The 133,296-nt window shown below is 37.3% G+C and overlaps 15 protein-coding genes and 2 long non-coding RNA genes across 32 annotated transcripts; 8 read left to right on the top strand and 9 right to left on the bottom strand.

Moving 5' to 3' along the window:
- Nucleotides 1-11,838: 11,838 nt before the first annotated feature.
- LOC140004039 (probable galacturonosyltransferase 3) lies at nucleotides 11,839-17,359 on the top strand. Of its 5 annotated transcripts, none has more exons than XM_072065854.1 (9): nucleotides 11,839-12,185; nucleotides 12,740-12,792; nucleotides 12,939-12,999; nucleotides 14,745-14,786; nucleotides 14,863-14,997; nucleotides 15,107-15,241; nucleotides 15,320-15,654; nucleotides 15,741-16,686; nucleotides 16,892-17,359. In XM_072065854.1, the coding sequence occupies exons 1-9, from the start codon at nucleotides 12,144-12,146 to the stop codon at nucleotides 17,168-17,170; spliced, it is 2,028 nt and encodes a 675-aa protein (XP_071921955.1). In that variant the 5' UTR covers nucleotides 11,839-12,143; the 3' UTR covers nucleotides 17,171-17,359. The 5 variants fall into 5 exon arrangements, with proteins under 5 accessions (XP_071921955.1, XP_071921958.1, XP_071921956.1 ...); XM_072065857.1 differs by having other exon boundaries at nucleotides 12,162-12,185; nucleotides 14,737-14,786; XM_072065858.1 differs by lacking the exon at nucleotides 11,839-12,185 and adding an exon at nucleotides 13,326-13,406 and having other exon boundaries at nucleotides 12,734-12,792.
- Nucleotides 17,360-22,603: 5,244 nt separating this feature from the next.
- Nucleotides 22,604-25,035, top strand: LOC113709536 (thioredoxin-like 1-1, chloroplastic). The gene is made up of 4 exons (XM_027232323.2): nucleotides 22,604-23,275; nucleotides 23,705-23,893; nucleotides 24,099-24,263; nucleotides 24,359-25,035. Exons 1-4 carry the CDS (start codon nucleotides 22,991-22,993, stop codon nucleotides 24,683-24,685), a joined length of 966 nt encoding a protein of 321 aa, XP_027088124.1. The 5' UTR covers nucleotides 22,604-22,990; the 3' UTR covers nucleotides 24,686-25,035.
- Nucleotides 25,036-25,142: 107 nt separating this feature from the next.
- On the bottom strand, nucleotides 25,143-31,085 carry LOC113709534 (protein NLP2-like). 4 transcript variants are annotated; one of them, XM_027232321.2, is made up of 6 exons: nucleotides 30,675-31,085; nucleotides 29,478-29,844; nucleotides 28,702-29,390; nucleotides 28,198-28,245; nucleotides 27,095-28,112; nucleotides 25,143-26,307 (listed from the first exon to the last, which is right to left on the bottom strand). In XM_027232321.2, exons 2-6 carry the CDS (start codon nucleotides 29,611-29,613, stop codon nucleotides 25,421-25,423), a joined length of 2,778 nt encoding a protein of 925 aa, XP_027088122.2. In that variant the 5' UTR covers nucleotides 29,614-29,844; nucleotides 30,675-31,085; the 3' UTR covers nucleotides 25,143-25,420. The 4 variants fall into 4 exon arrangements, with proteins under 4 accessions (XP_027088122.2, XP_071922434.1, XP_071922435.1 ...); XM_072066333.1 differs by having other exon boundaries at nucleotides 28,702-29,844; XM_072066334.1 differs by lacking the exon at nucleotides 30,675-31,085 and adding an exon at nucleotides 30,442-30,594 and having other exon boundaries at nucleotides 28,702-29,844.
- Nucleotides 31,086-33,681: 2,596 nt separating this feature from the next.
- On the bottom strand, nucleotides 33,682-38,090 carry LOC113710565 (uncharacterized). 3 transcript variants are annotated; one of them, XM_027233647.2, is made up of 4 exons: nucleotides 36,643-38,090; nucleotides 36,466-36,549; nucleotides 35,102-35,221; nucleotides 33,682-34,681 (listed from the first exon to the last, which is right to left on the bottom strand). In XM_027233647.2, the coding sequence occupies exons 1-3, from the start codon at nucleotides 36,992-36,994 to the stop codon at nucleotides 35,133-35,135; spliced, it is 525 nt and encodes a 174-aa protein (XP_027089448.1). In that variant the 5' UTR covers nucleotides 36,995-38,090; the 3' UTR covers nucleotides 33,682-34,681; nucleotides 35,102-35,132. The 3 variants fall into 3 exon arrangements, with proteins under 3 accessions (XP_027089448.1, XP_071921988.1, XP_027089447.1); XM_072065887.1 differs by lacking the exon at nucleotides 33,682-34,681 and adding an exon at nucleotides 35,339-35,394 and having other exon boundaries at nucleotides 34,921-35,221; XM_027233646.2 differs by lacking the exon at nucleotides 33,682-34,681 and having other exon boundaries at nucleotides 34,921-35,221.
- Nucleotides 35,743-36,355, top strand: LOC140014735 (uncharacterized). The gene is made up of 2 exons (XR_011821369.1): nucleotides 35,743-36,036; nucleotides 36,130-36,355. It is a non-coding gene; the product is annotated as an uncharacterized lncRNA (long non-coding RNA).
- A 146-nt stretch (nucleotides 38,091-38,236) lies between the features above and the next one.
- On the bottom strand, nucleotides 38,237-42,698 carry LOC113710563 (uncharacterized). Of its 2 annotated transcripts, none has more exons than XM_027233641.2 (4): nucleotides 41,657-42,698; nucleotides 40,925-41,062; nucleotides 39,871-40,119; nucleotides 38,237-38,688 (listed from the first exon to the last, which is right to left on the bottom strand). In XM_027233641.2, exons 1-4 carry the CDS (start codon nucleotides 42,542-42,544, stop codon nucleotides 38,575-38,577), a joined length of 1,389 nt encoding a protein of 462 aa, XP_027089442.1. In that variant the 5' UTR covers nucleotides 42,545-42,698; the 3' UTR covers nucleotides 38,237-38,574. The 2 variants fall into 2 exon arrangements, with proteins under 2 accessions (XP_027089442.1, XP_027089443.1); XM_027233642.2 differs by having other exon boundaries at nucleotides 39,871-40,110.
- Nucleotides 42,699-42,873: 175 nt separating this feature from the next.
- On the top strand, nucleotides 42,874-45,999 carry LOC113710562 (pentatricopeptide repeat-containing protein At2g03880, mitochondrial). Its single transcript, XM_027233640.2, has 2 exons — nucleotides 42,874-45,524; nucleotides 45,614-45,999. The coding sequence occupies exon 1, from the start codon at nucleotides 43,110-43,112 to the stop codon at nucleotides 45,117-45,119; it is 2,010 nt and encodes a 669-aa protein (XP_027089441.1). The 5' UTR covers nucleotides 42,874-43,109; the 3' UTR covers nucleotides 45,120-45,524; nucleotides 45,614-45,999.
- A 114-nt stretch (nucleotides 46,000-46,113) lies between these two features.
- On the bottom strand, nucleotides 46,114-50,539 carry LOC113710564 (uncharacterized). 2 transcript variants are annotated; one of them, XM_027233644.2, is made up of 10 exons: nucleotides 50,327-50,539; nucleotides 50,083-50,141; nucleotides 49,872-49,912; nucleotides 49,409-49,440; nucleotides 49,161-49,189; nucleotides 48,418-48,454; nucleotides 48,215-48,271; nucleotides 47,489-47,565; nucleotides 46,789-46,862; nucleotides 46,114-46,486 (listed from the first exon to the last, which is right to left on the bottom strand). In XM_027233644.2, exons 1-10 carry the CDS (start codon nucleotides 50,501-50,503, stop codon nucleotides 46,467-46,469), a joined length of 603 nt encoding a protein of 200 aa, XP_027089445.1. In that variant the 5' UTR covers nucleotides 50,504-50,539; the 3' UTR covers nucleotides 46,114-46,466. The 2 variants fall into 2 exon arrangements, with proteins under 2 accessions (XP_027089445.1, XP_027089446.1); XM_027233645.2 differs by lacking the exon at nucleotides 48,215-48,271.
- Nucleotides 50,540-52,382: 1,843 nt separating this feature from the next.
- On the bottom strand, nucleotides 52,383-55,559 carry LOC113710211 (uncharacterized). Its single transcript, XM_027233089.2, has 6 exons — nucleotides 55,316-55,559; nucleotides 55,100-55,180; nucleotides 54,330-54,458; nucleotides 53,551-53,613; nucleotides 53,279-53,403; nucleotides 52,383-52,673 (listed from the first exon to the last, which is right to left on the bottom strand). Exons 1-6 carry the CDS (start codon nucleotides 55,469-55,471, stop codon nucleotides 52,478-52,480), a joined length of 750 nt encoding a protein of 249 aa, XP_027088890.2. The 5' UTR covers nucleotides 55,472-55,559; the 3' UTR covers nucleotides 52,383-52,477.
- A 132-nt stretch (nucleotides 55,560-55,691) lies between these two features.
- On the top strand, nucleotides 55,692-59,380 carry LOC113710210 (SEC1 family transport protein SLY1). 2 transcript variants are annotated; one of them, XR_003452814.2, is made up of 3 exons: nucleotides 55,732-55,899; nucleotides 56,016-58,030; nucleotides 59,082-59,380. XR_003452814.2 is itself a non-coding variant. In XM_027233088.2 (2 exons), the coding sequence occupies exons 1-2, from the start codon at nucleotides 55,869-55,871 to the stop codon at nucleotides 57,845-57,847; spliced, it is 1,863 nt and encodes a 620-aa protein (XP_027088889.2). In that variant the 5' UTR covers nucleotides 55,692-55,868; the 3' UTR covers nucleotides 57,848-58,247. The 2 variants fall into 2 exon arrangements, 1 of the variants encoding a protein (XP_027088889.2); XM_027233088.2 differs by lacking the exon at nucleotides 59,082-59,380 and having other exon boundaries at nucleotides 55,692-55,899; nucleotides 56,016-58,247.
- A 1,016-nt stretch (nucleotides 59,381-60,396) lies between these two features.
- On the top strand, nucleotides 60,397-63,644 carry LOC113709775 (isocitrate dehydrogenase [NAD] regulatory subunit 1, mitochondrial-like). The gene is made up of 4 exons (XM_027232633.2): nucleotides 60,397-61,288; nucleotides 61,456-61,695; nucleotides 62,909-62,987; nucleotides 63,158-63,644. Exons 1-4 carry the CDS (start codon nucleotides 60,782-60,784, stop codon nucleotides 63,430-63,432), a joined length of 1,101 nt encoding a protein of 366 aa, XP_027088434.1. The 5' UTR covers nucleotides 60,397-60,781; the 3' UTR covers nucleotides 63,433-63,644.
- Nucleotides 63,645-63,985: 341 nt separating this feature from the next.
- Nucleotides 63,986-72,207, bottom strand: LOC113709774 (protein DETOXIFICATION 45, chloroplastic). Its single transcript, XM_027232632.2, has 15 exons — nucleotides 71,890-72,207; nucleotides 71,160-71,572; nucleotides 70,497-70,657; nucleotides 69,747-69,890; nucleotides 69,477-69,643; nucleotides 68,626-68,761; nucleotides 67,199-67,295; nucleotides 66,992-67,092; nucleotides 65,872-66,035; nucleotides 65,366-65,437; nucleotides 65,095-65,211; nucleotides 64,886-64,981; nucleotides 64,679-64,800; nucleotides 64,521-64,578; nucleotides 63,986-64,329 (listed from the first exon to the last, which is right to left on the bottom strand). Exons 2-15 carry the CDS (start codon nucleotides 71,513-71,515, stop codon nucleotides 64,318-64,320), a joined length of 1,803 nt encoding a protein of 600 aa, XP_027088433.1. The 5' UTR covers nucleotides 71,516-71,572; nucleotides 71,890-72,207; the 3' UTR covers nucleotides 63,986-64,317.
- Nucleotides 72,208-75,796: 3,589 nt separating this feature from the next.
- On the bottom strand, nucleotides 75,797-80,032 carry LOC113710474 (lysM domain-containing GPI-anchored protein 2-like). 2 transcript variants are annotated; one of them, XM_027233506.2, is made up of 5 exons: nucleotides 79,786-80,032; nucleotides 78,979-79,688; nucleotides 77,172-77,292; nucleotides 76,862-77,055; nucleotides 75,797-76,160 (listed from the first exon to the last, which is right to left on the bottom strand). In XM_027233506.2, exons 2-5 carry the CDS (start codon nucleotides 79,655-79,657, stop codon nucleotides 76,057-76,059), a joined length of 1,098 nt encoding a protein of 365 aa, XP_027089307.1. In that variant the 5' UTR covers nucleotides 79,658-79,688; nucleotides 79,786-80,032; the 3' UTR covers nucleotides 75,797-76,056. The 2 variants fall into 2 exon arrangements, with proteins under 2 accessions (XP_027089307.1, XP_027089306.1); XM_027233505.2 differs by having other exon boundaries at nucleotides 78,979-79,683.
- A 3,757-nt stretch (nucleotides 80,033-83,789) lies between these two features.
- Nucleotides 83,790-88,444, bottom strand: LOC113709343 (uncharacterized). Its single transcript, XR_011821339.1, has 3 exons — nucleotides 86,993-88,444; nucleotides 86,670-86,731; nucleotides 83,790-84,229 (listed from the first exon to the last, which is right to left on the bottom strand). It is a non-coding gene; the product is annotated as an uncharacterized lncRNA (long non-coding RNA).
- Nucleotides 88,445-91,095: 2,651 nt separating this feature from the next.
- Nucleotides 91,096-96,943, bottom strand: LOC113710751 (glycerol-3-phosphate acyltransferase 9). 3 transcript variants are annotated; one of them, XM_027233874.2, is made up of 13 exons: nucleotides 96,801-96,943; nucleotides 96,557-96,723; nucleotides 96,359-96,416; nucleotides 96,158-96,276; nucleotides 94,431-94,530; nucleotides 93,992-94,087; nucleotides 93,785-93,881; nucleotides 92,812-92,899; nucleotides 92,637-92,733; nucleotides 92,137-92,222; nucleotides 91,812-91,931; nucleotides 91,579-91,677; nucleotides 91,096-91,410 (listed from the first exon to the last, which is right to left on the bottom strand). In XM_027233874.2, exons 2-13 carry the CDS (start codon nucleotides 96,661-96,663, stop codon nucleotides 91,362-91,364), a joined length of 1,116 nt encoding a protein of 371 aa, XP_027089675.1. In that variant the 5' UTR covers nucleotides 96,664-96,723; nucleotides 96,801-96,943; the 3' UTR covers nucleotides 91,096-91,361. The 3 variants fall into 3 exon arrangements, with proteins under 3 accessions (XP_027089675.1, XP_071921666.1, XP_027089676.1); XM_072065565.1 differs by having other exon boundaries at nucleotides 96,203-96,276; XM_027233875.2 differs by having other exon boundaries at nucleotides 96,557-96,720; nucleotides 96,801-96,941.
- A 9,592-nt stretch (nucleotides 96,944-106,535) lies between these two features.
- LOC113709298 (protein HIGH CHLOROPHYLL FLUORESCENCE PHENOTYPE 244, chloroplastic-like) lies at nucleotides 106,536-110,142 on the top strand. Its single transcript, XM_027232028.2, has 7 exons — nucleotides 106,536-107,109; nucleotides 107,209-107,307; nucleotides 107,514-107,708; nucleotides 108,349-108,441; nucleotides 108,525-108,620; nucleotides 109,044-109,184; nucleotides 109,624-110,142. Exons 1-7 carry the CDS (start codon nucleotides 106,672-106,674, stop codon nucleotides 109,798-109,800), a joined length of 1,239 nt encoding a protein of 412 aa, XP_027087829.1. The 5' UTR covers nucleotides 106,536-106,671; the 3' UTR covers nucleotides 109,801-110,142.
- Nucleotides 110,143-122,391: 12,249 nt separating this feature from the next.
- LOC113709765 (uncharacterized) lies at nucleotides 122,392-127,930 on the top strand. The gene is made up of 4 exons (XM_027232617.2): nucleotides 122,392-124,457; nucleotides 124,692-124,894; nucleotides 125,546-125,769; nucleotides 126,413-127,930. The coding sequence occupies exons 1-4, from the start codon at nucleotides 122,987-122,989 to the stop codon at nucleotides 127,140-127,142; spliced, it is 2,628 nt and encodes an 875-aa protein (XP_027088418.1). The 5' UTR covers nucleotides 122,392-122,986; the 3' UTR covers nucleotides 127,143-127,930.
- The last annotated feature ends 5,366 nt before the right edge of the window (nucleotides 127,931-133,296 follow it).

Genomic DNA, 133,296 nt, shown 5'->3' with positions numbered 1-133,296 from the left:
ATTATCTATAAATTAATCTGATAATTTAATGACATCATCTTCCAGGCATTGCAGCTCACATTGTTTCTTTGATTCATGAAAGAGAAAGAATCAAGAGCATGAATGAAAAATGTTGGGGATGGAGGATATAAAGAGTTGTGGATAGCAATGAATGAAAAATGTGTATGCATATGTTAGCCTCCTTGAAACAGAGCTAATTCGATCGTTTGCAGAGTCCGTAACTCGAGCATGAAATATGAGATGTAACATAACAAAAACAGTGATGAGTAGTGCGTAGTGGATGTAGTAGGTAGATATGTAGAATGGTAACTAGTTGAGTGTGGACACCTCAGCCAGCCCAAGTTTGGTCAAGAGTCGCTTTCTACAAGAGACATCTCGTCTCGGGCATCCCTCGACGAGGTGATTAGCGAAATCACCTTGAAGAGAAGTTTCATCTCATCTACTCCTCTGCCCAAGATAACCGACATCTCAATTGTTTGGGTGACTTGTGATTGATGGAGTGATGTGACCGCTAGCCACTATACTGTTCAAATCTACACCTGATACTGCTACCCTAGGCCGCCTCATGATGGTTGATAATGGGTAGATCTCATTATTTCATCCATAGACTCATCTACTATAAATACCTATCTACCACTACCAAATAAGGTACGCAATCTAACATGTACATTCAACTTTCAAACTATCTTTGACTTCAATAGGGGTAGCAGTGGGGCGAGGTTGGGGCGGGAGATCCTTTGCCCACCCCCGCCCCGTTGTCAAATAACTCCCCCCGTCCCTTCCTCCTTGTCCCCCACCCCCGAGAAATCAACTTATCATAAATGTTTATTTACAATAATACAATTGTAAACAATGTTAAATAAGATTAAAAAACTGTCAAGTTGTAAATAAAGTATAACAAGTCAAGTTACATTCAGTGTGGAGGAAGGGAACCGATCGAAATAAAAAAGGGTTAGGAGCAAAACATGTTGGAATTGGATAGCTTAGCATTTGGGGTGGGGCATTAGAAACAAATCAACAATAGTCTAAGAAATTTCTTCAGTTGTTGCGGCGGTCGTTGACACTGACTAGCGTTGTATTTGTAAGTAAGGGTGCAACTTTAGAAAATTTAGAATTATATTATATATAATTTTTTTTTTATTGTATGTGAGGGACGGGGCGGGGATGGGGCGGGTGTATGATTCCCCACTCCCTGCCCCGTTTTAAGGCGGGGGGAAATATTTTGCCCCCACCCCCGCCCCATCCCCCGTCCCATTTCTATCCCCTTGGGCACCTGCCCCCATTGCCATCCTTAGACTTCAACATCGCAGTAAGATCGGGGGACAAAATTTCGACCACTTGAAATTTTGCAGGCGAGCTCATCTTTTGGTGACCTCGACTCATTCACCAAGAATTCACCTCTTTAATTGGCGTTGTCTGTAGGAATGACAGTTCCTTTACCATGATACATACATGATCAAGAAGTCGGAGAGCTCATCGCGTTGAACTTGAGGTTGACATTGGTAACCAACACAAGGCCAGTTAGGATATAGAGGAACCTAAACAAGGTCCTCGGCCCACGAACGAAGAGGCCCTCACTAAAATGGCCAAATTTGTGGCTGAAAATCTTGACTTGAAGAGTTAGAGAGATTCTTCAAGAGGAAGGGGAAGGAGAAAATCGAGTCATTGAAGCAACAGCCCGTCATTTCTCCTGAGATCCTCTCTGAGGAGGAATTGGATGATTGTTATCTGAGATGAAGCTATTCCAGGCGGACCCCCTCTAAGTCTATTTCTAAGCAAGCCTCCATCTCCAAAGCCCTTTCTCAAGGTCTGGTTTGTTGCAGACTACATGAAAGCCCCCCTTTCACTGATGAAATAAATGACGATTTGGTTCCTTCAAACTTCTAGTCTTACAATCTTATGATAGACGAGGTGACCCTAAGGATTATATTCAGGCTTTCATCTCGCCCTTCCGTTTATACTGCGTACCTAATTCGATTATATGCCGAATTTTTTCAATCTTTCTTTAGGGAACTGTTCGAAAATGGTTTTGAAATTTGGAACCTATGAGTATATCCTCTTTGAAAGAGTGATGGATAAATTTGTGCATAGGTTCATCTCATCTTATTCAATAATAAAGATGTCAGCGTACTTGATGAATATACACCAGACACCTGATGAATCTGTGCGCTCATATCTCCAAAGATTCAATGAGAAAAGTGTGCAAATTGTAGACCCAAATTGTAGACCCATTGCAATTTTCACTAATGGGTTGAAGATTGGTACTTTTAACACCGAGGTGCACCAAGACTACCCTAGAACATTGAATGAACTCTGGTAAAAGGTTGACAGATGCATATAAGGAGAAGATGTCAATCATATGAAGGGGGAATTTCAAGCATCTCAGACAGCCCCTGACCGAAGAAGAAAAAATCAGAGAAGAGCCAAACTTAGTACAATCGGGGTTTCCGTGCAAGGCTCTACCTGAGATCGATAAAATATGTTCGATAGAATAGCTAAGAATAAGTCCTTGATTGCTGACACTTTTCATTACAACTCAGTCATATATATTCGCTATCATAGTGCAGTATAGTTTATGTAAGACCCTGCCTAAGATGATTGAAAAAAGAGAAAAGAAGAACACAAATCTCTTTTGTGCCTATCACAGAGACATTGGGTATGAAATCAAGAATTGCAATGACTTGAAAAGAAAAATTGAGAACCTCTTGAAACAAAACTATTTCAAGCAATTCATCAGAAATGACCAAGGAGGAAAACGTTGAGAAGATCGCCGTGACAATAGGCAAGATGATCAACGCAACTTAAGTGGACATGACAAACCCCCGAGAGATTCTAGAGAGTCGGACCAACCTCTTCGAAACAGATCTCCTGATAATAGGCATAATATAGTTTGGGTGATCAACACCAATTTCAATGAATCTACTGGCGGGGATAGCCAGAATTTTAGGAAGAAGACATATCAGTGACTGACTCGGATACCATGGAGCCGAGTTCTTGTTTAACCCAAGTGATTGCTTATGACCCACATGATCCGATATCAACAACATCAAGTAATCATGGAGCACTTGCCATTGATGTGCGCATTAATAATTTTCTCATTAAGAAGGCATATGTTAATTCCGGAAGCTTGGTAGATGTTTTATACTATCAAACTTTCGAAAGATTGGATTTGAAATACGACCAGTTAGCCCCAGTTCGAACCCCTTTAGTTGGATTTGGGGGACATGTCGTCTACTTTGAAAGTATGATCATCTTGACAATGACTATGGGGATGTACCTCCTATGTCGAATTATTCCTGTAAACTTTGCCATACTAAATGTGGACACCTCTTACAACATGCACCTTGATCGACCTACAGTAAATGTCATACATGTAATTTTTTACGTATCATTTAAATTTCAAGTTTTTTACCCTTATTGGAGTAACCAAGGTGACTAGTGACGTCCCAGCGATTCATGAATGTTACCTCATTACCTTGCAGGCAGCCACTTTGGCCCATCTTACGTTGAGGACGAAAAGTGATGGAATAGATGTGTTGTCTATTGACGCGATTGAATCTCAAGAGACCGCGAAACCCAAGAGGCTAGAGATCGAGGATCAAATAGAAGAAATCGCATTAAATTCTAAATTACTCAAGTGAACTGTTCGGATCAGAGTAAATCTTTCTTTTTTCATTCGAGGAGCACTGGTAGATTTTCTCAAGGAGTTCAAGGACGTTTTCATTTAGATGGTTGAGGAGGTCATTGGCATCCCACATAATTTGATGATACACAAGTTTAACATTGATCATCGAGTACGTTCTGTGAAATAGAAGATGGGACATTTCGATTCAGAATGAAGCCAAACTATACTAGGAGATGTGGGCAAACTCCTTACAGTCCGGATGATAAAAGAGGTTCAATATTCGATATGACTGTCCAATCCTGTGATGATAAAAAAAATGCGATAGGTGGTGCATGTGTGTAGATTTTACTGATCTCAACAAAACCTACCAAAGGATTGCTACTCACTATCGAGAATAGACATTCTGATCGATTCAACTATGGGACGTGAAATTCTTTGTTACGCTTTCAAAGGTTATCATTAGATAGGAATGAGTGAGAAAAAATCAAGAAAAAATGATTTTCATTACTAATCGGGGTATTTACCATCGGATAGGACTACAATGCTCTTCGGATTGAAGAACGCCGAAGCTATTTATCAACGTTTTGTTAATCAGATCTTTCAAAGATAGATCGGATGTAACATGGAAGTCTACATGGATGATATCCTAATTAAGAGTAAAACTTCCGATGTCTTTCTCTTAGACATACAAAAAAATTTTGGACAATTGTGAAAAATTCGGATGATGCTCAGTTCCAAAAAGTGTGTATTTAGAGTCATCTCAGAAAAGTTCTTGGGATATTTAATATTTCGATGAGATATCGAACCTAAACCTCAATAAGGTCAAGACGATTCAAGAAATGGTTACCCCAAATAATATATTCGAGAAGTGCAGAAGCTGATAGGACAGTTAGTTGCACTAAATCGATTTCTTTTTCGATCTACCCAAAGAGAACTACCCTTCTTCAAAGTGTTAAGAAAAGTTGACAAGTTCACTTGAGATGAGTAATGCCAGCTAACTTTTGAACAAACGAAGGAATACCTTCACCATCTGTTAACAGTCATTTCTTTGAAATTCGGAGAAATCATCTATTTATATCTTGCCTCGACTGATAAAGCCGTCAATGCGGCGTTAGTACAAGAAGACTCAGGCGTATAACGATCTGTGTATTATGTTAGCAAAGCTTTACATGACCATGAGAGCTGATACCTGTCTCTTGAAAAATTGGTATTATGTTTGGTTCACATGATCCAACGGTTGAAACCATACTTTTTAACTCATCCAGTGACAATTAGGACCGACCAATCAATTCGACAAATTTGGGGAATATGACATCTTCTACGAATCTTTCTATGTCTGTGGTTCATCCTGCCACGAGGGCTGTGGAATTGGTTTGCATCTTGTAAAATTAGACGGATGCGAGTGTTCTTACATATTTCGTTTTGGCTTCCCTGTTTTTAATAATGAGACTGAATACAAGGTGTTGATTGCCAATCTTTGGTTGGCTCGGGAGTTAGGTGCTCATCGAATTCTGGTCTATAGTGATTCTCAACTGGTGATCCAACAAGTTGCGGGTCAATATGAGGGTAAAGACGAAAGCATGAAAAAATATCTATCCAGGGTACAACAACTAGTCAGACATTTTGAGTCGTTTCAGATTTAGCGGATACCCTACTTCTAAAACAAATGAGTTGACACCTTCTCTCGGCTAACATCTGTTTCATTCTCTTAACTAAATCAAAAGGTCTTGGTGAATATCCTTGTTGAGTCCAATCACAAATGGGAAGAAGTCTATCCAGTCCATTAAGGAGAAATATGAATGGAACCAAAGTTACATCTCTTAGTTGAGAAGTACTCCCTGAGAATCGAGTCGAAATCGAAACGATATAGCGCAGATCAGCTTGATGCATCATACACAATGGGTTACTATACAAGATATCATATTTTGGACCATGGCTGAGATGTATCACTCTCGAGAAAGGAGAACAAGTGCTCAAAGACATCCACGAAGAACTATACAGAGCCCATGTAAAGGCTCAAATGTTAGTCAAAAAAGTTTTCATCCTCAGATACTTTTGGCCAACTCTTTAATGAAATTCTCAACTCCTCGTGCTAAGTTGTTCTTCGTGCCAATTTCATTCTTCCGAACATCACCAACTAACCAATCAAATGGTACCTTTTACATCTCCTTAGCCGCTCGAGTAATGGAGGACAAATATAGTCAGACCTTTTCCTTCGACACCCGAAAACTACTCTTATTTGGTGGCTGCCATTGATTACTTCACCAAATGGATAGAAGTTGAGCCATTAACAAGTATAACCGGTCGAACCATTCAGAAATTCTTTTGAAAAAACATTGGAGCGCCAAGAGTTGTCATCTCGGACAATGAAAAATAATTCACTGATAATCCTTTCAAAAAATGGTATAAGAATCTTAGAATTAAATAGCACTTCACCTCTGTAGACCATTAATAGGCCAATAAGCAAGTTAAGAATTTTAATCGCACATTTTTACACGGGCTCAAGACACGACTCCACCAAGTTGTCACGACTTGGGTAGATGAACTTTCAAGTGTACTTTGGGCTTACCATACCACGCTGAGATCTGCAACTCAAGAAATGTCATTCTCTTTGATTTATGGATCTGAAACTGTTATCCCTGCTGAGTTCATCACTCCAAATCTTAGGATGGCATCTTATGTGATCGAGACAAACAGTGAGAAGTGCCAAGCAGACTTGGACTTATTGATAGAATAGCGGGAAGCAGCGGCAATAAGAACTACCTTATACAAGAATATCCTGCCCCATTATTACAATACCCGGGTTAAAAATCTTCACTTTAAACTAGGTGATCTCATTCTAAAAAAAATTTGATTAGTCAATCTGAGCTCCAGGGAATGTTAACTCCTTGATAGGAAGGACATTATCGTATTGTTAAAGCTAATCTTGATGACTATTGTAAATTAACTTACCAAAATGGTACCCTTGTACCTCGGACGTGGCATGCGAAGAATTTTAAGTTGTAGCATCCTTAGTAATTGGATGTCAATGTTAATTTATTTTCAACAAACTAGTTTGTTCAAAATAAGGGGGACATGGGAGGCTAAGTATAGAATAAATAGATGAGACAAAAAAAAATAGAAGAGTCAAGTTGATATGAAGAAAAAAGTTGATATTATAAATGAAGGTACAGAAGTTCAATAGTACAACAGATTCTTTTAAGTACAAAAAACTGAGTTCATGAACACTTCTAAATGCCTCCTACCTCGGTTGCATCACTACTCCTCGCCACCTCGGCATCTCCTATGGCCTTAGTGTCTCCCTGCCTTTCTCGTTCCGTCCATCTTCAGGCTATTCTTGTAACTCAAGGCGAGCCACTGCTTGAACTCCTATTTCAACTCGGCTAGGTTCTTTTCGTCCTGGATGCCTACTGCCATGCGATCACATAGTTTCTTGGCATCTTCATTGTAGTTATCACTAATCTTGAGTTTTTCAACTTTTTTTTTCTAACAGGAGAGGTTCAACTTGATTGACAGTCGTGGTGAAACCGAATATGAAAGTCGGTATCGTAAACTCACCTATGTATTTGTTGAAGCTTTCGAATTTTAGAAATGTCTCCATAGTCAAGATCCGCGTCTTCTCAAGGACCACCTTATCTCTCTTGATGAATCCTCTCTGCTCTTTTTCAAAGGCCATATTATAAGAGTTGGCCTCGACAATGGCGTGAATCCTCTCATTTTTTGTTACAGTCAATTCCTTCTTTAAAGATGCCATCCTCTTTTTAGAAATGTCTCCATAGTCAAGATCCGCGTCTTCTCAAGGACCACCTTATCTCTCTTGATGAATCCTCTCTGCTCTTTTTCAAAGGCCATATTATAAGAGTTGGCCTCGACAATGGCGTGAATCCTCTCATTTTTTGTTACAGTCAATTCCTTCTTTAAAGATGCCATCCTCTTTTTAAAGTTCAACCGTAGATTGATGGGTTTCGAGAGCAGAATACCATAGCACCTGATTATCTTAGCGGTAAAAGCTAATGAAAATACTCAAACAATAGCAAGGTGATCCACCTATTCTAAAGGAATCAGCTATCTCGCGTAGTCAATATTTCGGGGCAAAGTTGAGTGTACCAATAGCTCCCGAGATGGGCATGGGTCTTGATACCAGTTATTGATGTTAATATCCCATCTAGATAATAGTGCTCGTTGGGATGTCTCATCTCGAAACCGGCAAGACATGGAGGTACAGGGTACCTACTCCAGAGGACATCCCTATAATCACAGGAGAATGAGGAGGTAATATCTTTCCTATCCTATAATCGGTCGAGATCACGGTTACATTTCGGATAGCCATCCCTTAAGAAATTATAGGAGTGGTCGAGGTCCCCTCTTCAACTATTATCATGGAAAGTTGATGGGAAGTCAAGCTGCTTTTCTTCTTCTTCCCTGCTCCTATGGCCTCGGCTGTAGCCTTGCATTTTTTCCTCTTGGTAGCGTTTCTAGTCCCCGAGATAATTAAATCGAATATCTTCACCACTGTAAGAAAGAGGCAAATTACTATTTAGTAAAAGAGAGAAATACAAAGCAATGAAATGAAAATTATAAATTTTCTTGAACCTAGAAGAGAAGTAAGGAGGTTTGCTGGAGTTGAGGAGAGGTCGGCTAATGTCCTCGTCAACCAAAATCGCCTTGGGATAGAATCAGCTATTTATCTTGAGGTCTGAACCCTTTATTTTGAGAAAATTTAGCTCTTTTATGAGCCCAGAAGAAAGGTCGACAGCAGCATTATAGGGTCTCCACCAAAACCCTTACGGGAAGTCCTCGGCTGACACGAAGATAAAATTGTTCCTCCGCCTCTTCATAGAAGTGAGAGCGTCCACCACTAGCTTCTCAATATGCCGGGGACGAGTCCCAAAATAGAACCATCTTTTCTCATTTTCACTGCTCTTAATCGTATAGAACTTGCGAAAGAAGTTCACAGTGGGAACTCCTCTTGTTCCCGACACAATATCTCAAATCCTACGAGAGTTCAGATGGTATTCCTCAGTATTGAAGGTTATCTCGAAGAAACCTTGTAGTCGGCATCCTTAAGCTAGCTTCCAATTGATTAGCATAGACCACCACTTGACCTCCGAGAGGAAGTGCTGCTGACTGATCCGCCCTGGCGCAGTAGTAGTTGTGTCATCGACGAAAAGGATAGGCTCTCAGTAGCTCTCTTACCTTCTCCTCTCCTATAGTGCTCCTAAACAAGTGGAGCTCGCCGAAGTTAATAGCAGACAGATTTGGTGCAGTTAGGGAAACAACTCCACCCTCATTCCATGGCATCTTATCTCCAAACTCATCATTGTATAAGATCTCAGATTCCTCCGAGGACTCGAAAAACACTATTTCCTTAGATTCTCCCAAGTTGCTCTCTGTCGAGTTGGTCGTTTTCTCCGAACTGGTAGTCTTTTCTTCGAAAGGGTCGGACCTCTTTGCTTCCTCGAAATTCAATCTTACAATTCCCTTATGAGTTCGGACTACCCTAACTATAATTTAAAATTAAGAAGAAAGGAACTTACTATTTCTTCAAGAAAGAAAGCTCGGCGGATATTTGCTCAGCACAGACACGTTAGATTATCATCTCGAATGGGCTAATAGTTTTTAACTTATGGTGAAAATGAACTGTAAATCCTCCTCTATTTATAGAGGGGGAGAATGGTAAAAAGGCAGACTTTTCAAATTTCAAAACGTTCGCCTCTTTCTCTCTTTTTCTCTCTGCTTAAATGTCTGACGGATTAACTGACACCCGCTCAGCAGGACACATCAATCATCTTTGAGCGACGTTTCGTCTACTCATCACACATGTTTCAACAGGTGTCTTTTCAAAATATCAGGCTATAGCCTCGGATAGAGTGTCGGCTAGGTTCGCTTCACCCAAGGTTGGGAGGCTTATGTGGACACCTCGACTTGCCATGGTTTAGTCAACCCCGTCCATACCCTTGACGAGATGATTAGTGAAATCACCATGAAGAGAAGTTCCACCTCATATACTCCTCTGTAGAAGACAACTGACATCTCGGCTGTTTGGGTGACTTGTGATTGATGGAGTGATGTGACCGCCAGCCATCCTACTGCTCAAACCTACATTTGACACCATCACCTTAGGCTGTTTCATGATGGCTGATAGTAAGTCGACTTCATCATTTCATCAATAGACTCATCTACTATAAATACCCATCTACCACTCCCAAATGAGGTACACAATCTAACATGTACATTCAACTCCCAAACTATCTCTAACTACAGCAATGGAGTGAGACTAGAGGACAAAGCCTCTGCCACTTGAAATTTTACAGGTGAGATTGTCTTTTGGTGACCTCAGCTCATTCACCAAGAATTGAGCTCTTCATTGAGCTAGTAGGTTTATTTGATACTATAAATTCTGTAGGAATTAAACTATCCGTGTACCCTAATCGCTCCACACTTTCAACCTCTCATGTATGTCTAACATGTGATCGAGCTATATCCTTCTGCCTTTGCAAACTAATATGTGCCCTCCACCTCTTGCAGTTGAAAATTCCAACTCCACCGGCTGCCCTATCACCACTACCACTCATGCTTACCTCCGAGCTTTTACTGAAGAGAAGAAATTGCTGCTACTCCCTCTAGTTCTTCTTTATTGCCTTTTGGGGTGCTAAAGGTATGAGAAACATGAGTTGCAAGTTGCAAGAAATGCTTTGTTAGCTACTTAGCTTTGTCCCACGACTTTTTTTACGGTGCTGGACATCAACATTGTGGTCCAAAACTGCCTAATGGGTAACCGGATGTTAAAATTAGTTCTTTATTTTTTAAAAAACAAAAATAAATCCCTTCGAGTTAGTGTGAAATGTTAAATTTTTTTGTTATAGTTAACCGACATTAAACCCAAATTTATTTTGCAGAAAGTGGTGGAAATGATTGGTAGCGAGACAAAGAAACGCGATCTAATTGGTAAGACGTTTTATCTATAATAGAGAAGTCACAGTTTCATGTTATCAAAAAATACAAGTGATGGAAAAGAAAAATGGTTTGTGAATGGTTTGGATAATTGATGCTAAATGGGTATGCCTTAAGTACAAAAGTGCAATACTTGTTATTATTTGCATTCATATAATAAGTTCAATATATAAATTAATCACGTTAACGAGTCCTTTGTTAGAAAAATCTTACAAATTTTATCAAAATATTGGTGAAATAATGTAGTAGTACCTTTTTCATATGGAAAAATCATTCAAAATATGCTTCATATTTCATCAAATGAAAATTTTTTGTTGTTCATTTCAAAATATTAACTTTGCGTTCTTTACAAATTCAAATTAGCAAAATTTGGCCCCAACCTAAGATTTTGACTACTTTTCAACCTAAAAGTATCAAGTGAGCCACATGTAGTCATTATATATGCTAATCGTTAGCTCTTGTATTACTCTTGCTCCTATTATAATTTATTTGGGGAGGGTCCAACTGGATTAAGAAGATTGGAGGGTGTGGTCCCATCTCTAAATCAAAGAGTGCATTACTACACATCCTTTAGATTATGCTACAAATATAGAGATTTGAACCCCTAACCTGCACTCAAGCTCGCATGCAATCATTTTTTATATACAAAAATAAAATAAAGTCTCACTTTTTTAGTGACAAAAATGAATATGGGTTAAGTGAGATCTCACCGTTTTAGTGTGGGTAAAAAAAAAAAAGCACATGGTTCAGGTAAGATCCTATTTGTAGGAGTAAAAATGAATTTGAATCGAGTCATTTATTTAACTATAAATGAGATATAACATTTTTGCTCTGAAAAAAAATGACTATGTATGGGTAATGTGATAAATTTAGGAAAAGAAAATGGTAAAAAATCTAGATTGAGAGCAAATGTTACCGACTTGATTTTTTAAGGGACGTAAAATTACTATTTTAAAAATGAAGGATGAAAAAATTCATGTTGTAAAATGTGAGAGACATTTTTTTCTTCTTTAATCTTTATGTCTTTAGTTCTCAGTTAATTTAGATTTTGCAAAAGACACACTACTGTTTAACCAGATTCGACAAAAATACATTTTGGATTTTAACTTTCTCCATCTTGCAGTAGTAAATAAATAATTTAAGATCTAGAAATGAACAGCAAATGAACAATGTATGATTTGTGAGAGCAACGAGTACGGTGCTGCGGTGCACGGTGTACTAATTCATTTTGTAATTTAAAAAAAAAAAAAAAAACTACCACACTCTGTCGAAGCACAACAGCAGTCGGAGGTTCGAATCCCGCTAGAAGAAGTAGAGTGTGTGTCACAATCACAAATAGTACAATCCTCGTCCTGGGTTCGGGTGTGTGCTGGATCTTCTTCTTCTGTCACCGTCAGGGAGAGATACATACATAGAGATCAGATTAGATTAGTACCATCACTTCCATTTGTTCTGCAATTTTGGTGGCATGTCTTGACGATCTGAGAGGGGGATTGGTAGTTTTGGTTTTTCCCTGCCTCTGCACCTGCTGCTTGTGGTCTCAGTATAACAAGATTGATTATCCATGTCTGCATCTCTGCTTTCCATCATCCTATTCTACTTCCCGGTAATCTCACCACTATTCTTTCCCATTCTCTCGCTTCTTCTGCAGTTTTGTTCTGTCTAAACTTCATCATCCTCCACCTTGAATTCTTCTTTTCTTGTTTTTCTCTTAAAAATTACTTCTTGTTACATACATAACAGCAATTATTTAAGCAATTTGGGGTTTCTCTCTGGTATTCCAACTTTAATTTTGACACCAATTCTTCTATCCATCTGTTTATTTATTTAATTTATTTATTTTTTTTGCTTTTTCTTATCAAGAAAATATTCTAGGTCTAGGTAGATTCCGTATTCCCTTATCTTTTCAAAGGTTTCTTTATCCTTTCCCAGCTGCAAAAGTATTTGCAACTCCTAAAATACCGGTTGGCTTGTATGACAGATGTCTTCACCTGGTGATAGTGCTTTCCATTTTTTCTTATCTGTTGAAGAAATTTTAATCCCTTCTTTTTGGATCTTGTTTTCTTATGGGTTCTCTTCTTTGGCTACTTTCCACTAACACATGTTCCTGTTACGTTTACCCCTTGGTTGCTGATATTTTTGGACCGAACTCTAATGCAGGTCATCGTACATGCTCTCCTAGTTAAAGCACAAGCTTCAAACTTGTTCACATTGTAAGATTTCCACACGTAGTTATTTATTTCTATCTTTTTGTGCTGGCTTTCGCTCAGTTCCAAGTTGTAAAGGGTCATAAAAGTTTGCAAGTGCTGCTGTTTGGGTTTGGATTATTCCTTTTCATTCTTTCTCTCCTCCTCTGCAGTGATAGAGAGAGCAGACATTTTTCCCAGCTTAATGATTGCCCGCAGTGTGTTGACACGGGGGTAAGTTTCATTCCCGTTCAATATATATATCTCGCTGCTTCTATCCCATCAAATATAGCCATTACTTACTTATGCTTTTTGTCTAAAATGCAAGACCACCTAGTTATCATTATTGTTGGTATCATGTCTAGTGTTGTAGGCTAGATTATCTGCCAAGAACAAGTGATTTCTATTTTCCTCCTTTCTCGTTGTACTTGGACTCCTCTATATTCTCTGCAATCTCCATTAAAATGATCCCCCATTGCTTGTATGACTATTGCTGCAATTAATTAGCTTTCACTGATTTAACTAGTCAATTGCTGGGTTGATATTTTTGGCCATTGTAGCTGCCAAGCATACCTAGCTGTCAGGGTTGGTAAAATAATCTAAGAGGTGGTGATCTGGAAGGAAACTAGCCTTGATTTCAGGTTATTTCTGGTAGATATCTCATGCCATATTTTAGTTTAGGACTTGAGAAGCAAATCATCTTTTCTTTCTTTTATATTTCCTTCTTCTTTTTGATCGTATATTTTGGTGGTTAATATTGTTGTTTCTCTTTTCTCTTTTCTTTTTTTCTTTTTTTTTAGTTCAGGCTATCTAACTGTGAGAACTTTTTACTATTTGCTTCCTGAGAAGTGGTTATGTTTATTCCTGTTTGCTATTGAATTTTATTTTAAGGAAAAGGTTGTCATGTACCTAGTCTGTGATTCTTGTCTCTGCTATCTAGCTATGAGAACCTTTTACTGGATGTGCTTGGAAAGGCTTCTTAGTCTTGTTTTCACAACCACCAGTAGACTTTGACGAGAACTTTGTTCATTATTTGGGTAGTGTTGTTGTTGGTTGTATTTTACTGACTTGGATTGTCATTATTTGGGAAATTGCATTGAAAAGCTTAATGGCAGCAGTCAAAAGGATGTTTCGTGTGCCTGTGGACTTAGACTAGCTTTGGATGTAGGGCTTTGTGTTGTCAGATAGTTTTGTCTTTGAGCCAGTTATATAGATTAGCTGAAGTTGGTTGTGGTAATTTTTTCCTGGACAATTCTTTTATTGTCTAAAAGGGTTGAATTAATACATTCAGTCCTGCAGATACAAAACTTAGGCAACTTATATTGATGACAAACTGGCTGCAGATCTCATTGTCTATTTTTCACAGAGATCTCATGCACTATAAAGGCATCTCTTTCCATCAATAATCTGCAAATTTTAAATTTGAAGATAAATTGCCTAACTGAAACTCGGTCAGTAACATTCCAGCATCCAGAGGAAAAATGAGCAAACAGATTACAACCAGAAAAATACAATCTCATTCTAAGTTATTGTATTGACTCCTTTTTGTCCAGTTTTAAGAATGAATGCCAATTTATTAGAAGTTGGTTTATTTCCAACTTATAAAGTTTGCATTTTATTGCATCATTTCTTACTGAAGGTAGTGAAGCTTTCATGTTTTAACCTTAAATTGCTCAGGGATTTAGTTATTGAAGGTGTGGGAGAACTGACATGCTAGTGCCATCGTGGGAGAGGGAAAACAGCATGCTAGAACTAAATAACTGTTATAGGTACATGAGTTTAGGATATTAACGGCAGTAGGATACAAATCCTATCTTTACTTTTATGAAGTTGTCAACACCTCAAAACTATAAATTTTTTCATTTGCATTATGTTTATAATTACCTTACCCATCCACTGTGCGACATAATGTCTAAGAGAACCTATATCGAAGCATGTGTTACGTATTCATTAACATGGAATAAATGGTAGGATTGCAGGAACAAGGGCGAATAGAATCTGCTAGTCAACAGGAGGAAAAGGTGATCAACTTTTTGCTTTTTCGTTGGCAATGAGATTGAGATTGAGATTATGGAGCTGTTTAGTATTGTTGTGCAGGATATTGACATAATAGTGACATGTAATGACCTTTCTGGTTCTATGAAAATGTGGAGTGTGAAATCTAGAGACCTGTCTGCTTCCTGGGTATGGAAAGACCCTGGTGGTGTAAATGGTCATACTTTAAGTTCAAAGGTATGTAGCGAAGGACATGTTAATTCTTCCCAATTAGTCCTTCAACTGGTTGGCATGTAACTTTCAGTGAGTTTTGGGACCCCAAGCATTGATTTAGCATTGCATTCAGGTGTTAGGTGATCCTCTCAAACTTGAACTTTTGTTAAACGAAAGTGATCAACATTCTGGTGAAAGACGTTACCATGGAAGTGAAATACAGCATCAGTTAGTATCTCCACTGCATCCTATGAAGCTCAAGCGGCGGGTGATGTTTCAAGTCTTCTTTTGTTGCTTTTGGGTGGTTTAGCCCATCTAATTTGATGACAAACTTCTTGTGCTTTAGATGTTACGTCAAGAAAGGAGAGAACGACGGACTGCAGAACTGATCCAACAAAATAAAGAGACTGATGATAAAATGCAAGAAGCTGCCATTGAACGAGCAAGAGAATTTGACGACACTGTCAAAGGTAAATACAGTATATGGAGGAAGGAGTATGAAAATCCTAACTCTGACTCTACACTGAAACTAATGCGCGATCAGATCATAATGGCAAGAGCTTATGCAACCATAGCAAAGGCTAAGAATGAGATGGTTTTATATGATTCTCTCATCAAGCATTCTAGAGAAAGTCAATTTGCAATTGGAGAGGCAACATCTGATGTTGAACTTCAGCCAAGGTAGGCCATCTAACATTATAAGCTTTTCTAATGTTGAAATGAAGGCCTTTGGTGTTGATATGGTGTTCAATTCTTTTCTTTCATAGTGCTTTTGATAGAGCAAAAGAGATGGGTCATATATTGTCTACAGCAAAGGACCAGCTATATGATTGTATAACAATAGCAAGGAAGTTGAGGGCCATGCTCCAGTCAGCTGAAGGGAGTCTAAACGGAAAGAAGAAAAAAAGTGCATTTCTTATACAGTTAGCTGCAAAAACAGTCACCAGACCTATGCATTGCATTCCGTTGCTTCTGACAACAGACTACTACTTGCATGGTTATCAGGATAAGGACTTCCCTGACAAAGAAAAGCTTGAAGATCCTTCTTTATACCATTATGCTATCTTTTCTGATAATGTGCTTGCGACATCTGTGGTCGTAAACTCAACGGTGCTGCATGCAAAGGAGCCTGAAAAGCATGTTTTCCATATAGTAACTGATAAATTAAACTTTGCGGCAATGAAAATGTGGTTTCTAGTCAATCCTCCTGCTGGCGCAGTGATCCAAGTTGAGAATGTAGATGAATTTACGTGGCTCAACTCGTCTTATTGCCCTGTTTTACGTCAGCTTGAATCAGCTAAAATGAAAGATTATTACTTCAAGGCACATCAAGCCTCTTCTATCACATCTGGTGCAGATCAACTCAAGTACAGAAATCCAAAATACTTGTCCATGTTAAATCACCTTCGATTTTACCTTCCCGAGGTTTACCCGAAGCTGGATAAGATATTGTTTCTGGATGATGATATTGTGGTTCAGAAGGATCTAACACCACTTTGGTCTGTTGATCTGCAAGGGAGGGTAAATGGCGCTGTGGAGACTTGCAAGGAGAGCTTTCACAGATTCGACAAATACCTGAACTTCTCTAATCCAAAGATATCTGAGAATTTCGATCCAAACGCTTGTGGTTGGGCTTTTGGTATGAATGTTTTCGATTTGAAGGATTGGAGGAAGCGCAACATTACGGGAATATATCATCACTGGCAGGAAATGGTAAGTCTCCACCGTACGATGATGTTTAAGGCTTCTAGTTCTAATTAATATGACATTAAGGAAGTTGTTTCTATGTCTGGTGGCAAAATGTGTACGGATATGCTGCTTTAAATTGTACGTACATTGTACGTGTGGTGGTATAATGTCGTAAAAAAAAAATAATAATTTATTGTTGTATTTTGAAAATCCCTTTGGTCATTTGCAGAATGAGGAGAGAACTCTTTGGAAACTTGGAACGCTGCCGCCGGGGCTGATCACCTTTTATAACTTAACCTATCCCCTTGAGAGGAGCTGGCATGTGTTGGGGCTGGGGTATGATCCTGCCCTCAACCAAACGGCAATCGAGAATGCCGCCGTGGTGCATTACAACGGAAACTACAAGCCATGGTTGGATCTTGCCATTGCCAAGTACAAGTCTTACTGGTCTGCATATGTAATGTTTGATAATCCTTATCTTCGCCTTTGCAATGTAGACGAGCGGTGAAGAATATTCGCGTCTCTGCGTCATTAATTCTGGAAATTTTCCGTAGTTTTCTGATTGTTTCCGGTGGATTAGCACAGGTTGAGTGTAACAGGGAAAGAGAGTTTTCAAGGTTGTACTGGCAACTCCCCTCCCCCATCAACCCCCGGGGGGTTCGCAGATTCTATTGATACTAGAGGTAGTTTAGTTGAATACATAGCAACAAATTTTTTGGGTACATAATGAATAGAAATATAGGATAAAAATTGACTATCAAAACAATTAAAAGTTGCTGTGAAAAGAAATTTCGTCTATGAATGATTTTTTTTTTTTAACCAATATTATGCATAAGTATTGTTACCAAAAAAAAAAAAGAAGAAGAAAGAAAACAAATCTATTATGAGTGCATTGTTGATTTAATAGCAGCATGGTTTTAGTTGTAACTAAACAAAAAACAATCATAAATTTTCTAGCACTTTAATAATTAGAAAAAGTTTAGAAAGCCATCAAGACCCATCACAATCTTTAACATCAATAAAAAGCATACAAACTTGAAAGAAAAAGCAAGTTAATCAATTTATTTAAATCTTGCCTAATAGCATTACAAATAGGTGAGCATTACAAATAGGTGAGAACGCCATTTCACCAAACAGCTCTAAAATACAAATAGCAATTTTAGATAAAAAATATGAACTGCCATGTTTTCAAATCTACATGTACAAATTTGAAACCAACAATTTATTTGATTGCAAAAATGTCTTCTTAATCAAAATTAAATTTTCTAATAATATTTTGTTGAGTAACACTCTAGGTTGAAAGCTTCAATGCTGACTTCTACCACCAACTGCAATCATTTCAACTAGTTAAGTTGACAAAATATTACCAACCACCTTAGTCAAATAGTAATAATATGTCCAGTTCCACGTCTAGGAATCACCTCAAACTCTAATTATATTATCTATCATTAGGGACAATAAAATAGGGTATGAGTACAAAGTAATACGGAACCAGTTTAAGCAAAATGTTCTGAAATCTAATTTTATAAGCTATCATTTGCTAAAATTAAAAACCATGAAAATAAACTACCTATCATGAACACCGACTAGTAATTCAAAATGAAGAGATACGGAAAATTTTCTGCACATCCTGAATTGCTGGCTCCAACAATTATTTTACACATCATCCACGTTAGCTAGTAAATAAGCACTTTTCACTACTAAGAAACCTTATATAAATCAACATATCAAAATATAATTATCTGTCCATAAATTAAGAAACTTTGATTAATTTTTAATTCAACAGGCCTCACCATTTCCTTCTTGATCATCGTTTATCTTGGACCTTCACTTGTCAAATTCTTTCTCTTCCATGCTAGCATTATCACCGTATTATCAAATAACAATTTTAATAAATAAAAAATTAAAATTGGAATGAATATGTACAATGACATTTATTATTTTATGGGGGAAAAAGTGGTTAGAATTCTTTCATTGTCAGTCTAAAGATTCTTCAGGTAATCACCACTCATCCTCTAGTCAGCCTTAGAGAATTTTTTTTTCAAAAATAAAAGGCCAAAAAGTAATTTCAGAATAAATAAAATTTTTGAAAACTAAAAAAAAATGTTTCTTTAGATTTAGGGGGAAAAAGTATTCACAACATCACATACAAGTTCTAACTTGCCTCTTTTAGGGGGAAAAAGAAATCCAGATGAAGGAGAAAGCGGTGAAAAAAAGAATAAAATTTTACAAAAAATAAATATAAATAATACATACTAGAGAGAAACAGTAAAAGTAGGAGATTATGAATCATGATTATTAGGAAATATCAAACCCATCCTTGATCTCTTGCAACAAAACCATTCATTTGGTTAAGTATGGATACAATTGAAAGAAAATGCATCAACTAATTCAATAGAGAAAAAAAAGCAAAATAAACAATAAAATGAAAGAAAAAAAAGAAAAAAGCTGCACTATAGGTGAGGTCTTGTTTAGTTGTCTTTAGCCAAAAAGAAGAAAGGAAATAAGGTGAATAAAAAAAAGAAAAATGAAAAAATGAAAATAGTTTTCTCAAAAAAGGAATGTGTTACGTGTCAAAATAAGAGTGAACTTCTTAGCTATCGTTGGAATTCCTACGTGACTCCACTTTCTTCTTATATAATAGGTACCAGAGATAGGTACTTGTGAGAGTCAATAAAAGCAGAAAATCATTAATGATGATTTTTGGACTAAGTAAGAAAAGAAATATCAAACATCATTGATCTCTTACAATGAATGATTCATTTAGTTTTTTCTTTTTTGTCAATTGTCACCTGTCTACTCTACACCTACTCCTACTCTTACTCTAACTTATTTTAAGGGAGTGTTCAACTGGATCTATTGAGGAATCAACGGGGAATAAACTACTATCGGATTAGATGGGTGCACTATGCATCCGTATGAATTTAAGCCTTTTAAAGTGACAAGTGGTGGAAGACAAGATTTGAACCCTTGTCCCACCAAATTTTAAAACTATAGTGGTGGCCAAGTTAATTATGGATAAAATTGAAACAAAATACATCAATTAATGCAATAGAGAAAAAAGCAGAGTAAATGGTTAGGATGAAGTAAAAAAAAAAAAAGGAAGTACTAGTGCACATAGGGCGTTTGTTTAATTGTCTTTAGTCAAAATGGAGAAAGAAAATAAGATTAAAAAAAAAAGAAAGCAAACAAAAAAAGAAAAAAAAAAAAAGAAGATAAATTTTTTCAAAAGAGAAATATGCTGGAAACGAAGGGAGCCACTTGATAATCATTAAAATTGTTACGTAGCTCCACTTTCTTCTTGTATGATAGTTAAAGCTGTGAGAGAACGTAACGTTGAGGTGGCGAGACAACTCAGAAAATATCCATTCTTCTTTGGACACTTCCAACTCACTAGGAAACATTCGTGTCAGCGTACGTTCACCCCATTATTTCATTGTCTGTCCACACCATGTACCAGTAGAATCTGCAAAGGCAGACAGTTAGAAGAGTGTCGACTGTCGAGAGGTGGTTAGTGGCACTTGGCAGCACCTGGGATGGGATGGGGGAATTTATCCAATCGAATCTAATCCACTTGTTTAGTTCGATGTACGTCTGGTAAAGCCATCGGGGATTCCACAGATGTTGTACCAAGTATTAGTACTCTTGTCCATCCATAATTTTCGGATTTGGGGCAGGGACGGTCATCAGTATGACCGTCCCTGCACGGTTAAAAATTTGTGCGGCTGAAAATTGGCCCTCAAAATTTTGTGCGGCTGAAATAACACCATGTAACTCGAAATCCGCGTCAAGTGTGGGGTCCACCACTATCTGTTGTGAAAATACATCCTGTGAAAAAAAAGTTACGCGCAGTTGAACCAATGTTACGCGCAGTTGAAATGAGCTAAAATTGACAGGGACGGTTGCACCTGCAACCGTCCCTGCCCCGAGTCCATAATTTTCTCCCCCTGCTCACCTTCTGACACGCTAATTTCTTTTTCATTTTCATTTTTTCTTTTTCTTCTCCCCAGAAAAAGAAAAAAAAAAAGAGAGTAAAAAAGGAAAGGAAAAACCTTTCAACATATACAGAAACAAAACTAGGGACTACTACTTCTTTTTCGTCATGAGAGAGTAATCAAGGAATGATTTACACACTTTATAATTTGTTATTATTAGGTGAGAAAGATTAAAAGCCCCTTTATTTATTTTTTGTTTGGACTCGGTTATTATAAAAATGGAAACTTGGTGTGTTTGAATTTAGTAAAGTATTCTATTCTATTCACATGATAAAAAAAATGGGATTAAAGCCTTCTAAATACTGCTTTCTTTTTACTAGCAATTTACTCTCCGAAATCAATAAATAGACTCTTTAGTTCCCCTACTTAATGCTTTAGGACGAAAGTGTCGCTTACATATTAATCATTTTTCTCCCGTGATCAACTACTTTCTTCTCTTTTTCCATTATTATTTACATATTATTTTTATTTTTCTTTCTCAAACTTATTCTTTATTTATTTGTACCTTTTTTTTTGAATTATTTTTCATTATTAGAAGTAAAAGTAGTGATTATAATGTCAACGTCGTAACAAAATTCACGTTAGATGTGCATATATAGTGTTTAAATTAATACATTCAAAGTTTAGAATTAATTATTTTTAATAACAGCCTAACAAATAAGTAGATTATTTAGAGTATTTAATGTTTAGTTGATTATACATAATAAAATAAATAAAAATACTAGAAACTTTTTTCATTTGTTTGATAATATAAATAAATTAAGGCTTGATTTTAGGAATTTGCAAGTTTGTATGTATCAGCGCTGAAATATCTCTTGATTTTTATTTTTAACTTTTTTTTTTGCCGATGAACTCATTTTGCCGATGAACTCAAAAAATGACACGTAGTAGTAATAAAAACAGAGAAATATCAGCGACTGGGAGCCACATATATGATGCATATCCATCACATTAGCGTATGTGCATCTCCCTTCTCCAACAGAGACCGGCAAAAGAGAGGAGGAGCCACTCAGCAGTCAGCAGCACTCTTGCAGTTTGGATTTTTCCGATTATTGTCGTTGACCCATTTCCCCACTCCCGTTTCAGTTACGTGTCCCATTTCTTGAAACTCTTAACTGCCACCACTTTCCTCAACCTTACAAATTATTGTTTGGATAAGCTCTCTTTTTTTTTTTTTTTTGGAAAAAGATTAGTGTTTGATTTCATTATTATAAACTCATCAGTTTTCTATCAATTTTTTAAAAATATTTTTCTTAATTAATTATTTATTTCATTTATATCATAGAAGTGTTTTTGTTTTTCAAATAATTCTCTATCCATAGTGCGAGAACCACTTTAGTCCTCCATCTTGATAATTCATCTACCTACTCTAGCAAGGGTTTTTTTTTTTTAATAAAAGGGGCAGAATTGAATAAGAAAGTTGTGTGAATGCAATAGCTTGTAGTATGAGTATACACTAGTATAGTGTTAAATAAGGATAATTTTTTTGTCCACTGTCATCGTATACATTTTTTTTGCGCTAGTAGATTTAGATTATATCATACAGCACGAACTACACTGCTATACTGTCAGTGTATAAAAAGTTAATCCGTTAAATAATGATGAATTAGATATGATATATAAATTGAGATGATGATAGTTTGATTTGTAAAAACATTTATTGCTGATCATAATGAAAATTTTCTAACACAAAAAAAAAAGAAGAAATAATAAAGCCTTGTTTGGATTGCTTGTTTTCGTCAGAAAATATTGTCGTTTTCTGTGATTATATTTCTCTATCACCTTTTTCCCTCACATATATCAAATCGCTACAATAATTTTTTCATGAAAAATGACGGGAAATGCAATCCAAACACAACCAGCAGTGGCATCGCATCATCCTCCAGTGAGATACGGGAGCGGATATGAAGAGACCTCAGGGACAGGACACGACAGGGCCACCGCGTCTTTCGTTGCGTGCCTTTTCTTTCACTTTGATCCTACCACCACAAAGTCAAGACCAGAATCGCTTTATTATCCAAACCCCCCAAAAAGAAAGAAAAAAAAAGCGGAAAAAAAGGCCGAAACGCCAACTGCAGCATCCATTTGTAAAGAAAAGAAAAGAAAAGAAAAGCTACTTCTGGTTTGGACCTCTTCTTCTTCCTCTTCCTCTTCCATAGATACAGGTGAGATGAGATGAGATGATAGATTCAGCTCCTTTCATTTCTTCCAATCTAGTCTAGTGAGAGGTACCGTTGTGCTCTGTAATTGTGATAGACTCCCACTCCTCAGTCCTCACCCATCGATCGAAAAAAAAAAGAAAAAAGAAAAATTTATACTACAGGAACAAACAAATGATGGCTGAAGCAGCCGGTTGCTTTTCTCCAATACGACGTTTGAGTAGTTTTCCCTCTGCTACTGCTGGAAATGATGATACTAAATCATCATCGTCTGCTGCTCTTGCTTTTTCATCTTCCATGGCTTTCCCCCGGTCCTTGAAGCTCCGATCTAGGCCTCTCACCGCCACCACCACCAACAACAGCTCCTCCTCCCGCTGCACTTCTGCTTCTGGCGGGGAACTACTACCGTCTACTCAACCCAAAAGCCACGTCCCCTCTCATACCTCTGCTCCTCCTCGGGTCAGATACCTCCCGTACTACTTTCCTCTTCAATTCAATTCCCGCTCCACATTCTTCCTGCCTTACCTCCTCCGGCTCCTATCCCACTATTATCTTTATAATTATCAAATAAAAGTAGTAGTATTAGTATTTTATAGCTGAGGATTTAGGATTTCGTTTTTCTTCACTAGTACTGTTACCACTGGTTTTTCATTTTACCATCGTAGTTCGTATTAAGATGTTGTTATACTACATATAGTTAGTTAGTGGAGTAATTTTTTCTTGTAATGTTCGAGTAAAGCAGTAAGTGGTAGTATATCATCACATCAATATCCTCAATTAAACTACTTGTACTAATAATGCTAGGCCTCTCATTGTGAAATGGAGCATATTTTTATTTGGGTTTCTGATTGCAACAATTTTACCTAGTATTTACTATACCTTCCTCAGATCATGACGAGGTCCAGCGGAATTATTGGGAAAGCTCAGAAATGGTGGGAGAAAGGCCTCCAACCTAACATGAGAGAGGTCATGGGTGCCCAACACCTTGTGGATTCTCTCTTAAGCTCTGGGGACAAGCTAGTGGTTGTTGATTTCTTTTCCCCTGGTTGCGGTGGTTGCAAAGCCCTTCATCCCAAGGTTGATATTTCACACTTTCACACTTTTACTACTCCTCTTATCTGTCTTTCTGGAAGCGGCCTGAATCTATTGTAATCAGAAGACTCTGGCTTATTTATGGCATTACAAAGAAAGGGACTTCTTTTCTCGTTTCTTTTTATTTTTTGGGTCTTTGGGAAAAGTAGTAATATCTTCCTTTCTGTTGTGCTTGGGGGGTATATTGCAGATATGCCAATTGGCAGAGATGAATCCGGATGTGCTGTTCCTTCAGGTGAATTATGAGGAGCACAAGTCTATGTGCTACGCTCTTAACGTCCACGTCCTGCCCTTCTTTCGTTTCTACAGGGGTGCTCATGGACGTCTCTGCAGCTTCAGTTGTACCAATGCCACGGTTAGTTAGTTTCTCAGTAGTCATGGAACCAATATTTTTTTCTTAGAGATAAACATGTAGTATCTGGCTAATTTACTACATTCATAACATAACAGATCAAAAAATTCAAAGACGCGTTGGCCAAGTATGGCGCAGATTTTTGCAGCCTGGAGCCAACAAAGGGCCTGGAGGAGAAGGAGCTCCTCGCACTCGCGGCTAACAAAGATCTCTCCTTTAACTACGCACCTAAGCCACAGCCATCTGTAGTTGCTTCTGAACAAGAGAAGATCATTACAGAAAAAGCAGTGGCCACACCTGGTGCAGACTCTGAACGTCCTCTCCCTCTTCCGCTTCCTCTGCCGCTTCCATTCGCCGCACAACAAAAGATGGAACGAGACCCTGAGAAGAGGACTTTAATCTCCAAAGGAAGATCAACCGGTTGACGTCTATAGTAGTCCCCGATTACCATATCGATTCTTGTACAGTTTTCCCTGTAAGTTGGCAAGGTTGACAAGATAGTTGCATATACGAATGATAGTTGTATTGTGTATATATTCCCCGGAGAGTTGTAAGCTTTGCTGCTCGAGTGTTTTGGATCCAAGCTGGCAAGGCGATAGGGACTGCGCGAGGACTCGGGATCGTTTGGACTTCCGCTTTTTTGGCCCGAGGGAAGTCCATGTGTTGTTGTGTGCATCAGAAAGAGAATTCTATTTGGAACCATACCATGTACTCGTGTTGAATATAAGAAGATAAGCAGGGTTAAAAATATTGTAAATATCCCTTTTGTGTTTCATCGGTTCTCCAAGGATATCTGATTTCGCAAGCACAATACTATTTGCACCCAAAAAAAAAAAAAAAATGCGCATTGAGATTGCTAGTGGAGCTGCAGTAACAAGGGGATGGGACAAGGGTAGCAGCATCTCATATCAGTTGAATGCCAAGGATTAACGACACAAATATGCTGATCTCACATTGGCAAAGCGTTAAAATTGGTCGCTTTGAGATTTCAGCAAGAATATCTTTTCAATGAAACGCATTTCAACCTCTCATGTATCCTTCATCAAGAGTTCAGTCTGCAACCACAGGTCGCAACTTCACTGTTCTGCTATCAGCAAACACCAGCGGTGTGGTGTTCAACCTGTGTCAAGCAATTGAACTCTGGACTGCTTCCATTTTTATCATGAGCCATGGCTACCAGATGTGCTTCCAACATTAAAATGACGGCCCTGGTGGATGGACAGTCTGATCACGGTGCTTTTAGAGGATTTGTGTATGTCTATACATTCTTCAAGATCAGCATCACATGTCAAAAGCACCCATTCATTGTCATCATCCAAATATTTAAGATCAATCTCAATGAGATCGTCTATGCTAAAGCGCCTCCGTACTTCTTTCAATAAATCTGCAAAACCCCAACGAGGCTGTAGACTAAACCGAACCTTTTCTTCCCCGAAATTTACTTTTACCCTAAACAAGCTTCCACTCTGTAATATCTGGCTGCTAGTCTGTGGCAAGGAAGGCAGAGTATCAGGAGAAGCATCATCAATGAAAATCTTTTGGCTTTGAGATCTCCCTAGAAGCTTGGTTTCTTCTCTTTTAACCAAATCATGCAACTCTGCATCACTGCATGTTTTCTTCAGTGCTGCTCTGCACTCTTCTGCAGATGAAGCATCTTGAGCACTGGGCACGTGGACAGGAAGAGACTGCATTGGCCCAGTGGAATAACAAAAACTTGAACTGGAGCTATGACTACCAGAAGAAGAAGGTGATTTTGAAGCAGTAGTTTCAGGGCTTAAGATGCAACCCTCAGGTTGAGTGGTCAGTTCCTGCAAATGATCGCTCCCTTGTGGCATGGACAAGTTACTTGGAGTTGGTAAATTTGCAGAATTCAGTTCAGGGAAGTTGGTATAGAAAGAACTCAGTCGAATAGCGCCATCGGCACACTGGACTGAATCGATCACAAGTTGGAGCTTTCTTAACGAGTGGCCAACCTTCTTTATCTTTCGAGAAGGCCACCTAGTGATTCCGTGTTGCCTGCATATTCTTTTTAATGTTGTGGGACATACTGCAAGATCGACAAATTGAATTTCTTTTTCAGCAAGCTATACCATCTGGTATTGCAGGAAATTAATGGCATAGATTAAGCTAGAGAGTTCTGCTTTCGTGATCAGGGAAGTGGTCAAAATTATGAACGTGAAACTGCATAGCAATGTCAAAATCATGATGAAACAAAGAATCTCTTCGAATTGGATTGACGACAATTTTAGCCTATCAGCAGAAGTCAAGTGCCATCCCCAAATTTCCAGAGCAGACCCTTAGAACCAGATTTAAAGTGGAATAGTTTATGTACGTAAACCTACAAGTCATAACCCACCAATCAAAACTGCACAGGCTTTTCAACTCTATACCAGATAAAGCCAAATAACTATACGTCTACCAAGTTTTCTGACTATGTTATTACTATTCAACCTCTTCAAGAAAGAAAATTTGACTATATTATTATGCATTCACTCGTATTGTAGTGAAGTGAACAAAATTAGCACTCCAGTTCGGTACCTTGAGGCCCTCTCACGCTTGGGTTTTTGTTATCTTCAGATTTGAAAGAATTATACTTGCTGTCGGGCATTTTATAAATACATCACTCCTATGTTAAGTTTTAGACTCCAGTTATTAAATGTCAACTTATGCTTAGCAGATAATAATCAACTATACATCAAAGGAAATCCATACCAAGAAATTCTGGATTTTTGAAAGCTGAAACTTGCATATAAACCTCTCAAGGTATGGAAAGTCTTGTATAAATTGGATCTGGTGATGTATATATATTTTTTCCAAGTGAAAGTGTTTCGTACCTCCAATACTCTTCGCAGCATCTTTCAGGCTACCAGAAAAGTACTGTCTTAGATCTTGCAAGCTGATACTCTTCTCAGTCTTCGTCCTTCTTCTTTGACCTGTGCTTCTGTCACCCATTGAGTTATGAACCCCAACTGCAGAAACATCTTCACTACCCACAACATTTCCTTTCGATCCAGAACGTTGCTGAATTTGGATGAGCTTGGGGGATGTAGGCGTATGATGTAGCTCCGCCTTATTGTTGTCCCACTGGGTTGTCAACTTGCACTCTTCTTCTGGATCCTCCTGGTGATTATCCAGAGAGAAAGCTACATCTTTGGCCGTCCCTGAGTTGTCTAGTGCGGGTGCAACCCAGGAGGAAGTGCTTAGAGATAATTCCTTAGCGGGTGATACAAAACCTAAAGTCTTCTCTTTTACTGATTTACTGACAGAAGAGCTTGGCTTTTCATCATCAGGAATGGTTGTTTCTTCTCTTACCTTTTGGTCTGCGATGACATGCAAACAGTGGCAAATCTGTTGTAATGCAGAAAATATTGAGTTCAACATCTGCTTCTGGTCCTCAGCATCTGTGCAATCAAGCGGTAGAAAGAACTCCAAAACAAAGTCAGCAGATTTAGTGTAAATACTCTGAACGCGTATCGCTACAGCAGCACGCATTCCAAATATTTTGGCATGGTGAGAAAGAGGGTAATCTGTCTTGCTGAAGGCTGTGATATCAGTAGCAAAACATGGTTGATCTGTCATGAATGCTCCCCCTGGCAAACCTTCGGCTTTAAGCAAGTGGTGCTCGGAGCAAGCCGCATGGAAGTCCATAACTTGTGGATCACGCACATAGCAAGCAGAGTCAACGGTAGAAACACAACGCACATAGTTCTCTTCGGAGTGCCTGCACCCGCCTTTGCCTTGCCAGCTACAAGAGGCCCAAGTCTGAGCCAGCGGCAATTTATTCATGTCACAGACATATTTCAACACAGATCGGATATCTACTAAAGCTAGTTGGTAGGACTCGTCACAATCCTGACAAAAGCATACATGTGATATCAGGAATGAACTTCCAATTGCAAATTTCATTTTTTAGGTACTACAACATTCTCGTGCGTACCTTCATGTTGGGAGAAGTTGAGATAATTGAGCTGCTTAAATCGACAGCCTGAAAGAATGAATTATTGCTCAGAAACCAAAGAAAGGACAAAAAAAAAAATGATGCATTTGGGAGAAATGAAGTTGAGTTAACACTACAACTGCATAGACTAGGATTTAAAATGTTAGTCCAAAATCTGAGGGGGCAGTTGATGTTTCATGATATATGTCAAACTAAACAAACATCTAAAAGCTGATAACATACAATGTATAGGCTACAATAAGTGCAATTAGATACAGGGCTGTGACCAACAGGTCGAGCAAAATGCCGCACCTTGAAAACTTATCATATCATGCCACTGAAGATGGACCAAGATCCTAAAGTCAGCATTTCATCTTAAATCCAATGACACTTGAACAAATTAAGTCTCTGTTTTTAACTCGCAACAGTCTGTGGGAGAAAGTAACTGCTTTTTTTTTTTTCATAATCATAGAACAATTAAAATGAATCAGGACATGAATGAACCTCAAGAGCTTTGCAAACGTTTTCAAGTTCAGGGCGATAATTAACTTTCTGAGCTGTTGAGACAATTTCAACAACACCTAAGCAAGTTCCACTTCCTCTTTGAAAAACAGGAAGAGCAAGACACCCTCTAACATTGTACTGCTGGGCATGATTAACACGTGGATACTCTTCTCCCATGAAAAAACGAACATCAGGAGTCCACTCGGGCAACTTCTTCAAGAAGACACGGCCAGGCAATCCAACAAGCTCCTTGGAGTCCTCCTCAGCGGCAAATTGATAGTTTCTGGAGATGTGTCTGTATTCTGCAAGACTTCTGCAATTTGGATCGAGGGAGAATGGTTGATTTTTAGTTGAAAGAACACGTCCGCCTCCTCTTTTTACAGGCACCCAAAGTTGAATCAGAGCATCCTTATCAGAAGTGGATTTCCTCAGGTATTCAATAGCCTGCACTAGTCTCTTTCTCACCGAGGTATTTGGAGTTGGATCTCCAGTTGGTCCAACCCATAATCTTCTGTTCATGTCGCTCCCTTCTACCAAAAAGCCTTCAGGTTGTCCTGAAGATGCAGAATGAAGAGCAGCGTCAAGGTTCTCCCGGTGTCTTGTCCCAAATTCATCCATTTGGGTACGATCGAGAGCCTTATGGTCAACAAAATCAGTCGTTTTTGCTTCTTCTGAAATGCTTGCCTGATCTAGGTTCGAATTAAAATGGGCTATGTTAATCTCTGGAGTAAGGGAATAGTATAGAGGGGAATCTAAAGCACCGGTAGTAGACGGACCAGGCTCCCAAAAGTTGGACTCCCGTGTAGATTCTAACCAGAAACCATCAAACAAGAGTTCATCCATGAGATCGAAGTCCAGGACATTGTCAGAAAGTGTTCCCGAGTCATTAGCTGTGAAGGCCCCATCTCCCATAATGGCCTGGAATGTTCTCTTAGACCTCCATTTTCACACACACAAGTCCTAATGAATCATAAAAAATGCAAACAGATCAAGGACCAAAGTAGACGAGTAGCAGCGTGAATATGGGAAAAACAAGAAGAGGGACTCCCAGGATGGATTGGTTTCGACAGTCTTCCAAAACTCAATCAGCCAGAGTGGCCCCAACCAACGTCGTCAATATATTTTGTAGGTATCACTGATCAACTGCAATTACAAATGCATTTCAGAGAACAACAGAAACAGCAGCAGCAAACAGAATTTCACCAAAGAGTGATCATACTCCCCGAAATATCAAAACAGTAAAGCTCTAAATTACATACTACAGAGTGACTGCCTACTCAAAGACGTCAAGAAACACCAACTCCGCTATTCGACAATCGCAGAAACAACCCAAAGGGAAAAGTTCTAAAAGAAAAAGAGGGATCTTTCACACTTTACTGGAACAGAGAATTGTGGTGACGCCTAAGACTAGGATACTGAAAGAGGACTGACTCCAACCTTGAGTTGAGGAAGCTATATATCTCTGTATCCACCTAGATTGTCGTCAGGAAAGTCAAACACACTCTTTTTTTTATTAACTTTATTTTTATTTTTTGCTGTACAAAGGCCAACTGTAATAACCACTAACTACTACTGTACTACGGGAAAGGGGGGAAGCCCAACCGGCCGTGTAGGAAGGACAGAACCAACCAGACTAGATGGATGCACCACTACACACTCCGTGTCCCGACCTAGTGCGCATGGGGCATACAAAACAAAATACGTTCACTTTCGATTGTGAAAACTGAAAAGCAACACGACCTAAATTCAAGCTACAGTCAGAAGTTCCGGAATGATGTCAGAAACGACGGCTCCATGACTCTGAAGATTATAAGAATGATACCATCCACAAGAAAAAGTAAAGTACAAAAAGTCCCATCTGTTAAAATAGGGAAAAAAAAATTCACGCCGTCTTGATTTCATATAATCAGAATAAGGAGCAATCACTCCAACAGAAGAAAAAAAACTAAAGGAAGAAGAAACAAGTGACTCACAGACAGACAGGAGAAGATTCGTTGGTACTGTGTTGAGCAGCTGCAGAAGGCATGTTCTGCTGTACTGTACTGTACTGTGATTCTTTAGCAACTAGAAAAAGTTTGGTAAAGTGGGTTTACGTTATCAAAAAAAAATAGAACGAAAAAAAAAACCATATATGTAGAGAGACATGCAAAGGAAGAAGGAAGGGTGGTACGTGGGACTTGCTAGCTTAGGTTTGTTGGATGTAAGGGGGAGGATATGAATACAGTACACAATCCTTTTGGGGTCGTGAAATAAGGTAGAGAGGATGTCTTGGTTTATGAGACTACATGCAGCCGTCATCAGCCCAACAGCCTTCTGGGGGAGGGAGCAGCTACAACCAACAAGAGTGGGTGGGGGCCTGGGTTCTCTGGGGGGGAATTAGCTTTATTCTTGCTGTGATGGGAACACCACCCCGCACCCCTCCCTTCCACCCACCTTTAAAAAAAAAAAACCCTCAAAAGTGTCATCAATTTTTAATGTGCCTCTCTCTGTGTTATCATTATGGGTCCTCCTCACCTTTGCTATCTCGTAGATTCCTCTCATGAATCTTATCAATTTGAGGCACGTTACGAGATAATTATATTGTTAGTGCTTCAAGTTTTGGACTAGTCTGATTTAACACTTTTCTACTTATTACAACATGACAAGTAAAAAAAAAAAAATGTGACATGTATATATAAAATAATCGAATAACATATACACTAATCGTGATAGTCGGTGTAGAAATGATTAATTACAAAACTATTAGTTAGTTAATAACTAGATCTTATATTTTCTTTAGGATAAAATTTCTTGTTTCTTTCCGAGACTTAATTATCAAATATTAAAAAAAAAGTGATTCTATATCTCCTTCAATATCTCTCGAGTATCAAGTAACTAGTTTGGATTGGGGAAGTAGAGATTGTACGGTTTAAACAAACACACGCATATGAATGAACTGGCAAGCGCAACTAGCATAATACACTAATATTATTGTAGTCTAGTACTCCATCGTATGAGTTAGTGAAGGGTGTACGAGCGAGAGTCAATGTTTTTAAACTCGGATCAGGAAGTGAACCGGAAAATTTTTCGGTTCACGGTTCAATCCCGATTCAAAGGTTTAATAATTTTTTTATTCATTTTAGTATTAAAAATTTTGAATAAAACTAAAATATTTATTTTAGAAAATAAATATTTAATAAAAATCGATTGAACCTCTCGATTTTTACCGGTTCAATTAATTCTTTGGCTTTTTTGATTGAACCGGACCGGAGGCACGACCGGTCGAACCGGCCTGTCCGATCCGATTTTCAAAACATTGGTGAGAATGAATGTGGTTAAATCATCATCCAAGAAAGAAAAGAAAGAGGTGAGGTGGGCATATCACATATGGGGTGGGGGTTTGAAGATTGAAGTTTGAGGTGGATAGGAAAGAAGAAGGAAGGAGCGAACAGGTGCTAACAATAGTGAGATCATGACTGACGTGTAAATGGCGATATATAGTATATCATAATATGATAAGACATGCTTCAAGTGGGACGCGGGGGATGGGGGAGACTGACTGGCTGTTCAATGCCCTGCTGGGCTGAGGCAATGAGTCGCCGCATCCCATCTTATAGCGCTACTGATCCGACGTCCTTAGAGCATGCTTGCTTGCTAGCTTTGCTTCATTTGTTTGGTTGGTCGACTGCAAACGTTAGCGACTCACGAGAGATCCAAGAATCAGTAATAATACTACATTATGCAACTCTTAACAGTTGATGTCAACGATTTGTTCCCATAATTGTGATGTGAGCTTTGAGCGACGTAGAAAGTTTAAAAAAAAAAAAAAATTACAGATATTGCAATTATTTTGTCAACGAAAACCTTATACTACTACTGCTACCATCCTACTGAGTAGTGATATCTGCTCAGCAGCCAAGGTGATCAGAGCAGAGGACATACAACGTTGAGTTGATAGAGACAAAAAGGCATTTCTTTGTCTGCGTCGCTGGGACATTGCTATTAGATTAGACTTCTTCCATTGTTGGTTCTTCTTCCATGGTTGGGTCAGGACTTAATCATCACAACTTTGAGCACGCACACCACACTTTCTCCGATAAAATACTAAAGCAACTTCCTTTAGTGGAGTTGGCCACCACATTAATTGTGGGGTGGGAGGTCAAGGGTTCAAACCTTGCCTCCCATCAATGTCCCTCAATATGAGGTTTGTTCTAAATCCATACGGGTGTGTGGTGCACCCGTCTGGTCTGATGGTGGTTCAGTCCCCATTAGGTTCCCCCCGGCTCAGTTGGGCCACCCCATAGAGTAGGTTTCCCCTCCCCTTAGGAGTAGGAGTAGGCTAGGCTAGGTTAGATGTGCCGTTAAGCTAAAAAAAAAAAAAAAAAAAATACTAAAGCAAAAGTCAGCCGAACTCTTTGGCTTCTTATCTTTACTCGTTATTAGTAGTAGTAGTAGTAGTTGCAGTAGTCGCTTTGCCAGGGAATCCGGTGATCAGATTCCCACCTTCTCTTCCTCAAGGGACAGGGGGATCCAACTCAGACAAGGAACGGTCAATCGAAGTATATCCACAGATACGCCAAGACTTTGGTATATTCGATACGTCAGCGAGATGGGAACGAACTATTTTATAGAAAACTACTACTTGCGACAATTCCTCCTATAATATAATACTTATGTGACAATAATGATACTTGCTTACGTTTTGGCACTGATCATACCCTTGTACTTTCCTAATGATATTTATATATATAGAGTTTTAATTGTTGCCAACTTAGCACCAAGAGCTACGATTTTCAACAAGGAAAAGCGTGGTTAGTGTCCAAGGGAGTTATAATACCATAGTTATTAAAACCAATCCGGCCTTCAACCCAGTAACAGAATCGGGTTGGCTGTTGGCGGGTTACTGGTTGAACCGTCGGATTACACTATATAATAAAAAATATATATAATATAATCAGATAAACATATAAATTATAATATAAGTATAGAAATTCTTAAATGTTAACAAGTAATAATCTATTCATATTTCATAATTCATACACACACGTTATATCTATACGTGTTCCTTAGTTCATGAATTCATATTGATATTATACACAAACATAAATGAATTCAAAGAAAGAAAGAAACCCTAATTCCCAAAGCCTTTTCAATTTTTCTTATCTAATTGTCAAAAGGACGACAATGCCCATACTCGTGTGATTGGTCAAATTAAAAAATTGGGTAAAAAGATAATTTCAGAAAAATTTTCAAAACCCACCGAGTTCATAAAAAACCACTAGTTTAGTGAGGTACCGATTCGACCGTCCGGATCAAATGGTTCAAAGCGAATTGTCTGCAACTCCGATCCAATTGCTACTAAATCAGCCCGATTTCATGGCCGGTCCACCAATTTGATCGATTCAACCGTCGAGCCGAATCGAATTGAATAACTATGCATAATACTATCCTATTTACATAGCCAGTTGTATGGAAGGAGAACGGGATAGGTACGATTAGCAATAGGTACGGTTGATGTGGTTGTTTTACTTTCTTTTTTTTTTTTAATGATTTGACGTTTTCCCATATAACATTTGATATATTTCATGATTTCGTGTACACTCATATAACTTTTTGTTGTACATTATAAAATATATCAAAATCATGAGAATGTACACCAAATCATTAAAAAATTAAAACAATTTCACCTATTACTAACCGTACCTGTCCCAAAGTTGTGTGGACTCTCCCATGCCATGCCTACCGTATGTATCATCAAAAACCACAACGCGTAGGGCCATCCATGGATGCTCGACTCTGTGCTACCGGATAGATCAAGGAAAGTTACCTCCATCAAACGAGAAAAAAGATGCATGATACACAAATTCCTCCATCACATACTCTTTGCACTTCTAATTTTGCAATTCTTGTCAAGTATGTCCTTGGATTTCTACAGTTCTTCTGAAACATTTGCATATGGACGGCATGTCTGGGATGCTGCTGCGTCCTTTCACTTGATCATCTGTTGAAGGCAATGTAGCAGATCTTTGGTTGAATTTAAGGTTTATATAGGTACATTAACACAATCTATAATGGCACCCAATCATTTGATGATATAGAATTTACAAACTATATCGATAACAGACTTCAGAAACCATGACGCCAGTTCCCCATCTTTTGCAGTTGCTCAAAGCAAGAAAGAGCTAAATTTGCCTTGCAATTTCTTTTCTTTGAGGTATAAATTTGCTTAACATTTAAGAGTGACAAAACAACAAATGAGAATATTACACTTTGTAAAATTATGTTGCGGTTAAATACACTTAGGAATATCTACATGTCAATGGACGGAGCCAATGGACGTCTAAATGTTTACAGAAACAGTAATTACAACATAACAGGGTATGCTGAGCTTAAAAGTACAGTAACAAGGTCTACAACTGACCAGTGGTCGTGCCCCTTGACCTAAATTGTCTTTACATGTTTTGTTGGTTCGAGGGCACTCTCGAGTGCTTCGAGTATCTCTCCAAGACATCAAGGGCTTGAACTCGTTGAAGCTCTTTTGCTGAACCAGACAGGAAACAATTAGGACAAGAAATGATATTAGTTCCTTACAATTTCTGTGTAACGTGTTGTGACCATATGCTCAAACCAAAATAGAGCAAAAGCAAAGTAGTAGTACATGTAGTGAAGACAGAAATTGCAAGCAAATTTAGAAGATTCTAGGCTCGTCTTTGCCTAACAAAATGGGCCAGGAAAATGAGTTATTTGACAAGGCAGAAGCCAAAAAATTGGAGAAAATCTCAGAGCAACAAGAATTGGCAATCAATATAGTAACATAATACAAAAGACGGTCATGGCTGGAGCAGTAAGTCAACCAAATTGCTCATCTTTGGCACTGATGCTTCAGAATGGGTGAAGCGGCAGCTGCAGGAAAGCAAAGCCAGCTAACTATATTTCCCTAAGACACATAAGCCTGCACTCACGAGGAAGGATAGACAAATGATGTTCCTGTAGCCCTATATTGGACTTTTGAATTGAATTTGCATTGTCATTGTATTCTTTATTGGCTGATCAGATCTTAAGAAAGTGCTAAGAAACTAAGAGATTGACAGCTGAAGGTTGTATTGCTTTTTCATCTGACTGTAAATTGGCAAGCCCAAGAGACTAAGAGGTCTACACTTGGGAGGTTCAGCTTTTGAGGTGATTGCCTCCTTCCGACTCATCCAGCTGACAGAAATGGGAAGGGAAAGACAGGGCAACTGGAAAGAGGTAGCATGAATTGTTCAAAGGTATCCAAAAGGAAGCCCGACATCGATCACATTCAACTTGCAACGAGGGCAGATATGACCAAAGCTCAGCCTAATGAATGTGAACGAGGTGAGTTTATTTATTTATTTCTTTTGCAGTTAATAGCTCAATAGATCTTGCAAAACTTCGAAACATCAGAACCCTGGATATTTTCCTTGGCAGACAGAAAATTCAAGCGGGCAGTCCTGGTGGCATGAATCTTCACATAGAGAAGATTAAAATGCTTCTGTCGTACCACAGTGAGGAAAGAAAATCATCATGAGCATGGAATCATTGTGGTTTGGAGGAAGAACTGAGTGAATATTACGAGAAAATGATCAGTATGATGGAACTCTAGCAGAAGGGAAAAAAAATGCCGCATGAGGCATTGAATCCCAGACAATAAAGAGCGATGCAATACGAATATGGATGTTGTCAATTTCTGGTCTGTGCGCCACATTTTCACCTAAAAACAATAAAGAGTGAAGCAAGAGAAAAGCAATTAACAGCATATACAACCTTCTTCCAGGGAAAGCTGAATTGACCTCTTCTCCAGTTCAACAGCATGCTTACTAAGTTCCACAGAGGAAAGAGATCGAAGCACTGCAAAACAAGGAGGGGCGGCGAGAATTGAGTAACAAATTAATAGCATGATTTAGAAGAAGACGGAGAATGAGGTAAGTAAAAAAGACGTACTCTCAATATAATCCTTTTGATCTGAGCGGTCCAACTTGTGCAGGGAGTTGTTTAGTTTGCAAGACGGATCATTTTCCCAATGCGTAATTGGAGTAGCGGCAGGAATAGCAGTCAATTTGGTGGGAGCAGGAGGAGTGCGCATGGAAGATGAAATCCCAGGAGAGACTTGATTAGGGCCAGAAATATTTTCAGAAGAAGACTGGTATTGATGATGAACGGATTTCCCAGGTGGCGATTCAGAATCGAGAGCGGGTATGGGTGGTTGGTGCGGGTCAGAAGAGGCAGGTGGTAGATGTGGTGGGTCGGGCTTTCTACGGACGTACACGAGATGGGCAGCCCCATCATTAGTCATTGGACATTTGGTGTTTGGCGGTGGGTTGTAAAGGTAAAGGTGGAGCAAGGGTAGTTATGGATGAGTTGGCGGCGGGAGAAATTTCATCACCAGGAGGAGGCGGAGGAGGAGGAGGTCGTCCTCTTGGATCCTGCAACTGCGGGAGAGGGATGATCTGGGGCTCCGACACCCAAACACCATTCTGATTCTGGGGAGGATCTACTCTACCCCCCAAGTCTCGGACACAGCATTATTACTTAGTAGTGGTTAATTAGCACTAAGGAGTAAGCAGCAGTATTTCATAACCTACTGCTATGACTTCGATCGTGGATCCTGCTTCTTCTGCTTCATTTCACCCCTCTCATCCCATCCGCGGTGGAGGAAGAGGAGCATTTTATTTTACTTTATTTTATAGATTAATTTTCGAACAACAACGATGATGATAGTGTATACATTGTCGTCACGATTGAATTAACATCGCAGCATATAAGAGTTAGGAATTCTACATCCTGCTGCTGCTGCTGATGTGCAATTTTGTTGATCAAATGCATATGAGGGTTCCCAATTGTATTAATTAATCTTCATACATATTTTTTTGATTTTGACATGTAAAGAATTTCATTAATCATTTGGAGAAGCCGACAGTGATTATCACTTTTGTATTGATTCTTTTATTAGTGTATATTTTTGTAAACCCTTTTACAATTGGTAGTATATAATTGTTTACTCTATTAACAAGTGGCCATGATTAGGTATTCTGTAACTATCCATTGTGCAACAGTCCAAATGGCACACAAATTACTTGTTTCAATTGCTTAATAAACTTATGAAAAGATAACTACAACAACGATAACACAGTTCTATGTAACTTTAAATGAATCAATGAAGTGCGTCACTAACCAAATCGGAATAACTCAGAGGATTTTCTGGACAAACCTGAGAGCTTTCACCGCGCAGCTTTAAGTAGCTGAGCATTTCTCTGGGCAAAACCTAAAAGCTTTAGCTTGCACTGCCCATTGAACGGTGTTCGCTTACTATTCTCTCTCTAAGAGCGGATTCAATAGACTAAGAGCTGCATGGGGTTCTCTCTCTCTCTCTCCCCCCAGTCTGCTATAAGATGGAGAAAATATTCTGAGATATGTACGAGATGCTATAGAGGAACCTGGGAGAGGGGAAGAGGGAGAGAGAGAAACAATAACCAAGGGGAGGGGGAGGGGGAGGGGGATGGGCAGCAGGGTTACAACAAGGATTGAAAGGGCGTCGTCAAGTCAACCAAGCCATTATATTCATCTGTTCCAGTAAACTAATCATCCTCACTCCTCCTTTATACATGGACTTATTCATGTAGCCGCAGACAGCAAAAGTTTAAATCAATCTAAACAAAGAAGAGTGAAAAAGCGGCAGAGTCGTACGTTGGTGGGACTGAGGAAAAATATCAGCAATTCTACATGACATGTCAACCTCTCTCGGACAATAAATGCCCAGCTCACTAATGCTGCTTCTGACTTAAAAAGTACGTAATACCAATGGAATACCACACATTCAGATACGCTGTTACCGTTGATGCAGAAATTGCCACCCACATCCCGACAGCCATCTCCTTACAGTTCTGCTTTGGATTCGTCATCACTTGTTCGCTCGTCAAATGATGCAAAGGCTTTTATTATTGACTCGTATGCATCAATCCCTTTCAAATATTCGTCCTTGTTCAAGAACTGCAGAAATGAACGGAATTTATTGCACTTATAATGCCCTGCTTCAGCTTGCTGTTAAAGATACAGAGAAACGAAACCTAAATCTAAAACATATTCAACGTTACAGTATTCACAACACATGCTTTCCACAAACAATTGGCAAAGTTTCCTGCAAGTGTTGATTACTGATGGCACTATGACCACCATGATGACATTTCCTGAGTACTTGCATCCTCTGGACACAAGTTTGAGTTATAACTTCATGTAACAATTAACACACTCAGAAGACATTCAACACAAGTACAAGAATGTGAGAAAACATCAGGAGAAGAATATCGGGAAAACCTTTCTGTTTCTCTGTCAACTAAGTTCCTACTGCATGTCGCTTCCTATGCTCCAACCTTTCCCAGGTTGTTGTTCAAATGTCTCTCGTACCCAAGACTAAACTCCTTTTTACCAGCCATACAAAAGGACATATCTAAACAAAAGCCTCTATATTAATACATTACTTTTATACCATGTCTTTAGTGGTCCAAGTCCTAGATTATAGATTATTGCACATTACTAACTACGCATTCTCATGTATCTCTGTGTCTCAAATCAGCTTTTTCATGCTTCTTAGACTAATGTCAATACAACAAGCAGAAAACAAAATCCATGCGGCCTCTATATTTAGGAAAAAGCAATCACCATGGAACAAAAAGAATTGTGACAGGTAGAATAAATTCCAGGCTGATATTTCATATTTCTTCCACAATTTTCCCTCACAAAATTTGACATTTTCATATTTAATCTCCGACTTACAAATCATGCCTTACTGTTGTTGTTGTTGGTGGTGGTGGTGTTTTGTTGTTCTTGTGTTTGTGTCTCTGAGGCCAGGGAGAATAGGTTCAAGAGAAGTCATTGCTAGTGATTACTGGGTAAAGGAAAGAGAAGATTCCTAGCTGATCTTACAACTAGGGGTGAACCCATCAAGTCTGCGCCTTGTTCCAACAAAGAGGTAAATAGTCACTTGTGCAACAGTAAAACTTCAGATACAGACAGCACACTTCTCTTCCTTTCCAGACAGAGATATCTAAAATAAATTTGGTCATGCAAACACAGAATAACAGTGTGTTTTCAGAAAAGATAAACCAGCAAACATGCATGGGGATACATGTACAGTTTAAAGATACCAGCCAGAGTATAAGAGCCAATGTTCACCTCATTGTGGTCATGGAGAAGAATGGGAGTATTTGCCATGGGAGAAAAGCCAATTGCTGGCAAGCCCTGCTCCCGGAAATAGCGAGCATCCGTTGAAGCAGGAAATATTTCTGGCTTTCCAACTTTTCCATTAGCATTTTTTATAGCTTCTTCTAACAGTCCCCACCAAGGATTGGAACCATCATGAGCCGTCAACATCGGCTTCCCAAATTTGTCATACACAGATGCCTTTTGTTTGAACTGTCCAAGCTACGAGAATAGTTAGAACACTCCAATTTTCTAAAACAAGGGGCTTTTTATATGCAATTGTACGTCTCGCCAATTGTTGCCCATGACAGCAGTCAAATGCTATGTTTAACAAATAAGAGTTGGAATCTTATCATCCAAAAATATTTTGCCACTGGAACCCACATCCAATTTCCATCTCTTTTCAAAATCAGTCAAATGCTATGTTTAACAAATAAGAGTTGGAATCTTATCTTCCAAAAATATTTTGCCACTGGAACCCACATCCAATTTCCATCTCTTTTCAAAATCATTCAGGCAATCCACCATTACTGGTCATCCAGCTGAAACATTAATTAATGCTATAACCACACTAGTATTTCAAATCATTCCCTCTTCAGGAAAACGAAACATTTCACATGCTATCGGAAATCTGATGTACTCTGCATAATATTTTGGCATTTCCATCAAATGCGCATTTAATGGGTAGGAGTGATCAATCTTGCAATATAAGGCCTTCAAACTTAATCAAGACTACATCTAAATGATGCACAATTTGACACAGTCGATCTAATATAGCATAAGCTCAAAAGGAACAGGTTTCCCAAGTAGGTAAAAGCCACGCAAATCGTGCGCTTTATTAGTCAAACAGCTATTCAGGTTGAACAGTTTCCAACATCAGCAGATGTAAAATACATTCAATCGATTTACAAACATTAAAAGCTATGTGAAAAGCAAAGAAAGAATGTAAAACTTGTTGGGTCAATTAGTTTCGTTACAGTTCATAAGAAACACACATGAAAGAAACATAGCAAAACGTTCACATTACCTCAAAGGTCATATTACGTGAACTAGGAGCCCATTCCTCAGCAATACGTATCTCCAAGGACAAGTGATCTGCCGCTGGAGGGACTCGGATATCAAAACCTGCCTGTGCTTCGGATGGCTGTAGATTCATGACAAACCCCTGTCAAAACAAAACAGGTGGGAAAAGTTGGTCATTCCAATAGGGATGGCTACATTTGGCATCTATATCCAACAAAAAGTGTACTTTTGCCTTTTGTTGAAAGATTCTGCAAAGAAGTAAGGAGTAAAGGGCCCCTTTTAAAACCAAAAACCAAATTCCCAAAATTGATACACCAAATTATATGTCATGAAATCAAAGACGCAAAATATCGCATCAGATTATTTTGTTTATATTAACTACCGATGCTAATGCGTGTAAAAGAAAAAAGAAATGCTGCCAGGTTATATAATGCTCCTTTTTTCTTTCAAACCACAGTAACCAAGAGATTATAATTATGATGTGATAATAAAAATACCAAAGAAGGCACGCTAATTTCCCAGAGGATCTACATACGGTGTCCACTCTGTGTGTGTGTGTTTTTTTTTTGGGTATATGTTCAGCCTGAAAGATCCAGTCAAACATGGAAAAAAGAAAGTTCATATTATTCCTAATAAATTGAGGCATGAAAATTCTCTCTGAAGATGCCAGAGCAGAAGTTGAATACAGTCTACTTGGTTGTGTGTCCAGTCCATATTCTACACTGCACTGACTTACAGTGGGGGAAGGAGTGCCAGCTTTGAGAAAGGCCATATTAACAGAGATAACTTCCCCCTCGGCTCTAGAGCCTGACTTGACGAGATCAAATTGAGCAGCTCTAAACCTGCGGATGCTCTCAATGCTCTTCAGCAGGTTCTCCATGGCACTGTTGTCGTAGAGCTTGGCCCCGTGTCCGGGAGGGCCAGTGGCCTTGATGACCAGCCACATGGGTGACCTTTCAGCATAGAAAACCCTGTAAAAATCATCAGGGGAGGCCAGACCCTCGTCGAGCACCACCCCGACGTTCATCTTCTGGAAAACTTCGGAATGGGCGAACATCTCGGCGCCGGGGTGGCCGCCAATCTCCTCGTCGGGGACGAAGGAGAGGTAGACGGTCCGAAGAGGCTGGCGGAAGGAAGGAGAAGCCTTAAGCTTCCGGATGGCCTCCAGGTATTGCATCCCCACGCACTTCATGTCCTGGGAGCCGCGGGCGTAGATGTTGCCGGTGGCGGAGTCGAGGTGGGCGTCAAAGGGAGGGTGGGCCCACTTGTGGTGCTCGGAGGGAACGACGTCGGTGTGGGAGTTGAGGAGGATGGAGGGAAGGGCGGGTTTCTTGCCGGGCCACTTGAGAAGGACCAGTGGTTTGCCCTGAACGAATTCAAGGACTTGGGATTCGAGGGAGAGGGAGTTGGCCTGGGAGATTAAGAAATCGGCGGCTTCATGATAGTTGGGTTTGGGTTGGGCGGTGTTTATCTGGAGGTATTGCCGGAACCTCGATATAATCGATGAAGCCGATGAAGAATCTTCATCCTGGGATACTGCTGAAGCGGCTTTGCTAGCTGAAGAAGAAAGGAAGAGTACCAGGAAGAGGAGTAGGAGGAGGAGAAGGCGAGCAAGAGTAATCATATCGTACCAAGTTCCTCGCCCACCGCCCCACGCCGCCGCGAAGACTCTGAAGACTCTGAAGGGGAACGTATTGTACTATCTACCAGCCCTCAGCTGCTAACGCAACACTTTGGTCGGACAATAATATTCTAGTTGTTGTCACGCCACACTTTATATATATATCACCATATTCTTCTAGTCACTAGAATTTTTCTCATGGGATGCTTGAGCACTAAAGAGAGAGACTAGTGTGTGTTAGAATTTGACTGACTTTACCACTATCAATCAATCAAAATTGTTTCTTTCTTTCAGCCCCCAATCCCATAGCCATTTACGCACAGCCTCCATAAACTACACCATAAATAAAGATGGCCGTTTTCTTTTGCGTGCTTTTGCTCTACAATTGTTGGGATTAAGAGGGGATCATAGATGTGATGGGCTTTTCTTTTTCCGGTGATTTGATCTTAAAAATTGCAAAGATTGAGAAGTGATGACAGTTTGGGTAGATTAGATTAGACTCGTAAGGAGAGTTTTTTTTTTTTTTCCTTTTGCATTAAGGTGGCTCGACCGGTTGTTGAGAGTAGTAATGATGAGGGGGAGGGGGAGGGTGGTGGAGGTGGTGGTCAGAGAGCGGCCATGTATTCCACTCCGCTTCTTCTCTTCCTTAGCGCTGCTAGCAGGGCCGTCGTTACCGTCGCGGCGCTCCTCAGGTGGCGGCTATTATGGTGCGCCTACCACCAACTGCAATGCATCCTCAGCAGCAGCTGAGAATGCTAAAGTGATCGATAACTTCATTGACCACTGCTACCGGGGGGACCTCCCCAGGGCTATGAAAGCATTGGACTCTATGCAACAGCGCAACATCTTTGCCCACTCCCTTGCTTACTCCCACCTCATCAATTGCTGCGCGGCTCGCCGTGCTATCGAACATGGGAGAAGCATCCACCGTCACGTCTTCTCCCCGGGATATCGCCCCAAAACGTTTCTTCTCAACCATCTCCTTAACATGTACGTCAAATTCAGGCTGCTTCCCGAAGCTCAAGCCCTGTTCGACCAAATGCCTCGCAGAAATGTCATCTCCTGGACAACCATGATTTCCGCTTATGCTGCTGCATCCTCCCCGCCCCTCCAACGCAGGGCCTTGGACCTCTTGATTCTGATGCTCAGAGATGGGGTCTGCCCCAACATGTTTACTTTCTCTTCGGTTTTGAGGGCCTGCCATGAATTACAGCTTCTTACTCAGATTCACTGTAGCATTATTAAGGTTGGTCTGGAATCTGATGTCTACGTAAGAAGCGCTCTGATTGATGTTTATTCCAGGTGGGGTGAAATGAGTTCTGCCCTTTGCGTTTTTGGCGAGATGGTAACCCGTGACCAGGTCATTTGGAATTCCATCATTGGGGGCTTCGCGCAGAATAGTGATGGTGATCCAGCACTACATCTTTATAAAAGAATGAAGAGAGCTGGCTTTCAGGCTGATCAGTCGACACTGACTAGTGTTCTGAGAGCTTGCACTAGCTTAGCTCTCCTGGAATTAGGGAGACAACTTCATGTTCACGTGCTCAAGTATGATCAGGACTTGATCCTGAACAATGCACTCCTCGACATGTATTGCAAGTGTGGCAGCTTCAAGGACTCGGATTCTATTTTCAGTCGGATGGCGGATAAGGACGTGATTTCATGGAGCACCATGATCATGGGCTTGGCGCAGAATGGTTTTAGCAGGAGAGCTCTGGAATTATTTAAGGCAATGACGGTCTCAAAGATCAAACCAAATCACATTACCATTTTGGGAGTTCTGTTTGCTTGTAGCCACGCCGGATTGGTAGATGATGGACGCTACTACTTCCGTTCCATGAAGAAGCTATATGGGATTGATCCAGGAAGAGAGCATTATGGTTGCATGGTTGATCTTCTTGGGAGAGCTGGGAGGCTTGACGAAGCCGTGGAACTGATTCACAAAATGGAATGTGAACCGGATGCTGTGACATGGAGAGCATTGCTCGGTGCTTGCAGAGTTCATCGTAACATGGACCTGGCTGCCTATGCTGCCAAACAAATAATTAAGCATGACCCAAATGATGCGGGAACTTATATATTGCTGTCTAATATTTATGCGAATTCTCAGAGATGGGATGAGATAACAGAAGTTAGGAATGCTATGAGGCATAAAGGAGTCAAGAAAGAACCAGGATGTAGCTGGATTGAAGTAAATAAATGTGTGCACGCTTTCATATTGGGAGACAATTCCCACCCACAGATTATCGCTATTAGGAGGGAGTTGAAACAGATAATCCACAGGTTAAAAGAGATGGGTTATGTTCCCGATGCAAATTTTGTCTTGCAAGATCTCGAGGGGGAGCAGATGGAAGACTCACTCCTCTACCACAGCGAAAAACTGGCTATGGTATTTGGAATTATGGCCTTGTCCAGTGGGAAGACCATTAGGATCAGGAAAAACCTGAGGATCTGCGGGGACTGCCATGATTTTGCAAAACTTTTGGCAAAAATGGAGAGTCGAAGCATCGTTATCAGAGATCCAATTCGCTACCATCATTTCGAGGATGGACATTGCTCTTGCGGGGATTATTGGTAGCTCAGTATGTGGAACGGCACTTTTGTATTTGCTGCTTGTATCTGGAATACAAAAATGTAAGAGGCGTGGCCGCATGTCGTGGATCGACCAAACGATTATGTTGAAGATCACAATGGCTTTCGGTTTTTGCCAATTGCCATGTTAAAGTCAGCAGAGCACATAGTTTTTCAGGAACTAGAAGGCAGCGAAGAGATTAGCATCACTGACCTAACGAGTGAAGATCTCTACATCTGCGCGGCTGCACTCTTGGAGCATGATATTAGCATTCCTGACCTAAAGGGTGCTCTCTAATTGACTGGCTTGTTGAAGTACGTAAACCTCCTTAATTCAGGATTGGTCCTTAAAAAGAGGGACAAACCTAAAACATGGGAAATGAACGCATGAGAAGAATCAGAGATGAATATGGTATTTTCGTGTCTGATTACTTTCAGCCTTTTCCTCAAAACTTTATTATAGCTTTGAGTTTCTTCACTTAAATTTCTCTGTTTGTACAGGAGAAACTCAACTCCAAGAGGACAAGCTACCCGCAATTACAACTGCTCGTGCTTTTACCTGAGGTAATTCGCCATATTGGTTTCCTAAAGTAATTAAACTGGGCAAATGTACATGTAGAAAACACATTGACTTGAGCTTCAGCAAGGCTGAAATCAGGAGTTCCACTTCGGCGATAGAAATGATTGAGAACAGGTCGTATAAAAAAATTGTTCCCTGCCCAGCTCCTCCCAGCCAAAAACATCAATAGGTCTTTTGTTGCCTGCTCGAATTTGTTCCCCAAGTCATTGTTTCTGCATGTAAATGTACTCAAAATGCAATCCACCCAAAACCCCCAACGCCACCAAAAAACAAAAAAGTCGATCAATCCTAAGCATTAATTTGCAGACCCCTAAGCTATTCTCAAGCTCGTGAAAAGCATCCTTATAATGTCCATTGATTTACAAACCCCTCCCCGGCTGGCATATCAAACATTAAGAGGTAAACTTTAAAAGCCAAAAAATGCGAAAAAAGATTGTTCACCATTTTTTCAGTACCAGAATGGTATTATTTCTTGAGCCTCGATGAAACGCTTGTTGCTCAATATTTTTTACTCAAACAACAAATATATATACATTCACTTGAAAGAGTGTAGGCACACGATAAGTACAGATCTTTACTTAGCGTACAATGTTTGATCTAATAAGACTCTCCAAAGATCAATGAATCAAAGACTCGCAATTATGGGAGAACGGAAGCTTTGAAAGAGAATAATACAAGAGCAAACAGGAATACCCTTGCACTGTTAAATCGAAATGCTTGCCTGCTTTTACCCTTTGCGACTAATGATCGCTCATACTTAAATATCGGCGCTTATCATATTCTGCAATTTGCAGCTACAAAACACGGAAAGAAAGAGAGCTAAGAACCCAAACAAAGATTACAGATGGAGCCAAAGCATTACAATGCAGTATGAACATAAATAGGCAAAAGTATGAAATCAGCAAGCTCTAATGTTAAAATATCATGGAGGAGTAAATGGAAATCCAGACCCCAAAAAAAAAAAAGAAATAACAAATAAAAAGAAGAAGAAGCAAAAGGTATTCAAGCAGGCTAGAGAATTATCTTTAAGAGTAAACTGTGATGCCTGAAGAAAAATCATCATTAAGTTAAAATGAAATAGAAGTTTTATACTCACTGCAGTAAATAAACTGATTTAAATCAAGAGTCACTCTTCCTTGATTACTTGTATCAAATGAACTAAACAGGTTCCTGCAAAAATAAGACATTAACACAAGGTTCAATTTTGTCAAATACTCCTAATAAAGAGAGTTAGAAGCTGTATCTGCCAAAACTCTGGTCTTGCCAGCAAGCAACATTTGACCAAAAAAAAAATTTTTTTGCAGCCCCAACATGATTCAGTTGACATATTAGGACCATGAACTCTAAATATGCATGTCAGCTCATAAACACCACAGAACATATCAAAGAGAAAATAAAAGACATGTAGGTGTTGGGCCAGATGCCCAAAAATGCTGCCACTCGACATTTGACATAAAACTCGTCTACTACAAATTTTTTAGGTCCGATAATGAATGGATAGGTTTTGATGGTTTAGACAATCAAATAATCATAAATAAGAAAGAAAAACAGCCTAGATCCGTAGTCTAATGGTCTCTAAAGCAGTTCACAAACAGATACAAATTTCTGGATCCAGCCTTCACAGCTTAAAGCAAGCAAGGGATTTACAAGCAGCTGACTACATCAATGATAAATGATTTATGAGCACAACATTTTTTAATACCTTCAGCAAGGTACTTTTCTGACATTTTCATGAAGCTAATAACTCTAACTGGTCAATCAAAATACACTGTATAAGAAATTAAGATTCCACCTACCGCGCAGACTGTACAAATATACAGAGTGATATGAAGCCATCCAGTCTGAATCTTCCACTCCTCTTCTGATCAAAACTCTACAAATTACAATTGAAAAGGAAAAAATTAGTCAGAGCACATAAAGCACAAGTAAATTAGTCAGAGCACATCAAGTCCAAGTTGGCTCCAAGCCCTCAGATCATTAAAACACAAATCATGAAAAGTGTTCAGAAACTGGAGATTTAGATAACAGGTCAAATCAGTTGAGTGTCAAAGTGTGAGATCATTAAGACACAAATTGGTTGAGTGTCAAATCATTGAAACACAAACTGTTCAGATCATTAAAAAACACAAATCAGTTGAGCATCAGAGTACCTCAAAGATTTAGATAATAGGCATGCAATATGCATATAAATCCTCACCATTCTAAGAGAAACTGGAGATTGTATATTAAATAGAAGGTCACATACATGAAGTTTGGTCAATCTCCATCTTAATTAGACTTTTTTTTGGGGAGGGGAGGGTGCAGTTTTGATCACCTCATGAGTAAATAAAAGAATATCATCAGAACTCAGACATTTATCCAATTGTACTGTGAAACTTACACCTAACACAATCATAGTAAACAGCACTATAAATATCAATACCTTACCTATTGGTGAACCTGCCTCCAACTTCTTTAACATGTTCAAAATCCTAACTTTGGATAAAATCTAGGCACTTAACAAGATAACAATATTGTCATACCTCGCAGACAGTGTAGAATGCAGGAGAGTCAAGTGAGATTCCAATCTTCACCAACCCCTGAAAACATTGATCATGGATAGTGTACTCTTCAAATCGATGGCTGGGGTAAGAAAAGGAGTAGAAACACGTATTGACCAGTTGAAACTAAAAGCACTGCTTTCTCTAGAAGGGAACACAAGAAAAGGTCCTCCGCAAACTATTACCTTGTAGACATCGTCTGGAACAAGATATCCACGACCCCTGTAGGTAAACAGATAAAATATCATGATTAGCCCTTGGGTAAGAGCATTTAAGAGGAGGTACCTCAAACTGTGAAACTTAAACATTCATCTGACCCAGTAACTCAACCTGAATACGTGCTGTGCAAGATGTCAACATGACCTTATATCTTAGGCAGCAAAACAAATATGCTCCCATTGTTAGATGTTCTACAAAGAATAACACATGCAAGGATTTGACCTATCAGTACTGCATCAAATAAGGCTACTTTTGCCAATATCTAATGATCAGTCCTGATTGTGCATATTAAAACAACAACAACTTGCCGAAAGATCAGTTAGTTTCGAACTGACAAACTTTTTAGCTCTCATCAAGAAAATTTTTAGAAGAAAATGTTAAAAAGAGATTCATTTGACAGTTCTGGTCAACTCCCAGCAACAATATATTATTTAGCCAAGCAAACATTCCTCAAAAGAAAGCCTTTCAGAAGATAGCATACATGTTCAAATTTTACACCATCCAAAGTTCAAAGGTAGCACAGAAAAAAATTAATAAGCAGCATGCAAGGAAAGGAATAATAGCCAAGAATGAAGGAAAATAAATTACAGATCTTCAAGGAAGCCATTGGAAACCCAAAAAAAATCAAAAGAAAATTTCAGTTAACAGTTAGCAATAACAAAATAAAGCTGGAACTAGGAATAGACAATCTTTTCAAATGGAAAATCACCTCTCCAAGTCTGCAAAGGCTTGTTGAACCTACAATGTAAATCACAGAGTATAAATTTACAAGCTGAATTCTACTTTACACATTAACCCAACAAATTAACACTAGCAAAAATAAAAACTTCAATGGGAGAAATCAAGAGCCCTGTAAACATTTGAACTAGTACAGCTGCCCCACATCAACAAACTTAAACAAATTAATTTTGACAACTTCTTCACTTTGACAGGGCATAAGAAAGAGAAGAAACTAACCTTCAAAAGAAACTTGTTGAGTTCAACAAATTCTGAGGAATCAAAAAAGAAAGATAAAACAGATGAGAAATTGTTAGTCTGTGTTGCAGAGTGAAGCACTAGTACAAAAATCAAGTCTTGAGAGGAGAAATTCACTCAAATATGGCACAGGACCGAAAGGGGAAAAAAACATTCAGATTGTAAAAGGAAAAAAAAACAGAAAAAGAGAGAATCAAAACAAGAACAGGAAACAGATGCATAAGAAGCGAACAAAGGGGTGATTGCTTGCATAAGAAATAACGGATGAAAATATAGTGAAAGAAAAGCGAGAAGATATAAACAAGCTTTAGGTTTGTCCTAAGTAGTAGTTGAGATACAGCTTACAAGGGGGGTGAACTGCTTCCATTAATACAGTGACTACCTTTTTTGTTCTTTTTTTGGTCTTTGATCATCTAAACAAATCCAAAGAAAGACAGAATAGTACCTGGGAAACTCATAGTTCCATTTCTGTCAAAATCGTACATCCTGAAGTGAACCAAAAAAGTAAAGTTGAAAAGCAAATAAAGAATGACCATAATCCATTTGCAAATAAAGGAGCAAAAGTTATATAACAGGATACTAGTGTATTTACTTATCAAAGCAATATATGAGTGAAAGTAGTATCACAGGAGTAGTCAAGAGTCGAAAAGTCCAACCTGATCATCTGTTGGACAACGGAGAGAGGAAATTGTAGGTTACCAATACCAAATGCGGTCTGAAAAATCAATCGAAATATCCCCCAGACAAAAGTTAGCAAAAAACAATCTGAATCCCAAACTCACTGTTCAATTTACTTAATAAAATGTTAATTCAGCAGTTCAGATAAGCTAGGTATAAGTAGAATTCAAAGTTGAAACAAGGAAGCAGAAGGGGTTAGGAGTTAGAGGAGGATACAGGAACCTGGAGCTGTGTTGCAGTGATGCCGCCGGTTTTGTCGGAATCAACTCGGTCGTACCACTCTCTTAGCACCGCCGTGTTTTCCATCGGAAGCCACCGATGACTGATGAGTCCACTGACTCCTGCTACACCCCCAACCGCTGTTTCCGTTTTCCGGGTGACAAAAAAACAGACATTCATTCAGTAGTCTACTCAGTCATAATAATCACAAGAGGAGTACCTTGTTTGGAAAGTAATTTTTTTTTTAAAAAAAATGATTACGTTTTCGAAAAACATATTTTTTAATTATTTTTTAATACAAATTGCTACCGTATATATTTATACAAAAATTTTAAAAAATTGCAATCTAAACTATCCCATGGACCCCTAAATTATTCCCTTTTGGCCCCTCAACAACATATTATCACAAATAATCCTCTCGACAAAAAATGTATTACCTTTAAAAAGTTCCTTCAAATTTAGCACAAGATTAGGGTAAACGCACATAAAAAGCCCTTAAACTATTTCAATTATCAAATTTTGGCTCCTAATCTAAATTCTATCTATAGTGGTCCTGAACAATTAAATTGTATACTTTCAGCCATTTTAGTCATAAAGTACATTTGGAACCTAATCACTTAATATAACTATCGGAACCGGAACCAAAAAGGTTAAGACGAAAAATAGACTTCATTATTGAGCCTTGTAAAAAACTGAATCTAAGTATGGTAAAAGCTGAAATTTATTCTTCTCATTAATCCTTTTGATTATATTAAGCAGTTGGCCACAAATGTCCTTTAGTTTCGACTGCACTTATGACTAAAAAGGCTGGAAAGATTAAAAGTATAACTCTAAGACAATTTAAATTAAGGGCCAAAATTTGATAACAAGTGTAGTTTAAGCGCTCCTCAGATACTTCACTATTAAGAAATGCTTGTATTCGGTCAATTTGACTCCTCATTCCATCAGCATTAGTGGCCTAAATCTGATGAAAGTTCTTAAATATTGACACCTTTTTTTTTGAAGGGTTTATTTGTGATAACATATTATTGAGGGATCAAAAGGGTGTACTGAAAATGGTTTAGGAACCAGAGGGTTTCCTCTAATCACAAATCACGACTAACAAATCACAAAATTGGTAATTTGCTTTACTCCCCCCTTGTTTGTTTGAACTTTTACTATGTCTCTCCCTAGATAGTTTTTTTTTTTTTTTTTTTAAAGAAGTGTTCTTTTTCTTAGCTACTTTAACTTTTTTTTCCTTCTTGTATATTTGGTAGGACGAAAGTCTCAAAATTTCTTTTACACTTTTCTACATTTTTTTTGTGTTTTATAGAATTTATAGAATTTTAAAAACAAATGATTAGTTAGATAGGAAAATTTTATTAATTCCTACAAAATATCATTGACTTTCCATTTTCTTTCAAAATTTTTGTCTTGGTTACCAAATGTTTAACCGGAGGTATTATTAAAGAGTAAATCTTATATGAACTGTCAGTGTATACAAAATTTTGTCTTAAATTTGGATTTCAAATTCAAATTCAAATTAGTTGTCCTGCATCTAATACTAATAATATATACACTATCAGTGTATTTAAGATTAATTCGCTCTTAAAATGGCCACAATACAATTTTTTAAAATCTCCTGCTATACATTCTACTTTCTTTGTTTGGGGTTTTTTGGGGGATTAGAAGAGAGGAAGGGGATAGTGTAAATTTATTATGCAATGACTTGATAAAAAACGATTCTTGGATATTAGGCTACAAGCCATCAGATGCAGTAAACCACCCCCCGCGCGGGCCGAAAAGCCCTCCTTTCCTGGTTTTTCAAAGTCCTACACGGTGAACTTACTGCAACTTTCGTACAAGGATTCAACACTAGTCCTAAGTCCCAACTACCTGAACCTGCTACTGGTACATTGCACAGCAGCAGCCACTCGTACAAGGATTTAATGCTCCTGGAAACAAATAAAAAGGGAAAGACTTCTAATTTACATGCTGCAACCCTCAAGAATAATGTTATAAACATTGCAGTACCAACATCCAATTTAACTAGTAAAAGAGCAAAGAAAAAACTTCAGACTTGCCAATTTCACAAGTTTTATTAACTTCTTGCTGAACCAGGTTCCCCAGTCACAATACAATAGACTAAGATGAAAAAGCACACTACTAATTGTTTTATTCTGCTGAACGTAGTTCTCCTGTCAGCAGTGCAAATTTCCGATGTCTTGAAAGAACAGACTTGACCTTGATTGCCTGTATCCTTGATGCTAAGTCCTGCTCATCAGCTCCTGTCTTCACTTGCTTAGCTGCTTTGAGTATTGTCTGCAGAATCTGAAGAGGATCACCATGGCTGACAATCAACACCACGCACCTGCAGTCAGAGAAGAGTGGCATTTTGCATCAGTCTCCTGAAGCCTATTCCTTAAGGTGACGTTTACAAGGCTAAGCAGATTCAGGAACGAGTTATGTGTTAATTAGAAATAAGGAACTTCACATACAAGGTGATGGAATAAGAGGCTGTCGTTATTTCTATTAGATGATAGCACTTGGTATCTTTAATGATTGCAAAAATGTTGGCATAGAGCCTCAAAGGCACCGTAGCAATTAGGTGACATGCAGTTCAGCCCCGTAGCAGAACACCCTTTCTCCAGGCTATCATTTAAGTAAAAGTTCGGAATGCATAATTTATAAATCTACTTTATGCAGTACAGCATTATTAGCGTCCTATTTGCCCAAGGCATCAGGCACTTATAATAACAAAGCCATCTCTTCATTATTTTACTGCCCTATTCTGAACTTAGGGAGGCATGACAAGATTTGGCCACTCACAATGCTGTTAAGACTTTTTACCCTATTCATATATTTTAGTACTAGAATCAAGGAATAACAAAACACATTTAAATACATCAGTAGCAATATCTGCTGGAAACAGTATATGCTGCAATACCAATGGTAAAGTAAAGAGCAGTGTTTTACCCTTCAAAATCTGACTCCATGCTAACCAAAGCCTCTGTGAGTCTAGTAACAACATCTGCAACACTTTCTCCACCTTCAGGCGGCAGAAATGGATCTTTCTCATCCAGAGCCCATATCTCCGGGTACTGCCAGTAAAAGAAATGGAAAAAAATAAATTCAAGCATGAGCTCAGATTACTGTCCACACAACGAATGATTCATCAGTAGTTAGAGACTGAGAGGATGGAAATGATTCAGCATCCGCTGCTCCAACTTCTCAAACTTGTTGCTTACTTTATCATGTGATGCAAGTTCGTAAAAGGGTCCAAAGTAACGTTCACGAAGATCACCAATAACCTGTACAGTTAAAAAATATTTTCAAAACCAAAAGAACAAAACAAAAATGAAAAAGAAAAATTCAAGCACAGACTCACATGCACTTGAACGCTTTACTGGTCCAAAAAGGGATCATATAGGTATGTCTGGCTTGAGATTGGCATTGTTGAAGATATAGAGGATTCGTAATAGAATAAGATAAAGAAGTTGGAAAGGAGGTCTCAACCTCTGTACTAATGGCTTCTTTGTTTCCCGTCTTTCATTCTCTTAAACTCCGATGACTCCAGGTTTTGTTAAGTTGCAAATTACTTTAACATGCCCTTGTCATCTTTTTGCTCCTATTTGTGGTTTAGTTTAAGCTGAAGGAGTGCTGTTTCCTAATTAGCACCTTCGGAGATGCTTCTGTAGGAAAAGATACTCTTCAAGTAATCATGCAACTCTTTCAAGAATCACAATTTGCAAGCAGGTTCGAAGAGAATAAAAAATAAAAAATAAAGGAAGAAGAAGCTATCAGATGTTGGGAGTAGGCTCCAAGTGTGATCTAATGGCAACTAGTTTGTTGTTTCACTTTCCCCTTTTATTGTCTTCACCTTCTTGTCATGACCTGCGATCTTAGCATTTTAAGCTAGTATAGAACTACTTTTGTGGCTTGAGAATTGAGATCCATTTCCAAATTCAAGTTCGGTCATGTCGGAAGCTATTTCCAGTACAATCACCTCAAAGAATAGGATGATTACCTTACATTGTGGTCCAACAAATGGAAGATTCATAACAGATGCAACCACTTCTGCAGTGTGACTGGTTCTTGAGAATGGTGAGTAGCAGATTCGGACATTTTCAAGCGGTATGTTGTTCTCCAACAGCATCTGCATACCATATAACATATCAGTGCACAGACGTATCCAGATTCGACTTATTTATTTTGATTCTTTGTTAAACAAAAAAAAAAAAAAAAAAAATGGGAGCATATGCGCCATCCAAAAGCAAGTTTCAGCTTTAGCAATATACCAGAACTTAATCATCTTCTCTGCACAGAAGATTTTCAAGCATGTTTTTAAATAAAGGACTGGTGAAAATTCAGAGAGATAGAATGCGCTGGTGATAACAAGAGGTATGCAAACTTATTCTAGTTTCAAGGGTCCCATGACAATCCGGTCCTGAACAACTAATTAAGTCGGAAATAAACAACTGGAAACTTACTAACGATCACCATAATCTAGGGTTTCAAAACGTGATTCAGTAAAAGATTAAAGGAGAAGTAGGAACAGAGTCCAAGAAGTGAAAGGCCAGGAAACCAATATTTCATCCCGTCTTACTCTTTCAACACCACAAGATAAACCCAGACTGCTTTGCAGCCTAGAAATGCTGCCAGAGAAGCATGCATGGCAATGAATGATTACTAGTGAACTTTGAAATATTAAGGCAATTCGGAAAACTTATAAAAATCCGGAGGCAAACTGAGAAATTTGTGTAGAATAAAACAGAGTATATAGGGACAAAGAAATGCCTTTTGGAAGGACTGGCCCGCGAGTCTAGCTTGATCAACTCCTTCAGGAGCTAATCTGTATTCTTCAAGAATCCCATTTTCCTGTCAAGATACGTACATGCTTGATAAATGTACTAAAAGAAAGAAAGAAAAAAAAACAAGAAATGTTGAAAGAAATCATCAAATCCAGGAGGAAGAGGAGTGGGAAGCGAGAATTAAATAAGAAACAGAAATTACCGGAGAAGAAACGATAAGACCCTTGGCATTAGGGATGCTTTTGCCGTGTCTCAGCACCCAATATCTGTTCCTCAGCGCCAACGACGAGGTTGTTGCTCCACCTTCACCTTCACCTTCACATTCACCACCACCACCACTGCCACTGCTCCTCCCCATTTCCCCCGCCCCAAAGTACTACTAATTTTGTTTGGTGTAGTTTAGTTTTATACAGAGAGATAGATGGGCCCAACTTGGCCTGGAGTGGAATCTACCCGACCCTCATTTGTGCCCACAAAAGGAACCGTTTACATATCAGGGCAACCACGTCGCGGGTGCGGGTGGGTCATGGGTGACCCGTCTCCTTACATCTCCTTCCTCTAACCCCAAATCAGAAAGAGCCCCAGTTTCTGGCTGGGTTTTTCTCTCTCAACACTCTACAAAACTTCTCTCTCCCTCTCTCTCTCTTTCTCAGATTAAGTCCTCGTAGTATCTAATTACCTCCAACAGGAAAAAGGAGAAAAAAAGAAAAGAAAATCCTCGTGGGTCTTTGATCGTCACTTTGATTAGAGAAGACATGGCTCTGAATCTCCGGCAAAAGCAAACTGGTTACTCTCTTCAATCTTTGTTGCAATTTCTTTTTGTTTGTTCTGAGCTTCCAGAAATTAAAAAATATATATACTGATTGAATACTAACTAGTGGAGTACATTAAAATCCTTCCAGACTGCATTCTCCGCATGCTGAATCTGAACCAACCGCTGAATCCCGGAGCCGGCGCCGGCAACGACGAGGAGGTCTACAAGATCCTGATCTACGATCGCTTCTGCCAAGACATCCTTTCTCCCCTCATCCACGTCAAGGACCTCCGCAAGCACGGCGTTACCCTTTACTTCCTCATCGACAAGGACCGCAAGCCCGTCCTCGACGTCCCTGCCCTCTACTTCGTCCAGCCCACTCCCCACAACATCCGCCGCATCGTCCTCGACGCCTCCAATTCCCTCTACGATTCCTTCCATCTCAACTTCTCCTCCTCCATTCCCAGGCCCTTGCTCGAAGATCTAGCCTCCGGTACCCTCAACTCCGACTCCATCCACCGCATCTCCAAAGTCCACGATCAGTACTTGGAGTTTGTCACCTTGGAAGATAACTTGTTTTCCCTCGCCCACAAGACTTGCTACCTTCAGCTCAATGATCCCTCAGCCGGGGACAAGGACATTGAGGACATCGTTGACAGAATCGTCGCCGGCCTCTTCTCCGTCCTGGCTACTCTTTCCGTTGTTCCCGTGATTAGGTGCCCCCGCGGCGGCCCTGCCGAGATGGTGGCCTCCCGCCTGGATCAGCGTTTGCAGGACCATCTCTTGGCCAAGAACAATCTCTTTACCGAGGGCGGAAACTTCGCCAGCTCCTTCCAGAGGCCCGTCTTGTGCATTTTCGATCGGAATTTTGAGCTGTCGGTGGCCATTCAGCACGACTTTAGGTATAGGCCGTTGGTCCACGATGTGCTCGGATTGAGACTGAATAAGCTGAATGTGCAGGGCGAGAAGGGCGGGATGAAATCCTACGAGCTGGATGGGTCTGATCCCTTCTGGGTTGCAAACGGAGCGTTGGAGTTCCCGGATGTGGCTGTTGAGATTGAGACTCAGTTGAACAAGTACAAGAAGGATGTGGAGGAAGTCAACAGGAAGACTGGTGGAGGCGGTGATGTGGACTTCGATGGTAACACTAAGCATCTGATGAATGCGGTCAATTCTCTTCCGGAGCTGACTGAACGGAAGAACGTGATTGACAAGCACACTAATATTGCTACTGCGCTGTTGGGTGAGATCAAGGAGAGGTCTCTTGATTCCTATGCCAAGAAAGAGAGTGACATGATGGTGAGGGGTGGAATTGATCGAAATGAGCTCGTAGGAGTGCTCAAGGGAAAGGGGTCCAAGTCGGATAAGCTGCGCTTTGCTATCATGTGTCTTATTTCTACTGAAAACATCCCGCAGTCAGAGATTGAAATGGTCGAATCGGCATTGAGGGAGTCTGAGGTGGATACTAGCGCATTCCAGTATGTCAAGAGGATAAAGTCGTTAAATGTTTCGTTGTCATCAGCAAGTGCCGCTAGCAGGAGCAACATTGTTGATTGGGCTGAGAGACTCTACGGGCAGTCAATTAGCGCTGTCACTGCTGGTGTGAAGAATCTGTTGTCTAGTGATCATCAGTTAGCCTTGACAAGAACGGTGGAAGCGCTAATGGAGGGAAAACCAAATCCTGAAGTTGAATCCTATCTTGCTTTTGATCCCCGTGCTCCAAAATCGAGCTCTGGAGCGAGCAGCAGTCACCTGAAAGGACCATTTAAAGAAGCTATTGTGTTTATGATTGGTGGTGGAAACTATGTGGAGTACGGAAGTCTGCTGGAGCTGGCTCACCGGCAGCAGCCTGTAAGACATGTTATCTACGGCACAACAGAGATTCTCACTGGTGGAGAGTTTGTGGAGCAGCTAGCGTCGCTGGGACATAAGATGGGATTAGGAAGTAGTGCTGCTGCTGCTGCTCCCCCAGCCCATTGAGAGTTGATTATGGATGCTGCAAGGAACATATGATATTTGTACATTTGGGACTGCTGTTGGGAGCGGCACTGATTGGAGAGGAGTTCAACGTCATTACTTGCACTTTTCTTGAATAGGAAGACGATGACTACATATTTGTGGGACATAAGAGGGGACCGGTTGGATGCTTGATGAAGTAGGCAGGTTTTATACTACCTTCTCCTTCCAGTTTTTCTGTCGTCATGTACTTTATATTGTCAACATTGATATATAGCTAGAAACATTTTTGTAGGCTGATGTTACTTCTATTGTTCTTTTATGGTCAGCTGTAGATTGTCTGATTATGCTCCTATGTTCTTGTCATTCTTCATCGATGATGCTCGAGGTATTTGTAAGTTTGACAGAGAATTTTGTTTGGTTATTTGCATCGCAATTTAGAGGATAGAAAAATGCAGTTTAGACATGAAACGGAGGAGGACGGGATTGGTGTCTTTTTATGTGTACAAGTTTGACATCAGTGATGGCTAAATTTGAGATGTATGCATTCCTATTATCAAAAAAAAAAAAAAAAAAATTAGGAATGCATTCCTATACGTAAGGTGCTGGAGATAATCAGTAGTGTATGTGTTTCTTGTTTATATGGATTTTGTTTCTGCAGAGTATTGAAGTAGTAGTATTAAACATACTCTTGTTTATGACGTGCTATTTCGAGCGAAAGAAAGGATAGTTGTTTCTCATCATGCACACTCGTTAAGAAGAAAAAAAAAAAACATACCGTAGCGATTTGTTATATATATATATATATATATATATATATATATATGAGATAAAAATGTGATTGGAAGATGTGATCACGAAAAACGTTATCAATTTTTTTTTGGAAAATTGCTGTCCAAACAAGGCTACAGTATTTCTCAAAAATGTTTCACATCTTGCTATTTCATCATGATATATATATATATATATATATATATATATATTTTTTTTTTTTTTTTTTTTTTTTGAGAAATACAGAAAACATTTAATCGTGATGAAATAGCAAGATGTGAAACATTTTTGAGAAATATTGTAGCCTTGTTTGGACAGCAATTTTCCAAAAAAAAATTGATAACGTTTTTCGTGATTATATTTTCCAATCACCTTTTTATCTCATATATATGAGATACAATAAAAATTGGCTACAGTATTTCTCAAAAATGTTTCACATCTTGCTATTTTATCACGATTAAATGTTTTCTGTATTTCTCAAAAACAGAGCCGAAAGTACATGCGTGGGATGACAGATGGTCAATGACTGCTGCTACCATTTCTCGTTCACGGATAAATTAGGCGGAGAGCAAAAGGCCTTCTTTTTTTTTCCTTTTACTATCTACTTGTGGACAACAACGGTGCAAGCTCGTTGTAATGTTACTACTCTATCCAATATCATCATTAATAGTATATAAGTTCCAGTTTTGTGTTCCAATAAACAAAAAAGGAGAGAAAAAAAAACCTTTTGAGGCCACCACACACGCCAGGTAAACTTTTCATTGGCAGGTAGGTGGATTTTTCCAATTTTTTTCAGCAATAAATGTCTCTGTGGTTTGAGTTGCAGCCCCATAATCAAAAGGCCAAGAGACCACGTCACGCTTCTGACTTCTTCTTCTTATTATTTTCTTCGTTCCACTTTAATAGTCTTGTTTTCTTTTTTCGTCCGTCTCAAACTGTAATTCACTTTTCAATCGAATAATATAATTATCTTTTAATTTTTTTAAAATACATTTATTCAATGTAAATTGTTATTACTATAAACTACCTTATTTAATATAGATTGTTAGTATTGAGTATAACCTATCCTATTTAATGCATTTAGATTTTTGAAAATATACTGATATATGAAAAGCCAATTTTATTTAATGTAAGAGTATTTTAAAAAAATAACAATTTAAATTTATTTTTTTAATAAAATTAACTACTTTTTCTTAAACTGTGGCTCTGTTTGGATTCAAGAGTTTTTAAAAATTAGTTTTTCAAATACTATTAATTTTTAAAAGGTATTCTAAAAAGTTGTCGAAATTTTTTCTAATATTTAAAAAATATTTCAAAATATATTTTAAAAACTCTTCTACTCTTAAATATTTTAAAATATACTATAAAAATTCTGCTACAGTAAAATATCTCATCTTACGCCATTGTGCCGAATTTCTCGAGTTCAATTGTTGTAATGATGTACTCTTGTTATTATTATTATTTTTTTTTTTAAATGAGGATCAAAATGTCACTCTAATTAGGGTATAACATAATATGTTTTGTCGGATATTGATAAATTGGTTTTTTTTTTAAAAACTCTTCTCATCTTACCACCCAACTTAATCCTCTCCTTAATGTGTTAACAATTCTTTTATCATATAAATCATTATAGATTAAAAAAAAATTTCAAAATATTAAGCATACATTTTTTTAAAATTTTTAATCTATATATATTTATTATTCTGAACCACAATATATAAAATATATATAATATTATTTTGATTTGAAATATAACCCGTGCATAGCACGGTTCAAAATACTAGTAGTAGTTAATTGAAGGGAGAAAACAAGAAAGGAACGAAGAGAAGCAGTCAGTCCTGTGGCTCTTTTTCAAGAAAAAAAAAAAAAAAAAAGTCTTGTGGCAGTGGGTGTGGGCCCCATCTGTATTATTATTCTTATCATATTTTTTTTAATTTGGGGGTGAACCGATGATCATCGCTCCTCTCTCTTCTCCCTCCCTCGTTCATTTCAGTCTGGGCCTGTAAATTTTTTTTGGTCTTCCCGAACTCAATCGAAGGATTACGTGAAAGGAAGGAAAGAAGGAAGGAAGAAAGCCAAACCCCTAACAACTAAAGCAAGTAGCAGTAGGAGTAATTAATTTATATTTTTCGAATTCCGTTCTGATCATTACGACTATTAGTCACTTGTGGAGAAGAAAACAATAATATGGCCAGACGATCCCTAAAACCGATCCTCCACCACCTCCTCCGCCCCTCCCGCCTTTCCTCTGCCCGATCCGTCACCTACATGCCTCGTCCCGGCGACGGCGCTCCCCGTGCCGTCACCCTCATTCCTGGTGACGGAATCGGCCCCCTCGTCACCGGCGCCGTCGAGCAGGTCATGGACGCCATGCACGCCCCCGTCTACTTCGAGAAATACGACGTCCACGGCGACATGAAGAGCATCCCCCCCGAGGTCATCGACTCCATCCGCAAGAACAAGGTCTGCCTCAAGGGCGGCCTCAAGACCCCCGTTGGCGGCGGCGTTCACTCCCTCAACGTCCAGCTCCGCAAGGACCTCGATCTCTACGCTTCCCTCGTCCACTGCTTTAATCTCAAGGGCCTCCCCACCCGTCACAATAACGTCAATATCGTCGTCATTAGGGAGAATACCGAGGGCGAATACTCCGGCCTCGAGCACGAGGTCGTTCCTGGCGTCGTCGAGAGCCTCAAGGTTTTTTCCCCTTTTTTTTTCCTTCGTTTTTTCTTTTGAAAAAAATCTATTAAGTAGTACATCTATATACTACCTAGTTTCTTTCCATTTAATCTGAGATTTGCGTATCATCTATCTTGTTGGTTGGTTAGTTGGTTGGTTGGTTTCTCATTTAGCCTCTTTCCTAGGTGATGACAAAGTTCTGCTCTGAGCGAATCGCTAAATACGCCTTTGAGTATGCCTATCTCAACAATCGCAAGATTGTTACTGCCGTCCACAAAGCCAACATTATGAAACTTGCTGACGGTCTTTTCTTAGAATCCTGTCGCGAGGTTGCCAGCAAATACCCCAGTATCAAGTACAATGAGGTCATTGTGGACAATTGCTGCATGCAACTCGTCTCCAAGCCAGAGCAATTTGATGTCATGGTATCAAATCCTTTTCCACCTTCTTCTCTTATCTCTACGTTTATTTGTTTCATTCATTATTTAAGAGCCCACATCCGACCAACCTGCCTCTGCTGCAAGCATCATGCGCCAAATTCTCTTGCACAAGGTTGTAGTATTATGGACAAATGATCCGGGTTCAAAATGAACTGTGTATGCAGTGTACTCCTGGTTTGTTGACCGATCTGTGTCCCAAATAGCGTAGATTTCTGTCTTTTCGCATCAGGTTTATATGTTAATTCCAGCTTTTTCTGTGCGTGTGTTCTGGAAGGGGGCGTTGTGTAATTGGGGGAAGGAGGCAGTTTGTCAGTGTGTTGTGCGCTATAGGACTTGCTGGGAGGAGGTGTTGAGTCCTTTGCAGTCCTTGGCGCTGGGATGCCTGATGTTAGAGACAGTGTGAAAGGGGAGAGGAAACTAGTTTTTGGCAGGCTTGGGAGTGAAAAGACCACATGGTTGTCATTTACAGGGGTGATCAAGAGGGGGGAAAAAAAGAGTATAACTGCACGTTCATGCTGGAGTGAGGTAGCGGGGAACCACATTTATTTGGTTTATTTCCTTTTTCTTTTTATTTATAATGCAGTGTCTGTCATGTATGCCTTTGAACTTGAAAGAAGTTACTAAGATTAGGGAATGAACAAAAGTTATGCTCAGAAATATGAGCGAGTGATTTGAGACCCAAAAAAAAAAAAGCATTTTATTGGCCTACCTATATCTATTACCCGTGTATTACCTATGTCTGTAAGCTTGGGGAGAACTGGAAAATTAGATCTTGTAAATAGCAGATGTTAATAGGTTTGGTGTTGGTGCTGCAGTTTTGAAATTTAGAAAATCTGCCAAGCTTTAGGACTTGGAATCAGCATTTAAACAGGGTCATCATCCTTTTATTAATAAAAATCTGGACACATCCACAAAAGGGACGTAGTTCTTATCATGTTGAACGGCTGCTACGATCTGTTTATTCTTAAGCATCCTATTTATCTTCTGTATGAAAAGAATAAATCTGCAGAGTTTAATTTGATTAGTATTTCATCTACGTCAAGCCACAGATAAAGGGGCTGTTAAAGTGGACGGGTCCTTTCCTCCCTGCTAGACTCACCAAATTAAAAACCTTAAAATGTGTCCAGTTTCCATGATTTGACCATCTTACTGTACTCAGCCTGAATGCCTTTATTGGTTGCAAATTTGTGTTTTGTAGGTCACTCCAAACCTGTATGGGAATCTTGTGGCAAATACAGCAGCTGGTATTGCTGGAGGCACTGGTGTCATGCCTGGAGGTACTTTGATTTGCAAAAGCAATGGTTTGAGATATTTTATTATTTTCGGATTCATTCGAGGGGATATTGAACAGCATCCTTCAAGCTGCAGATTTTGCATTTTCAATCTGCTCAAGCTGGGATTGAAATATCAGTCACTCTGGTGTACTTATAATTTTGGTTTACTGTAGGTAATGTTGGGGCCGATCATGCTGTTTTTGAGCAAGGTGCATCAGCTGGAAATGTGGGGAATGAGAAGGTAGTGGACCAAAGGAAGGCTAACCCCGTGGCTTTGCTTCTTTCATCAGCCATGATGTTGAGACATCTGCAGTTTCCATCATTTGCTGATCGACTAGAAACTGCAGTGAAACGTGTAATAGCAGAGGGTAAATACAGAACTAAAGATCTCGGTGGAGACAGCAACACCCAAGAAGTTGTGGATGCTGTCATAGCAAATCTGGACTAAGCATCTGCAACCTCTCTCTCGGACTGTTAAATGGAAGAATCATTCTTGTCATGTATTTACACATTAGCCTTGTGTCAATTTTGAGTTTTTTTTTTACTTACGTTGCTCTGTTGCAGCATTTGCGGTGGTGATGTGCTATTCTTTGGAGTAAATCTGTTTAGCCTTTGACTCGGAGTTACCGGAATAAGAATGAAATAACAAAAGTTTTACTAGATTGGTTGTTGAATACTACAAATTTATGCTCTCTTTGAATAGTAGGTTGATATCGTACTCCATGATTGTTTCATGCATACTTGATTGAAGCCTTGATGATTTCTGAGTTCCTAATTTGCTTTCGTGCTTGATAGATGAATGTTCCATAATCGGTTTGTTGTGAAACGGATGTCTTGATGCACTCATTCAGCATGATGTCGCTCTGGCTTCGGCCAAGCCTAATTGGGTAATCTTCTTACATAAAAAGCCGATTTGCAGATGATTTCATCCTCGTTGCCTGCAAATTTATGCACTGTCAAAAAAAAAAGGGTTATTCTCCAGTGGTTTTTGTGCCTGGGAGTTGCGTTGAAGGAGCAAAACGATAATACTAAAGTTGATGAAGCAACAATTATTGCTAAATCAGTAGCTGCTCTGTCTATCACTCTACAGTTTCAATCATAAACCTCAAAACCACTTTTTCTCCCTAAACTCCGCCCTCCCCCCAAAAGAAAAATACCACAAAGAAGAGCTCCCTGGATCTCGTCTTACAATAACTTCTTCGCTTTCCGGATGACAAGACCAGCCAAGGTAACCACAGCAGCAATGTATGTATGTTCAATGCTGTCCCAAAATCACTTGCATCCAATGTATGTGTATGTCCACTGTAGTCCCAATCACTTCCATCCAGACTTCTCACCCAGTAAGCTGAAAATCATTGTAATCTTGAGAAATGTTGCTATATTTTGGGTCATCCAAACCCAGAAGAAACCAAAAAAAAAAAAAGCTTTTTCACAACAGCTCCAAGAAAAACAATGACTCCAGAAAGGGGGGCTAATAATTACGAGGGGAGTTTGGAGAACTACTGCAATCATGTAAAATAAAAAGGAGTTACTAACCTTGGCTCTATTAAAGTCACCATGCAGAAACCACCATGGACTGTCTTTTGACATTATTCTGAAAACCAACACTCACTCCATTAACATAACAATAACGAAAAAAGAGGCCGATTAAATTACAACTTACACCGAAAAATATGCCTCATGCAACAGTTCACCTGATAAATCCAGCCATCATTCGCAATGCCATGAAGAGAATCAAGCCTGACCAGACACCAGGGAGACCAAACTTTGCTGGAGCATATAGCAAAAATGCAGAAGATATGGCCCCAACCAGCATCTATGATTTATATAACATAAATTATTTAAGATAAATTACTTGTATGCAAGTGCACATATAAGGCTTGAGAGGGAAAAGGAGATACCATAGAACGAGCAGCATAAGGGAAGTCTGAAGCACCATAATGAAGGCCATCAAAAATAAATGCCAAAGCATTTATAGGTTGACTAGCACTGACAAACTGCATAAGTTTCATAATATTCAGAAGCACAGTTTCACAAAAGTATAAGCAGCATGCATTTTCCAGAAGAGAACTAAACGGGAATAAAAAACGGTGAGATATGTGAACTGTACCAGTACACCAGTTGCAATGATTTTTAATACTTCAGTGTCCTTTGTAAAGAAAGTGGACAGCGAATTAAATGAAACACCCAGAACCACAGCTAAAGAAACTCCCGTGAATATCCCAATCTGAAAACAAGATTATTCAATGAGATTAAGGTAACAAAATATGATAAATAACCAGAAAGATGGATTTCCAATAGAAAAAATTGAAAGCAAACAAAAGTTGACAAAAGATGTAGTGAAGCACAACAAAAGGACCAAAAGGTGAAGTAACAAATACCTTCAATACAAATTGTGTAAGTTCCCTGACAGTTCCATAATCATCTCTTGATAAATAACTGGCAATCAAGACCTAACCGACAAAATTAAATACTGTCAGACAGATATACAGTAAAACTATTTGCAGCAAAAATATATAAGTATTAGCCACCAAACCTGCTAACTGTCAACACACTGAAATATTACAACTCAATTAAGCCAAATCACACTATTACCTGAAAGTGTTCTAATCCTTTTTAAGAACAAAAATCCACCAGTAATGTCGGATAAATTAACAGGTACAAATGAATGTTTGCAAAAGTAGTCCATGAAAAGGCATTCTATAGCCTCCTACAATTTTCACTATTTTTCCAAGTTCAAAACTGAAGGAAAAAATCAAGGAAAGAAAGGTAAAAGAAAGAAATGTCAGATACAAAAGATGTATGGTAAAAGATATTAGCACAAAAGGAGGGAAAACGAACACAAGGTACTGCCATATCTTCTACATCCACACATATTTGTATATACCTGAGATGATGCTGCCAAAGCATCTGTGAGCAAAGATACAGCCAACCATACTTGGAAGCATATCTGATGAGCAGCCATTGCTACAGGACCTTGGCGAGCAGCCATTGACGTGGCAAGTGTCATTGTCAGAAGGACAGCAAGGGTTCGCCCAATTAGAAAGCCACCTAAAAAAGCAGTGAAGTAATGTTAGATAGAAAGCAAAAATGGGAGGCTTTCTAGTACAGAATGAACAAATCATGTGACTCAAAGGTTCACAATTTATTTTGCAAAAAGGGTTTTCAGAAAAATTCAGAATTTAGTTTGCAAAAAGTTGTTTCACTCAAGAACAATCAGGCAGAATTTGGTGCCATGTTGGAGCAAAAGTTGTACAAACATTTATGTCAAAGTCCAGGAACATTTGACCTTTCGACCAGTTACATTGAATCCCCAACATGTTCATTGTTTGTCTATTACCAAAATTCTATATACAAGCTGATATGTTGACCACGACAGGGTTAGGCTTGGTAAGGCCAGCATGCTTTGAGTAAGCTTCGAATAGTCAACCTCACAATCTACACAGCACAGCACAGAATTCAACTTTCCCTTTTTTACCCAAAAAATACTTTCCTAAACCAAACAGTGGACATATAGGAAACGTGTCTATTCAAATGTACCTGTCCAAGAATATAACAAACAGATAGAACTTAGATGTGAAAAAAACCACCTCCAACATGAACAAATAAACTCAAAAATCTAAAACACTTTGGCTAATCTCTATTACCATCAGAGTTCGACAACAGAAATTGAAAATTACAAGTCTCAAAAATGCTTCCCTATGAAACATATAACTCCTCAAGGGGAGGCATATAAAAGATCTATGAATTATATACTACCACCATATCAAGAGAGTACAGCATCTGACCTCCTTTACATCAATACTTAATGATCAGAATCGATATTAAATAAGCCTTCCTAGACTTAGAACCTGTAAGTGTCAAGAATCAGAGGAGACAATCTGATAAAATCTGTACAGTTATTTTCTTGTCCACTACATATGCTAACCCTCAAAGAATTATCAATGTTCTATAGAAGGAAATGAGAAAATGATTTTGCTAGAGTAGTTGCACATATGTTCACTCACCAGATTTCAGATAAACCCCAAACTGCAACTCTCCAAACTTTGGGGGCAGTAGTACAACCCTCTTATTCAAAAATAAGATCATTGCAAAGGTCACGATGTATCTGGAACAAGTAGAAGGTTAAATCAATAAGCTTGTTCAAAAACACAACAATAAGGAAAAATAGATAGCAAAAAAAAAAGGTAAAAGCAGACACCAAAGGAACATACTGCGATATGACTGTAGAGATTGCAGCTCCAGATACACCCAGTCCAAAATGATACATAAGTAATGGAAACAAAAGTATAGCTGTAAAATTACCAAAACCTGCAAATAGCAGCACTGTCAACAATCCAATAGAAACAAACAAATATTTCAGAAGGTGAGACAACTGCAGTTCTGATTTATAGGTTAAGTAGATCTCCATTTAGAAAAGAAAAATTGTATAAAGCTGGACTTGAATTAGATATTAGGAGACTAACTGCAATCTGACAAGCATAACTTGTATCTTCTAAACTTAAACATTTATAAACACATCAACTACTCTATTCTGCCAGAGCTTAAGCTATTGCAACTGGTCCCTAACTCAATGTTGCAACTGAGTCACAAATGTTCCTGAACAAATTCTTCTTGCCACCCATTAAAAGGTTTGGGCGTACAGCTCAAAAACATTAAAGCAAGTGTTACATCAGAGCTACAGCGTTTCAGAATTAGCACAGCACAAAAAAAGAGGAGTCCAGGGTATTGCAAAGATCAATGCATATTTACCAACAATTTTGAGATTGAAAGCAGTATGAAAGTATAAAATAGCAGGGGCAAAAATTATTTTCAAATCCCAAACACCTTCTCAAGCACTTGCATCCTGTACTGCAAGATTACTATTACACCCATCAAGATTTTTGAGTACCGGAGACATGAGAAAGAAGTTACTCTGAACAACACAATGGAAATCTCCATTGTGATTGAATTGAAGTGATCTGGATTAACACAAACTAGTTTACATTAGAAAAACTTTTATGAAGAATCTCAATGTTCTCAATTATCTCCAGATTCTTCCACATCTGAGTAATTAACTTTCACATATAGAGTAATGATGATTATCTCTTACACAGACAGCTTTTTCCCCCCCTCCTTTAAACAACATACTAGTTTAAGTACTTCCCAGAGCTTAAACCAGGGCTGCACAAACAAAATGCAGCCTGAACCACAAGCAACTTCATGACAGAACAACCAAGTTTCTCATACAAGCATTCAAGACCAGTTTATAGCCCTGACGAGATGACCAAGTACATAAAATCAAACATTGCAACCAAAACAAAAATGGAACAGAAAATTGTTAGAACAGTAGCCTACAAAAGTGGCTCTAAGAACTGTTAGCAACTTTCACAAATCAAAGATAATTTCATTTGCTCATCTATTATCCATTAAAGGGGCCAGAGGAAAACAAGAATATGATGATATCTCACGGGCCATTCATTGACCTAAACAATAGTACACTGAGTTTAAAAGTAACTGAATAGAGATTGAACAAGGAGAAGATACGTTAGTAAGACTACAGAGCATGTTTCTCTTCGTTTGTCTCTTAAAAGTATTTGACACCTTGTACAAGTACTGAGGATAAATGCTGAAACTTCCAAAGCTCAAGTTAAGCACTTGCCTAGACAAAATACTGGAGTCTTTGTATCCTTAAAACCACGGAAAATGCCTTGGAGAGCCAAAGAAACAACAAAAGCAGGAGCACCAAGTGCTCTCAGAGCAAGAAACTGTTCTGCTGCGGCACGCATAGGAGAACCCTGTCAAAACCCATTTCAATGATATGTGACTACCAGTGGAGCCAATGGAATTTATTGAACTATGGGTATTTATAATGCGTCTACAAATTTAAAAACTGTTTCAAGTATAAGCAAGCAAGTTTGCAAGCAGAGTACCACTAATTCAGAAAAACTCAAGTAAACTATTACGTGTAAATTTAAGAGATTTTATGACATGGTGTTTGTGTGTGGGGTTGACCACTCTTAAACATAGTACATATAGAATAACATATGATTCCTGAGTTATTGCAGGGGCCATTGTTAGTTTTTACCAAGTGAAAATGCAACAGCACAAGTTTCAAGACAGTTGCACTATTCTTAACAGCAACCGAGAGCTACTCTCTTTTCTCCATCAAATTCCTTGACATTGAATCACTAATAACTCAAAGAAGTCAAGCACATTTGCATGTGCATAAATTAGTTGCAAATGAAGGTACATCCCAATCAATAAACCAACTTGCGTGCGAGAAGCTAGGCAAGGAAAATTCAGCATCAAGCGACACTTGCATGCCAAGTGATTGCATTTGATAGAGGAACCACATTACTCAAGTAAAATAATTTAAGGAAGCTATGAGGCATCACGAACCCAAATGGTCAAGTATGAGAATCAACAAAACAAAACAAAAGCACAAGCAAGTGCCTGGCCAATGTGTACCCACAAGGCAAACAACCAATAAATATCAGGAGAAGAACATACATGTGATATGCCCATCAAATTGAGAAGAAATCCGGATCCAAATGACAATGCTAAGGCTTCAAATATGCCAATGCCAATTGCTAGAACTAAAGCTGTAGATACAGAGGATAGCTGCTGCCTTCCCACTTGGGCATCAAATGGTTTCCCATTGGTGCTGTCTCCCATTTCTACACAAAATTGCAATAACAAAAATTAGGTACCTCAACAATTTTTCATCTTTTTTTTTGGGTGAATCTGAGTTTTTGAGGGAGCGTGTCTCATCCAACCAACCTGTTGCAGAAACTTGGCTTATGTTCTTTGAGATGTCCTCAGCCACAAAAGAAGTAGCAACACTCAGCAGAGGAATATTGAATAACTTTGAAATGGTGTTAAATATTGTTATGGAGACACCAGCAGAAGCCAACTCCAAAGAGCCTGTGGACCAAAAATACAATGAAAAACCTCAGAGTAACACAGAACATACTGATATTAGCATTCTACCATAGCTTTAGCCACTCAATCACCTTTTTTACAGAACGCTAAAAAAAATCAATGTCAAGATACATGATTTTCATAATATTTACACCAATTAAAATCTCAAAAAATAAACAAGCTTTGGCTCCAATTTCACAAAGCAAAGAAAGAGGTCTTCAAGATTAGTTTGGATTGACATTGAAGTTCAACCAACAGCAGTCAAGTGTTGAAAAACAGCCCCGATTTAGTTTATAGTTCATGCATTACTCACCTTGTGCTCTTAGCTGGTCAGCTTGATGAAACATTAGGGATTGTGTATGTTTTGAAGTCAATTTATATTTACGACACGAGTACCATCATAGCACTAACTCAACAAACAAGATTTACAGCAGCAACATCCACAATTACATCTTTCTTTGATTCTTGACACCAAGCAAACACCAGAAAGAACCAAAAAAAACAAAGGAGTATACCAAAAAACCATATACAGAAAGGCAAACATAAAAATGGTAGTGCTTTGGATGATGAACTGACTATTAAATTGAGTATCCATGGTTTCCACCTTACCTAGGCGGCCAATATAAGCTGTCTCCATCAACTGCACCAAAGGCTCAATTGCCTGACCCGCAATGGCAGGCAAAGACAGCATTACAAGCTCACGCCTGATGTCTGGTATTTGAGATGGACTCAAGGAAATAGTTTCCAACTCATTCTCAATTTTATGAATCCTAAAGGAATCACTCGCAATGAACATCATCATTAAAAGCAATAATAAGGTGGCAAAGAATAGACTTGAAGTTTGCACATTACCAATTACACCACAAGGACATCAAATCCCATCAGCCAATCATTGGACCAATACAAAAATCCAGAGTTAACAGATTGTTTCATGTAGAACAAATTCCAAAGCAGAAATATGATAACAGACAGAGTGACTACAGAAAAGGATTTTCTCATTAATTAAAATATTAAAGACAAGAACTGCCAGAGCGTTCAATCGAAGTAGAGGCTTATTTCCCATGGAAGGATTACACGTGATAATAATGGTCAAGAAAGAGCAAAAATGTGTTTTTTCTGATGACAAAAAAATGGTTACCATGCATGTTCTGCAGAAGTAAAATGTAACAGTACTACATAATTATGGACGCAGTAACTGGACAAGAACACGAAATGAACTTAATGCAATCCAATGATGGGGAATAAGCAAAAGGATAGGGGGAAGGAGCTCACTGAAGGCCTCCATTACAAGTTGAGATAGCAGGGTGTTGGTGGAGAATAATAGAATCCGACGTTTCCCCGTTAAAAGACTGCACTCCGTAATCGGAACTCAATGGATGGTTGGGCCCTGAGATAAAGCACTTATTCCTGGTGTGCGAATAACTTAAAAATCGCTTGTTGGGTTGATTGGCGGATAAAGGGTACAGGCGAAGAAGATTTGCGGACGTGTTGGCCGATCGACGGCGCCATGACAACTGCGACGGCGGCAGCGGTGGCGGTTGGCACCCGGAACCAGAATTCCCAGCCCAACCAGTCGTTAATCCCTTAACAGCTAGACCGCCGTTGAAATACACAGGAGTGGCAGCCATCTCTCAAGAAACAAAATAAGGGAAAGGATAAAAACCTTGGTGCTATATCTCACAGTCCTGGTTGAAAAGATAAGAAAAAGAAATAAACCGTCAGAAGGGGGAGGGGATGGGTCATAATTGAGCAAAGTCACGAACAAGGAAATGAAGCAGAGATAGGTTTGGGAGGAAGAAAACCAAAAATATATATATATATATCCCTGAACTTGAGACCTATGATCATTGTTGAAAGGGTAATGGAGTTACGCAGAGAGTTAGGAAGACAGAAGAAGAACAGGACAGTAGTAACAAGGGCATGCAAAACAATCAAATACTATGAATAGGCATGCAAAACAGAGGATTAGAGGAGGATGGTTTGGAGGATGACAAAGACACACCCGAAGTTAGTAAGACAAATTGATGAATCGTGTGTTGGGTTGATGGCGGAGCTGGCACTCATATCATATGGTAGAGTGAGTTACAGTAGCAGTAGCGTATGATTTTATGTGTCCATCTGAGGGGGTTTAAGAATGCAGGAGAGAGAGCGGGGGAGGTGTGGGAACTGGGAAGCGGCCGGCTTCGCAAAGGACTCCCCAGTTGGCCTTGCCTTGTCATACGGACTGCACCCCGTCTAGTCTCCGGTGCCGGTGCCGGTGCTTATGTGGGACCCCAACCGCACCGGACCAATCTCTGCTCGTTTCATAAAATTAAAGTCTGAAAATTGAAATCTGAATTCATTAAATTATTTGATTGTTAATTATTAAATCTAACATATTTGAATTTATATCAATATTCAATGATAAGTGAATAACTTATTATTTATTTTTTGGAGTAAGTTTTATCTAGTAAATTCAGTGTCATTTAATTAATTCAAATATTCACTTTTTAGTCATCAAACGTAGCTTAACATGTTAATATCTGAATCTATTAAATTTAAGTACTGAATTGAATTATCAAATAGGGCCTTAGTCACTTATAATCTCGTTGGGATTGCATTTTTGAAAAGTTTTTGACAAATAATTACTTTGTAACACTTTCTATACTAGCATTTTGACCCGTGCTATGCAATGATTTATATTTCAATTCAAAATAATAATTCATACTTATATATTGTAGTGCATGATAGAGTACATAAAAAAGAGCAAAAATTTCAAAGAAGTGTATGTTTAACTTGTTAAAAAAAAATTTTACTTTGTGAGCACAAAATGGACTCTCGTAATTTTAACTTCTTAAATAAATTGAAACCAAAATTTCTTTGCATATTGTCTCTCAATATACGATAAGAATTTGAATAAAAAATTTAAGTTATAATGATTTATATGATAGAGCAATTATAAACCTTTTTATCAATAGTCGACGAAAGATATCATAGTATATCCATATATGAAAAATTATAATATAAAAAACATAAATTATAACTAATTCATTTTTCTAGATTTTAGAAAATTTATTTCTCCCATCTTGTACCCTTAAAATTGTTGAGTGTTCATAGAATAGTGTTTTCCATATACTTTAATATTGATTACAAAAAAAAATCTTCTGTAAGATATATTGTTAGAGTTTTCAAAATTATTAAAAACTATTACCCTTTCGATCTATTCTTATCTGCCAACTGGCCATTCGCTGCCTTTTGTGACTTTCACACGTCTCCCACCAGGTGTCATCCTTCCTATCGTTTTTTTACCATTTTTGACATATTCCTATAATTCCCTTCTTTCTTCCCTCGTCCCTTACCGCAGCCTTGTTGTTCACTTTCTTTTTTCGACTTTTTTCGCCACTCTTTAACTCCTCTCTATTTTCTTCCCTCCCAACGTCCTATTCTCGCCACTTAATTTTTTAGTCCCTTTCCCCTCATCATTCTCCCAAACCATTGGATAGCCCTCCTCCAACCTCTATCACCCACGACCAATCTCCTCTATTTTCCTTTCCTCTATTTCTTCCACTTTCTTCTATCCACTCAATCAGAATAAAGTAATATCACAGAATTATATACATACATGTGTATATATCATGCCCTGTATGCATTGAGATTTTCATTTTTGTATTAATTGTTACACTATTATAAAGTGAATTTGGAGATTAAAATTGGTGTTGTTACACTATCATTGGGATTAATTGTTACCAACTTCAGTTATTTTCATATAAATTTTGAATTGAATAATTTCAAAATTTCAAAGGAGAAGTTGAATCCTTATACAACCCCCAAATTGAAGAGTTAAAATTCGAAGTAGAAGAAAAAATTCCCGTAACTTGGAATTTGGTTTTACACTTAAAATATACTTATAGTTGTACTTTCAAAATAAAATTGAAAAGACAAAATTTGAAGCAAAAGAAAACCATAACCTGCAATTTTGGTTTAACATTTTTACAATATAGTATTGGTATTTGAAAATGCAAACAAAAAACTGATAATATCTTATAATACCCTTGACTACTACAAAAAAAAAATCTATATAGAAATGACATAGCAATTGCATATTTACATATTAAAAAAATGATAAGAATACGTAAAATAAGTAATAATACCTACTGTTATTCTTAGCGTTTGGGTTTTATACTCTTATTCAAATTTAATTAGGGTCAAATTTGGATCAGATATATACAAATTAAATAGATACAATTTAGGGATGGTCTTTTTTTTTTCCCTTAAACTATATTATTATTATTTTTTATTTTTGGTAGAATTGGTGTTGTTTTTATTATTACTTTTCGTCAAAAATAAAAAGTTCAAATAAAAATTTCCATATCTGAAGGCTAGTAGTACTTTGTTTTTTTAGTTAGTGATTTCACAACTTAGGTTTCATGAATGGTACCATTCTGGATTTTTTAAATCCATGACCAATGAATATTATTTTCATTTTATTTTTTATCTAATTTGCCCTTTTAATTAGACTTACTAAGTTGGAGGGTACAATATTATTGTTCACTTTTTTATTTTTAGTAGGTTTGGTGATGTTTCCTTTTTATTTACCCTCACATTAATAGATTTCAAACCAAATTCCTATATAAGTGGAGTCATTTTTTACTTTCTGTATTCAAAAGGCATGAAAGGATATATAATAATTTAAAAAATCAAAATTCTACAAAAAAAAAAAAAAAAAAATGAAGAGTTGGAAGCATTCTAACTTAGCCATACTAAAACCCCTTCTCAAATTTATATAGATATAGATGTGAAGTAAAATCTGATTGAAGATTGTGTAGTGGAAATATTCTGTAAAAATTTTCTACCAAAGAATCATGAAAAAACGTATAAATGATAAGGCATAATTTGAATAACGGGCTCATATAATTGTAGGTTGGATTGTATGGTGCAATTAATAGTGGTGATGTGTTCAATTTGAAATTGCGCAGATGAGATTTATTTGGGGATATAAATTTCAAAAAGTGCCCAACTTTGTTATGTTTTTTGTATTTTATTGCTTTAATGTCTATATTTATTATATTAGTGCCTACATTTATTATGTTACTTTTTACACTGCACTGCACTGTACATTTGACAATTGAGGCTAGTGACTACAAAAGCACTTCACAACCACTAAACTTGGGTCAGTGGCCACCAAGAGGGACTTCTGTAAATGGGGATTCAAATCCCAGAAAAAAAATCCAAAAGTGATGCAAAAACATTATTCATTTAATCTAGTAAGGTCTGTGTACCTGTTAGTCCCTAACACGAGTCTCTTTAAGCTCCCTCTTCCCTGTAATTTAGGATAAAATAGGTTATATAATTGTTATCGTTTTCCGAAAAAAAAAATGAGACTACAAAAGCACTTCACCTCCTAAGACACAAAAACATTTCTCTTATATGCTAAGTTTGTATATTTAAGGCTTTCACTTTCTTTTTCCAATGAAATCCAGCATATATATACTAAAGAGCACACTAACAATTGATTATTTTCAAAACAAAAAAAAAGGGCAAAGAAAAGAAGCTTATAAGCAAAAATTTGTTAGAGAAAAAAAACACATAACTGACATGAAATTGCGTAATTGTAAAAAATAGGTAACTAACTTTGAATCGTTTAATTGTAAGGAAATAGAATACAAATACAAATGTTGTCTCAAAATTTTTGAAACTAACTCATGATTAACTATTTATACAAAAAAAAACATATAATTTCTTCACTTTTATAAATTGGAGAATGGGTATCTTAATTTTTTATTATAATTTTTTTTACTTGCTTAAAAGTAAAAATTTGACAAAAGAAAACTACTTTCCAATAAGAAAAAAGAAGGGAGAAAAAAGAAAAAGGAAAAATATCACACTAGAGGGACATTTTTGTCTTTCAAATAGTTAAATGACACAAAATATAAAGTGGAGGGACATTTTAAGAGTATTGAATTGTATTGTGGCAAATGGCAACAACAAAGAATCACAGTCCTCGACTTTTTATTATAAAGTAGAATGAGGAGGATCAAATGCTTTCCACCGTGACCGACCCACCCCACCTTATCAAATCATATCATCTACCTCCCTACAATAACATTTATTAGTAGTATTCCTCCCATGGAATCAATTACATTTCCGCATGGATCGTGTACAAGTGTATAATTTTCTTCTTTGCTCACTGCTAAATCCAGACACAAAGTACCAACACCTGGACAAGAACAAACAACCACAGGTTCCTCTTCCAACTGCCTTGCATGCTCATCGCTGAAGAGTTATTATCAGATGCTGTTGCAGTTACAAAAAGAGAAAAAAAAATCAATACTGGGTCAGATATAAAGACAATATTTCGAGATGTAGAATGGCATCTTCCGAGCATGTACCATATATATACAGGACAATCGTGCCAGATGCCTTTTTTTAAAATCAAACCGATTGAACTTGTAAGAAGGTCGAGTATGATATAGATAAACTCACACAAATATTCCTGTCATCAATTCTTTATAAACACTTTAGCGTCATTTATAGCCAAGTAATCCTAGACAAGTTGTTTCAGTTCTACTAGTTAACATTTTCTTGCAATGACAGCATGTGGAAGCAGGCATAGTTCCAGCCAGAAAGCAATTATTGTTACCCTGTTTCTTCTTTTAAATTTTCATACTGATCCAATGAGGCAAGAGGGCAGAATCAACAAGTAATTGCACAGTTGATCACCAGTTATACCCTCAAATAACAAAAGCTATGTCAACAAAGGAAGCAATGCCCTTACATCACAGATCACAACCACTGAGAGAAGGCCAGTTGTAAGAGATTACTACAAAACACATCAACAACTATGAACACAAAACAGTCTGCCTGCCTTGATAGTCTCCACCCCACCCCACCCCACCCCCAACAAAAAAAAACACTAAAAAACCCGCTTCATATATTAGCAAGTCGTTTCTAAATAGGAATTAGCATTTCACAGCAAACATGGTAATTGCACTCACCGGGGCAAGTTGAGTCCAAGGCTGTGGTTGTGGAAATGGTACGGTTGTTGTAGTAACCAGCATAGGCACAGGTCGAGCGACTGCAACTTGAAGATGTTGTATTGCCAAGGTACAGATTGTCTGTACCTTGACACTGCATGCTAGGGCAGGAAGACCAAACGGATGATTTAGTTTGGGATGGCTCGCAGTTTAACCTGTCCATACATGGGCAAAAAACTAGTAATAATACTACACGAGAGAATATTAAGATTCTTAGAGGTGACGAAATTTTTGACAGAGACGGAGAGAGGAAGAATGCGGATCAACTTACGTCCAGTTGTTAGCAGCATCACAGTTACACTTTACACAATTGGTAGCAGTCAAGGTATAAGTTCCATTAGGAACAAGTAAAGGATAGTCCAGCGACGTATTGCTTACCATAGAGGCACAGGCTGCAAAGAAGCAAACCAAAAGATGTTTGTCACTACTAGGAAAGAGCTAACTAAGGACCCTAGTTTAGCTGCAGGTGACAGGCACCATTACTCCAAAGAAAAAAAAAACCATGCTTGTGAAGGGAACTTTATAAGTGCAATACTAACATTTGTCCTGTTGTTTTTGTTGGACAACTAGGAAAGATTAAATCTTGGAAAATAAAAAAAAAGCCCACAAGACGCCACTATTGGGGATATATGGATTTTGACTTCGGTAGATTCAATGGCACACAAAAGAGCACTGGATAGGACGTGGGTAAAGAAAACCCTTTCTAAATAAGCATCTTACTGGAAAATCACTTGGAATGAGAAATTAAATAATCAACACACAATAAGAATACCTGAGCTACCATTATAGATTAGTATCACGGAATTAGCAAACGGTGTATATTTATTTTGGCTCACTTCTTGGACTTAGTTTTAAGCAGGCAATCTGGGATATAACCAAGTACAATGAAGCTCCAAAAAATCGCTTCCAAGTAGAAATCGGTTCGAAGGCCAAAGTGAACTATAGCAGTAGGCCAGAGGAGCATCTGCCAGGACTCGTGGTCACAGTCCACACTGAGAAATTATCAAGGAAGACAATTTCAAAGTAGGATTCGCCAACCAGACCAGCGGCAGCTTAATTGAGGAGTAGACAAAGGGAGGGGACACAAAGCCAAAGTTGTCAGGCGCCACCCATCATCTAAGCTAAGAGCATCCACAATGCTATTACACTCTGTGGAGTGTAATCCACATGCCACGTCAGCATTCCACTTTCTCCTCTTTTATTACACTTTCACTCACAATGGATTACACTCCACAAGGTGTAATAGCATGGGTCCACAATTAATCAAATATTTATTTTAATAATGCATAACTCATATCCCATAAATAAATAAAGTAATTTTTAAAACTAATTTTGTTATTTTTAAAAAATAAAGTACTAACTTTCGTTAAATTTTGTACATTTTGAATTTTTTTATTTTCTAAAAATGATATTATTAATTTTTAAGTTTGAATAATATATCTTTTTCTATGTTTCAAAAATAATATATTGTTATTTTTTAAAAAATAATTATGTAGGAAATTAAACAAATATTTGATACTTCAAATGCGAAGATATCATAATAATCCATACTTAATTAATAATTCGGAATGTAATTAGTTGAACTCCGTAACATAATATTACATAAGTTAAATCAAATAAAATACAAATAATAACAAAATGAATACTAGTTGCCATAGGAAGAAAATTCAATGGATTACACGCATCACCTGTGTGATGCGTGTAATATCGGAGCCGTGTCATGGAGGGGTGTAATGGCTCCCCATTACACCCCCATTGGAGCTGCCCTAAACTAGTAGTACTACTGGTAAACTTCTTTTACTTCAATTTCTTCAGTTCAACCCATCATCGACAACCTCATCAGTAAATACATACATAAAAAGTAGTAATACTGGCAGTAATGAAGTAATTAGAAAAAACTGAGGACTTTTACAGACTCTTTTAGTTTGACTTAGCTGCAATGGTGGGTAGTCCTCTATCCTATCACAGTCGGAATGGCAGTTGTAATTCGCTCAGTCTTCGGTTCTTCTCTTTTCTTTTCTTAATTTAAAAAGAAGACAAGAAGAGAAAGGAGGGAAAAATAAACAGAAAGGTGATACCTTTAAGAGGAACATCGAGAATAGCGCCGGCTTTGAGGTCATTAGGACTGGCCAGTCCGTTGAGGCGCAACAGAACATCGGCGGTGGTATTGTACTGCTGGGCAATTCCGTCGACGCTGCTCCTAGCTGGGACCGCATAGCCGTAGTGAACCACCATTTGGCCGTCCACTTGGTCACAACTGCAGGGCAGTGGGATCCACAACTTCTGGCCCACATAAATCAAGTTGGCATTCGAGATGTTATTGGCAGCCTGGATTTGCTGGAAAGTGGCCAACCCAGAGAAGACCTCAGCCGCTATGTGGTAGAGGCCGTCGTTGGGGACCACCGTGTAGATGGGGAGCTTGTTGGACTTGCCGGTGGCCCCCTTGGTGCAGATACAGGGGAAAGGAATCTTGACAGTCTGGTTGGCCGGGAAAGTTCGTTGGGGAGGGGTGGATAGCGGGAGGTTATTGGCGCCCAGGATGGAGGTGAGGTTCTTGACGTTGAAGAGAGTCTGGATGCGGGAGAGGGTGGTGGAGTTGGGGAGCACGTAATCAACCAGGGCGTCACAAGTGCCGCTGGAGTTGCATTGAAAGGGCTCAGCTGCGGCGGACGAGAAAATCACGAATAGTACTCCTACTGAACAAACTAAACTTAAACCCCGCAGAAGCGCCCCTGCTCTGCTGCTACGGTAATCCATTTCTCTTATTCTCGAGAAGGTAGAAACTAAACTAAAACAAGAGATAAGATATTCAGAGCTTTCTTGGGCCGATTCTTTTTTTCAAAAAAATCAATAAATCAATGGGAATGGAAAACCGGGTGCCTGACCAATTGTGGAAAGCTGCTGCTGGAAGACTTTGACAAGAGTTGTTGTGGTTCCACTTCCACAACGACGAGGAGGAGGAGGAGGAAGGACAGAGACGGGAGTGCGGAAGCTTGGATTCGGAATTTGGAGGAAATGGGGTTACTTCAAATCAAATTCGAAGATTGATGAGCAGCCGCAATAGCAGAAGCACTAAGCCAGCAGTGCGGTAGACAGAGTTGGAGTTGATAATAAAACCAATAAATGCGGGTCCCCCGTCGGTGTACACTAACTTAACCGCAGCTGAGAAATTGGACTGGGGAATTGGAACCGGAGTCCCCTGTCCACGCGCTAAATAAACCGCAACTGAGAAATTGGACCGGAGAATTGGAAGTGGACCCTGGATTTTTTTTTTTTTTTTTATTTATAATTTTTTGGGATAATTTCACAAACCTCCCCTAAGGTTTATAAAAATTTCAGACAGTACCCTCCAAGTTTAAAAAATTACACATACCTCCCCTCATTGTCTAAAATGACAAAAATAACCTTCATCCAATGTTGAATTTAAAGTCTCCATGAAGAGAACTAATGTATTGTAAATTAAATTTAGTAAATCCTTTTGAAAAAAGTGAAAAATGAAAAAAGAAGAACAAGAGTGATAAACTTATATCTTATCATAGACACCCACAAAACCTAAACCCAATCTTACTCCATATAGTGGTGATTTTAGAGTAAATAAAAATGTTAGTTTCCTCCACACATAGATTCTTATTGAATTAGTTTTGTTGGCCAAGTAGGTATCAACATTTTTTTAGCGAATAGGAAAAATTTACTAAAGAACTTTATAAAAATGTGTGAGTAATGTTTTGAATTTAACGTTACTAAGGAGTTTTGTTTTTCTGGAGGATAATCATCTAAGGGCGTTTTAGGATTTTCAATGGGGAATTTTTGCTTACATCAGCAAAGTGACCTTCAAAGTATTTTCTAAGGGAGGTTTCTGTAATTATTTAAACCTAAGGGGTACTATCTGTAATTATCATATACCTCAAGGAAGGTTTGTAAAATTATCCCTAATTTTTTTATATACTATTAGTATGTAATTTTTTTTTTACACTAACAGTTTTAAATTATGTTACATGATCTGATGTCAAATTTAAATTTCAAATTAAATCATGCATATATGATGTATATTCAAAGAATTAATATTTTATATACTGACAATATATATACTTTCATTATTGGATACATAACACATAATTTGAATTTGAATTTAAAACTCAAATTTTTTACATGCGTCGTGCATCTAACAATAATAATATATACATTATCAGTATATATAAGATTTACCCATATATTCAAAACTATCCGTTTGGATTAGCTGTTTTTGGGATTGTTTTTCAAAAACAGCACTGTAGCATTTCGTTTTTCAAATATAAGTCCGTTTGGATTAGTTGTTTTTGGGGTTATTTTTCAAAAATTATATAAAAAACTTTTACTGAAGATGTTTTATGGATTATTTTTAGATGTATTTTTAAAACATATTTTCGAGTATTTTTATAATGTATAATTTTTATATTTTTATAACAATATACAATTATACATTTATAAATATTTATAAATAAGTATATTTATAAAAAAATATATAAATGTATTATATTATATATAATACATAATATAAATATATTTATAAATGTATAAATTATAAATGAATATTATATAAATGTATAAATTATAATTTTTATATTTTTATATTTTTATATTTATATACATTTATGCATTTATAATACATTTATAAATATTTATAAATAAATATATTTATACTTTTATAAATAATTATATTTATATTTTTATAAATAAATATATTCATATATTTATATATAAATAGATTATATTATATATAATACATAATATAAATATATTTATAAATGTTTAAATGTATATTACTATAAATATATAAATTAAAAATGAATATTATATAAATGTATATTATAATTTATAATTTTTATGTTTTTATATTTATATACATTTATGCATTTATAATACAATTATAAATATTTATAAATAAATATATTTATATATTATTATAAATAAGTAAGTGTATTATATTTATAAATAAATTTATATATTATATATAAATAAATAAGTGTATTATATTTATTTATTATATATTATATTTATAAATAAATATATAAGTGTATTATAAGTGTATTATATTATATATAATACATAATATAAATATATTTATAATACACAATATAAATATATTTATAAATGTATAAATGTATATTATTATAAATATGTATAAATTATAAATTAATATTCTTTAAATGTATATTATAATTTATAATTTTTATGTTTTTATATTTATATACATTTATGCATTTATAATACAATTATAAATATTTATAAATAAATATATTTATATATTATGTATAAATAAATAAGTGTATTATATTTATAAATAAATTTATATACTATATATAAATAAATAAGTTTATTATATTTATTTATTATATATTATATATAAATAAATATATAAATGTATTAGAAGTGTATTATATTATATATAATACATAATATAAATATATTTATAAATGTATATTATTATAAATGTGTATAAAATATAAATGAATATTATATAAATGTATAAATTAATATATTATAAATATATATTAATATTATGTATAAATGTATTAATGTAATAAATATAAATGTATAAATTTATTAATATTATGTATAAATATATAATTAATATTATGTATATTAATATAAATGTATAAATGTATTATATTATATATAATACATAATATAAATGTATATTATAATTTATAACTTTTATGTTTTTATATTTATATACATTTATGCATTTATAATACAATTATACATATTTATAAATAAATATATTTATATATTATGTATAAATAAATAAGTGTATTATATTTATAAATAAATTTATATATTATATATAAATAAATAAGTATATTATATTTATTTATTATATATTATATTTATAAATAAATATATAAATGTATTATAAGTTTATTATATTATATATAATGCATAATATAAATATATTTATAAATGTTTATTATTATAAATGTGTATAAATTATAAATGAATATTATATAAATGTATAAATTAATATATAATAAATATATATTAATATTATGTATTAATGTATTAATGTAATACACATAAATGTATAAATGTATAATATTATATATAATACATAATATAAATGTATATTATAAATATACATATATATATATTATGTTTAAATGTACATTTATATAAATGTTCAATATATATAATATATATTATGTATATATTAAATATATATAATATATAACATTTATATAAATGTATAATAACATATTTATAATATATATAATATATAATATATAATATTTATATAAATATATATAAATATATTTTATATATAATAAAATATTTATAATATGTATAAATAAATATATTTAAATTAATATAATATATATATATCCTATACATAATTGAAATATACAAATTGAAATAAACATATTAAATATGTATTTGGAGTTATTTTTGATATATTGTTTGGATATGGTGTTTTTGGAGTTGTTTTTGAAATACACATTTACTGTAGCATTTGGATTGTGAAAAACAGTTTTTCAAAAACAGGCCCAAAAACAAGAATCCAAACGGATGTAATAAAAATGACTAAGTGAATCACACCTGACTTTTATTCTCCCCAGTACAAAGAGGAAAACCTATTAATTGATATCGTGCGACGACTTTGACTTGTTACTACATAAAGAATAAACTAGGAGGATTCACCGCGCTTATGCGCGGTGGATAAATGCCCAATTATACCCACTTATTTTACAAATTATTATAAATGTGAATGATAAACAAAATATTCAGAGTTGTGTTCTTAAAAGTACATAATTAGTTTTAAATTGTAAAAAATATAAAGTCCAAAAGATGAAAATTATAATACAATACATTTAAAAGATATAATAGGAGATGAGAAAGACGTGATAAGGACATATACCATTGTAACATATCTGCATTACTTAAAATAATTCCAAACTCATTCTTAAACATATTCCTGTCTTTTGAGTTTTGAGGAAAGCAACCTCGGAATTTCTGTACACTTTTGCAGCCAGAGCAGTTTTACAACATTATGGGATAAGGCCAATCAAAAGGAAAAAAAAATCCTACAAGAAGCACCAAGGATACATATCGTAAAGGAACCTTTTTATTTATTTATTTTGGTGCATTGGAAGAGGTCACAACCTCTTAAATAAAAACAAAATGATGATATACAACTCCTAACAAATCCACTTCTAACAAATCTTGCACCTCTCGGGAACTTATAACCTGGATGGATCATATGCTGCATTTGACCAACCAATCTACACATTGATTGCTCTCCCTCCAAATATGGCTCAGCTAGTAGTCCCAACTTCTTTGTTTCAACTCTCGAATCTGAATATAACCACAATTTACAAAAATCACAAAGACATACAACCACAATTTTTTCCCTCTGTTCTCTCTGACTAAAGGTATTATAACTACAATTTTCTTCTTCTACAAGAAACATAAATTAATAAAGCTAATACTAAACAGTAGCAATTAAAAAGCTGTAAATATAGCAAGTAGGACAAATATGCTAGGAACCAGAATCGTTTTCTTAGACTCAGGACCTCTTGAAATTAAGACAAATATAGCAAAGGCCAGCCTCATTTCATCAGATTCTATAACAACCAATTTAACAAATTTAACATTTTCTTTTCAGCTTTGCTCCAAATGTTTACTTTGCAACCCCACAGACACAAAATATTTTTTTTCTATTTTTCCAACTTGAGGAAAAATGCTCAGAGAAAACAGAAGATTGAAAAATAACAGATAGAAACATGAAATAAACAAATAAACAGGGTAAAGAAAATACAGGAAAAAAAAGTAGTTAAGCAAAGCAAACAAAAGCAAGAATTATAAGAGATGAGGGAAAACCGCGGAAGACCCTGTACAAAGTGGTTTATGAAGAGAATGAAAGCAAAGTTCCAATTTTTGGGCTTGCAATATCACAAAAAAATAAACAGATTATATAGCCCAAAAATATCTTTTAAAGGAAAAAATCATAAAAGCACTTTCTCAAATTTGTTAAATGCATTCTGATCCTTTTTAGTTGCAGGAAAAATATTAAGATTCCAATATGGCAAAAACCCCAAAAAAATTAGGCATAAGATGGAAATAGAAAAGCTAAATTTTTATTTTTTAAAAACATAACCAAATAGAATGCACGTTATTAAAGGGGAAAATTTTACAGAATCTGATGTTGGAAGAAATTTCCAATTGTTTACACCTGCAACATATATATACAAATTAATACACAAAAATTAGACTACCAAACCCCACAAAAAGTCCAAAAGGCTAGAGAAGTGCTGAAAAAGAAGAAGAAATTACAATGCAAAAAAATCTTGTGTCGTGCACAACATCTGTTCACAGCTATTTTACATGACTCGATTAGGCTGAAAATCCATGTTTTTCTTTTAATCTGCTTATTTTTCTTCTCATCTTCTACTTTTGATTAGGAGAAAGAATTAAAAAAACCTACAATAAAAAAAGCATAGCAAACTTTACCATGATAGCTAGATTATTAACCTTCCACGTCATCGTTTTGCTATTTTAACTTCGTTATCTTTTGTTCTAACTCCTAAGTAACTTTTTATTTCTGATTTTTTTTCTTCAACATATGTGGCAGCAAACCTGACTAAACTTCTCAATCAAGTGTTAGAACACGCTTGAACACAATCACAGGCATAGAAGTAGAAGATAAAGACAAACAAATCACTGAGCTTTCCCCTTAATGCTTGCTAATTCTCCCCCTTCAGTTAGAAAATTACACAAAGAACTTGCATGCATATCCAATAATAAAACAAAATGTTTCCATAGTTTACAATCAATGCCAAAGTAATGCAATAGTTTCATTAGAAATGATTTGACCTTTTTTATTTGATAAAAACTCAAGACTATGATTCTTTGTGAGCCTTAGCTCATTTTATTCTTAAGCAGATTTATTTTGTTATAGCTATGTCACCTTAAGTTGAATCACAATTTTCATTCTCAAGGTGAATTGAGAAAAATCTTTTGCAAATTAAAAGAAAGTCGCCACCAGAAAAAATAACAGTACCTAACCATCTAAAGTGCAAATGAATGAAACTCTTTTATTACCAGAAGTACTAAAAGCATATTTAAGAAAATAATAGAAGACAAAATCCTTAAATCCAAACAACACTTCTGCCTCATAGAAAGAGAAAATTCCACCATTCATTTCACAAGCACAAAATGAGATATATCATTAATTTTTTGAAGTCAAGCATCCCATGAAATTATCATCAAAAGTCAATCCCCTCTAGGCTGTAAACAATTCCAGTCAACAACTTACATATTGGAAGGTTTACAAATTGAAAGAAACCTATCACAGACAAAAAATCTCACTTCTAGTTTTTAAAAAGGGATTAAAGATTAAAAAAAATAAAGCAAGATTTGCCCTAGTGGAATGAACCACTGATTATTTGCAAGCATCAAATGCAAAGCATTATTTATTGTCTTCATTCAAATGAATTCATTGAAATTAACAGATATGCAACTTGGCAAACTAAAATCGAACACCCAATTATTAGCAAATACATGAATGTCAATGGTTTTAATAATCAGTGCACAAGTTGAGACTTGAAAATTTAGAAGAAGTAGAGTCCTATTTCGTATCACTTGGAACATATTTAACATAATACCAAAAGCATATAATTAAATACAAATTCCTGATAATACATAGTTGCAGTAGACAAACAAAACACATACATGTTGTAAAAGGCTCACAATTTCTTGATAACTATTAAAGAACAAAAAGTATGACAGAAAGTACCTTAACTAACTGCCGAATGTTAGATAACAAATCATAATGTTTGTCAGCTCAGTATAGAGAACCTGACAATACATATTGAATTAGGTAAATTGGGAAAAAGAGATTAAAAAAAGGTAAAATCATCTATTGAATGTATGTGATAAATGAGGTGGAAAGAAAAGGCCATCTTAAAAGGCAATAATACATATTAGTGTATAACACAAATATTTGCTAGGGATATTCAACAAAATAAAGATCAGTTAAAAAAAAGGATTAAACTTGGTTGTCCTCTTCATTGGACAAAAATATTGAAACTCTTTTAAAACACAATATAGTAGAAGTACCTTGGAAAAAGAAGTTCGCTATGAAAAAAATATCTAGTTTCTCTAAGATATTTTTAATCATCACTATGAAAAATTTCACAATATGGCAGGGGTTTCGCCACAATTTTTAATCATCCTCCATGAACCTCTGTCATAGAAAGAAAGAGGGAGAGATCAGCTTATACAAATTAAAAAAGGGAAACAAACCAGAGCAAAAAACTTGTAGACTAAAAAGTTGTGGACACATAGGTCATTTTTCTTCCCTTCCATCCTCACTCTATAAAATAGCAAACTGATCTAAGAGTATAAACCAAGAAAAAAAGAAGGGAAAAATCACAGATAAATATACGCAAAGAAAAAAAGCAATCAGTGCATCAAAATGATCCTTTTTCTTAAATGATTTCTTTAACCTTGTAAATGAAAACATGAAATCAGATCCTCTAAGCACTATGCCATTTGGGAGAAGGAAAAAGTAATCAGATGCAAAAATAGGGGAGAGAGATTGAGAGAAACTTGGCTGAGAAAGAAAAGGGGAGCTCTCTATGACGAATGATTCCAGACTCCTCGAGCCCGTGGCCAAAAGCAAGAAATTCAGGAGAGAACTTTAGCAAGCAAAAACATTTCTCCGGAGGATAATCACACAGATCGGGCAACCAAACTATGGAAAATAAAGGCCTAAACAAAAGAACAGGAGAAATACTCCCACCTTATCACCTCATGTGTACTGATGCTGGAGATGGAAAAAAGGAAGCCCACCATAAGCTCATGTGCAGAAGAATTAGTAAGCATTACCGGCCAAATGATGACACAGAGAATACTATAAAATAGAGGAAGCTACCTTGAGAAATTTTAGAGGCTTTATCACATGACAATCTCCACTTTTTCTTTTTGTAGAACTACAATAGAAGAAGAGATAACAGAAGCATATATAGCTTCTCCTTTTTTATTAGCAAGTGAAGACCATGAGAACAGGAAGAGGAAATTCATGGATAGAGGAGCAAAGTCTTTCGGTTGAAAATCAAGAGAGTGGGTTAGAGGGGACAATTTTTTTTCCCAATTTTAGCTACTATATAACAAATGAATGGTTTCAATATTCTATCAAACATTTGATAAATAAAATATGATTGTATCATTACAGCACTTTAGAACAGAAAAAAAAGTAAACTTGTATCATTACTTGTATCATTACAAGGAAAAAAAAGTAACCCTACGCACAAAAAAACACAAAAAGGACATACCCATGAAATACACAAATGAGTCCAACATCTAGTGAGGATTTATAAATTTTCAATATAAAAGGCTCAAGGAAACATGTCAGAAAACTAAACTTTCCAAGACACAACTAAGCGGATAAACTGTTCATGATAACCAAAATTGAAACTTACATCTAATAGGTTATAAAAACAAATATATAAACGAAAAAAATCCAAAGCAGAGTATAAACTGTAATCACGTATAAGCGAATAGAAGAAGGCTCACTCAAAATATTCACCAATATTATGCAAAACAGGCTGGGAATAATGTTGATCCATACTACCACATTAGCAGTTTTTTGAGAGAATCCGAATTTTTGGACCTGCAACATCACCAAAATATACAAATTATACAATCAAACATGGGTAAAAAACTTTTTAAATCCGCCAAAAAGAACTTAATCAAATTTTTTAAATGCATTTTGACGTGTCTTTGGTCACGGGAAAAAGGATGGAAATAAGGGAAAAGTAAGGGGAGGATACAGCAAAAATAAGTCTTTTTTTAAGAAAATAACCATATAGAACTTACCATTAAAAAAGGGGAAAAAACTTGGAAAAAAGAATGAGAATGGTGGAGGTAATCTGCAATTTTCGTAATTGTGACATCAAAACATCACAAAAGGGAAAAAAGGGAAATTAAAAAAGAAGGGAAAAAAACACAAAAGGCTAGAGAAGCTTTGGAAAAAGAAGGAAAAAGAGATTTTGAATTGAAGCAAAAAATCCCAACCATATCTTTGATTTTGTTGCTATTGATTAGAGAAAACGAAGGACAAGAGAGGAAAAGGGACTTGAAAAGGGTGAAAAAACTTACAAAATAGCATGAGGATGATGGAGAAATCTCCAAATTTCATACCTGCAACATCGCAACATCACAAAACAAAAAAAAAAAAATTAGACATCTAAACCCGCAAAAAGGGAAAAAAAAACAAAAGATTAGAAAAGCTCTGGAAAAGAGGAGGAAGAGATTTTGAAACAAAAAATTACCAACCATATCTTGGATTTTTGCTGTTGTCGATCGGAAAAATGCAAGATGAGGGAGGGAAAATGGCATCCTTAGTGATAAAGAATAGGAACAACAAGAGATGAAGAGGGCTTTCTGGGCGAGAGAGACGGCCATTGAAAGAAGGAGAGGAGGAAAGGCATTCTTCTGAGTTGTGACGTCTCTCTTTCTTGAGCCCAGTGCCTGAAAGCAAAAAAAATTTAGTAAATGGTAGAAGATAGATAAGTCACGTGCACACCACCGGAGAGTCTTGACAAATCTTGCCTCTTTGTCATTTGGTTGATGTTATAAAAGAAGAAAAACACACGCACACACATAGTTTTGGACGAACACTCTCCAGCCAATAACGATTGGCCACATCAGCAAAATAACCAACACTTTTGAGCCATGGCATTCGCCCTTTTATACATATGTTAATAAGTAAATAATAAATAATAATACAGTGCTCCTACTGGGGAAATGTCATATACCAGCAGCCAGTCTGATTGTCATAACTCATGAAGACTCGGGAAGCAACTACCTGTCAGAAATCTTTTTTTTTTTTTTTTATCGCTCTGGAATCTTGAGAAAGCTGGACCAGCAGGCACAAAAAATTCTGAGGTACACCGGACACTTCGATAGCGGAAAGCTAAAAGCCCCGTGAGGAGTTAAACAAATAGAGAAGCACTACTCCTATTTATTAAGATGATGGATCTCATTTCTACTTTTTTACCAAGCAAGTTAAAACTTTTGTGGTAATAAACTAACCCGAATCCCGTGAGAACCCCAAAAGCCGGTATCCCTTGAGGTCTCACAGGGAACTAATATACTACCCCAATCCCCCTAACAACCCCGATGTGGGACTGAACCCCCAAACAGGGATCTCATTTCTACTTGAAGTAGCAGAATTTGAAACATTATTTGGAATAATTATTGTAGCATTTTTTTTGATAATGTGATGTATATGAAATAAAAAAAATTAAAAATATAAAAAAGTGGATTGAAAATGTGTTTATGATGTAAGCAAAATATTATTAGAAAAAATTTGATATCCAAACAAATCCAGTACTGTGATTTGGTGTGAATTTAGCGAGTTAAAAGTGAAATATAAGTTGGTGTATAAACTACTATGACTTCATCAATCTAAGGTGAGAATCGTAAAATTTTTTGCAAGCATAATCACAAGGCATCTGACCATAATTTTTTAGAGTGAAAAAAATCCAAATAAAATATTGTTTGGTGTATTCATTACTTTAGTGATGTTTGGATTGTGATTTTCCGTCGAAAAATTACATCATTTTCCGTGATCACATTTTTCTATTACCTTTTTTCCTCACATACATCAAATCGCTACAGTAATTTTTCCATAAAAAATCATGAAAAATGCAATCCAAACAGGTATGATATCAACAACAGCTCTTTTCGTTAATTAATTACAACAATTAATTAGTGCTCTAATTACTTAATTGTCATATGTTGGTTTCTAATAAGATATAATAATATCTTAGGATATATGAGTCATTTGTTCCCAAGTGAGGTAAGCAAATAGACCAACAATTCTATTAGGAAAGGTCAATGTCATTTTGCAAATCTCAAGGAAGGCCAATAAAATTGCCAAAAACCTTGTAAGTGGTTTACGAAATTACCCCTTCTTCTTTCTTACTTTCAAGCGTTTCTTGCACAACTCCTCCTGGTTCTTCCTTGGTCAGTTAAAAGTCTGCTTATTAATCCTTCATCATCCCAGTTTTCGACTACAAATACTCTGCGCTTTGGTCAGCACGTCAACATTAAACGACTCCGGAGACAATAATGTTAATAGAAAAACGACCGCCCTTATAACCAAAACATTCATGCGCCTGCCTGACCACTACCTCCGCCGTGCAATATCAACGTACAAAATTTATCCTTTATAACAAGCAACTACATGTGTCAGGCAAAACCAATCTTCTCCCTTCCAGCCCCAAACTGTATGGATTCAACTAAATCATAAACATGCATCAGAAGCCAGAAGTCACAGCACTTTGCTTAATGCACGTCATCCAAATAAATAATTCCAATTAAATACAAAAATTAAAATGAACTTCATATCAACATTTGACCTCTGATTCCTGCCAGTCTAATTACGCATGCCCAAAAAAAACCGTGTCGGATCATATTCCTATCTCTCCTCAAGGCGGCGCAAAACTGATTCTGCAAAGCTCTGTTGCCTGCAATTGACAGAATACATGAGAATGATCAGAGAAGAAAAAACTTGTGCCAAAAATGAACAACTTGACTCGTAAAGATCAACTCAAGAATTTTGTGCACCATCTCCTTAGCCGGGGCGGTTCTGGAGACGGTAATTTAAGAAAGCAATTAAACAACTGAGAACTTACTTTCGCTCACGATGCTTAGGGCTAGGACGAGAATATTTCAAGTATCCATCCCATGGGACCTTTTTAAGGCCCGCTCGAACAGAAATAATGTCCCTCACCCTGCCAATGGAAATTAAGCCTGTTTTATCAAGAGGATTTCTCCGAGAAAGAAGTATTATATGGCTCCAGTGAAATCCAACAGCACACAAACCGCCAATATTATTTAAGCATCACAATTCAGGAAAGCCATCTACCTTTCTGCAAATTCAATTGGTGTTTCTCCAGGTTTCAGATTTTGGGGCTCCAGGTACCACACATCACAAACAACAGCCCATGATGTCATAAGCTGCAACAGATGCATTGTGAAGGATTGCCTAACAACAAGAAACATGTCATTGAAGTAAGCCATATTGGTTTTCTTTTTACTAACGGGGAGATGTGAACAATTTAATCACATGACCACTGCTTAATCATCTAAAGATGCGTGCTTTACAGATAGCATTGCAACAGGAGAGCAGAATCTCATTCAACATCAATAATATGGAAAATCCAAGTTGAGACAGGATAAAGATATCTTACTTTCTACTATTCCAAAAGGCGTCGACAAATATTTTGTTGTACTTAATTGCGATTGGGCAAACAGTGCAACCAAGTTCAAAAGCACCCTAACCATCACAAAAAAGATTACGTAAGTTGTGACCTAGTTAACCACAAGAACTTCCTCAAATGTGGTTAAGATTCACCAAATAACAGGAAAAAGGAGGGCGAATGCAGGAACAGGAGTTTGAAACCCTGCAGGGGAAAACAGAGAAAAGTACAAGTTCCAAGCTTTTGCAGAACTGAAATCATCGCTAAGCTGAACATAGAAGCAGGACCCAACAGCTTGCACAACCCCCACCCCAAATAAAAATAAAAACAAAAAATAAAAATAAAAAACTGTTTAATAACTGACAATAGAGAATTTAAACTTTGACCACAGTTGTAAACAGGATTAATGACAGAAAGGAAAAAGTATGCTGTGAGCAGTTTCCAATTTTCAATATCTTCAGTAGATTTAGCTAGTGTTAGACAACAATTACCTTCTTGAACATAACTGTGTAATGATTATTTACACATGTTCCTTCAGGAAATATAAGAAGAGGATTGTTGTCTGGCCCCTCAACATGCTCTCTTAGCCTGAAAATAGAGAATTGAAACTACAATACTCAATCCGAAAAGAAAAGGAAGCAGAGTAGGCTGTTCAGTAATACATACTTTCTTGCTACGATTTCACGGTCCTTAGCCTCTGAACGGTTGAACCAGATGCATCCAACACTTTCTAAAATAGTGCTTTGCAATAACCCTACAAATATGTCATATATTGTAAAATTAATTGATACCACCCGACCCCAGATATTGGAGAACAACATACATTTAGTTTCTCTGATTTTGCCCCTCAGTAATCTTTCACTGTTGCAAAGCATTACCTTTATAACACTACATATTACAAGCAAATTCAAACTAACAAGTTTCTGGAACCAAAAGATAGCATGTACTGAAGAAAAAGAAGGTAAATCTCTGTTCTCCAATTTTAAATCAGCTACTGTTTCCAGGCCTATCAGTTTAAATATGTTTGAAGATGGAGAAAATTTGCTTGTAAGCAAACAAAGCAGATTGTAATAGAGAACAGCACATAGCAAGCCAACCCATGATGTCCAGAAATGACCTGAATCAGGACACTGGCAAAATTGTTTGTCATCTATTTTTTTGACCAGTTAAGGGACGCAAAAACACGTTACTGTTTGCTCCAGTTCTGATACGTGCTACTACATTTCTCTCTCACCAAAGGCGAAACACAGGTAAACTCCAAAGCCAACAACGATAATGCTACAAGTACAAACAGTTTTGACCTCCAATATGTGCAACGAACTAGCGCACAGCATTCTTACTCAAGACATCAATTCCAAACTCTGCATTCATTTCAAAAATTATACATAACTGCATATTGTTCAACTCAATGATTACCTGAAATTTCTAGATGGGGTGAATCATGAAAGACTTAAAAAAACAAAAATCTTTATTTTACAAAATCAGGATCCCTGAACATGAAATTGGGGGTTATCGTAAGTTACCAAAAAGACCTCTCTATTTTTAATGGGCAGTCATGTTCCATGTAGGGGAGATAAAATTCAGAGCTAAGAGTTCCAACAACAGTGTGAAGTACAAAAAACCAATAACAGACACTTACCAACCCACCCTGGATGCTTCTGCATAATTACAGCAAATGCAGTCATCTGTTCCAGAATAATGAAATCAATCATTGATGTATGATTTGCTACAAATACCTGTTTCAACCATTTAAAGTGCAAATTCTGTTAGGAAAAAAGGTTTCATTTGGACTAGAAGCAGAAAGTGCTCTGATGCATCTAAAAAATCAACACCAAATTCAGCATACTTGCTTAGGCCGGATGCTAGGACGTGGACCATGATATTTGACAACCCCAGTCCATGATGCCACAAAGAAACTGCAAATCAACTCCACAAGACACCTCTTGGAAAATTTTAGGGAAAAAAGAAAAAAAATCAGAGCCGTACATCAAATATTACTATCTATCTTCTGCTACAAGAGCAAACAAAGTGGAGACTTGCGTGCTATCATCTGATTGTTGCTAATAAAACTATTATATTCAAATTTCCTAAGTTTACAGGTGCTACGCTGACACTTTAAAGCAAATTAACCAATTCAAGTGAGCCTTGCAGAATTTCCAAATCCTACAGTAATAGTGACGGAATAGAATGACTACAATACTAAACTGTTGTTCACAATTACCAGACTCTATGTAACAGATAGAAAGTTTGCACGAAAAGAGCAAAAGAGTATACAGTAATTCTACCTCCAATTTTTTTCTCAACTTGTCATGCCCTTTCAATAGCAAATGCACTGGAATATAGCATGAGAGAAATATTATCCATCCTACTGTCAACACGATAACCCTGTGATGAGATTTCGAAGCATTAAGAGATAGCAGAACATTAACGATATTTACAAACTAACTCTTTTGCAAAATCCCCAACCCTAAGCACTGGAAAATCATCAGTTCCAACAGCTACATAATAATGAAGTTCATTAAAATGGTATCGAAATAGCAACCTACGGAAAAACCCCTAATAGTTTCAAATCATACATTATGGGCCCTCGTGGTTTAAACTAATATCAAATAGCAATAGAAATCGTTAAAAGTAACGGAAGTAGATGAAATAACACAATCATCCTAATATACATATAAGCAAAAAATCCCTTTAACAACCGCCCTGGTTAAGCAAATTAAGGAAAAATCCCCTATGGTTAAATCAACTTGCAGAAAAGCCCTCTGTGGTTACCAATTGCTACCACCACTCCTACTGCCATCCTCCCTTCCATCACCACCCCACTCCCTCTTCTTCCTTCTCTCCCTTCCTCCCCTCTCTTGCTCAGTGGTGGAGTCAGGACCTTAGGGTCATAGGGGTCAACTTTCGACATCACACCAAATATAATCATAGTAAATTTACAATAAAAAAAAGCTTATTTTAAACACACTCTTTCCATTAGACTTTGACATATATGTTATGCTATAATATAGTGGTAATTTAGCAACGTCAAAAGAATTTTTTTTTGGATTTATATCAATAACAAACCTTAATTAGATATAACACTTTTGTGAAGCATAAGTATTAAGAATTCTTAATTTATTAAGGGAAGCCAATGTAATTAAGAATGACACATCAAAAATTTTAGAGGGAACAGTATAGAATATTGAGGGGGAAAGTTGAGAAGAATAAAAAGTTTAAAACCACGAAGTGTATGTTTTAAAACTATAGGGGATTTTTTTTTTGCAGGTCCGCTTAACCCCAAGAGGCTTTTTGGCATTTTATCCCCAAAAGAGTACAATAGGTATATCAGCTGAAAACTTATTTGTTTTCAATACAAATACTCGCAAAAGAGGCACGTGTATCTCAAACCCATTAATTCAGACAATTTCCATCACTTTTTCAAATTAGTTCAAACTACAAGGTACCGAAATATATGTTTTGAAACTATAGCAGTTTTTCTATGGGTTCGCTTAACCACAAGGGGCTTTTCTGTATTTTAACCCCAAAAAAAAAAAGCCTTCAAAGTATCACCGGAATTGCAGCAGACCCTGTTTGATAGATAGACCAAAAGCAAAGAATGAAATAATTTTCTCACATACATATACGTGCATTTCTCTCTCAAACTTAAGGAGGTCAAGTATAAATTGGCGAAAACATGATGAAAGCCATACCTAGTATTACAAACATGATGAAACTAGTTGTATATGCAAGTTGGTATGGCTCCGACTTATCAACTACTACAGCACGTACTTAAACAATTAATTCTGCACACTTGATTAAATCCACAGCCGATAAGCCTATACAAAGTATGCCAACCACTGAACAAGCAACAGTAAATCTTCAAACTTAGTATAGCATTGCAAAGCAAGGGGTAGATCTTTTATAAGTTCCCAGTCCCAGTGTTGATCTATATGCAGAATCCACGTTTATCCCTGTTTTTGGTATGATAAGGAAGAGGCAGAGAAGCCCAAAACTAGTAGTAAAAACTAACCTTAATGGAAAAAGAACTAAGTATCTGACAAGGACACCCACGCACCACAAAGGAAAGAGATATATATTCCAGTTCCATGGTTCTGAAGGAATCGACTTGAAACATCGTGTGAAGGAGTCCTGTGATATATTATTCGGATTAAAATCAATCATATCCACTTTCTCTACTTATGTTGAAAAAAAGGTGGAGAAAGGCGTTTACATCAACAATGGCACCAGCCGCCTCAGTGAGGGTAGGGGAAATGTCGAGCAAATCACGCCTACAAAAAAAAAAAAAGATAGGCACAGTCGAGTTTAGAAATCTATAGACCGAAACCCTTACCTAGCTAGCCCAAAGTTGATTTTTGTATAATTATATAATATATATTTAAGAGAGAAATAAGCAGCAGCAGTAAGGTACAGGCGAAGTTTGCCGTGAGGTTCCTGGATGGATCCAGAGGGCAGATAGTCCTCGATATTTGGTCGATCCAAATCCAATTCCGAGCTCGAAGCTTTCATTTTACTCATCTCTTCTCCTTCTTCTTCTTCTTCTTCTCCTCCTCCTCCTTCTTCTTAATTGCCAAACTGCTATAAAATTGCTGGTGGTGTTGGATTAAAATCAATCAATCAATCAGTAGATTATTATTCGGATAGGAAGCATATACCACTCTTTTGTTCTTGGTTTGGGGTCTTTCTTCTCCTTCGTTCAATTGCATGTCTGCGGCCGCTGAATGCCAAGTGCTGGCTGAGCCTGAGAGAGAGAGAAATAGGGGCTCATATTGATTCCCCCCACCCGCAGGCAGGTCACTGCTCTCACGCAATTCAAAGCGTTGAAGCCACGTGTCATCCGATGAATAGTCAAACCTGAGTACCTACTATACTTTGGGTTCATCACACTTTTGCCCCCTTGAACTTGGGTACTCACATTTTACTACCCGGAAACTTGAAAATATACCGGCATTCTGGCGCGTGCATGCATTATTTAAAGGTTTACAATCGCAAGAAATATTAAGTGTGTTTGGATTGTTAAATTATCTCAAATAATATTTCGCTCGCATTATAAATATATTTTTTAATTTATTTAATTATTTTTTTATTTTACATACATTACATCACAAAAAATGTTATAGTAATTATTTTAAATAATACTCTATCCAAACATATTCATTACCATCTACGGGGCATATACCTAAAGGTTTACATGTACGCATAGACAGAGTATCATCGTGCATCATTGGGTTAAGGACTGCAAACTAGTAGACCTTTTCCTCAGGGTAGTTATCCAATTTGTTGAATATTGTGGGGACTCAAAATTGCAACCGATTGGGGGACGGGCGAATTAGGCAGGAAATAACTTGTATAGGCTACATAAATTTTCCTTGTTCGGTTGTGAAACAGTCAACGTACCAGCAGATCTGTGATATTGGACCCACAAAAGTAGTGGCACAAGATGCGACAAATTACTGGATTAAACAAGATGAGATTGGGTGGCTTGTAACAGCAGGATAGGACCCATTGAAGAACTGATTTAGCTTATATCAGGTGGAAAACGCCCCTTGCATGCATTGCGTACCTGAGCGCCCTCATACCAGCCGTGCGTGCGGCTTCACAGAGAGACAGACTGGCCAACTCAGCAGGTGACCAAAACAAGACTAGCTTAGGCCATGTTGCAAGTAACATCAACTCGATCTTGTTCGACAACCAGCTCCACCCACAGACTAAGGATCAGGGGCAGGAGTGCAATCGTTTATGAAGGTTATGTACATTTTTCACGCGGCGTAACTCTATTTGTACGTAGTGTAATTTATTTTCAACAACGTGTAATTTTAGAATAAATTTTTGTGGGCCCCACACATGATGTTAAAAACGAGGTATAAGATGAGATATGGACCTTACAATTTTTTTTGGCCAAATCTTGGCCGTGAACTGTCAGAAACTGCAATCGTTCCTGCCCCTCTTCTTACGGACTAATCTACTATAACAAGAAGTCAACTACTACTACATTGGTGTGTGTGTGTGTTTTTTCCAACAATGATAATATTTGTATAATCTAATCTATCCTAATAGGCCTAAAGAGGCCACGGGTGCTCTTGCAAGTGCCTATCTTAAAACAAAATGATGTGTCTCTCTATATAGTGTCTCTTTTTTTTTTCTCAAGGTAAAAATTTTCTGGATGTTTAGTTTGTTCGTTCCTGCTTTTCCTGTTTGAAAAATTATTTCCGAGTTGAATTTGTGTATATATGTCTCTGTACAAGTAGCAGGAATCAATTCGACTAGCTTAATTATACTTGAGATATTAAAATTTTAATTTGCTAATTTCCAAAAAACAACTCAACTCTTCCCTTTCTCCTTTTTTTTTTAAAAATTTTAAGTGAGGAAGGCACATGAGATCCTCAGCTCCTCATCAAGCATCTAGGCCTGTCAATCGGGTCATATGAGTCGGGTTTTCATAAATTTAGATTCATCTAATTTAATTTGTAATATTTTCGGATTTTGGACCGTGAGTTTCGGATTAATAAATATAATTATCATACTTAACTCACAAAATATTCGGATTTTGAGTCTTATTCGGATTTAGTTCAAATTTACTTATTACTCCTCAATTTTCTGAATATAATTACTATACTATTGGATTGTAAAACTAATTTAACATTCACAGGACTATAACATTAAAACTAAACATGAACAAATAATAGGCCTTAAAAAGTACATAAACCAATAATTTTTTAACAATATTTATACCTAATTTGTTCAAATACATGAAAAATAGTAACAAAACATGTGATCATAAGTCAATACATCTTCAAAGGTTAGAACTTCTTTATAACTTTGTGATTTGAATCAAAACATATTTGATGATTTGTATTTCTAAACCAAAAAGAAATCAACCAATATTATGTCAATACAAAAACTTACTTAACCAATGAGAAAAGTTAAAGTTTTAGTTATGCATTACCAATATTGGCTCTCAAGAAAGTTAGTACAAAAGTCTTCAAATATGTGTTTTTGTGTTTTGTAATTTGTGTATATTTAATAATTAATAATATATTTGGATATATAATTATATATAATATCAAAATATATATATTATATATATATCATTATATATATATGCAATTTAAGAGCCGAGCCTATATCGGGTTTTAGACTAATGAGACCAAAACTCGACTCATATTTAATTCGGACATAATTGTTAGGCTCAAGTTCAAACCGACTTACTAAAGGGTCGGGCTCATCGGACTTTTTTCGGGCCGAACGAGCCGAATTTGGGTTAGCCCGACCTCAAAGATAGTCCTACAAGCACGCTATCCAATCTCGTCATTGTACTTCTGTCACTTTGCTTATGAGAAATAAATAGTGAAAATCTGAACTTTTAGACGAGTCCTTTTGATTCAATATACTTTTCATTTTATCTAATGTTTGAAAGCCACAAGCAAAAATGTTGTGGGAAAAAAAAGCATGTGAATAAGGCAACGTGGCAATAGTACATTGATGAGGCTGAGTAGGGAGCTTTATCCCACACCCAATGTGTGTGCAATCAAAAAATACACAATATTTATAATCATGTAGTTTAAATAAAATTTTTATTACCGAGGCAATCTTTAATCTTTTCAATATTTTTCATAAAATAATTTTTATATTGGTAGTTATAATATTTAGAGGTAATTATGTTAAAAACATATATTTAAATAGTTAAAAGTAAAAATAGTCATGGATAGTTATAGACAGTTAAAATAAAAATAGTTTTTTATAAGGATAAAAAATGATATTCATGAAGTGATGATAAATTTTAACCTCAATATTAATCCCAAATCCCTTTCTCAGGCTTTATATATAGTATAGATGTATGATACCTTTGCTAAATTAACTTATGTGTTAACCAGATCTCCACTTCATCAAATGCCTTTGACACCCAAGTTACAAAATTATGGATAATTTAAAAAGTTTTTCTTGAGATGTCTAACAATTTCACCTAACTCTTCTATAACTTCAATAATTACACATACACCTCTTATTTTCATGTACTCAATAACAAATAACCTAATTTGCTTATGTTAGTCAAAGATATTAGATGGACATCCCAATATATCATGATGGAAAAAAAAGTAACACACTTTTATGCTCCTCTTTGCCTCCAATCAAAACCACTACAAATACAAGTGGAAAAAAAAAGAAAAAAAAAATAACAAAGAACTCTTTTACATGCTCTTCTTTCCGTACTACGGGAGTTACAATCGCCATCGACTACTCTTCTATGTTACTAGTATTATAACTCCCAAAAAAAACTACAAAAAAGATGTTTTAGCAACCCAAAATTCGTAGGCTACCCAAAAAAAAGTTCTTAGAGAGATGCACCTACCACTATTGCTATTACATCCATTTGTATATTGCTTACTGTCTTAAATCCATTGTTAATGCATCCACCAGATCTAATTTTTTCTATTGGCATTTTTTTCTAACTTTTTAGATGGCCAAGAAATTTTTTGAATTAGAAAATCTTTAGTGATGGTTGGATAAGAAGTGGGATAAAATAAGGGAGAAGAATGAAGGTAAGAGAGTAGATGAGATAATAGATGTTTTTGCATTTAAAATAGTACATGCTATTTTTCCACGTAATATAGAGAGAAATTGAAGATGGTTTCAGGTAATCGAATATATAGGGGAGGTGGATGTAAATTTTTGAAATTGATGGGATTAAGTGGCATACATCCTAAGGTGAAAGTATATACATTATCAATGTGTATATGATTAATTTATATATACACATATATAAGTTGGATGTCATTGTTTAACATATTTCATCCTTTTAGGAGCTGATTAAACTGAGATTACCATTATTATACTTACTCGGGGAGGTGTTGACCAAATGTTTGTTGATCGGTTGCGTGGATCTAATCTGTGATCAATTAAAGACCAAGTGGATTGTCACCTGGAGGCATCACATCTGTGTTGTGACTTGTGACTTGTGTGTTAATAACACAAGCCTAACACATATATCAGGAATAACTCTCCTAAGATTTCTCTTAATATCGTACAACTTCCGTCTTAATATATATTAGGAATAACTCTCATAAGATTTCTCTTAATATCACTTAACACTGTTAAAATTTTAAAAACATCACTTACCTCCCTTACTTTTATTATTTGCATAAATTTTTTTTACAAAAATCCTAATTACCCTTTTGCTCATTTTGCTAAATAAAAATGCTTCTAAATCGCTTTGGTTACTCAAAAAAAAACTATCATCTGAAAAACAATCTATATTAGTACCACTACATTATTAAAATCTCTAGTATACCCCTGGATGTAGACTTTGTACGTGTTTAAGTTGATAAAATTATTGTATAATGGTGGTATAAATTTGGGGCAGGGGTAATTAGAGTGCATGTGAAAATGGTGAAGTTTACAACTGCTAGTTCTTTTTTTCTGAAATGATAGGAATTGTATTGATAAATTCATAACTTTACACTTGTAGAATAACGACTCCAAGAGGCTATACAAAAGTGTTAAACACATTGAGGATTGTTCCATTCCCCATCACCATAAATGGCTACTACATAAGTACAAACAGATTTACTTATATTGTCATATACTATATCTCAAAAAATAAGCATTTTTGAAACAAAGAGCTTAAATTGTTGATGGCATCTATCGAAGTTGCCAGCCTAATATCTTTGATTTTCCTGGACATCAACGATGATAGAAGCTGCTTTTAGGGGATATGGACCTTAAGTTCTATCCAATTCTTTCCTCTAACCTTGATCAAAGCTACTCTTACTGTCTCAGCTAAATTCAATATTGGTATGCCTGTGCTTTTGTCCCTCATAGCCCAAACTGTCTTAACTTGTCCCATGTGATTATTTGCCACCATGCCCCTTCCCAACCATTTGGTGTCCTTATCCTTATGGACAGCTATCTACAGATTAATTCCACTTGCCTCATCTACCTGAGCAGCTTCCACAGTGCCTCTGCAAGTTTCAAAATTGCTCATTAGCTCTTATATTTTCTTTGCCATCACTTGTTCCTGCCAATCTTTTTGAGTCTGAGCAATCTTCATAGGGTGTTTTTGCTTTGATTTGTATTGCCATTCGTTCCTTACTTTCCATATTTGCCAAAGTATATTCGTTGTTAGCTCAAGGTGGCTCTAACCTTCAGGTCTTTTTTCTGCTTCCATTACTGTGTTCACCAGTAGGAAAAATTACCGAAATGTGCTGAAGCCCCATCCCAATGAATTGGTGCCATCTTGCATACATCTTTAGCTCTCCTGCAGTTTAGGAGCATTTGCTCTACTGTTTCCACTTGTTGACCACATCCTTTGCAAGATCACCTTTTCCTGTCCTTTTATAGACCTGATTGTTCACTGGCAGAATTCCATTGATGCATTTTCACAAAATATGTTTCAGTTTTCTTTTATGTTAACTTCCATAACTTCTTCTAGATCTTGCTATAATTACTTTCCACACTCATTTCCACATGAACTTCTCTTTTGCTTATGCTTTTTAACCTCCAATCGTACAAAAGTTTATATCTCGACTTAACAGTGTATTGACCTGTCTTACTATGTATCCAGTAGTTACTATCCTCTCTCCCTGATGAGCTAATAGAAATCTGCAAGATTTTTTCGGCATCTTTTTTGTTGAAAGTTGTAAAAGTTAGTTGTCTCTTCCATCTGAAACCACTTCTAAAATCCTCTACCTTAGACAGCTCACAATTGGAAGGTTTATCGGTTGACAGTTTACCCTCCTAGTTTCCGGGTATCCAGCCATCATTCTATATACTTATGCTTCTTCCATTTCCTATCTTTCTTCTTACGTTCTCTTGCACCAGGTTTCTTGAATCCATTAGACTTTGCCACATCCATTGAGAGTTTTTTGGCACTTTACACTTGAAAATGGATTCTTTGTTGAAATATTTTGCCTTCAAAACTTTACTCATCAGTAAGTTGGGGTTGGTCAGGATTGTCCAAACTTGTTTCCCCAGGAGAGCTTTATTAATTAGACCTGTAAACGAATCGAATCGAACCGAGTATCTTATGTTTGAACTCTGTTCGTTAAGCGATTCGAACAACGTTCATGTCAGTTCATTAATTTTCGAACTCCAAACCTGTGTTCGTATTCGGCTCGTTAAGTAAAGTTCATGTTCAAGTTCAAGTTCGTGTTCGGCTCATTCAACATAAATGAGTCGTTCGCGAACATGCTCGAAATGCTCGAATCCAAATTATTTTAAGCGTTAAATATGCCATACAAACCATTAATCATTTTAAAAAATAATTAAAACACTAAGTGGTTAAATTCTATTATTCATTAACTATATAACTAACATTAACATAAAAATAATAAATAAAACCCTCCAAATATAAAAGTCTAGCCATAAAATTAACCTTAAAATTTGTCAAATGATAATTATGTCCATATTCGCAAACGTTCATTAAAACTCGCGAACATGCTCGTGTTCGCTCGATTATTAATCGAACAAAAAAATTCGTTCGAATTCGATTCGTTTAAGGTTTTTAATGAGTTTTTCACGAACACAAACGTATCGAAACGAACCAGGTTACCGAACAGTTCGATTCGTTTAACAATTCTAATTAAAGCTACGTAGTTCTTTGAATCCTAGCCCTTCCCACTTTTTACCTTGAGTCATCTTCTCCCACGCGCACCAGTGAATCTTGTTTCTTTCTTCAGAGTCTCTCCACAAAACTTGGCCATTATAGAGCTTAACTCTCTACAAAGTTTATTAGATAGTTTGAAACAGGACGTTACGTATACTGGCATAGCCATAGATACTACTTTAAGCATTAGTTCCTCCCTTACTGGACTGAGCATCTTGCTTTTCCAATTGCTTGCTCTATTTCTAATGTTATCCCTGATAAAACCAAAAACTTACTCTTTTGATCTAGTTATCACCATAGGGAGTCCCATGTACTTTTCTTGTGAGGCTGTTTGTATGCTTTCTAATTATTGAATCACCTCTGCTTTCTTCTCCTGGTTCATATTTTTATTGAAAAAGATTGTTATCCACCTGTTATGTGGTTCTTTTGTGGGGACGCCTTTCCACCATTTGCTCTTAACCATGGACCAAATTGGTTTTCTAACTTCCTTTTGCTTACAAAGATGAAAACTTTACAGTTTCTTTCACTGTGCTCAACTATTCCACATTTGTAGAAAAAATCAGGACCCTTTTCATATTTAAAGCTCAATAATTTGGTAATTCCATTCATTTTAACAGTTGTTCCCCTCAGTAATGGTTGAGATAAGTCAACAGTCACTAAAATTTTCAAGTGCCTTCACTCTTTCCCTCCTACTTGAGGAACAATTGCATATCTAACCTCATGGAACACCTTGCCAATTTTCCTTCTAGCCTCCTTTGATATCCACTACACTAGTAAGTTCCAAATTTGCAGCCACAGTGGTGCCAAGTTAAAGGCTCCTTCATTCTCTTCGACCCTATCATACCAGTCCCTGAGCACTAGTATTTGGTTGTCCAAGACCGAAGGACCATCAGCTAAAATTCTTTCTTTGTCTTCCTCACAAGAGATGTAGAACTGGAAAAGATTTGGACCTAATTCCATTATCCTGATTTCTTGAGGATAACCCCAGGCTGAATTCACAAAATTTTTCACCCCAATAAAGTTCACTATTTTCTCACCTTTAACTTTCCCTACAAGACTAACTTGACACTCTTTAATGCCAAAATGTATGTCTCAAATATCCAGGTTAGCACCTCCTAGCTCCTTCTTCGAGAGACCGAATTTTTCCATTATTTCTGCTAGTTCTTCTGCCATTAAGATACCAGAGTCTACTACTAAGGAATACCATACTCAAAAGACAACTAATATGGAATAACACTAAGAACGGGAAAAAAAGACACAAGCAAGCTAGTTACAGCACAAAGCAATAGAAAGATAAAAAACACACACTAACACTAAAAATTAGTTACCAGAAAAAAAAAGGCATAAACAGTCAAAGTGGGAGTCAACTTCCTTACTGAGTTGATTTGGAACTTTTCAAACCTGCTCGACTACCTCTAAGCTTACTTTGACAAATATGCTACCTTTCACCTCTCTAGATTATCACCATGGTGCCATTTAGTTTCCTCAGCCTACCATTCTTGTCTCAACTGAGCTAATTTGTTCGGTAGAGGAATCCAAATCAGTTTATCTCTTTTACTTGGAGTTGAAACTTGTTTTGCTAAATGCAATCAATGTACAAGCGTTGTAAATGCACTTGCAAGCATAATTGAAGATCTGGTCTTGGTTTGTGAGTTGAGTTTCCGACATATTTTGTGGAATTTTGAAAAGTTTTGAAAGTTTGAAAGTTTCGAAAATGATTATGCTCTGCTTGGATTTCTCAACTTTTGAAAAACAAGTTTTTCATATACAATGTTACAATAATACACAAACAAAACAACTCCAAAAACACCAAATTCATACAATATATCAAAAATAACTCCAAATATAAAAAAAAAATACACCACAACCACCCCTAGACTCATGACCCTTCCTCCTCTCTCCCTCTCTCTCTCTTTCTCCCCCCTCCCATCTTTCTTCCCTCTCTCCTTCTTTTCCTCCTTTCTTCCTCCTCGTTTCTCTCATTCTCTTTCTTCCCTTCTCCCTTCCCTTTCGCAACCCCCCAATTCCCCCTTCCCTCCATTGACCACAACCTTCCTATTTGCAACCAAAAGTCCCAACTCATGATTTCTAGTCGCGACCTTTCTGATAGTGACCAATAAGGTCGTGGCTAAAGTGATGGCTAGAGTTGCAGCCTCTACCCACGAGTGGAAGAGGGGTTTTGGGTTGGGGGAAAGGAGGAGAGGGAGAGGGTAGTAGTGGATGGTGTAAAATTTTTAAAAAAAATCCCAAAAAAGTTATAAATTATAAAAATACCTCAAAATATATTTTAAACATACTTCTAAAAACAATCTAAAAAACATTTACAGTAAAAGTTTTTCATATGTACAGTTACAGTAAGTTTTTGAAAAATACCTCAAAAACAACTAATCCAAATACGGCCGAGCCGAAGAACTCTCAAAAAGAGAGAAGGCACTCTTACCAAGAGAGAGGGAAACTCTCACACAGGAGGGAAAAAAACTGTTGGTTCCTCTTATGGTTCCGTTGTAGTAACTGTCGCAGTGTGTTGTGTTTGAATTCTGTGGGGGCGGGGGTTTGATCGCTTTGACATATCTATCAACTTGAATGTAAATGAAGATGTTATATTGTGGGAAGAAAAAATTGTTACTCGTGCACCGCTTGCCTATTGGCATTGCAACTCCTCCTCTCTTTGCGACTGTATTTGATTTTTTTTCTTGGGGGTGGGAACGGAAAAGCCAATAAGCTGACAGGGTGGCGGCGTTATAATCCACAAGTACACGTAGGAGAAGACGTGGCTTCCTTCACGTCCATTCTTCTCCTTTCTCATCATTCTCGTCCGTCTGGAAATTGAATCCCAACTCCCAACCAAAAGCAAATCGCTCTTCTTGTAGACATATAACTGAGGAGCATTTTTTTTTCTTTTTTTTTTTCGAGTTTGCCTTAAAATGAAAATGGCCTCCTCCTCCTCTTCTGTGTTACAACATGCAATCAATTTCAGAATTCAGCAGCAGCAGCTGGAGACCACCAACAATTCCAATTCCAGTTCCAGTAGTAGCAAGGGAGTTATTAGTTCATTGTCCTGGCGCCGCACTTTAGCTAATAATGCTCTGCCTTGCTCTTCTTCTTCTTCCTCTTCTTCCGCTAGAAGACACAGAATTAGAAGAATGACGAGGTGTAACGCTGCGGCGACGGCGGAGGTGGTGAATTTGGGACCCGGTACGCCGGTGAGGCCGACCAGCGTCCTGGTGGTGGGGGCCACGGGGACGCTGGGAAGGCAGATAGTGAGGAGGGCCCTGGACGAGGGTTACGACGTGAGGTGCCTGGTCAGGCCTCGACCTGCCCCTGCTGATTTCCTTCGCGACTGGGGCGCCACCGTCGTCAATGTATTCTTCTTTTTTTAAAAAAAAATTTAAATTTAAATCTCTGTTTCCATTCTTCCCTCTTCTTTCTTTTCCGGCTGATTCATTGTTTTTCCTGAGCAGGCTGACCTGAGCAAACCCGAGACGATTCCTGCAACCTTGGTTGGCATTCACACTGTCATCGACTGTGCTACTGGCCGTCCTGAGGAACCTATCAAAACTGTATCCACTTCTATCCATGCTACTACTGCCCCCCTCCCGGTCCGCGGGCCCGGAGGGAGCCGTTGCCGTTGCTGCTTATTCCAAACCCCCTATTACTACTATATGCTATTACTACTTGGTCCATTCACATACCTGTTCCATTTCTGTTGATTGCTCTTCGATTTTTAACTAGTTCTAGTATTTTACTTCCACCTTCTACATTTTAGGTAGATTGGGAAGGCAAAGTTGCTCTTATCCAGTGTGCAAAAGCCATGGGTATTCAGAAATTTATTTTCTACTCCATCCACAACTGCGACAAGCATCCCGAGGTTCCCCTCATGGAGATTAAATACTGCACTGAGAAATTCCTCAGGGATATTGGCCTCAACCACATTATTATTCGCTTATGTGGTTTCATGCAGGCAGGTTCCTCTACCTATCTTCATTTCAAGCTTCCTCTTTTTTTTTTTTTTTTTGCTTTAACTACCTAATTCTCTTACACATTCTGCAATGTTTCCTCTCAATGCTTATAGCCTTTTGCAATAAACTTGTTTTTATGTAAGTGTTTTTTTTTTTTATCGCTTAACTTTGTGATTTTGTTACTCCTCCTTCCGACACCACCAATTTGTTTGAATCTGAATCAAGCCACCAGATGTCGCCACACTGACTATAACATTTTCCTATCCGAGGGCCTTGTTTCTTCTTCTTACATTTGGATCCCCTTCTCATTTCCCCACTTCTTGCTTCCCCCACCTCCACTTCCCCTTCCCTTTCTTAAAAATAAAATAAAATAAAAAATAATACACGTAAAGTGTTTGAATCTAATTACACTAGATATTGCCTTACACATTTCATAAATGCTTGTGGCAGCCAGTATGAAGCAAAGGAAGTTTCGTAAGAATTTTCCCGCAAATTCGATATCGTATTTTCCGCTTCAATTCTTTCTGTGCATTCAAAGCGTCCCGTGTGCTATGTTCCTTTTTTCCCAAAAAACAGAAGAATAATCGAAACACTGATTCCAACAACCTTCACTGACACCTGATTATACATCTCTTTGTCCAGGGCCTGATTGGGCAATATGCTGTCCCCATCTTGGAGGAAAAATCTGTGTGGGGAACTGATGCTCCTACACGAATAGCATATATGGACACACAAGTAAATTTGTATTTCGGTAGGATCCAACATTGTTCGGTTTCTTTAACACTATTGATACCTAAAAATGCGCTTCTGTGTTGCAGGACATTGCTCGATTAACATTTATAGCTCTTCGCAATGAGAACATAAATGGGAAGCTTCTAACATTTGCAGGGCCTCGTGCATGGACGACCCAAGAGGTAAAGATGGATGCTTCAAACCATGAAATTCATTTTAGAAAGTACATGCACGGTTGTGGTTTCTTGTCACTCTTGACGCTTTGACTACCTCCCAAATTAAGTATTTTATTCACCAAGAATCGACTAGTTTAAAAGCTTTCTCCATTCAAATATACTCTGTGTAAATTCCTTCCCAGTTTCCTGTTCTCTTAGCTGAATTCCTGTGTAAGCATGCTTATGGTTTTCAAGAACATGTAGCGTAAAGAACGCCTAAAGCATCTTTGCTGACTCTTGTGAGCTGTATTTCATTTGCTATAAAGTTCACTGCTGAAGTGAGTATTGTACATTTAGATATACTAATATATATATCTGTTAAAATGTATCCAGTTAATTCCATGGGTGTTAAGTTTGTTCTTATGTTAAGGGCTTCTTCTTTAATTACAGGTGATAACATTGTGTGAGAGGCTTGCCGGGCAGGATGCAAATGTGACCACAGTGCCTGTCTCAATCCTGAGATTGACACGCCAGCTGACTCGATTATTTGAGTGGACAAATGATGTGGCTGATAGATTGGCATTTTCAGAGGTAATTTACTTTCTATCCCATTTCGTTTCACTATTTTATGCGCCGAGGATGTTAATCTGCTTTGAAAGGAACGAATCTTATCATGAAAATGAATTTGAGATTGTAACACACTGAAGATTTACTTTGGTTTTTATCTACAAGTATAACCCAAAATTCAATAGAAAATAAAATGGAGAACAAATAGCGCTGTGCTTCTTAGTTTGTATTGTAACTACCAGATTCACACACACAGATACACCCCTTCCTCTGCTAAATTTCACCTTAACATGATGCAGTGAGGTGCTCGCTTTAAAGTGAATTTTTTTTGTTTTTTTACCGTCAAACATTGGTGAAGATTACTGCATTTCTACATGTCTGTATACCGCTGCTTAGAGAAGAACCTTTTGCCAAACTTCTGTTTAGAAATCAATGCTAATTTTTCCTGTTTTGACATCCCTAGGTACTCACAAGTGATACCATCTTCTCAGTGGCAATGGCCGAGACATATTCACTTCTTGGTGTCGATGCAAAAGACATCATCACACTAGAGAAGTATCTGCAGGATTACTTCGCAAACATACTAAAGAAGCTGAAAGACATTAAAGCACAGTCGAAGCAAACTGACATTTACTTCTGAAATGGAGTTTCTCTGTACAAGTTGTACATGCGAACTGTCAAGATACCTTGAAAACATTGAGCAAGAGGTGCGGTACTCCTTCAGAATTTTCAATTTTACTGGATCACAGTTAACCTCAGAAGACTGCAAGATACTTAACTGACAGACATAACCAATGAAAAACAATGGCCCAATTCACAGGATACCTGGAGAGGAAACATGCAAAGATTCTCACGTCTGCCTGTTGTCTAGTCTGTATATAGGGAATTCACTGTATGTTTTACACACCTTGGTGTTGGAATTTTCAGATTGGGATGTGTGTCTCTATATATATATACACACACACGTGTGGGTTCAAGGGAATTCTAAGCTTTACAAAAAGAAAGGAGAAAATTTGACAAATTAGGGAACTCATTTTGTTTTAACCCGGAACATGTCTCGATCCGAGCCTTTTGGACCTGAGCCAATACACCAAACTGGAGGGAAACGCTGCGGTTCCACACAACGTTTTTTCGGGCGAGTCACAGGTGCTCCAAAATGCAGTTTCGATCTTAGGACCTTTTATGTCCCAAAGAACTGCTGTTATCACTGGATCAACCTCGTGGGTGCTAGGGAACTCATGTTTAGCTTGAATAATATCCCTACAAGCTGAATTACCCCTTTTTTTTTTCCTTTTGCCCCTTTTCAGTTCATGTTGAGAAAGTGTACATTTGATGTCAGGGCCTCAAATTGTTAAATGCGGACCTCAGCTTTGCCTGGGAAATGTGGAACTCTACTCTGTTCGTTAAATTGGGCCTTGAGTAGTCATTTTCAGAACACTTTGCCAGAGAGAAAGAAACAAGGACAGGAATTATGAAAAGAACTGGCCCAAAAGTTGGATCAATGTATGTTTCCATGTAACGTGGGCTCATCAGTCTCTAATTGAGGTGGCTCGTGGGCTTGGAATTCATGGCTGACTTGTGGCCTCATTATTCTTTCCAGAAAACAGATGTGAAAACAAGAAAAATTCAAACAATCTGGCATCAAAACTCGCCATCGTGTGTATTGATGTTAAAGAGAGATAAATTTTTTAAAAAAATCCTGAAGGCAAAGGAATTGTTTTGAGCTGCGTTTCTAAACTCGTTCCGAACTGATCAATTTGATCGAAAACTGAAAAGATGTCCCGTTCGAATTTCACAAAAAAAAAAATCGAAAAAAAAACCGGATTAAAGCGGGAACCAGAGAAAACCGGGCTTGAGATATAATCTTTGGTAAATCGAATAATATTAAATTAGTGTGCTTAGATAGTAAATTACTTGAGATAATTTTGTGAAAAAAATACTGTAGCACTTTTTTATGTGAAAAAATACTGTAGACCGAGAGAGAGAGTGGCGAAATTTGGTGGAATCATTGGTCCTCACATTTTCACAACAATAGATTAAAAAGTTGGACGTGACATAAGTAGGCGGGCCAACACTAAAGACCAAAAAATTCCGTGGGCCCCCTCGTTGGACCTTTGGGCTGATTGGCGGATCTATTCCTCCCAATTATTACCTTGTAAATACCACTACTTTTACTGTTCCGGGACCATGAATCATGATTGGTTCAAGGATTAATTTAGATTTAATAAATAGGTATGAAATGAATGGTTGAAAAGAAATTGTGGGCACACCACACAAAAAGAAAAGGGAAAATAACCTGCTTTATCCCTCACATTTCGCAAAAATATTCTTTTAGTTCCTCACTTTTAAAATAAAGCAAATTCGTCTTTGACATTTAAAAATTAAAAATTTTACATCTTTTCATTCACTGTTAGTATATTCGTTTGCAAATCTAGATGTGTATCATAAATATAAAATTTGGTGTTTAAATTTAAATTAAAATGATATGACGGTACATAAAACCGTCAGCGTATACAATTTGGAAAGATTTATCTTTCTTTTTTATGTTATAATTTTTTATTTTTTATTTTTAGGTTCATTAAATTTCACACGAATATCAAGTTGAGTTAACCAAATGATCTACCAATTACACCCCCAAAATTTGCAATCAGGTTGATTGGTGGTTTGATTGAAATTTGGGTTCGGGAATGTAATAATTTCAGTTTTTAAATGTCAAGGACGAAATTGCTTCATTTTAAAAGTGAAAGACGAAAAGAATATTTTTATAAAATGTGAATGATAAAACCGATCATTTTCCCAAAAGAAAATGAACAAGTACACATAAAAAAAAAAATTTGGGTTGTTGCTATTATTTATGTCCAGGTTCTTCATGAGTGATTATACACATAGCTAGAGAATTTTGTCCTCTCCATACCAAAACAGCCCAAATTTTACCCTTTAAGCTGTCAAAATTTGACGGAATGCTTGACAAGTACTCCAATTTGCACCGAAGCATAAGCTGTGAAACCGAACCGTAAGATGGGGTGAATTATAGGGCATTGAAAAATATGTCCAAAAAGAATATAAAAATTTTTCTATGAAAAATCACAATCCAAACATGATCTTACGCTGAAACGGCGATTGGATGCATAATACACAGCACAGCAGCCCTGGAAGTGCCCGAAGGGGGGGACGGTGATTGGCCTAATTGGGCGTCCCGTGGCCTAAAATAGTTCTAAGAGATTAATATGAATGCCTGGATCATAAGATGATGGGCAGGACACAGAATATATACACACTATCGCAGATTAATAATTAGCCTTCTTGTTAGTAATAATTAGCAGATTATTGTGGGAATGAGGCCAAGCACCGGCCATACCGACCATCGTTCTTTATGAGTGCCCTTTGTACCGCGCACCGACCATATCACCATAGCCATAATATTGCTAAAATCTCAATAAAAAATTAATTAATTAATTAAGGTGCACACAATAAACTAGTAGACTGGCAGCAGTAAGTTAACTAGTAGAGAGGGACGGATTAGGTGACACGACGGGAAATCTCGAATTTGAGATTTCGTGCCTAAAAAAACAAAGAAAAGAGTAGTAACTCGAGTTGACAAAGCAGATACTAGTAAATAGTAAGAGAAAAATGCAGTTTTGGTATTTAAATTTTGACATATGAGCAGTTTTAATCTCTAAATTTTGGAGAAAAACAAATTTGTTACCCAAGCTTGCAATTTTTTGAGCACAGTTAGTATCCTTGATGGTTTTTTCCTAAATTATTGTCAGAAAGAGTCACGTAATAGTTACATGTTCGACAATTATTATATAAAAAAATGCCAAAAAACGTAAAATATCCTTATGATACTAAGTGTCGGGTAAAATATATTTTTGACACTAATTAAATCCTAAGTGTCAGGTAAAATATCCTTCTGACACTAATTAAATCATTTAAGGACTAATAATTTTATCAAAAGGATATTTTACTTTTTTTGGCATTTTTTTATATATAATAATTGTCAAACATGTGACTATCACATAACTTTTTTTGGTAGCAATTTGAAAAAATTTGTCAAGGGTATTAAATGTACCCAATAGTTAAAAGATTGGGTACCAGATTTAATTTTGTCCAAAATTTGGGACTAAAACCGTTCACGTGCAAAAAATTTGGTACAAAAACTGCATTTTCCTCTAAATTGTAATCAATCAAGAACAATGGAGGGTGATATGTCACTGTGGGATCGCACGTTGGAGGGTGACATGTCATTGTGGGATCGCCCTGCAGTATATCAGAGACGATCCGGAAGAAGTAGTCATCATTTTCTTGTCCTTAATTATTTATGCTTGGAATGAATGAGAAACAAAACCATCATTTTCATGACGTCGTTACTAATATATTGGTTGGTACTGGAAACTACTTGAGAGAGAGGATCAGTATTTCAAATTACCATCTTCGACGCATAATTAGTCTGTTTGGATTGTAAGTTATTTGGGATTATTTGGGATATTTTTATTGTAGCACTTTTTGTGATGTGATGTATGTGAGATAAAAAGATATTGAGAAGATAAAAAGGTGTATTGAAAATTGTAAAGATGATGTAAGCAAATAAAATTGGGGAAATATGAAGCAATCCAAACAAACCTTGGTTGGCACCATATAATTAATTATTATTCATACTCATCGTGATCGGATCTCACCATTAACTTTTTATGAGTCATAACCATTTTAAAGATGTATGTTGGTGTGGGGCAATGGGCTTGGCCAATCACTTTATGGATGGATACATGTTCTGAAACAGGAGAACTTAACAGGACCAGGGGCAGGAACCGTAGCAGGTGCAATTGTTCCTGGCAATTATATACATTTTGCACGGCGCGTAACTTTATTTTCACACGGCGTAATTTTGTTTGCACAACGTGTAACTTTAGAACAAATTTTTATGGATCCCATACACGTTGTTAAAAACGAGATACAATAAGTGATTTGGATCATACAAATTTTTTAGACCAAATCTTGGCCATGAACAGCTCAGGGTCCACCTGATGACCGTCCCTGCCTCGTATCCAACTTAACAAAACCAATGGACTAAGAATTGTCCTACGCAATATTTTTTTTTAAATCACCTTTTAAGCTTTCTACTTATATGTTTGTAAATTATGGCCCCGTTTGACAAACGATTTTTTTAAATGTTTATTTAAAACTTTATTGTAAAATACTGTAGAAATAGTAGAAAAAATTTTTAAAATCGAAGACTTTTTTTTTTCTTTTCTTTTTTTCTTTCTTTCTTGTGTTTCTCTTTTCTTTCCTCTCTTATTCTTCTTCCTTCCCCCTTTCCCCTCCCTCCACCACCACCCTTCCCAATCCGAAGGGGCAGGTGCAATTTTATTTATTTTTTGCTTTTTCTCTCTTCCTCTCTCCTCCCCTCCCCTTCTCCCTTCCCCCACCACCTCTCTCTCCCTCCGCCAGAAGTTGCAGCACCAAAAATAGGGGTTTTTTTTTTTTTTTTTTGGCTTTTTCTCTCCCTCTCTTCTCCCTTTCCCTCTCCATCTCTCCCTTCCCCGCCATCTCTCCCTCCTTCCGTCGGAAGTTGCAACAATAGAAACGGGAATTTTTTTTCTTTCCCTGTCCTTCCCTGCCACCCTCCCTATTCTCGTGGTTGCGATCTGGTCTCGCGACTAAATTGGGCAGAGGGAGAGGGAGAGAAAAAGCAAAAAAAAAAAAAAAAGTTGCATATGCCAGCGTCGTGCGACCTCTTCAGGCACCAGCATAGGTCGCTGATGCAGGCCAGTCTTGGCCAGTGGGGAAGGTGGTGGTCGGTTGAGGTGGAAGAAAAAATGAGGAAGGAAATTATTTTTTTTTTTTTGCGTTTTGGGTAATTTGAAGTATGTAAAAACCTTCCAATGAGATTACTGTAGTTAAAGTTGGTAAAAAACTGGTAGAAGACAAACTTGGATAAAAACCCGTTTGGCAAACAGGCCCTATGTGGAACAAGGATACTTTTACTCGTTCAATACATGTATTAGTGACAATCATGTTTCTAAAATGGCATTAAATTTCACATTACACACCACCTGGTCGTTTGAGAGTGAGCAGGGTGAAATCCATAGACATGCCAATTAAACATTGCACCCCACCGGTAAAGGTTAAAGTCTTCAACTTGGACCATAGATATACCAATTTCCATCAACTACAATTTTGAAGTTAGTACCTACCATACAAGAAGTTGTGTTTTACTAGTATCTAGAATCATCGACTAACAATTTAACGTAGAACATATTTCAGGAGATTTTTGGACCAAAATAGATAGCATGAAGGATGAAAGGAAGAAAACTATTATGGTAATTATACCACTTGAAGATTTGACAACATCATATCATAATGCCAAAATATAATGAGATTTGATAGGATTTTATTTTTTATATATGATTTTGTTAGAATAAATTGTTGATATAATTAGAATAATTGTTTGGCTTGACTAGTAAGTCATTCCTTTTGGTTCTCCAGTAATCAAGTCACAACCCTATACATTTATCAAGTTCTTTGTGAGTTTTTTTCACGATTTCTTAAGGTTCTTTCAATCTTGTTTTAGGTTGTTCGTGAAACACCCTTGATTTCTTTTTTTAAAAAAAAAATTGTTTGTGTAACAATTTGGCATTTCTTGCCTCCGCCATCGCATTCCTGTAGTTTTGCTTTGCTATTCTTTTTGGTGCATTTACCTTATTATTATCATCGGTAAAAGGGGAACAAAGAAGGATCATTGCAAGTGTTTTGCACATAATTTTTTAGCATTTTAAAAGTTTTGAAACATTTTCTTTTGCTTTTTAAGTTTGGCAAACAAGTTCATGTGATAATTTTCCTTTTTCTTTCTAATTCAAGAAAAAGGGAAAAAGTAAGGAAATTGGAACGTTTCAATGGATCGCACAAGCGTTGGAAAACGTAAGATGACTTTGGCAAAGTTGGGGGACAAGGTTTAGAAATGGTTGGCATTGAATTGCGAGTTGTATCATCTACAAATAGCTCTGACCATATGGGGATGAGATTGGGAGCTTGGAACCATTCCCCAAGTTGCCGTTTATCCTCCAAAAAAAAAAAATTCTTTTATAGACACTTTTACATTTTCATAATATGTTATGAATTACGATGATCTTTATACGGTTTAATAAAGCAAGAATTTAACAGAAAACACATCATCACCATGTGAGGTTGGAGTTTTGAAAAAGGCATATAACAGTAAATAGAATTCATTTTTTTTTGCTTAATTATTTGAAGGGTATTACAAGAAAGTTGAAAATCTTATTTAGAGCTAAAGGTGGCAATTTGTCCCAAGTCCCAATGGGTTACCCATACCCATAGGGACTTTGGGCGGGATGGGTACTGGAATTTGATATTGGGTTTAAAATAGGACAAATCTCAATTTTACCCATTAATTGATGGGAAATTTTGGAAAATACTTGGGTACCCATTGGGCTCAAATAGCAAGGGCTCTGTTTGGATTAGCTATTTTTTGGGGTGTTTTTGAAATATTTTATTGTCGCAGTGTATATGAAAAATTTTTACTATAATTTTTTTTTTAAAATATTTGATATACTAATATGGATGAGATATTTTTTGAGTTATTGTATATTACTGTAATATTGTATTTAAAAAATTTGTTTTCTGAAAATATAGCCAATCCAAACGGAGTCTTAGATTCAAAAATTATCTTTAACAATTTTTATAGTCATACCAGCGAATATAATCTAGCAGTCTTCCTAGTCATTATCCACAAGAATTTCCAGCATTTCAGTCAGTTTAGACCTGTCATCCTTGGACAATGATGAGGATAAATATTCAACACCTTAAGTGCCTTGGCCATCTTGATATATGTTGGAATATGGATGTATTATATCTATATTTTCCTTTATTTGTTAATCCAATTTTTGATGGGAATCCTGAATATAAAGCACTTGCATGTTTATTTAATAAAACTAAAAGAAATTTAATAAATCAAAAATATTAAAGTTATATAAAAATAAAAAATGAATTAAAGGAAAATATATATATAGAAAATAGATTTGGGTATTGGGCGGGATCAATCTAAACCCATCCCAAAGTGATCCCGTCCAAATTAATCCCAAAACACATATGGGTAAGGTTTGACCCAAATCCATATGATTCGGTTGCATATCAAACCCAAGCAAATCCCGCCCATTTTGCCACCTCTATTTAGAGCATACTCATTAGTCGAAAATCAACTCCTAGGCTTGTCAAGTGATTGCTCGATGCCGTGATAAAATTTCTCAACAAAGACAAGACCCCTCAAGTTGCAATGGGAACTGTACCACACAGTTTAATGATTCAAAGAGGATTGATCTGTTGCTTCAGAAGAAAATAAAAAAAAGAAAGGGATTGATCTGAAGTTAAATGGATGAGATGAAGAAGATAGATATCATGTGTGATGACAATTGCCAACTTGGTGCCCTTGATCCTCCTTTTTTGATGTTTATCATGTGGGCCAAACACAAATGTCTGATGTGCGCTGTGCTTTGTGGGCTTCCCAAACACTAATTAATTTGCTTGTTTCCATCCCAGGATGGAATAAATGTCTTTTCAGCACCGAGCAGATCAATTCAAAACTTGATGGCTCCTCAGTCACTGCTGACCGCCAGGGATATATATATATATATCCATATGAAAGACGGGCAGGAATGGTTGCAGTCAGTTCACGATCAATATTTGGTCAAAAAAATTTAAACGATTCAAATCTTATCTTGCATTTCGTTTTTAACAACATATGTGGAATTCATAAAAAAAATTTCTAAAATTATATGTTGTTAAAAATAAATTACATCATGTTCAAATAGAGTTATGCCGTGTGCAGAATACACATAACCGTCAGGAGGAACTGTTGCTCCTGCAACTGTTCCTGTCCCTGGTCCATATGGGAAATGGGACAGGGACGGTCATCAGTATGACCACTGATGACCGTTCCTGAACGGTTAATGGCCATGATTTGGCCTCAAAAATTTGTGCGACTGAGATCACAAGTTGTAACTCGATTTTCACGTCATATGTGGGTCCCACAAAAATTTGCTCTAAAGTTACGCGATGTGCAAAAAAAGTTACGTGATGTACAAAGAAAGTTACGTGCAGTTAAAAATGACCAAAACCGTCCGGGACGGTTGCACCGTCCGTGCCCCTTGTCCGGTCCATATGATATAAGACTTTCTTTGTCAGCCGCAGCAGCATTCGTCTCTTGTGCTTGTAATTGGAGCCGGAAGGCCTTCACCTTTCAGTCCCCAAATCATCCACTCGAATCGGAGAGGTTTCAATTTTTCATAATTGTGCTTACGAACTTTTTAAGAGATTGGTGAAATATACGAAATTTTTAGTTTTACCTCTCCTTGATTCATGTCTTTTAATAATTTTTTTGTGAGAATAAAATTAAAAAAAAAAAAACAAATATCACAATCAAATCACTACTATTAAAAAGTTGGATTCTTTAAACGTGCACTAAATAAATGAAACGAAATGAGTAACTTGGATTGGATGGTAAAACCCTTTCTTCTCTCGTAGAAACTTTGAAAATAAATAAATATACTCTCGAGTCTCGCAAAAAAGTCCGGCAGACAGAGGTACGCGGTGGTTTGGCTTACGTTTTCCTGATTTCCGCCGTTATTGGCAGCTTGCGGAAAGGCTAACTTCATCACATTATTAAAATAGAATAGATGAAAATTATACGCACGTTACGTTATAGTTTGGTTTGGCTCATTTTCGTCGAAGGCTCTCACAAGTTGAACTCTATTCAGTAATTCGGACTGATTATTATAATTCATACATACAACTTGTGGTGTGTTATTCATGCAATTTGAATGTAAATTTAAATTCATCAATTCATACAATTAAATTAAAAATAAATTTTATATACATTACCACTATATATACTATCACGATTGGATGAATAACATATAAATAAATTTTAAATTTAAATTTTATACGTGAATCATATATTTAATGATGATTATGTATATATTGATAATGTATATAAGATTAATCCTTAAATTAATATAAAATTCATCGTGATATTATTAGAACTATATAAGTTTACACCAAACCAAACGCAATAAAACTCCCGAGGAAAAGGCAAAGTGGTCAATTCCATGTAAAGATCTAAGCACACCTTACATTGCATACGTATAGATCGATGCAGACACGTCATTGATGAGCGACGATCCAATGCGCAATTGGAAAAGTGGAAAGTGGAGGAGACCTTTTTGACAAAGTCGTCAACCAAGACTTAACCATTTCAAGTTTTCCACGAAACCTCCTACCTTCCTCGTAATTGTCAATCACGTTTTCCATTTTTAATTAATATTCTCATTCTAAAGTTACTCATCTAATTTAATTTAAGTCAACAGGAAATCGAAACAAGAAGAAGAGTCAAGATCCCCTTTCCTGTGGCTAGGAGTGTCGACAGTCGGGTTTGGATTCGGATCGATAATTTTTTTTTTTTAATTTGGATTGAAAAATAATTTCGATACTCGATCTTGGATTTAGACTCGTTTACTCTAACAAAAAAGGGCATTGGATATGGAATATAGGATTCCGACTCGTATTCAATTTGGATCCGAACAATATATTAGTAATTATAAAATATAAATATTTCTAAATATATTCTTTTACCAAATTAACAATTTCGTAATGACTTTATAGATTGATTTGTGATTAGTTTTGAATTGACTATTACGAGTTATTTATGATTTAATTTTATAATTTGATTTGTTTAATTTTGGAGATTGAATTTGTGATTGATTTTATATTTAATTTTGAAATATTTAAATTTGGATATTTTAGACCGGGATTCCACTCAAACCTAATTCCGGGACTCTAAGGCCACTATCCGTCGAGTATATAGGTTGGGTCCGGGCCTATTACTTAAAAATGGGTTTGAATTCAAAATTTTCAATTCCGACCCGAACCCAACCCATTAACACCCCTACCTATGACCCTTCCTTCCCTACACCACCCATAGGAATGGCAATGGGGCAGGGGACTCCTTCCCTGTCCCCTGCTCCACTGCCCCCTAGCCTTCCCACCCCTGGTACGTCCTTTTCCCCATCTCTCTCTCTCTCTCCCCTTGACCTGCTCCCACCTCGCTCATTGTTTTTTTTTTTTTTGAAAAAGTGTTATTGTGTTAAGTGTAATTAAAATTTTAGTATAAATGTATCAGTAACTGTAGCATAATTAATTAATAATTTTTATTATTATACATATTTAATTATTAATATAATTGATCATATTAATTATATTATATAATATTTATAACTAATAATATCATAATTATTATAAGTTTATAACTAATTAAATATATATTTAAATTTTTTAACGGTTGGTGGGTCGGCAAATGAGGTAGTGATGCCGCCCCCTTTTTAACGGGAGAAAAATAATCTCCGTGGACATCTTTCCCAATTGCCATCTACACACCCCCACCACCTCAAAAAAAAAAAAAAAAAAAAACCCCAACAACAAAAAAGTGGAAAAAAAAGAAAAGAAAAGAAAAGGCAAGAAGTGGGGGTCATACTTTGGTGGGATCATGCATGGCTTTGGAAAATAAAACATTAAATTTGGGTCGTACTGCTTTATGAGACATGCACAAGCATTAATTTGTTCTTTTGTAGCACCTGAATTCTCGTAAAAACCCCTCTTAAAATGCATAATATTAATATTATTACTACTAATTATTTTGGAAAAGGGGAGGGAGGGCGGGGGAGCCCTTTTGACCTCTGCCCTTTGGGGCCTTCTCTTCAGTTCAGTCCTGCAAGAACCCACGGACCTCACCCTGCAAACAATCATAGATGTTCTAAGCATATCCTTTGGAGTCTTGAATTAGAAAAACAAAAAACGACTAATAATTGCTTTGGAATACTAATATAAACACGGTTATGTTATGGTTGATTATGAGTTTTAACACATTTTGAACTTTTCGATGGATGTTGTTGCTAAATTGTCAATAGTACGTAGTATACTTGCTCACGGTGCCCCATGCATTTTGGGAGAGGAATTGATGGCAAATGAGTAGTTGTTGTAAGTTACGTAAGCAGTAACAATGGTTCCGGATGATGATGGGCTGCAAAGTGAGACAAATCCCCAGTTGTTGTTGAATTTTGTCAGCATTCCACTCCACAAGCAGTAGTTGTTGTTGCTGCTGCTGCCCTTCCTCCTCATCTTCTTCTTCTTCAAAGGCCGGCAGTACACTTAAATAAACAACTTTCTTTTTCTAATGGAAAGCTTTCAAAGTCTTTTCTTTATATATATTTATGGGCAGGGCTGTAACTGTAAGTAGGTAGTAAACTAGTAATGCGTATGGCGTAGGAAGTGTAATGAGGATTGATTAGCAGGTGGTAAAATGGGTAAAATTGTGGAAAGCAAAATGGTGGTGATGAGATGGTGGCAGCCAGCCTATCTAGAAATCCATCCAATTGGTACCAATGGGGATGTATGGGTACAGCACCACCACCACCACCACCAGTGGCACAAGGTCAGTCTTCTCTGTCCCTTACTTTTAGACTTCTATCTTTTTTTTTTTTTTTTTTTCCGATAATCGGCACTAGTCTATTTTACAATTATCCTGCTCTAACATATTTTAGAGAGGACCCAATTAAGTCTATGAGGGAGTCGTCGAGAACTGAACTACTATCGAACCAAACGAATGCACTATACAGTCGTTTGGATTTGGATAGCCACTGCTGTGATAATTCAAGCCTTAATGGCTTGACGGTGGCCACCAACCAAAGACCAAACTTTTACACTTCTATCTACTCTTGAAAGTTGAAACAAGAATTAGAGTACTACTATACTAGTAACAGTAGTGTAACACACACACACACAGGTACAACTGACACCCCAAAAGATGCAAAAAGGAAAGCAAAACCCAACCCACACCGCTCCCTCTTTTGTTGAGCTTGTCCTGTGTGCTCCTTTTCCCTTCCCAGTCTCTCAACTCGCATCCTGTATTTCCAACCCCACCAACAGCAATGCTCACAGCGCAGAAATACACCATTTATTCACTTCTTTTCATCTTCCTCCAAAGTCTGAACATGTACTTGCTTCCTACTAGGGGACTACTACGTAATCCATCCCACCACAGTCTTTCTACTTCTAGTGGAGCGTCCATCCCACCACCACCACCACCACCACCACTCAGTCTCTATACATCTCCTGCTTAAAAACACACGCACACACACTTACTAGTACAGAAATAGAAGAAGCACTTTTGTCTGCACTTCTACTGTCAAATACACACTTCACAAAACAAACAGTGCACTGCTACTGTTGATTACTGTTGACTATATTCTCAATCACTGACTCTTCAATTTTCTTTGGATTTTTACCCTCTCTAAACTCATACTACTAATCAATCAATGCTGCTACTATTTACTGCTACGCTACTGCTACTACCAATCTACCGTATACCTTCACAAAATTCTCTCTCTCTCTCTCTCTCTCCCATACAAACCGACGACACTGCCCCCGCTGGCAAAAAGATTCTCTCTCTCTCTCTCACACACCCTTCTGTTCTAGGCCTTCTCTTTTCCTTTTTCATTGCTAGTCCCCCCTCCCCAAAAAAGAAAAGAAATTTAAAAGAAGAAAAAAGGAAGAAAACCCTGCTAAAATTCACCACCATAACCCATGCCTTCTTTTCTCCTCTCCCGCTTGTACTATTACTTTGCCTTCTACTCTCTCAATCTCTAATAGTAGTATCTAGAACTTAAACAAATACCACCAGGGCCGGCCTCTCTATTGAATTCATATACTACTATCTTCTTTTTTTTCTTTTGAAAAAAAAAAAGAAAAAAAATAATTTAATGGGGTGCGCCAACTCCAAGCTTGACGACTTGCCGGTGGTGGCTCTGTGCCGGGATCGGTGTGCGTTTCTGGACGAGGCCATCCGGCAGCGCTACATCATCTCCCAGGCTCACCTCCACTACTTCCACTCCCTTAAAACCGTCGGCGCTTCTCTTAACAGATTCTTCGACCACCTTGAAGTCGCCTCCGCTGACCAACCTCCTTCTCCCCTCCTTAATCTTCCCCCTGCTCACCGCAAAGCCCATCCCCCTCAGCCTTCTTCCAAACTCCCCGCCCCTTCTTCTCCCCTCCCCCCAAAAGCCCACCGCCACTCTCACTCTAATTCTGGCTCTCACATAAACTTCCACTCCGACGACGACGATGACGAGGACGGCGACGACGCCGACCTCCACCACCTCCACCACTTCAACGATGGCTCCTCTTCTTCTTCCGGCCCCTCCCCTCCCCTTCATGATCCCTACCGTCCCCAACCCGAAGCATACCCACCACCGCCTGACACCCAGCACAGCGTCGACTTTGACTACCAGAGACTCTACCTGTCCTCCTCCGCCTCCCCCTACTATCATGGCGGCGATCTCGGCGGCAACTTTCAGCACATGAATTTCATGAGAAAGCAGTCCACGCCGTCGGTTACTTACCAGCAGCGACCCCTAAGTCCCGAAATTGTACGCATGGGCGGTGGTGTGGCTTCTACCTCTTCTTCCTCCCATTATCCTCCTCCCCCTTATGGCCCCCAACATGTTGATCAAGCAAATCCCAACTTTTACCCTACTTATATCAACTACTCCGATATCCCCGGCGGATCCGCCGGCTTTCTGGGCTCGGCGGCCGCTCCCTATTATGCTTCTTCGTCGTCGGCGGCGCTTCCGATTGGGGCCTACTCCTCCTCGGCTTCTACCTCCAAAGAACCACCTCCTCCGCCTTCTCCTCCGAGGGCTTCAGCCTGGGAGTTCTTTAACCTATTTGAGGGTTCCGACAAGTACTATCCCCAGTACACGCCCAGCCGCGATTGGAGGGAGGTCAGGGAAGAGGAGGGCATCCCTGATTTGGAAGAAGAAGATTATCAGCAAGAGGTTGTGAAGGAAGTTCATGGCAATCAGAAGTTTGTCGATGGCAGCCGCGGCGGCGGCAGAATTAGTGGTGGCGGTAAGGCGACCCTGGAGGATGAGGGCGACGGGGAAGGGGAACACTCGGAGGCTCTGTATCGGCCAAGGCCCAGCACTGGTATGGAGAGTGATGCGGCGGAGTATGAGGTGCATGTGGTGGAGAAGAAAGTGGTTGATGATGATGAGGAGAGGGCAAATGTCGCTGGCTTCAAGAATCGAGGTGGCGGTCGGTTCAAAGGAGGTTCTGAGGTCGTGAGAGAAATTCAAATCCAATTTGAGAGGGCTTCTGAGTCGGGAAATGAGCTTGCTAAGATACTCGAGGTTGGGAAGCTTCCACATAATCGTAAACATGCTGCTTATCAAGGTAAAGTAACCATCTTTCTTGCTAATTCGTTTTTTACTCGCACTGATTTCTGTTGTCAGAGACAGTGTTCAATCCGCGATGACTGAATTTTGCCTGCAGTCAGTTTGCTGAATCCTTTCTTCTCTTCAAGTAAACTAAAAATCGTTTAAAATGCTTTAGTTATCTCAACTTTTAGATTCTTTGATTTAGATTTCTTTTTCAAGTTTCAATTTTTATGTGGTACTTCTTCGGCAGTTCCTTCCAAAATGTTGCACGCAATTGCCCCTTCTCTCTCGGTAGTATCCTCGCAGCCTTCTACTTCAAAAGGTGCTGATAATGAGAATGCTGATTCGACTTCTCTGGATGCTGAAGGGGAACTGAATTTGAAGCCAAAAAATCTTTCTTCTACCCTGCAGAAGCTGTATCTTTGGGAGAAGAAACTCTGTGAAGAAGTTAAGGTGTGATCCTATTTTTTTGGTTATCCACTTAATGCTCATTCCTCCTATATTTGATTTTGCCATGTTATCAATCTATCTCTCAGACGGCTGTGGTGGTCTACCATGATCATGATTTTTTTTTCTTTTTTACTACGAATGTATGTGGAAATGGTCCCCTATTGAAACCGAGTGGTTCAGTTTGGTTATACCATGTATGGATGTTGTTTGGGCCAAGGTGATCTACTTGCACCTGCTTTCTCATGCCTCTGTTGGTTGGTGTTCTTTGGCGGGAGTCATTAGTTGTTCATAGTTTCAAGGTGTGATGAGATGTTGGGTCAATCATTTTGTTTACGTGTTTGTTTCTTTGCTGTTCTAACTCTTCAATTTGTATTTGCTATTTCTGGAGATTTAAGTTTTGTCCCTACGTATGAGATGACCTCTAGGCCTTTACCGATATATCTGTTTTGTGATTAATAAACTCAACCGCTCTTGCTAGGAGTTGTTCTATTGGTATCCCTAGTTGCCGTTTTTTGCAAGCACATTTCAGGGACGTAGTTTTTTCAGTTCTTTGGGTGTGGCAAACCCTTAAGATGACTTTACTCCTTTCAATTGATGACGCCATTTTGGTTGAATAGTTAACAATACTTTTATATGATTGAGAATGGCTTGCAGGTTGAAGAAAAAATGAGGATTCTCCATGAAAGGAAGTGTCGGAAACTGAAACGATTAGATGAAAGGGGTGCTGAGGCCCACAAGGTTGATGCAACAAGAGCAATGGTAGAGTCTTTGTCCACAAAAATCAGAATTGCAATCCAGGTTGTTGATAAGATCTCTGTGAAGATAAGTAGATTGAGGGATGAAGAGTTGTGGCCACAACTACATGAGTTAATTCAAGGGTATGTAGCAAGTATAGTCCACATTCCTTGTAACTTATGTTAAACTTTATTGATTTCTGACCCTTTCCCTGCAAACATCTCTTGTACAAAAACTAATGTGATAACAGAAGTTTGTAAAGCTAGTCTCAAGAAAATCCTTCTGTTTATTTTTCGAGTGACAATGCCACATCTGTTTTCTTGGTGTGCAATAAGAATGAAGGTAAACCTGTATTTTTTCATTTAGTTTGCCATGGATTTGTTTGTTAGACTGCAATAAAGCTTCAGATTTTGTGAATATTATGATGGTGTCCACGTTTCTCATAAGATTAATTTTTGAGGTATTGATAAATCATGGATCAACATGGCGCAGTTATATGTCTTCTCCAATAAACTTTGATGTTCTTCTTGAACTTTTTGAAGAATCCATTCAGTAAAATCCTGATTATGCTTTACGTTCTTTCTCTGTCATAATCTGCGTCTTTATATAGAATAGTCGACTTGTTAAGACTCGACTAAATCCTAGGCTACATTGTTTCTTCTTCCTTGGAAACCTATTCTACACTGCATCTTTTGGGAAAGTGATGTTTTAATTTCTTTATACAATGGACATCGCTTTTGCCTTCCTACCTTTTTCGTTGAATTTTGTTATTGTCACTTGTTTCAGGTTGGCAAGAATGTGGAAATCCATGCTTGAGTGCCATCATAACCAATGCCAAGCAATTTTAGAAGCCAAACATTTGGATGGCATTGCATCTCACTCTAGCGAGGCTCATATTGAAGTTGCTTTGCAGCTTGAACATGAATTTATTAGTTGGGCAGTAGGATTCTCAAAGTGGATTGGTGCCCTGAAGCATTTTGTTAGGGCATTAAATAACTGGCTCATGAAATGTCTTCTATATGTGCCTGAAGAAACGCCTGATGGTATGGCTCCATTTTCTCCTGGTAGGATAGGTGCTCCCCCTGTTTTTGTCATATTTAACCAATGGAATCAAGCATTTGATAGAGTTTCTGAGAAGGAAGTTGTTGGCACTATGAGAGATTTTGCCGCGAGTGTCCATCCCTGGGAATGGGATAAAGTTGAAGTGCGGCAGAGGATGACCGCAAACAAGGAAACAGAGAGGAAAATGAAGAACCTTGAGAGGGAAGACCAGAGGTTACAGAAGGAGATGCAGACCTTAGATAAAGTTATGGTTGTTGGAGGTGGTAATGGTCTCTCACCAACTGGGCAAGTTGTGTATCAGAGTGACACGAGTAAAAGTAGTAGTCTTCAGGTGGGTCTTCAACGTATTTTCGAGGCCATGGAGAGATTCACAGCTAACTCCTTGAAAGTCCATGAGGAGCTTCTGCAACGCATTGAAGAGGTTCTTGCTCGAGAGCCTGAGAAAGTTTTGTAGGGGGATGCATGCATAACTTCCTTCCCAAACAAAGAACTCGTTGGGCAATTGGTCATACGGGTTGCCCTCTGGTGAGAGAGAATTGAAGTTTCAGGGCGTTTTGTTGGAGCTTAACTGTCAAGGCTCTCATCCATTGAAGGGCGGGCATGGGCAATGGTATATGAATTTCCAGGAGAGGGGCAAGTTTTTGGCTATATTCCATGGAATAGCATTCCCGGTACTCTTTTTTTTTTCTTGGTTAATTTTTTTTTTCAACAAGGAAAGATGAAAGTGGATGCACGAGGCCAACTTGGGTGGTTATGAATCTGCCAAAGCTCGTGCGGCAATGAATAGTAGATACGCATTGAGGAATTGGATAAATAATGAGGATAAGAAATGGGGGGCTTTCCAAGAGGAGTCTGGCAGGCAGACGTGTGTATCTGTCCGGTGACTGCTGTTCTTGTCGGGAGGTCCCTTTCTCTTGATACAATGCCAGCCAAAGGAGGAGGTTTGGTGGCCGGAGCTGCAACCGGAAATTGTTTCATTTGTTGGGAGTTCGGAAAACCTGTAATAATACTTTGAACTTGAAATCAGGATTTGAGGTTGATGCGTGCAGTGGCTGGCTGTTTTGGCGACGCAAGTCTTGAAATAATAGCCAGGATACGACGGACAGGTCTTTGTATTATTAAAATTTTTTTTGACATAATAGGTCAGGATCAGGTCATGTATAGTTAGATATGTTCTTGTTTTCTTGACTTTGTCGATGACACCACTATAATTAATTGTTGTACAAAAGCTTCTTTTTTTTTTTTTGGGTTTTGTTTTCTGGTAGGTGATTAGTAAGGCAATCAAGTTTTGTAGTCCTAGTCGAGTTTTTGCGGTCGGGGGGCATAGCTTCTTGTCTTGTTTTGTTTTGAGAAGAATGAGAATATATGTGTCATTGGAAGTAGGGAAGAATTGTACTAATCGTCTCTCATATATCATTGATAATGTGAAAATTTGATCCCTCAAAATAAAAAATGAAAAGGTTCTCCAAATTGTACCAAAGGGTCTCAAAAAATTTCAGGTTCTCGAGCTCTGGCAGCGGCATTCAAGAGACTGATTTTTGAAGTGTATAACCTCGCCTGAGGTTTGCTGATGGTAAAACCTTCTTGTGTTAAAAACAACAAAGGAATTTGCGCGAAATTTCTTTAGATCCAAAGTGTTTGATGAAACATATAATAAAACATGTCTGAGCTAATCATATTGTATATTGATGCCATATAATGGCATAAACATGGATTTGCCGATTTGTTGCTCATCAAACTTTCGTACATTGAGCACATCTAGAATTTCACAAAAGTGTTAAAGTTATAGAAAATGTATCAGTCCTTCCGAATATGTTCTCATAAACTGCTAACGTTGTTGCATCCTTGGACATTAGCTTAATTAACATCATGCATTTCACGTTACAGAAAGGCTCACTTGAAGACCAAAATTGGGCATAATTCTCGGTTCTATTTTTTGTCATTGTTCGAGGATGAGGCTTTCATTATTAAGGCATAAAGTGTAGGAAGCCAAAAGAATCAGGAGCAGAGCTGTGCGGAGAAGCATTGTGGTTCTCTGTACTTTTTTGCGCTTTTAATTTTGGTAAAGAGTAGTGGTAGAAAGAGGGAAGTCCTAGGTGGTGGGCGGTGGCAAATGGTGTGGTTGCTGCTTTATTCAGTTAAAGGGGATTGGGGGGGAGAAGAAAGGAAGAGGAATGAAGGACCGATCCGCCATATTTATCCTTTAAAAATTGGTCATGTGATGCGCTCGTAACTTATTCCAATCAAAATTGATTGGAAAAGTGATTAGGGATCAAAAGTGGTTATTTTATTTGTTATGGGCTAAAAATGCTACTTTTCATTTTAAAAGACTAAATTTTCATATAAGTGATGTGCGAGACACGATGGTTGCAATTTTTTCTCATAAATACTAATAATAGGAGTAACTAATAATAAAGAGTTTTTTTTTTTTTAAGAAGGAAGAATTACACCAATCATCCTTCATATATCGCTAATGTGCAAATTTAGTCCTCCAAAACAAAGATGATCAATTTTAGTCCCTAACAAATAAAAAATAATCACCTTCAATCCCTTTTCACTTTTTTGAGTGAATTTTGATAGGAACAAATCAAGCCTACATCCCATTGTAGGGGCAGGAATGAGAGACAATCAGTATGGAATCTGGATAAGGGCTGGACATGGGAAAGGCTCTCCACAAAAAAGGCAATCCACCTCAATTTACAATCCACAGAGACACTACTGGAGGATTCAAAATGATGAGTGGAAGGAAAAGGAAAGGTCAAACATTCAGGAATTGACACAAGAAGGACCTACAATTAACATTCCTACAAAGGCAAAAGGACAAAGGGTGAAAGAAGAACAGTGATAAGGGGAAAGGAAATCCAAAGAGATCAAAGAAGGGATGGCAGGGAAGAACCTAGCATTCATACAGTTAGGAAGGCTAACAATGAGGGCAAGGTAGACACAAACAGTGTGACTGCTCAAAATACAAGAAAAACGACGGGAGAGGGTGAGGGATCCAAAGGAGATGCCTGTGAAGAAGGGGAATATAAGCAGACCAAAGACAACAGAATGGAAGGAGCAGACATAGAGGTGCAGATGATGGAAGAAGAAAATGACAATGTAACTGCACAATACCCTCAGACTGATAAAACTAATGAAGTGGTGACAAAATTGAAAACAATGAACACGAATGGACACATGTAGTTAAAATGCAAGGGGCTGTAGTAAAACAGAACAGGAGGATCCTAAAATTTTTGAAGTCCCCAAATAAAACAAAGCAACCAGTAAAAGAACTATGTACCAATAACAGCAAGAAAAGGACACAAGCGAAAAGGAAAGTAAACTAGTTGGATGTGGACATGAAGAATGTTGAGGACAAGGTACAAATTGGGAAGAGGAAACAAGGATGCTATGGAAGAGGATTCAATAGAAGCTGAGACAGAGGGGGAGGGGTCCAACCTAATGTGAACCCCTAGAAATAAATGAGAGCCTTGGTGTGGAATTGTCAATGAGTAGGAAGCCTCTTAACAATTCCTCAATTGAGAGAGGTGAATAATCTCTCCTCTCCAAATATGATGTTTCTGTGTGAAATTAAAAATAGAAGTAAGTAAATGGAGAAAGTAAAAAATATCCTCAAATTTGATGAAGCAATTATTGTTGAGATCATGACTAAAGCAGGTGGAATGACTCTTTTTTTGGAAGAAAGAAATTAAAGTCAAAAGGGTGTTGATGGAAGCATTCACAATTGAAACTCAAGTGGAAGATCAGGAAAATAAGAGTGAATGGTGGTTTATGTGAGTATATGCCAGTTGTGATTACTAAATTAGGAAACATCAGTGGAAAGTGATCCAGGCAAGAAAAGGAATAGGGAGAGAAAGATGGTTACCTGCTAGAGACTTCAATGACATAGTGTCAAATGAGAAAAACTACGGAGGAAACTGGGGAGGACAGAGGATCTTTAAGGCTTTCAAAGACTTCATAAATGAAAACCAGTTGATGGACATAGGTTTTTAGGACACCCTTGGACCTGGTGCAATAATTGGGAGAGTGAAGGTTAAGTCAGGCAAAGTTTGGATAGAGGGCTATGTAGTTATCCTTGGTATTAGCTTTTTAATAAGGTAAGCTGTAAACATCTCGACACACAACCATAGTATGCTCTTAATTGACACACAACCAGGCTAGGTTAAAAGGAAAAAAAGGTTCTATTTTGATAAAAGGTGGCTCCAAAGAGAAGAAATCACTAAGGTTGTCAAAAAAGCATGGGATCAAGAGGATGAAGGATCAAGAATGTTCAAAATAACAAAAAAGATAAAAAGATATAGACTAAATCTGCTCAAGTGGAAGAACACGATCCAAATCAACTCTAAAGAAAAAATTGACAAGATGAAAAAAATAATTGGATGAGCTGAGAGAAGCTAATAACATGGAGAACAGGAAAAGCAGGATGAATTATTTGAAAGGCAAACTGAAAGAGACTTACAAAGAGGAGGAGATTTACTGGTGCTAGAAATCCAGACTGAATTGGCTCAAGGAAGGAGACAAAAACATGAAATTTTTCCATGCTAGTGTTCAGGGTAGATGAAGAAGAAACAGAATTGCAAATATCTAGAGAAATGATAGAACTTGGACAATAAATGAAGAGGAGTTAAGTTCAGAGATTGCTAAGTACTATAAAGAACTCTTCACAAACACTGAGGGAGGGGGCTTAGAAGAGGTACTGGATGGCATACCACACACCATCACAGAGAGCATGAATGATAATCTTATAAAACCTGTGGGAGAGGATGAGATTAAATCTGCTCTCTTCTTTATGAGTGCTGAGAAAGCTCTAGGCATAGATGAGATGCTTCCCATCTTCTCCAAAAGTTTTGGAACATAATATAAAAGGACTTGGTAAATGCAATTCAAACTTTCTTTCACACTGGACACATTTTTAAGTCAGTCAACCACACAGTCATTTCACTCATTCCTAAAATCATAAACCCCACCATTCTCAAGCACTATAGGTTTATCAGTTTTTACACTATATTGTATACAGGTATTGCTAAAGTGTTAACTAACAGACTGAAAGAAGTCCTTCATTTCTGCATTTGCAAAAACTAATCTACATTCATTCCTGGTAGGCAAATTTTGGATAATATAACAATTGCTCATGAATTCATGCATTACCTTAAGAATAAAAGGCAAGGCAAAGATGAGTTTATGGTAGTAAAATTAGATATATCTAAAGCCTATGATAAGGTTGAATGGAGGTTCTTGGAAGCAGTGATGCAGAAAATGGGGTTCAATGAGAAGTGTAGGAAGTAGATCCTAGAGTGTATGTCAATAATGTCCTACTCATTCACCATCAATGGAGAGGTTATGGAATATGTGATACCAAAAAAGGGGATTAGACAAAGGGACCCATTATCGTCTTATCTATTCCTCTCATGCTCAGAAGATTTTTATAATCTAGTCAGAAAAGCAGAAGAGGAAAAGAATATCTTGGCCATGAGAATCAGTAGGTAGGGACCCAGCATTACTCATTTGTTCTTTGCAGATGATTCCTTAATATTTTGTAAGGCAAGACTGCAGGATGCAACATAACTCATGAGGATACTTAGAGTCTATGAAGGAGGGTCAAGTCATTTCCCAACATATTCTATCCAACTCAAAATCAGCCCAATACTAGATAACTTAGATTATTAATTCGAGAATGACTCAATTCAGGATTAATAATTTGAGAGCGAGTCATCTCATCTCATTCGATTCGTGAACCAAATGGACCCTAAGGTTTGATAACTCTCATTTTAATAGTGAATTCGATTTCATCGGTACAGTACCCAAAAGGAACTGTAGAATTTCCTTAATTTGACTAGTAGGGGGTCGTTAAATAGCTAAAAAAAAAGAGAAAAGAGAGTTGTAAATCATCTTTAGCTAAAGGCTTTGAACTTTCCCAAAACTAGAAAAAGATGATAGTGAAAAGAAATGAGGCTGAATGGTCTGGGTTGAAAAAAAAAAAGAGAATTATTTTAACACGTTGCATAAGAATTAAGAAACGAGGTAATAGTTCCATTTAAGGATTTTTATCTTTTGAACATTAATAATTCATAAATGTAAAGTAGAATCTCTTAAAGAGAAAAAAGTAGAAAGTACTTCAATGCGAGTGAACAATATAACTAAGAAAAGGTTGGGGGATGGGGGTACGGAGGGATTGGATGGCACGGGGAGAAGGAGCATAAAAAGGATGTTTGGATTCGAGATTTTTCACTTATATAAAACAATAATAAAATTAGCAGAACTAAGAAGAGATCGAAGACAAAATGCAAAGGGTTAATATGATATAATTAAAATGAGAAGGAAAAAAATGACAAAATATTTTTTCAAAGGTATGTTCTGACACCTTTTTTGAATATTTGTTCATTGTAGATGGGATTCAAATCCCCAATCTTTAATCTCTTTTTTATGGCCACCGGGAAAGTTCAGTAATTATATTATAGATAGTTGTCTATTGCTATTGATGTATATAGCAGGGAGTACAACATGGCAACCCTCCCCACGTGGATACTTGAAATCTAAAGTAAAAAATGGTGAAAACTGCAATATAATCCATGACTCTCTCTCTCTCCCCCAAGTGCTAACTTCTG

Source organism: Coffea arabica, chromosome 9e (assembly GCF_036785885.1).
Source record: "Coffea arabica cultivar ET-39 chromosome 9e, Coffea Arabica ET-39 HiFi, whole genome shotgun sequence".
In the NCBI taxonomy this organism is placed as follows: domain Eukaryota; kingdom Viridiplantae; phylum Streptophyta; class Magnoliopsida; order Gentianales; family Rubiaceae; genus Coffea; species Coffea arabica.
This window is presented reverse-complemented; position numbering and strand designations above follow the sequence as displayed.

Coding starts and splice junctions, on each gene's coding strand:
- LOC140004039 (XM_072065854.1), top strand. CDS start 12,144: ATGTCTGCATCTCTGCTTTCCATCATCCTATTCTACTTCCCG. Junction 12,186..12,739: donor TCATCCTATTCTACTTCCCG/GTAATCTCACCA, acceptor ACTCTAATGCAG/GTCATCGTACATGCTCTCCT. Junction 15,242..15,319: donor CTATGAAGCTCAAGCGGCGG/GTGATGTTTCAA, acceptor CTTGTGCTTTAG/ATGTTACGTCAAGAAAGGAG.
- LOC113709536 (XM_027232323.2), top strand. CDS start 22,991: ATGATGGCTGAAGCAGCCGGTTGCTTTTCTCCAATACGACGTTTGAGT. Junction 23,276..23,704: donor ATACCTCTGCTCCTCCTCGG/GTCAGATACCTC, acceptor TACCTTCCTCAG/ATCATGACGAGGTCCAGCGG. Junction 23,894..24,098: donor GCAAAGCCCTTCATCCCAAG/GTTGATATTTCA, acceptor GGTATATTGCAG/ATATGCCAATTGGCAGAGAT.
- LOC113709534 (XM_072066333.1), bottom strand. CDS start 29,613: ATGGGAGATGGGGCCTTCACAGCTAATGACTCGGGAACACTTTCTGAC. Junction 28,246..28,701: donor ACGTTTGCAAAGCTCTTGAG/GTTCATTCATGT, acceptor TCATTCTTTCAG/GCTGTCGATTTAAGCAGCTC. Junction 26,308..27,094: donor TGCTGCGAAGAGTATTGGAG/GTACGAAACACT, acceptor TCGATCTTGCAG/TATGTCCCACAACATTAAAA.
- LOC113710565 (XM_027233647.2), bottom strand. CDS start 36,994: ATGACTAATGATGGGGCTGCCCATCTCGTGTACGTCCGTAGAAAGCCC. Junction 36,550..36,642: donor TCAAAAGGATTATATTGAGA/GTACGTCTTTTT, acceptor CTTGTTTTGCAG/TGCTTCGATCTCTTTCCTCT. Junction 35,222..36,465: donor TCAGCTTTCCCTGGAAGAAG/GTTGTATATGCT, acceptor TGTCTGGTTCAG/CAAAAGAGCTTCAACGAGTT.
- LOC113710563 (XM_027233641.2), bottom strand. CDS start 42,544: ATGATTACTCTTGCTCGCCTTCTCCTCCTCCTACTCCTCTTCCTGGTA. Junction 41,063..41,656: donor CTGGCACTCCTTCCCCCACT/GTAAGTCAGTGC, acceptor TTGTTTTGACAG/GGGTTTGTCATGAATCTACA. Junction 40,120..40,924: donor CACGTAATATGACCTTTGAG/GTAATGTGAACG, acceptor CTATTCTCGTAG/CTTGGACAGTTCAAACAAAA.
- LOC113710562 (XM_027233640.2), top strand. CDS start 43,110: ATGATGAGGGGGAGGGGGAGGGTGGTGGAGGTGGTGGTCAGAGAGCGG.
- LOC113710564 (XM_027233644.2), bottom strand. CDS start 50,503: ATGAATGTCTGTTTTTTTGTCACCCGGAAAACGGAAACAGCGGTTGGG. Junction 49,190..49,408: donor TCAACAAGTTTCTTTTGAAG/GTTAGTTTCTTC, acceptor TTTACATTGTAG/GTTCAACAAGCCTTTGCAGA. Junction 46,863..47,488: donor ATATTTGTACAGTCTGCGCG/GTAGGTGGAATC, acceptor TTATTTTTGCAG/GAACCTGTTTAGTTCATTTG.
- LOC113710211 (XM_027233089.2), bottom strand. CDS start 55,471: ATGGGGAGGAGCAGTGGCAGTGGTGGTGGTGGTGAATGTGAAGGTGAA. Junction 53,614..54,329: donor TTGTTGGACCACAATGTAAG/GTAATCATCCTA, acceptor TTAACTGTACAG/GTTATTGGTGATCTTCGTGA. Junction 53,404..53,550: donor AACTTGCATCACATGATAAA/GTAAGCAACAAG, acceptor TTTTACTGGCAG/TACCCGGAGATATGGGCTCT.
- LOC113710210 (XM_027233088.2), top strand. CDS start 55,869: ATGGCTCTGAATCTCCGGCAAAAGCAAACTG. Junction 55,900..56,015: donor TCTCCGGCAAAAGCAAACTG/GTTACTCTCTTC, acceptor AAATCCTTCCAG/ACTGCATTCTCCGCATGCTG.
- LOC113709775 (XM_027232633.2), top strand. CDS start 60,782: ATGGCCAGACGATCCCTAAAACCGATCCTCCACCACCTCCTCCGCCCC. Junction 61,289..61,455: donor GCGTCGTCGAGAGCCTCAAG/GTTTTTTCCCCT, acceptor CCTCTTTCCTAG/GTGATGACAAAGTTCTGCTC. Junction 61,696..62,908: donor CAGAGCAATTTGATGTCATG/GTATCAAATCCT, acceptor TGTGTTTTGTAG/GTCACTCCAAACCTGTATGG.
- LOC113709774 (XM_027232632.2), bottom strand. CDS start 71,515: ATGGCTGCCACTCCTGTGTATTTCAACGGCGGTCTAGCTGTTAAGGGA. Junction 69,644..69,746: donor AAGCCAAGTTTCTGCAACAG/GTTGGTTGGATG, acceptor AATTTTGTGTAG/AAATGGGAGACAGCACCAAT. Junction 67,093..67,198: donor ATCTCTACAGTCATATCGCA/GTATGTTCCTTT, acceptor TACTTGTTCCAG/ATACATCGTGACCTTTGCAA.
- LOC113710474 (XM_027233506.2), bottom strand. CDS start 79,657: ATGGATTACCGTAGCAGCAGAGCAGGGGCGCTTCTGCGGGGTTTAAGT. Junction 77,293..78,978: donor TCTCGATGTTCCTCTTAAAG/GTATCACCTTTC, acceptor GCTTCTTTGCAG/CCTGTGCCTCTATGGTAAGC. Junction 77,056..77,171: donor GATGCTGCTAACAACTGGAC/GTAAGTTGATCC, acceptor ATGTATGGACAG/GTTAAACTGCGAGCCATCCC.
- LOC113710751 (XM_027233874.2), bottom strand. CDS start 96,663: ATGAGTAAAATGAAAGCTTCGAGCTCGGAATTGGATTTGGATCGACCA. Junction 96,417..96,556: donor CCTCACGGCAAACTTCGCCT/GTACCTTACTGC, acceptor TTTTTTTTGTAG/GCGTGATTTGCTCGACATTT. Junction 93,882..93,991: donor CTAGCATCCGGCCTAAGCAA/GTATGCTGAATT, acceptor TGGTTGAAACAG/GTATTTGTAGCAAATCATAC.
- LOC113709298 (XM_027232028.2), top strand. CDS start 106,672: ATGAAAATGGCCTCCTCCTCCTCTTCTGTGTTACAACATGCAATCAAT. Junction 107,709..108,348: donor GCTTATGTGGTTTCATGCAG/GCAGGTTCCTCT, acceptor CTCTTTGTCCAG/GGCCTGATTGGGCAATATGC. Junction 108,621..109,043: donor GTGCATGGACGACCCAAGAG/GTAAAGATGGAT, acceptor CTTTAATTACAG/GTGATAACATTGTGTGAGAG.
- LOC113709765 (XM_027232617.2), top strand. CDS start 122,987: ATGGGGTGCGCCAACTCCAAGCTTGACGACTTGCCGGTGGTGGCTCTG. Junction 124,895..125,545: donor AACTCTGTGAAGAAGTTAAG/GTGTGATCCTAT, acceptor AATGGCTTGCAG/GTTGAAGAAAAAATGAGGAT. Junction 125,770..126,412: donor CTACATGAGTTAATTCAAGG/GTATGTAGCAAG, acceptor CACTTGTTTCAG/GTTGGCAAGAATGTGGAAAT.